At 35.5% G+C, this 144,179-nt stretch overlaps 1 protein-coding gene and 1 pseudogene across 1 annotated transcript; both read left to right on the forward strand.

Moving 5' to 3' along the window:
- Positions 1 to 9,674: 9,674 nt before the first annotated feature.
- Positions 9,675 to 76,785, forward strand: LOC125837445 (gibberellin 20 oxidase 1-like; annotated as a pseudogene).
- Positions 76,786 to 111,873: 35,088 nt separating this feature from the next.
- Positions 111,874 to 113,608, forward strand: LOC125837389 (uncharacterized; the record flags this gene model as incomplete). Its single annotated transcript, XM_049516525.1, has 2 exons — positions 111,874 to 112,142; positions 113,512 to 113,608. Coding segments are annotated over exons 1-2 (366 nt in total), but the record flags the coding sequence as incomplete, so codon positions are not given.
- Positions 113,609 to 144,179: the final 30,571 nt, after the last annotated feature.

The raw sequence follows: 144,179 nt of genomic DNA on the forward strand, positions 1-144,179 counted from the left end.
ATCCGTCAGTGGATAAAATGATGTAATGAGATTTACCTAATTACCAAGACCTTTCTGAAACAATTTCAAGAATTGAGAGGTAAACTAAGGACCTCTATCTGAGATGACAGAGAAGGGAACCCCATGCAACCTGACTATCTCATTGATGTAGAGTTTGGCATAGTCCTCCACTAGATATGTATTCTTGACAACAAAGAAGAGAGCAGACTTATGACTCTATCAACTATCACCCAAATGGAGTCATGTTTTCTACAAGTATGAGGTAAAACCGTAATGAAGTCTATGTTTATCACTTCCCACTTCCATGTAGGAATGTTAATCTCTTGAGTCATACCTCCTGATTTCTGATATTCTACCTTAACATGTTGACAGTTAGGACACTTAGCCACAAAATATGCTATGTCCCTCTTCATGTAATTCCACCAAAAGACTTCGTGTAGATACCAGTACTTCTTAGATGACCCTGGATGATGGAATACCTGGAGTAATGAGTTTCGGTAAGTATTTTCTTCCTCAATTAACCCACATTAGGAACACATAAGTGACCCTAGTAATGAAGCATACCATATTCCCCTTGTGAGAAAACCTCAAATTCTTCTGATGAACTGCACCTTTCAATGGAAGAAATGTAGGATCACTATCTTGTGTTTCCTTAATCAAACCACCATATAATGTGTTTGTAAAGAAAACTCATAAGCGAGCAAGCCAGTGAACATCTTTGGCTTACTATTTCTTTTCTTCCTCAACATGTGCTACACTACCCATATATAGTCTACTAAGAGCATCAACCACTACATTGGCCTTACCAGGATGGTAAAGCACATTCATGTCATAGTCCTTGAGGAATTCAAGCCATCTCCTCTGACAAAGATTCAACTTTTTCTGGGTTAACACATAGTGGAGTCTCTTATGATCTGTGATCACATCAACATGAACACCATCCAAGTAATGTCTCCAAATAGTTAGGGAAATTACTATGACTGCTAGCTCGAGGTCATGAGTTGGGTAGCTCTTCTCATAGACCTTAAGTTGTCTAGAAGAATAAGCTATGAACTTACCTCTCCGCATCAGCAAACAACCTAGGTTGACCCCTGATGCATCACAATAAATCACATTACCGTCAAGACCATCTAGTAGAGTCAAGACAGATGTTGTAGTCAACCTAGTGTTCAGTTCTGAGAAACTTTTATCACACTCAATGGTGAAGTAATGGATGAATATCCTCCAACAAATCTTCTTTAATAATCGGCCAAACCCAAGAAACTTCTGATATTTGTTGGAGAGGTGGGTCTGGGCCGGTGTTATACTACCACAATTTTCAGACAATCCATTCGGATCCCTTCGCTGGATACCACATGACCAAGAAAAGTGACAGACCGTAACTAGAATTTATATTTGTTGAACTTACCAAATAGGTGGTGATCTTTGAGAGTTTGCAGAATAACTCTCAGATGAGTCGCATCCTCCTCCTCACTCCGAGAATAAATAAGGACATCATCAATAAAGACAATGACAAACAAGTCCAAATTTTGTTTGAACATCCTATTCATTAAGTCCACGAAAGTTGCAGGGGCATTTTATTGTTCAAAATCACCATACAGAGTTTGGAAAGTTGTCTTCACAATGTCACTATCTCTGACTCTGAGATAATGATAGTTGGATCTGAGGTCTATCTTAGAAAAGAAACTAGCACCCTTAAGTTTGTCGAATACATCATCAATCCTAGGGCTAGGATATTTGTTCTTGATTTTGACTTTGTTCAACTTCTAATAGTCAATGCACATTATGAGAGAACAGTCTTTCTTTTTCACGAACAACATTGAAGCACCCCATGCAGAGATACTAGGTTTTATGAAGCCCTTATATAGAAGGTCTTTCAATTGATCATTCAATTCCTTAAGCTCAGCTCGATTTATTCCATAAGGAGAAATTGAAATAGGCTGGGTATCTGGGAGGAGATCTATTCTGAAGTCGAACTAAACCAATCCATATGCCCGAAACTCATCCAGAACTTATATGGGTTAAGGACTTGAAGCAAATTTAACATGGAGGATCAAGGACTTGAACTGATATTTTGAGTAACTGAGGACTTGAACAAACGCTAAGGATAATCATGGACTTGAACCACATCTAAATATGACAAAGGACTTGAATCGAGGTGACAATAGATATGGACTTGAACCAAGTTCTAAGAAGCAGTGTACTTGAACCACGACGGCAAATGGCGATTGACTTCAACCATGCCCGTTGGAGTAAATTGGGCTCTTGAACCATGAATATAGGAGAATTGGCTAGAAATAGGATCAGCGGCCAACTGAGTATCATGATAAGTACCCCCAATTTCAGTGCCATCAATAGATCACTCCAACACGACCATAACCAACTAGAATCAATGAGTAGCTTCCACACAAGAAACAGAGGCACTAGAACCAATGGTAGTAGGGGATTTATGGATATATGGTTCAAAGAGCGGTGTTATTGCTTAGCTAAGTCTCAAACTATCAGACTCAGGTCTGCTACATTAGTCTATAGGGAGCTAACCCCTCTAAAGCAACGTCAGGGAGATTACAAGGCGTAACGGCTCCGAAAGGACGCAAGTCTATGGAAATCACAAGCCTAAGCCTAGACTAAGGCCAAACATTCTCCAACAATATTCACAAATCACAAATAAGGCACACCACAAAGTGGGGATTATCAATAAACACAATAGACATCCTTCAACCACCCGTAATACCCAAAAAGTAGCCTAAAGCATCGATTCCAGGAATTTAACAAGATTAACCCCAAATTCATTTAAATCAACATACAATTACTTAATCATGCTCAGTCTAAGGAGAGGGAAGTCATAGCCTACTTGTAGGCTAACCGTGCACTCCAAATCACGTTGCTGGAGTTTTTCCCTTTCGTACCACCTCAAAATGCTTCGACAATATCAAAAATAGAATCACAACGTTGCTACGGTCGTTTTGACCCAAAAATTGCATTTTTCAGAGATAGACCCACAATCGGGTCCAATACGGGATTATGGGACCCGCGCGAGGAATTCTGAAATTGACTCCGTGAAAAGGTTCATTTTACCTCCCCAAACTTGTGACCCAAAATGGAACAAAATTTGGGGCTCAGAATAGCCCAAAATAAGCCCATGCATTTAAATCATCATTAAAGCTAAAGAAGGAGAAAGTGCATTAGCTAAAACTCGACAATTACCTGAAACGGAGGTCCCCCCCAATAGTCCACGAGAATTCCAATGCGTAGCCATTGATGAGTCCACAATTTGGACTCATTGACGGCTTCATTTTGATAGATTTAGTTTCCTCAAATGCATATTTTGTCTCAATAATTGATATAAATCATTAAGTTTCAGGTAGTTAAGTTGAGAGACAAATCATGGACGCTAAGCAGAAAATGAACAAGGCGGCTGAAAGGACAATGAAATGAAGGCTTGAGGATCGCTTAATGCATTAGGCGAGTTGCCGAATGGCCTTAACCTAGCCCAAAGTTCCAGCGTGTTGAGCCCTAAAGGAAAGATCAACTTGGCGATGAAAAGGAGCAGTCGGCGCGTTGCTGAACATATCCACGAAGCAACACCATATCGCCCAATGATTCAAACCACGAAGATGCTGAAGGGAAAAGTAGAAAGGTGATGAACCAGACCAAAGGGTGGATCGCCGAGTGCATTGGCGATCCCGACTAACAACACCGAGTGGTCCTTCGCAGCATAAATTTTTGAAAACTATAAATACCCATTTAAATTTGTAGCTTAGTATCAAGTTTTACAATTTAGAAACCAATTTTTATAATATTTCAGTTTTAGTTCTTAGAGTTTTTTGGGAGACATTGTTCTTGAGCATGAAGGTTTTAAAGATTTTCAACTCCAAGAAATTAGAAGTGGGTGTTGAAGAATCTTCATCCTTGACGTGTTTCAACCCCGTAATTTGATGCATTATATTATGTTAAATTGTGAGGCTTTGTGCTCGTATGATATGGGTCCTATTTTTGAATTTGAGCAGCGTAATGTTTGATTTTGTTTTCGGAGGTCACGGGGTTGAGTTCAAGAAGTTGGGTTGAAAATAGGCACGTTGGGTCATTTGGCGAGCAGGGTCGTGCTCGGAGGTTCCCATAATGTCCCTATTTCGCCTTTAAATTCATGTTATATCTATTGTTTAGCTCTGTAACTTTCAGCAAGAATCCTGGGTTGCCAAAGCGATTTGGTGACTCACCGACTAGTTCGGTGAGTGTGTCTGCAACTAATTTTCAATGCTTTGGTTTGAATATTTTCTAACTTTGCCTCGAAGCTAGACATGGGTAGACCGACAGTTGCAGGGAAAATCGTGCCACCTCAAAAGATTAGAGCACTGAATTATAAAATGAAATAAGAGAGGTCGAATCTTCCAAAGAAGGGCAAGCAAGAACACCCATCTAGAAATAAATGCAAGGGCAAGAGGCCTACTCCCCGAGACACCTCTATTCCTTCATGGGCCGAGGACTTTTCTCAGCTGTACAAAGAGTTTTGGCAAATACACCCGTGGCAGCCCATGACTACAGCCACTGATGCCTAAATCCAGACTGATGCACCGCACATAGATGGAGCAACTGAGTAGACAGGATTCCCTCTTTACCTTTCTCTATGTCTTACTTTATTTTAATTTTTGTATAATTTCGTTTGAATTTGAGGACAAATACTTTTATTTGTGGTGGGGTGAGGCCCACCTTTCTTTTATGATTAATGCTTTGATTATATATTTGGGTCATTATGCTTAAAAATTGTGTTATACACTGCTTCTTATGGATGTTTGAGCTTGTGGCTCCTTTTGCTTTTAATTGTAAATGATTTTTGACACTTTCAAAAAAAATTCCACCACCTGTATGTGTTGAATGTGGATGTTCTTTAGCGAATTTAGGTCTTGATTTTGATCAATATCGATTACTCAAATTGTGCTCATAATCGAACGAACATTAATATGCGGCTACGATGAGACCAAGTGAAGTTACATAGACAATATGTGAACTCTTTCCATCTCGTTGAGACTAGCCAAGTATGAAATTGATTTTGTTTTGAACGTTGCACACTAGCGAAAGTGTGAAGTCTTGTTTGACTCTGGTGTTGATGCCTTGTGGGATGAGCTTGCTGTGAACCATACATGATAACACCTAGAATTTGCCCCGTTGGTCTGGTCGACTAAGTAAGGCTATCTCTTGATATGATCTTAGGCAATTTTGAAGAGTGTGAAACAATTTGACATATACATCTTTTGTGGCCTACCTTGTGAGCGTGTGTGAATCTCTTTTGAACACCCCTTGAGCCTTGTCCTTCTTTGGAAGAAACTTGATGAAAACATGACCTTTCTAAACCCACTACCTATAATCCTCTTGATTTGTGGTTGATTGAATAGCCAACTTAGGCCAAAATCCTAAGTTTACGGTGTGGTGAAAAGAGAAGGCAAATCAACAAGTGCAAGAAAATTCCTTTCTCTCCATGTGTGAGAAAAATGGAATACAAAAAAAGAGAGAGATGAAAAAAGAAGAAAAGAATGAAAAAGAAAAAGAAAAGTTGTGAAATAAAGTATGAAAATACAAAAATAAGTGGGGTCTCCAACAAACCATGGAAAGTGAATAATGGGATGACTTGTGAGCACGAATGAATTTGATGAGGATAAAAGAAGGAAGTGTTGTGAGCACCGCATTTCATGAGGATGAAAGTCACTGAGCCTAAATGACCATACATTTGCACTCAGCCCCATTACAAGCCTTGAAAAGACCTTTTTGATCTTGAGTGAGCTTTAACAATTATCAATTGGAAAATAAGGGCAAATCTATGGGTGAAATCATGCATTGTGTTTATCTATGTCAGTGTGATTACTGACCTTGATTCCAAAACATTAAATTGTTGAATCATTGCGTGTGAACATGGAATTATTATTTGTGTGAGGTTATTTGATTTCCTTTGCTGAACTTGGACTTGCATGTGAAGCAAGTATAGTGAGCTACAAATTCTTTTATAATGGTGTGTCACAACTTGAGTCTTTGAGTACACAATTGATCCTTGCATTAGTAACTTGAGTCTTGTGTAGCACAGTTTGAGACATCCCTTTCAAACTGCTGAACTTTAGTTTTACTTGAAGACAAGCAAAAGTTTAAGTTGGGGGTGTTGATGGGTCCTCAATTCGGACTCATTTAGGGTTCATTTTGATAGATTTAGTATCCTCAAATACATATTTTGTCTCAATAATTGATGTAAATCCTTAAGTTTCAGGTATTTGAGTTGAGAGAGAAAGCATGGGCGCTATCAAGCAAAAAAGGAACAAGGCGGCTGAAATAACGAAGAAATGAAGTTCTGAGGATCGCCTAATGCATTAGGCGAGTCGCCGAATGGCCTTAACCTCGCCGAAAGTTGCAGTGTGCTGTACCTTGAAGGAAAAGATCAAGTTGGCAATGAAAGGGAGCAGTCGGCACGTCGCCAACAGATCCACGAAGCAACACCATATAGCCCAATGATTCAAAATGCGAAGATGTTGAAGGCAAAAGTTGAAAGGCAATAAACCAGACCAAAGGGCGGATCACCGAGTCCATCAGTGATCCTGACTAACTGCGCCGAGTGGTCCTTTGCAACACAAATTTTCTAAAACTATAAATACCCATTTAAATATGTAGCTTAGTATTAAGTTGTACAATTAAGAAACCAAATGTTATAATATTTCAGTTTTAGTTCTTAGAGTTTTTCGGGAGACATTGTTCTTGAGCATGAAGGTTTTGAAGATTTTCAACTCCAAGAAATTGGAAGTGGGTCTTGAAGAATCTTCACCCTTGACATGTTTAAACACATTATTTATCGTACCCATTTGATGGAAACACCTTTTGGTATCGATTTCTATCTCTTTTTTATGTCTAGCTAAAAGCCCAATTCTTGGGGTGTGATTTTGTGAATATGGGTTAAATTTACTGTTGGATATTGCTCATTGATAGTCTATTTGCAATTTAATTGTGATTTCGTTTAGTAGATCTGTTTGAACTTAATGGAATTGTAGTTGCAAATATGATTTCATCTTCGTGTTTTTGGCTTGCTTGAGAGATAGGTTTTAAAACCAAGACTACTAAATCGATAGCCGGTGGTTATTGGGTCGTCGTGGGTTCGTCTCAAGAGAGTGAATCCTAGGCCTTCTCCCACACATTCAGCTTGAGAGAGTGAATAGGCTAAGGCAAATGATGTGCTTAATTTCTGCAACTCGGTGTTCGAGGGAAACTGAGTTGATTTGGGGTAACAGGACTTCTAGTTGCTAAAATGAACATTTTCTGGTCGTTAAGAGTCTGCACTAGATATCCGATTTTTTCAATATTTTTCAAAGTCTTTGAACTGACCCTCGGGATTAATTCGGGACTGGATAAAAATAAACCAAATATGCTACCCCACTAAATTTGATAATCTGAACTCAATGGAATTTTTAGGTTTCCGTAAAAAGATTGTTATGACATAAAAACCAGGACCCATTAAGCCTAAACCTCAACTTTTCACCTAAACACCCAAAAATCAAAAAGAAGATCTTAATACCCAAACGAAAGGTCCTATTAGGTCAAATTCAATATTCCGGAGCTAATGGTGCTGACAGAATTCTCATACGATAACTAATTCTCCGAATGTTAACCAAAGTAAACTCTAGGCCTTTAAGTTTTCCAACATCTCATCTAAGATCTCAAACTAACACTACAAGGCTTAGGCCCTGAACTAAAGGTCCTTCTAGATCAAAGTCGAGGTTCCAGAGCTAACCGCGTCAAACTAACACCACAAGCCTTAGGCCCTGAACTAAAGGTCCTTCTAGATCAAAGTCGAGGTTCCAGAGCTAACCGCGGTGACATAATTTAAATCTAAGCAAGTTTACGAAGAATGTTGACCAAGGTAAAATTTAGGCCAAAGGTTAAAAGCAAAAATGCCTAATAGCACAAACTCGCACCGAAAGCCTAAAGATTCAAGCCAACCATGCCACTAGCCTAAAATGACCATTCCAGAGTTGATGGAACCATAAGAATTTCATTCGGAGATTGTTTACCTGACGTTTTAACTAAAGTCAACTATTCATGTTTCAAAATCTCCAAAACAGGGGAATGGGCATAAAACCCAAATGAATGAACAGGCGATCGAACAGTCAGTACCAGAAACTCATAAATGACTTAGGGTTTATAGGAGCGCTCTAAATGATGAAAAGAAGGCATTAAGGCAAATATGACCTGGAGGGTTATTACATAAATTTATTGGAGTATGACATAAGAACAATAGTTTTTTCTAAAACTCGAGTATCTTGCTAAGTTAGTTTACCATACAAGATATACTAAAAGTTATCATTTTGTTGTCTGAAGAGTCAAAAGATGGAGTGTTTTATGGGATTTAGAAGTTTCTTATTATATTTTTTTTATGATTCCTTACTAGAAATTGAAACTCTGAATTATGACATCATGCGTAGACGGATTTAAGATTTCAGATTTAAACTAGATCAGTTCAACCTTTAAGTCTTTAAGATTCTTAATGCTAATCTCATTGTACATTTGAAATTATGTGATCACAATTACATTTTTTTTTATCTTTTAATAGTGTTAGTTGTTTTTCACATATATATTTGTGTTTCATATTGAAAATACTGGGTTTAGTTGGACATATAGAACATATGCACTATCTGCCTCTGATAGCATGCCGTTAAAAATTATTTATCTCACACTGCAACCAAAGAGGAAGATTTACCTAGTGTCATCAAACAATGGGAAAACAAACCATCAAGGAACCTAATTAGCAAAAGCTCGAACGTTACTACTTATTCTCCCACTGATAAAAATGGCCATCAACTGGTGGGTGTACCAAGTGGCTCAATTGTAGAGAAGTGGAGACGTAATGAGAAGAGAAGATCGCTTGAGAATTATCCTAATGGCGGTATATCTTAAGCTACCATGATTTGAACTTTATAAATTCCATAGATTTCTCTTAACTCTATGTGAAATGTATGTAGAAAAATTTCAAAGATGAGGAACTTAGGTGGGACATTGTTGGATAGTTCTACAGTTAAAAAGTGTAGAAGAGATGATGTAAATTATCATGACGATCGCATTGGGGTCCACTGGTTTATGAAATTGTGAATAAGAAAGTGTTAGTGATAAATATAAATAGAAGCAACTAAAGATCGAGTCATTGAAAGATTTGGTTTTAGCAAAAAATTTAGAAAGTCATTCTTTGGATGTTACATTAAAGACCCCCTTAAGAGGAAATAGAATGAATGTCAAAATCCTAAAACACAACCTCCCCCACAATTTATTGAAGAGATATGTGATAACTCTCTAAGAAATAAAAGAAAGAAAGGTCACCAACTTCATGGTAAAAGACTTCAGTTGAACAAGAGCTAATGAAGGGTCTGATGGAAAAGGGAGAGCGAGTTAGACAAGATCTAGATTCCACTGTCTCAGCATAGTGCAGATGCTGATCAAAATTCTTCAAAGAGGAATTCGTGTACTTTGCAACTTTCTATTGTAGCCACTTCAAGCTCTTCTAAAGTTTCTTGTTCACATAAGGACCGACTAAAAAATTGAAATTAGAGATCGATAAATTTTATAGCTAAACGATAAAATTTAAGTCTAACATTATTTAGTAACAAATTATAATAAAATTTTGTTACCTATGAACTATTTAACAAAGGTTAATGGCAAAGTTCGCTGCTAATTCAAACTATATACAATGGAACAAATCCCAGAACCTGAAAGTCACGAATACAAAGTTGTCTAATGTTAACAAATGCAAGTCATATAAGTGGAACAAAAAAAGCCATCTCAAAGCCAAAAGACTAGCTAACGTATATAGAGAAGATAAAAGGTTGGTCCAAGATGCCCAATGCTCACCATGTCTCCGCTATCCACAAGCTGCAAAAGATAGCATGATCAATCACCACGGGTGGCTAGTAATAGGACCTGCATTACCAAAAGATGTAGAGTGTAGTACAAGTACCAAAACAAAGATACTCAGTAAGCATCAAAGGCCAACTGCGCCAAAAAGGTAAGAACAACCTAAAAAGAGAGAATTTAGACACAAACAGAGGTGAAAACAGATATGAAAAGAAGCACACGAGCATACCTAAAGTAAATCTAAGTATACATAAAATAAACCTAACTAGACTCCCATAAGCCCAAAAGGTACAGATGTGCGCAAGTTTGCATATAACCCGAACAAACCCCATAAGCCCGACATGTACACATATTAGATAAGACTATAAAAATGAAAAGTAACCCAAATTCGAATCCAAAAATATCAGCCGGGATCCAAGTCTGTATAACCACGTAACGAAAAACCGGTTAACACCCAACCTAGGTCGAAAGAGTGAGGATCAATCCAAGCCACCCAACGTGAGAGTCCACTCTAAGAGGTGTAAGGATCCAATCTAGAAAGAGTGACCTGGGAGCATGTCGACTTCCTAGAGGATCTCAGATATAAAGGCCGCTCAGCCAGAAAGTCCACTCTTGTGGTCAAAAACCACTAGCTAGGAAGAGTGACCCCCGGATGTGTTAACTCCATGAGGGATCTCAATTACGCTCCAAGCCACCGTGGATCTTTGTCCACTCTCTAAGACATCACAAAAGTCTCCAAGCCTTGGGTATTCTAATCCCAAGAAAGTTCACAACCTTTAATAATGTATCAAAATCGCAGAAATAGGGAGAAAAGATAGAAAGGCTAAGAAGCTACGCAAATGCCTAAACTAAGGATTATACTATCAGACCCAAGTTTGCTATTCCATTCTACAAAGAGCAAGTCCATCCAAAACAACATCGAAGATGCAATGAAGCTAAAAGGCTCGCTAGTCTAAGGGAACACTAGTCTATGCTAGGCTAAGGCCAAACATGCTCTAAAAAATAAGTAAAAGCGCAAGTAGGTCACAACAAAATGCAACAACACATTTATCAACCCACTAACATCGTACTACCATTGAAACAATATCAATAAATACTAGAACATGGTTTCTAAGTAGAAAAATAGGGATAACTAAGCACCCGCCCCCAATTCATACTAATCATCATGAATTCACAAATTCAGGCTCAATCTAAATAGATAGGAACTAGTAGCCTACCAATAGGCTGACCGCCCACGCTCTAAATCAAGAGGCTAGAGCTTTTACTTTATGAACAATCCGAACGAGCTAAGAGAATCTTATTTATTCTCTTTCATTTTATTAATTGAAGAAATAATTGTAAAATAAAAAAGCAAGTACAAAAATGAGTAATAACCCCCAGTAGAGACTGGTACGATGAAATTCAACATTATGTTCGTTCGGGTTTGATTGTGTCGTAACTCTATAATTCGGGTGTTGTTTATCGTTGGATGAACTGCTGATATTGATCCCAAAAAAAAGATTTTTCTTTAAATACTGCCACACTATAGAAATTAAGATCAAAATGTTAGTACGGTCATTTAGACACAAAAATCACATAAAACAAAAATGGGCCAATTTTTGAGTGAAACAGGAATTGTGGGACACGCTCTAGAATGTATGAAATTGAATCCATCATGCGGTCCTAAAATATGCATCAAACGTGTGTTATACACTACTTCTTGTGGATGTTTGAGCTTGTGGCTCCTTTTGCTTTTAATTGTAAATGATTTTTGACCCTTCCAAAAAATTTGCCACCTCTTGTACGTGCTGTAGGCTGTTCTTTAGCGAATTTGGGTCTTGATTTTGATCAATATCGATGACTCAAATTGTGCTCATAATCGAATGAACGTGAATATGCGGCTACGATGAGACCAAGTGAAGTTACATAGACAATATGTGAACTCTTTGCATCTCGTTGTGACTAGCCAAGTATCAAATTGATTTTGTTTTGATGAACGTTGCACACTAGCGAAAGTGTGAAGTCTTGTTTGACTTTGGTGTTGATGCCTTGTGTGATGAGCTTGCTGTGAACCATACATGATAACACCTAGAATTTGCTCCGTTGGTCCGGTCGACTAAGTAAGGCTATCTCTTGATATGATCTTATGCAATTTTGAAGAGTGTGAAACAATTTGACATATACCTCTTCTGTGGCCAACCTTTTTAGCCTGTGTGAATCTCTTTTGAACAACCCTTGAGCCTTATCCTTCTTTGGAAGAAACTTGATGAAAACATGACCTTTCTAAACCCACTACCTATAATCCTCTTAATATGTGGTTGATTGAATAGCCAACTTAGGCCAAAAGCCTAAGTTTACGTTGTGGTGAAAAGAGAAGGCAAATCAACAAGTGCAAGAAAACTCCCTTCTCTCCATGTGTGAGAAAAATGGAATACAAAAATAGAGAGAGATGAAAAAAGAAAAAGTTGTGAAATAAAATATGAAAATACAAAATTAAGTGGGGTCTCCAACAAACCATTGAAAGTGAGCACGAATGAATTTGATGAGGAAAAAAGAAGGAAGTGTTGTGAGCACCACATTTCATGAGGATCAAAGTCACTGAGCCTAAATGACCATACCTTTGCACTCAGCTCCATTATAAGCCTTGAAAATACCTTTTTGATCTTGAGTGATCTTTAACAATTATCAATTCGAAAATAAGGGCAAATCTATGGGTGAAATCATGCATTGTGTTTATCTATGTGAGTGTGAGTGTTGACCTTGAATCCGAAACATTAAATTGTTGAACCATTGTGTGTAAACATGGAATCATTATTTTTGTGAGGTTATTTGATTTCCTTTGTTGAGCTTGAAATTGCATGTGAAGAAAGTATAGTGAGCTTCAGATTCTTTAATAATGGTGTGTCACAACTTGAGTCTTTGAGTACACAATTGATCCTTGCATGAGTAACTTGAGTCTTGTGTAGCACAGTTTGAGACATTCCTTTTGAATTGCTGAACTTTAGTTTTACTTGAAGACAAGCAAAAGTTTAAGTTGGGGGTGTTGATGAGTCCACAATTTGGACTCATTTAGGGCTTCATTTTGATAAATTAAATATCCTCAAATCCATATGTTGTCACAATAATTGATGTAAATCCTTATGCTTTAGGTATTTGAGTTGCGAGACACAGCATGGACGCTATCAAGCAAAAAAGGAACAAGGCGGCTAAAAGAACGATGAAATCAAAGCCTGAGGATCGCCTAATGCATTAGGCGAGTCGCCGAATGGCCTTGACCTCGCCCAAAGTTGCAATGTGCTGAACCTCGAAGGAAAAGATCAAGTTGGCGATGAAAGGTAGCAGTCGGCGCGTCGCCAACAGATCCGCGAAGCAACACCATATAGCCCAATGATTCAAAATGCGAAGATGTTGAAGGCAAAAGTTGAAAGGCAATAAACCAGACCAAAGGGCGGATCGCCGAGTCCATCGGTGATCCTGACTAACTGCGCCGAGTGGTCCTTCGCAGCACAAATTTTCGCAAACTATAAATACCCATTTAAATATGTAGCTTACTATCAAGTTTTACAATTAAGAAATCAATTGTTATAATATTTCAGTTGTAGTTCTTAGAGTTTTTCGGGAGACATTATTCTTGAGCATGAAGGTTTTGAAGATTTTCAACTCCAAGAAATTGGAAGTGGGTCTTGAAGAATCTTCATCCTTGACGTGTTTAAACACATTATTTATCGTACCCATTTGATGGAAACACTTTTTGGTATTGATTTCTATCTCTTTTTGATGTCTAGCTAAAAGCCCAATTCTTGGGGTGTGATTTTGTGAATATCGGTTAAATTTACTGTTGGATATTGCTCATTGATAGTCTATTTGCAATTTAATTGTGATTTCACTTAGTAGATGTGCTTGAACTTAATGGAATTGTAGTTGCAAATATGATTTCATCTTCGTGTTTTTGGCTTGCTTGAGAGATAGGTTTTAAAACCAAGACTACTAAATCGATAGCCTGTGGTTATTGGGTCGTCGTGGGTTCGTCTCGAGAGAGTGAATCCTAGGCCTTCTTCCACACATTCAGCTTGAGAGAGTGAATAGGCTAAGGCAAAGGATGTGCTTAATTTCTGCAACTCGGTGTTCGAGGGAAACTGAGTTGATTCGGGGTAAGTTGTTCGAGAGAAAATTTACCCCCACTAAACTCTAGCTTAGTTACAAATGTTCAGCGATTTACTATCAATAGCATTTATCCGATTGTTTATTTTATCCCATATTCCTATCAAATCCCAAGAATCACGTCTCCCAATTTCGTATATTTTTATTTGTGCTGTTTTTTTTGTTTCTTAGTTGAATACAAACCCCCAATTGATAATTGACATTCGTGTCACCTTTAGATTTAGTTGGTTTTTATTCGTTAATATTTATAGCTATGATTGATTAGAGATAAATTTTACTTTTCTATTTGATTCTTGACAAATAACCGCTCCGTTGGGACTCGACCCCAATCCATTCGGTTGGGTTATATTACTGCACACGATCGTTGACACTTGATTTGAAGTTGTGACCTTGATTACGTCCAACATCAGCCAAGCCATTTCGAGCAACCCATCCATTGAATCACCCAAAATAGAGCTAAAATGAGATAGAAATCTCATTAAAAAATGAGGGTTGAATGCTGCTTTTCTGCTTAAATTAATGGCAGATCTAGTTGCTAAAATGAACATTTTCTGGTCGTTAAGATTTTGCACTAGATATCAGATTTTTTCAAATTTTTTCAAAGTCGCCGAATGGACCCTCGGGATTAATTCGGGACCGGATAAAAATAAACCAACTATGGTACCCCACTAAATTTGATATTACGGACTCAATGGAATTTATAGGTTTCCGTAAATAGATTGTTATGACATAAAAACCAGGACCCATTAGGCCTAAAACTCAACTTTTCACCTAAACACCCAAAAATCAAAAAGAAGATCTTAATACCCAAATGAAAGGTCCTAATAGATCAAATTCAACATTCCGGAGCTGATGGTGCTGACATAATTCTCATACGATAACTAATTCTCCGAATGTTAACCAAAGTAAACTCTAGGCCTTTAAGTTTTCCAACATCTCATCTAAGTGCTCAAACTAACACCATAAGCCTTAGGCCCTGAACTAAATGTCCTTCTAGATCGAAGTCGAGGTTCCAGAGCTAACCGCGGTGACAGAATTTGAATCTAAGCACATTTACGAAGAATGTTGACCAAGGTAAAACTTAGGCCAAAGCTTAAAAGCAAAAATGCCTAATAGCAACTCACACCGAAAGCCTCAGGATTCAAGCCAACCATGCCACTAGCCTAAAATGACCATTCCAGATTTGATGGAACCATCAGAATTTCATTCGGAGGTTGTTTACCTGACGTTTTTACTAAAGTCAACTATTCATATTTCAAAATCCCTAAAACATGGGAATGGGAATAAAACCCAAATGAATGAACAAGCGATCGAACAGTCAGTACCAGAAACTCATCAATGACTTAGGGTTTATAGGAGCGCTCTAAACGATGAAAAGAAGGCATTCAGGGAAAAATGACCTGGAGGGTTATAGCACAAATTTCTTAGAGTATGACATAAGAACAATAGTTTTTCCTAAAACTCGAGTATCCTGCTAAGTTAGTTTACCATACAAGATATACTAAAAGTTATCATTTCGTTGTCTGAAAAATCAAAAGATGGAGTGTTTTGTGGGATTTAGAAGTTTCTTATTATATTTTTTTTATGATTGCTTACTATAAATTGAAATTCTGAATTATGACATCATGCGTAGACGGATTTAAGATTTGAGATTCAAACTAGATCAGTTCAACCTTTAAGTCTTTAAGATTCTTGATGCTAATATCATTGTACATTTGAAATTATGTGATCACAATTAGATTTTTTTTTAATCTTTTAATAGTTTTAGTTGCTTTTCACATATATATTTGTGTTTCTTGTTGAAAATACTGGGTTTAGTTGGACATATAGAACATATGCACTATCTGCCTATGATAACATGTCGTTAAAAATTATTTATCTCAAACTGCAACCAAACAAGAAGATTTAGCTAGTGTCATCAAACAATGGGAAAACAAACCATGAGGGAACCTAATTAGCGAAAGCTCGAACTTTACTACTTATTATCCCACTGATAAAAATGGCGGGCCTACCAAATGGCTCAATTGTAGAGAAGTAGAGACGTAATAAGAAGAGAATATCGCTTGAGAATTATCCTAATGGCGGTATATCTTAATCTATCATGATTTGAACTTTATAAATTCCTTATATTTCTCTTAACTCTATGTGAAATGTATGTACAAAAAATTCAAAGATGAGGAACTTAGGTGGGACATAGCTGGATAGTTCTATAGTTCAAAAGTGTAGAAGAGATGATGTAAATTATCATGACGATCCCATTGGGGGGCACTGGTTTATGAAACTGTGAATAAGAAAATGTTAGTGATAAATATAAATAGAAGCAACTAAAGATCAAGTCATTGAAAGATTTGGTTTTAGCAAACAAATTTAGAAAGTCATTCTTTGGATGTTACATTAAAGACACCCTTAAGAGGAAATAGAATGAATGTCAAATTTCTAAGACACAACCTTTCCCCACATATTATAGAAGAGATATGTGATAACACTCTAAGAAAGAAAAGAAAGAAAGGTCTCCAAGCTCATGGGAAAAGACTTCAGCTGAAGAAGAGCTAATGAAGGGTCTGATGGAAAAGGGTGAGCGAGTTAGACAAGATCTAGATTCCACTGTCTCAGCATAGTGCAGATGTTGATCAAAATTCTTCAAAAAGGAATTCGTGTACTTTGCAACTTTCTATTGTAGCCACTTCAAGCTCTTCTAAAGTGTCTTGTTCATTCAAGGACCGACTAAAAAATTGAAATTAGCGATCAATAAATTTTATAGCTAAACAACAAAATTTATGTCTAATCTTATTTAGTCACAAATTATAATAAAATTTTGTTACCTATGAACTATTTAACAAAGGTTAATGACGAAGTTCGGTGCTAATTCGAACTATATACAATGGAACCAATCCAAGAACCTGAAAGTCACGAGTACAGAGTTCTCTAATGTTAACAAATGCAAGTCATATAAGTTGACCAAAATGAGCCATCTCAAAGCCAAAAGACTAGCTAATATATATAGAGAAGGGAAAATGTTGGTCCAAGAGGCCCAATGCTCACCATGTCTCCGATATCCACAAGCTGCAAAAGATAGCATGATTAATCACCACTGGTGGCTACTACTAGGACCTGCATCACGAAAATATGTAGAGTGTAGTATAAGTACCAAAACAAAGATACTCAGTAGGCATCAAAGGCCAACTGTGCCGAAAAGGTAAGAACAATCTCAAAAGAGAGAATTTAGACACAAACATAGGTGAAAACAGATATGAAAAGAAGCACACGAGCATACCTAAAGTAAATCTAAGTATATATAAACTAAACCTAACTACACTCCCATAAGCCCAAAAGGTACAGTTGTGCACAAGTTTGCATATAACCCGAACAGACCCCATAAGCCCGACAGGTACACATAATAGATAAGACTATAAAAATGATAAGTTACCCAAATTCGAATCCAAAAACATCAGCCGGGATCCAAGTCTGAATAACCACATAACCATGAACCGGTTAACTCCCAACCCAGGTGGCAAGAGTGAGGATCAATCCCAGCCGCCCAGCGTGAGAGTCCACTCTAAAAGGTGTAAGGATCCAATCTAGAAAGAGTGACCATGGAGCATGTCGACTTCCTAGATGATCTCAGCTATAAAGGCCGCTTAGCCAGAAAGTCCACTCGTGGGGTCAAAAGCCACTAGCTAGGAAGACTGACCCCCGGATGTGTTAACTCCACAAGGGATCTCAATTACACTCCAAGCCACCATGGATCGTTGTCCACTCTCTAAGACAGCACAAAAGTCTCCATGCCTTGGGTATTCTAATCCCAAGAAGGTTCACAACCTTCAATATGTATCAAAGTCGCAGAAATAGGGAGAAAAGATAGAAAGTCTAGGAAGCTACGCAAATGCCTAAACTAAGGATTATACTATCAGACCCAAGTTTGCTATTCCATTCTACAAAGACCAAGTATATCCAAAACAACATCGAAGATGCAATGAAGCTAAAAGGCTCGCTAGTCTAAGGAAACACTAGTATATCCTAGGCTTAGGCCAAACATGATCTAAAAAATAAGTAAAAGCGCAAGTAGGTCACAACTAAATTCAACAACACATATATCAACCCACTAACATCGTACTATCATCGAAACACTATCAATAAATACTAGAACATGGTTTCTAAGGAGAAAAATAGGGATAACTAAACACCCGCCCCCAATTCAAACTAATCATCATGAATTCACACATTCAGGCTCAATCTAAATAGATAGGAACTATAGCCTACTAATAGGCCGACCGCCCACACTCTAAATCAAGAGGCCAGAGCTTTTACTTTAGGAACGGTCTTTAAATACTGTCACACTATAGAAATTAGGATCAGAATGTTAGTACGGTCATTTAGACACAAAAAACACATAAATCAAAAAAGGGCCAATTTTTGAGTGAAACAGGAATTGTGGGACCCACTCTAGAATCTATGAAATTGAGTCCATCAAGCGGTCCTAAAATATGCATCAAACTTGTGTTCCCATATTAAAGACAATCAGAGAACCGAAATAGCAAAAGCAACAATCATGAAATTTAGCAAGAAAACCAATATAAGGCAGCCCTACACACCCAAAATCACCTCAAATGGATATTCTTCAACAAATCCCAATCACTAACCCATGTAGACACGCTCTGAATGAACACATAGGACTTTGAATCACTGAAATCGAAGCTCTGATGAGGGAGAAATTGACAATTCAAACTTGGGACCAAAGTTGACTCGTACCCCTCTTCATGAACGTGGCGAGCCTCCACGAACACTGCCCTCGCGAATGTTGTGAGGGCCCCATCAATGTGTCTAGAGGTGAACCGAATCCATGCAAACACGACAATGCCTCTGCGAATGTGACACTCCGTGATTGGATCAAGGCTCTGCAAATATGTCCCTCAGGTAAATTAACCTCCACGAACGTGGCCAAAGGCCTGCGAACATGAAGGCCTACCCCAACTGATGCATTTCAGCTATCTTGGCAGGTTTGAAATCCTCGATAGGGTGTTCGAAATTCATTCAAAACCCCGTGCATGAAAACAAGATCTGCAACCCCTACGAAATTTGATATTCCAAACTCAATGTAGTAGTACAAATTATCATTCAAGGTCATCTCGAGAATAAATGGGTCCCACCCCAAAACTATATTAAACCAAAATCCACAAGGGGCTTGGAATAAGATGCCTGGAAGCCTCGGAATCAAAATGAATGGACGTTCTAGACCAAACTCAACATTCAAGAGCTGACCGTGCTGAAAGAATTCTAATCTGAGATCCTTTACTCAGACTGTTTACTAAAGTCAAACTTATGCCTTAACTTAAAAGTTAAAACGCCTAAGCGCATAGACTCACATGGAAAGCATTAAGAGTTTTGTCGACTATGCTACTAGCCTAAAATTACCCTCTTGATACAGACGGAATTGTCAGAATTGGAATCTTAGGTAGTTTTATTGGACTTCTGATAGAAAATGACCGTTCAAGGTTCAAAAGTTCCAAAATGCTAAAATTCGCACAAAAACCAAACGAACGACTAGGTAACCAAACTGCCATTCCCTATGACTTGTAGTCACTACAGGAAAGCTCTAAATGATGAAGATGAGGCGTAAGCACAAAAATAACTTGAACGTCATTACAGTTGACATTTGACCTCATACTAATCAAATATATATGATATGCTCGTGTAATCATATGTCATGAATACATTTATACAGATGCAAATGCATGACATACATAACAATATTCCTAGAAATGGAGGTCTTTCCAAGAACTAACTGGTATCATATTTGCCAACATATGGCAAACTATACCATATACATAGTCTTTTGGGAAAATAGGCCCCCTTCCCTCCAATTGTAGCTCGATGTAAATGCACAACAAGCCATGATATGAACTATGAATGCACATAGTAAGTCATAACAAAAACTTTGCCAATCATAGCTCTTGCGTGCTCTCGTTATCAAAATCTCATAATCACTTGTGTATAACATGCAAACGAATCATAGAACCCCATAGGATTTTAAAATACTTAAATCAAATTTGGAGAGGTAACTTGAACTTGAGGATGTTCATAAAGATTTTAAGCTACTTAATGAATCTGGTCATGACTTTATTTAACTCACAGAAAACAATTTAGGCCAACAAAATTTATAATAGACTGGAAGCTTTTGACTTGACTTCAACTTATCAAATTAACTATTTCGGAACACGAAAGGTGACTGACATACTTAACTTAATTTATATGAACGACTTCAATCGGTAATAGTATGATCCATTTTAGAAATAAGCTTCTTGACAAGAATATACCAAAATGAATAGAGTATAAGATTTAATAATATTATCATTTTTAAATAACAATTTTGTAAAAGCTTCTGACAAGAAATAATGGCTTAGCAACTCCCTTGGATATAACATAATAATTCTCCAACATTTCAGCCTTAATCTTAGGACAATAGCTCGCTAATAGACATAAGGAATAATAAACTTGATGGATGATAGCTTTACCATGAAATACACTTCAAAATGATAAGGTATGAGAACAATATGATAACAATCAAGGAATAAAATTAGTTGACTTCTCAATGCCCTTCACATTGGGTTTTTCTAGCAATAGAATATTAAATATTACTTATTTGATGATTTATAACTTTTTTGAATTTGTTCGATATGAAAAAAGGAATTTTTCCTTAACATACCCTAAATATGGGCTTGAATAACTTGATGTAGATTATCGGTTTTCTTTTAGTGATGAATTATAATCTCAAAATATTTTATTTCCACAACTGTTGATCAACATAGTTTGCACATATATCTCTACAACCATGGAAAACATTATTTGGTAAAGAAAATTGAAACATGTTTATAGCAATTGAAAACTTTACCTAGTAAAGCCAAAATTGATTAAAATTTATATGTGGCAGCCTATATATATCATAATATATGTTAGTTAATTTGAAGTAAAAAGGTACAACATTTAATGTTTTGCCCAGTTGGTGTCATCACATGAACTATAATGGTTGTCCACTCCCTCCACTTCCACGTGGAAGTGGAGTTGACATTTATAAATCATTGAATTCTTCAATTTATTTTACAATGACTCATCTAACAAAAAATTATTCCAATGAACCATATACATACATTGTATATTATTTATAATGAATGTATTTTTTTCATATGAATTTAATAAATAGGATACATAATTTAATAAGATATAATGTTTTGATGTATTGATTGTACCTTATGTATCATAAATTATTATTTTTATGTAAATTAAATAAATATGATACATAAATTATTAAGATACAATAATTTTATTGTAATCAAAATTAACTTTTATTGAATCTCAAAACACTCTTTAAATTAATAAATACAATTTATCTATTAAATAATGCATCTACAAATTAATAATATTTTGTAGTCTCACCTATATTAATTTAGTAAGGTTTTACTGTAGTATTATTTTAAGAAAAAAAGTTATTTGTAGGTATATAAGGAAATCTATCTAAGAAAAATCAATTGGAAAGATTCTTTAAATATCTCTACCTATGATTATGCTATATTATGTGTAGATATATCTATGTACATTCTGTAACAAAAGTATACCCCATTTTAAAGCATTACTAAGCCATTCTTAGAAAACTGTTTGGACCCGTTTTTTATACTTCAAAACCCTTTTAAGGAAAAAATTTCAAAATCTTATTAGAAATCTATGGTTAAACATATCTTTAAAAATATTTCCTTTTTAAAAATTTGATTTCAAAATAAATAAAAACTCTCTGGCCACAAATATAAGCACTATTAAGCCCTTCTCAGCAAACTCTTTGGACCCGTTTTTGATACTTAAGAACTTCTTACATAATTTTTTCAAAAACTATGGTCAAAAATATCTTTGAAAGTATTTCCTTTTTTAAAATCTGATTAAAACAACATATGAACTGCTATCCAAATTTTAAGAATTATTAAGCCCTATATAAATCCTTCATTTTCGCTCCTCACAATGAACTACTTCCACTTCCTTTTCCCATTGTGATGTATTGCACAAGAAAGAAAAATAAAACTCTTGCTTACAAACACCACTGATAGTATAATCACAAATGGAAAATCACATGTACTTGGTGAGGAAAAACCATTGATTTTTGATGCATCCCATATTAAAAATGATTCCAACATTCCCACACAATATATATAGCCGGATGACAAGAAACCTGGTGTTGTAGCACAAGAACTTCATGTTCCCCTTATTAACAAGGGCTTTCTTTTCTGGTGACCCTGTCGTGGCCAAACAAGCATCTAGGTTTGTTGGTGAAGCGTCCAAGAGTCATGGTTTCTTTATTGTAGTAAACCACAGAGTTGATGCTAATCTCATCTCCAATGCCCGTTGTTATAAACCATAGAGCGATTTATAACTCTCTTATTCAAAATTATTTCAAAGTTTTTCTTTTCATATTACTTTAAATAAATCTTCTACTCCAAAAATGCCCTTAAATTTTTGGTAAATTTAGTGGAGTATGATATTAGAAAAATATGTTTTTTCTTCTACAACTCAAGTATCCTTCTAAGTTATTTTATCCTACAAAATGTACTGCAAGTTATTGTTTTGTTTTCTGAAAAATCAAAACATGGAGTGTTCTATGGGGCTTTAGAAGTTTCTCATTATAAATTGTTCATGATTTCTTACTAGAAATTGAAACTCGGAATAATTACATCATGCGTAGATGTATTTAAGATTTAAACTAGATCAGTTCAGCCTCTAAATCTTTAAGACTTCTAATGCTAATCTCATTCTACATTTCAAATTGTTTTAGTTTTTTTCACGTATATATTTGTGTTTCATAATGAAAATCTGGGTTTAGTTGAGCCTATAAAACATAAACACTATCTACCTCCGACAAAATGTCGTTAAAAATTATTTATCTTAAACTGCAACCAAACAGGAATGTTTAGCTAGTGTCAATAAACAATGTCAAAACAAACCATCAGGAAACCCCAATTAGTATAAGCTCAAACGTTACTGCTAATTCTCCCACGTATAAAAATTGCCATCAACCGGTGGGCCTACCAAGTAGCTCAAGTGTAAAGAAGTAGAGATGTAAACAAAATGAGAAGAAAATATCCCTTGAGAATTGTATAAAATCCTTGAACTTCTCTTAACTCTATGTGACATATTTTGTATGTATGACAAAATTTAAGATGAGGAATTTAATTGAGACAGATTTGGATAGTTCTACAGTTAAAAAGTGTAGTAGACATGATATACATTATGATGACTTTCCCATTGGCGGCACTGGTTTATCGAACAAAGGATAAGAAAAGGTTAGAGATTAAAATAAATTGAAGCAACTAAAGATTTATTCATTGAATGATTTGGCTTTAGCAAAAAATTCAGAAAGCCATTCTTTTGATTTGACATTAAAGACTTTATTAAGAGGATATAGAGTGAATGCTAGAATCCTAACATACAACCTCCCCCCCCCCTCCCGCCAAGATATTATAGGAGATATATGTGATAACGTTGTAAGAAAGAAAAGAAAGCAAGGTTTCCAAGTCCATGGTAAAAGACTTCAGGAGAAGCAGAGCTAATAAAGGTACTGATGAAAAAGGGAGAGCGAGTTAGACAAGATCTATATTACACTGTGTCTCAACATAGTGCAGATGTTCATCAAGACTCTTCAAAAAAGGATTTGTCTTCTTTCGAATCTTTTGTTGCAGCTACTTCAAGCTCTTCTAAAGTGTCTTGTTTACATAAGAACCGACTAAAAATACAAATTAGCGATCGACTACACAACAAAATATATTTATAATTTTATTTAGTGACAATTTATTATAAAATTTTCTTACCTACGAACAATTTTAAAAAGGTTAACGATGAAGTTCATTGCTAATTCCAACAATATACAATGGAAGCCATCCTAGAACTTGGAAGTCACAAGTACAAAGTTTTCTAATATGAACAAATGCAAGTCCCATAAGTGGAACAGAACAAGCCATCTCAACGGTAAAAGTCTATCTAACATAAATAGGGAAGGAGACAAGTTGGTCCAGGATGCCAAGTGCTCAACCTGTCTCCGATATCCACAAGCTACAAAAGATGGCACGATCAATAAATGCTGGGAGATGCTACTAAAACATGCATCACGAAAAGATGTAGAGTGTAGCATAAGTACCAAAACAAATGTACTCTGTAAGTATCAAAGGCGGCTGACCAGGAAAGATAAAACTAATCTGACAAAAGAGAATTTAGACACAAACAGAGGTCAAAACGGATATGTAATGAACCACACAAACATACCTAAAAAAAAATCTAAGTACAACTAAACTAAACCTAACTAGACTCCCATAAGCCCAATAGGTACACTCGTGCGCAAGTTAAAATAAAACCCGAACGGACCCCTATAAGCTCGACATGTACACTAAATAACTAAGACTAAAAAATGAAAAGTAACCCAAATTCGAATCCAAGAACATCAGTCGGGCTCCCAGTCTAAATAACCATGTAACCAAGAACCAGTCAACTACTAGCCCAGCTAGCAAGAGTTATAATCAATCTAGGACACCCTGCCAGACAATTCACTCCTAGGGGCGTAAGCAGCCTAGCTAGCAGGAGTGACCCGGGGGTAAGTCAACTTTGTAGAGGATCTCAAATAGGCTCCAAGCCACCGTGGATCATCGTACACTCTCAAACACATCACAAAAGCCTCAAAGCCTGGGGTACTCCAATCCCAATAAAGTACTCAACCTCTGGTAATGCATCAGAGTTGTAGAAATAGGGAGATAAGAGAGAAAGGCTAGAAAGCTAGGAAAATGCCTAAACTAAGGTTAATACTATCAGACCCAAGTCTGCTATTCTAGCCTACAAGGACCTAGTCCATCCAAAATGACATTTGAGATATCATTAAGCTACGAGGCTCGCGAGTCTAACGCAACACTAGTCTATCCTAGGCTAATGCCGAACATGCTCCAAATAATAAGTAAAAACACAAGTAGTTCACAACAACATGCAACAACACATTTATCAGGCCAACTAACATTGTACTACCATCAAAATAATATCAATAAATCCTAGAACATTGGTTTTAAGAAGAAAAGTAGATATAATGAGGTACATATCTCCAATTCACACTAACCATCATGAATTCACACATTCAGAATTAATCAAAATAGAAAGGAAGTTGTAGCCTACATATAGGCAGACCACGCGTGTTCCAAATCAAAAGGACAGAGTATTACCTTTATGAACAGTCTCTAAGCACCTCCACACAATAAAAAATAAGATCAAAATATTAGTACGGTCACTTAGACACAAAAATAACAAAAAATTAAAATAGGCCAATTTTGGAGTGAAATGGAAATTGTGGGACCCATGCTAGAATCTCTGAAAGTGACTCCGTCAAGAGGTCCTAAACTATGCCTCGAACTTGTGTTCCAAAATTGAACATAATCTGAGGCTCGAAACAGCAAAAGCAACAATCATGAAATTTAACAAGAAAACAAAGTTAAGGAAGCATGTACACACCCAAAATCTCCTTAAACAAGGATTCTTCAACAACTCTCGATCACCAACCCACGTAGTCATGCTCCTAAAAAACATAGAGGACTTTGAATCACTAAAATAGAAGCTCAGATGAGGGAGAAATCGACAATTCAAACATGGGACCAAAGTTGCCTCAAAGTCCTCATTGCGAACACGACGAGCCTTCAGGAATGCGCCATCGGCTATGCGGATGTGACCCTCTGTGATTGGGTTAGGGCTCTGCAAATAGGACCCTTAGGTTAAGTGACCTCCACAAACGTGGCCAAGGGTCTGCGAACATGAAGGCCTACACCAGCTGATGCATATCATCTCATTTGGCAAGTTTCAAATATCCAACGGGGAGTTCTGAATTCATTCGGAACCCTATTCAAGCAAAAAAAATATGTAACCTTACCAAATTTAATATTCCAAACTCAATGGAGCAGTAAATTTCCCATTCGAGGTCATCTTGGCAAAATGTGGGTTTCACCCCCGAACTCTATTTTTAAACCAAAATCTATAAGAGGGCTCAGAATCGATGCTAATAAGCCTCGGGATCAAAACAAAGGTTGTTCTAGACAAAACTCAACATTACGAAGCTAACCCTATTGTGAGAATTCTCATATGAGCTTGTTGAATCAAAATGTTGACTAAAGTCAAACTTAGGCCTTAACTTAAAACTTAAAACTTAAAACGCCTAATCACATAGACTTGTACTAAAAGAATCAGGAGTTTTTCCCTCTATGCTACTGGCCTAACATGACCCTCTTAAAGCTGATGAAATTATTAAAATTGGATTTTGAGGTCAGTTTCTTGAACTGTTGATAAAAAATGATTGTTCAAGGTTCAAAAGCTCTAAAATGCTAAAATTCACATATAAGCCAAAAGAACGACTATGTGACCAAACTCTCATTCCCAGTGACTTGTAGTCACTACAGGAAAGCCCTAAATGATGAATAGGAGTCATAACCACAAAAATAACTCGGAGATCATTGCAAGTGACATCTAACCTCATAGTAATCAAATATGTATGATATGATCGTGTAACCATATGGCATAAATACATATATAGAGATTGAAATGCATGACATACCCAACCAAATGCTACAAATGGAGGTCTTTTTGGTAGCTAAATGATATGTCATATTTACCAACCTGTTGCAAATTGTACCATAGTCTTTTAAGAAAATAGGTTCCCTTCCTTCTGATTATAGCTCGAACTAAATGCATAACATTCCATAATATGAAGTCTGAATACAAATAGTAGGCCATAACTATTACATCTCTTACTTTGAAAGAACTAACTAAAGGGTCGTTCAAGTTAAACTTCAGTTCATAGGTTTGGGTCAACTTCAAATGACCATATACTTTAGAACATAAAGAATTAGAAGTCCCATGACCTATCAAATTGATGTTTTCTACGTCCTATTTCCAACGCCACCAAGTTTTCTAAATTCTAAGCTTCGAGTAAGAAGTTATTCCTCTTTGAGTAAAGCTTCTCTAGTTAAGGTTTTTCATCCATTTGAGGGAAGAAAAATTTGGTCTTTTTTTTACCCCACTAGGATTAACGACTTTTTCTCACACAAGTTAAAGTTCTAATTAGATGCTATGTTAATATTTGACATTCCAAAACACTTAGGGATTTGAGAGAAAGTTTTAAGAGAAGAAAAGAGAAGGGTTTCAAGCGTTCTTTCAAGAACTGAGGATTTCGCCAAGAACTATGTTCTTTCCAGGTATGTGAGACTTCCCATAGTGATGAACTTGTTCGTCCTCATGCCATACATGTTATTTCATCCATGAATTCGTACATGAAATTGTTTATAATGACATTTTTTACTAGTTCTTGAGTATTAGTTTCATTCTTTAACAATGGAGGTTTTGAGTTCTTGAGGTGATGTTTCTTGATAGAATTTGTGTGAAATTTCATTTAATTTGTATTGGTTTAGCAAATCAAAGATGGTTCGGAAAAAACTACTCGATTCTATATTTGTTAGGACCCGAGATTTAGCAAGAAAGTTCATCAAATATTTGGGCTTTAGGGTGGGACAGCATGCCATCAAAGCGCCAGGGCCTGGGTACTTCAGCTTTGGGGCTGGCTCCCTGCGCCTACAGCGCACCACAAAGTGCCCCCAGTACTTGGGCGCCAAGCTCATCAGGCTCTTTTCTTCTCCGTCCTTTGTCCCGTATAGGTTCTTTCAAATCGTGTCTTTGTTCTCTTCTTGATATTAACTCTTAAAGTCTTAATTAATTCTTGTGAGATCTTGTATATCCTAATCAGATCTCATAATTTACATTTCAAATTAAAGTAGAGTTAAGAATAAAGTTCAAGAGGTCAATTTGAGTCAAATTTGAGAACTCTTTTGCAATTAACTATAGTTTTGAACTAAATCTTGAGTAAACGAGTATGAGAATGAGAATAGTGTATGTCATGTTCCAAAATTAGTATAAGGGAACTAAGTATTCCCATGTGTAACAATTTTACATTTAAAAGAGAGAAACATCGATTTCTAAATGAGTTTATGAGTTCAAAGATATTTCAAAGTATTACCTCTTTTAAGCAGATAAATTGACTAATTACCTCAAATTGAGAAAGAATTATGCTTTATACATTTGAGCATGATTTTATATATTATTGGGAGTAATATTGAGCATCGATATGGGGATGAGTTCAGAAAACTCACATTCATCATATACCACGTAGCCAACATAGGTAAAGAATCACACTTTTAAGATGACTCCTTATTGCTTTTAAGCAGAGCTTAGTGGATCCACTTAGTTGAGGGGTTCTATACCACAGAAAGGTATAAGACAGTTCTGGTAGCATGGGCGAGACGTTGTATCATGACATAACTCATAGTGATGGTTTTCGGTTAAGAGTAAAGAGTTTATTTATATTATTTTATACATTTTGAGGTAATGTTTACTGTTTTAAAAGCTTTAAATATTGCATATTTTATTGTTGATTTCATATTGGACTTGAGTTGAGGTGAGCGTTGTCTTCCCATGTTATCAGTTTAGGTATGTCTCAATTTTCCCTTACACACTTGTACATTCAATGCACTGACATCATTCGACCTACATCTTATTTATAATGTAGATACATGTGTTCAGGGTTAGCAACCAGCGCTCCGTTGATACCATTTCCACTCCAGCTAGCTTTGGTGAGCCTCATTGCATACCGGAGTTCTTCACATTGTTATTTCTATTTTATTAAGTTATTGAGGGTCTTGTCCTGAATTTTATCATAGTACTTAGAGGCTTCATGGACAATAGTAGTTGAGAAGTCTTTCCCTATTTCCCTTGTGATGTTTTGAGACTATAAGTTGTTTCCTTATGTTTATTTAAGTATTTCAAGACATACGTTGAGTTAAGTTATTGTTGATACTTTATGAGTTAATCTTTGAATTTGAAGCTCTTATTTTTACTTGATTAAGTCTTCCGCTAAATAGTCAGCCAGGCCAAGGGTTTGCTTGTGGACCAACGATGGTTCTTGTGTGTCGGCCACATCCAAGGTGTAGGCTCAAGGAGTGACAAATTTTATATTAGAGAACAGAGTTCAAGAGACCTAGGGTGTCTATGAAGCCATATCTCTAGAGTCTTGTTATCGGTGTGAAGTGCATCACATCGATGCTGCGACATTTAGGAAACATTTCACTTTCTTCTTACTTTTTTCATGCAATAGAGTTCAACCCTTTAAAAGTTTCCTACTAATTTGTGTTTGCGTGTATATTTTTAACATCATGCCTCCATGAAGAGCAGTTCGATGATGTCTTTCTAGGATGAATGTGAATTCTCAAGATCCGCAGGTTCCCAACGAACCAAAGGTGAAACCCCCTCCAGGAGTTGTCACTAATGTTTAGTTTAATAATGTTATTCAAATGCTAACTCAGGTTGTGGACAATCAAGTTGGTCAACAAAGAGGGATTCGTAAAGATATTGCTGATACATCCAGAATACGTGAGTTTTTTATGATGAATCCCCCAGCGTTCACAGGGTCGAATATCAGTGAAGATCTAGAGAACTTGGTAGAGGAATTGTAGAAGGTGTTTGAGGTTATGTGTGTTGCCGATGTTGAGCGTGTGGAGTTAGCTTCATACCAACTCAAGTGTGTTGCTAGTATTTGGTACGACCAATGGAAGAAGAGCAGGGCTGAAGGGGCACCACTTGTAAGTTGGGTTGTTTTTTAAATTGCCTTCTTAGGTTGCTTCTTTCCCAGCGAGCTGAGGGAAGCAAGGTAAGAGAATTTCTTAATCTTAAATAGGAGTGTATGAGTGTTCATGAGTACAACCTCAAGTTCACTCAACTATCCCATTATGCTCTGGAGATGGTGGCAGATATGAGAAGCATGATGATCTTATTTGTGTCTGGGCTATCACGCTTGTCAAGTAAGAAAGGTAAGACAACTATGGTTATAGGGGACATGAACATCGCCAGGCTTATGGTCCATATGTAGCAAGTAGAGGAAGATAAATAAGTGGAAGGACAGGGAATAGTTCCGCAGTAAAAAGGCTAAGACATCAACCCATAAGTCCAGCTAACAGAAGACCGGAAATGCGAATCGATCATCATTTTGAGAAAAGTTCACCTGACCTACTGCATCATCAGCTAGTGCACCTGCACCAAAGAACATAGGTGATTTTAGAAACCAGTAAATTCCCACAACTTTAGAGCTTGACCTACTTAGTCTAAGGTTAATGTGGCACAAGGGGTTAATTGGACCCCTATATGTGCTAACTATTGTAGGAATCACCCTGGAGCATGTTGTGATAGTTATAATGGTTGATTCAAGTGGTTAAATAGGTCATTTAATGAGAGAGTTCCCTAAGAACAAGCAGGGTAATGGGGGTAACAGAGCCCAATCTTCTTCAGCGGCTTTGGTAGATAGAGTTCCTCTGAGAGGAGCTACTTTAGGGACATGCAGATGAGCAAACCATCTGTATGCTATAACCAGTCTCCAAGAGCAAGAGAATTCACCAGATGTTGTCACTGGTATGATCAAAGTCTTTACTTTTGATATTTATGCATTACTTGATCCAGGTGTGAGTGTATCTTTTGTGACTCCTTATGTAGCTATGAAGTTCAATATTCTTCTATAATGACTTCTTGAGCTTTTCAGTGTTTCCACACCTTTTGGGTAGTCTACTTTAGAAGAAAGAGTTTATCGTGATTGTACTATGTCTGCCAATCATAAGAACACCATGGCTGACTTAGTCGAGCTAGATATGGTGGACTTTGATATTATTCTAGGTATGGACTGGCTTCATACTTGTTATGCCTCAGTTGATTGTAGAACTCGAGTAGTCAAGTTTCAGTTTCCTAATAAGCATGTCTTGGAGAGGCGTAGTGGTTCAACAGTTCTTAAGGGTCGTTTCATTTTGTACCTTAAGACCAGAAAGTTAGTCTCTAAGGGTTGCATCTATCACTTAGTCCAAGTTAATGACTCTAGTGTTGACACACCACCTATTCAGTCAATTCCAGTTATGAGTGAGTTTTCAGGGGTCTTTTTGAATGATCTTTTTGAAATCCCTCTTGAGAGAGAAATCGATGTCGAAATAGACATCTTTCCTAATACTCGACCTATCTCTATTCTTCCATATAGAATGGCTCCAACTGAGTTAAAAAAGTTAAAAGAGCAATTGAAAGATCTTCTTAATAAAGATTTCTTTAGACCTAGTGTCTCACCTTGGGGAGCTCCGGTCTTATTTGTGAGAAAGAAAAATGGTTCTTTTAGGATGTGTATTGACTACAGCTAGTTGAATCTCACTATAAAGAGTAAGTACCCTCTTCCAAAAATTGATGACCTTTTTGACCAACTTTAGGGTGCCACTTGCTTATTTCGAATAGACCTTAGATCTAGCTATCATCAATTGAAAGTAAGAGAAAGTGACATCTGGAAGAAAGCATTCAGGACCCGTTATGGTCATTATGAATTTCTTCATTTTTTTTGTCTTGACTAAAGCTCTTGCCCTGTTCATGGATCTTATGAACCGAGTGTTTAAGTAGTATCTTGACATGTTTTTTATTGTATTTATTGATGACATACTGATTTATTCAAAAAGTGAGGAGGATCGTGCTAGTCATCTCCGATTAGTCCTCCAAACTCTCAAGGATAGAGAGTTGTATGCTAAATTTTCTAAATGTGATTTTTGCTTGAGACTGTGGCATTCTTAGGCCATATTATATCTGGTGAAGGGATTCGAGTTGATGCTCAGAAAATTGAAGTAGTGAAGAACTGTCCCAGACCCATATCTCCAACTGATATAAGGAGTTTCTTGGGATTGGCTGGTTACTATAGATGGTTAATCGATGGGTTTTCATCTATTTTATCCCCGTTGATGAAGTTGACTCAGAAAAAAATTAAGTTTCAATGGTCTCAAGCTTGTGAGAAAAGATCTCATGAATTGAATACCTAGTTAACTACGACACCAATGTTGACCATATAAGAGCGTACAAAAGGTTTTGTTGTTTACTGCAATGCACCCACAGTTTGACTTTGTTGTGTATTGATGCAAAATGGTAATGTTATAGCCTATGCCTCCAGAAGGCTCAAGATTCACGAGAAAAATTTCCAGACTCATGATCTCGAGTTGGCACCAGTAGTATTTGCTTTGAAAATATGGTCACTATCTCTATGGTGTTCATGTAGACGTGTTCATCGATCACAAAAATATTCAATATGTTTTTAGTCTGAAAGAGCTAAATCTCAGACATAAAAGGTGGTTAGAGTTGCTCAAGGATTACGACATAGGTAACCTCTATCACCCGGGTAAGGCTAGTGTTGTTACTGATGCTTTGAGAAGGTTGTATACGGGAAGTAGTGGCTATGTTGGGGAAGGCAAGAAAAAATTGGCTAAAGAAGTGCACAGGCTTGTACGTTTGGAGTCTATTTTCTAAATTCAAATGAAGGTGGAGTTGTGGTGATGAATGGGGTTAAATCATCACTAGTGTCTGAAGTGAAGGAGAAAGAAGACCAAGACTGTATTTTACTTGAACTAAAGGTAAATGCTCATAAGCAAAAGGTGATGCCTTTTGAACAAGAGAGATATGGTGTGTTGAGATATCAAGGCAGATCGTGTGTACCAAAGGTGGATGACCTCCAAGAGAGGATCATGGAAGAAGCTCATAGTTTTATATATTCAATCCATCCCGGTTCAACAAAGATGTATCATGACTTGAGAGAAGGCTATTGATGGAGTAGTATGAAGAGGTGTATTGCAGATTTCGTTGCTAAGTGCCCAAATTTCCAACAAATCAAGGTAGAGCACCAAAGACCCGGTGGTGTGGATTAGGGCATAGATTTTTTATAATGAAAGTGGGAGATGAATAATATGGATTTAATTACTGGCTTGCAGCGATCTTGCATGCAGCATGATTTGATTGGGTGATTGTAGATCAGATGACTAAATTCGCCCATTTCTTTCTAGTAAAGTCTACCAATTCAGCAAAGGATTATGCTAGATTATACATTAAAGAGATAGTTCAACTTCATGGAATTCCTGTGTCTATCATTTCGGATAGAGGTGCACAATTCACCGCTCAATTTTGGAAGTCTTTCCAGAAAGTTTTGGGTTCGAAGGTAAATCTTAGTACTGTTTGTCATCCTCAGACTGATGAGCGCACAATTCAGATCGTAGAGGATATGTTGAGGGCATGTTTCATAGATTTCAAAGGTAATAGGGATGACCACTTGCCTCTCATAGAGTTTACTTACAATAGTAGCTACCACTCCAGTATCCAAATGGCTACTTATGAGGCTATTTATGGGCGAAAAAGTAGATCCCCTATTGGTTGGTTTGCGTTTGGTGAAGCTAAGTTGATAGGTCGATACTTTGTTGATCGAGCGATGGAGAAGGTCTAAACTATTCGGCAAAGCCTAAAAATAACCCAAAGTCGTCAGAATCCTATACAGATGTTAGGAGAAGAGACTTAGAATTTGAGTTTGATGATTGGGTTTACCTGAAGGTTTCACCCATGAAGGGTGTTATGATATTTGGTAAGAAGGGGAAACTCACTCCCCGATATATTGGACCTTCCGGATATCCAAAATAGTTGGTAATGTATCTTATGAGTTGGAGCTACTGTCAAAGTTTGTAGCATTCCATCCAGTATTTCACATTTCTTTGTTGTATGGGCAAGCCTTCACTTTAGTACCTACCGACCATAGTGGTATTAAGGACAACCTATCTTATGAGAAGATTCCCATTCACATTCTAGATCGCCAGGTTCGCAAGTTGAGAATTCAGGATGTTGCATCAGTCAAGGTCTTGTAAAGGAATCAATTTATTGAGGAAGCAACTTGGGAGGATGAGGAGAATATGAAAAAGAGATACCCTTATCTCTTTCCTTTTGAATCAGTTCCAGACCAAGGTACTAACTCTTTGTAAAGTACTATTTAAGTTGATATGTTGAGTTGTGTTAATTGCATGTTGTGTGCTGGAGTTGGAGTTGTTAAATGCTTCCCACTCCTATTCTGATTAGTGTGATCCCATTCGAGGATGAATGTCCCCAAGGGGGAGATATTGTAACATCTCGTACTTCGAAAGAACTAAACTAGAGGGTCATTCAAGTTAATCTTCAGTTAATAGTTTTGAGTCAACTTCAACCGACCATATCTCTTAGCACATAAAGAATTATAGGACCCATGAGCTATCAAATTGAAGGTCTTTGAGTCCCCTTTCCTACGCCGCCAAGTTCAGTAAATTTTGAGCTCATAGTAAAAAGTTATTCCTGGTTGAGTGAAGATTCTCTAGTTAAGGCATTTCATCCAATTAAGGGAATGGTAATTTAGTCTTTTCCTTACCCCACTAGGCTTGACCACGTTTTCTCACCCAAGTTAAGGGTCTAATCAGGCGCTAAGTTCATTTATGACATTCTGAAACACTTATGGATTTGAAAGCAAGTTTCAAGAGGAGAAAAGGGAAGTGTTTCGAGTGTACCTTCAAGAAATGAGGATATCACCAAGAACTCTGATCTTTCCAGGTATGTGAGCCTTCCCATAGGGATGGACTCATTCGTCCTCACACCATACATGTAATTTCATCCATGAATTCGCCCATGAATCACTTATAATGAGATTGTTGAGTAGTTCTTGAGTTTTAGCTTCATTCTTTAACAATTGAGGTTTTGAGTTCTTGAGGTTAGGGTCTTGCGAATGAGTGATGTTTCTTGATAGAATTTTTGTTGAATTTCAATGAATTCCTGTTGGGTTTATGAATCAAAGAGTGTTTGGAAGAAACTAATTTATGCTAGATGAGTTAGGACTCGAGATTGAGCAAGAAAATTCATCAAATATCTGGGTTTTGAGGTTGGGTAGCGCGCCACCAATGCGCTAGGGCCTGGGTGCTTCAGCTTTGGGACCTGTGCATGCGCCTACAGTTCACTCCAAAGTGCCCCCAGTACTTGGAGGCTTGGTGCCCTGTGCTAGGGTCATTAACCCATTTTCTTCTCCGTCCTTCGTCATGTATGTGTTCTTTCTAATCATGTCTTTGTTCTCTTCTTGATCTTAACTCTTAAAGTGTTCATTAATCCCTGTGAGATCCTACATATCCTAATCACATCTCTTAATTTAAATATCAAATTAATGTAAAGTTAAGAGGAAAGTTCAAGAGGTCCTTTTAAGTCAAATTTGAGAACTCTTTTGCAATTAACTATAGTTTTGAACTAAATCGTGAGTAAATGAGTATGATAATGAGAAGAGTGTATATCATGTTTCAAAATGAGTATAAGGGAACTAAGTATTCCCAAGTGTAACACTTTTACATTTAAAAAGAGAGAAACATTGGTTTTTAAATGAGTTTATGAGTTCAGACATATTTCAGAGTATTACCTCTTTTAAGGGGATATTTTGAGTAATTAATTGAAATATATAAAGATTTATGTTTTATAAATTTGAGAATTATTTTATATATTATTGGGAGTAGTATTGAACATCGATATGGAAATGAGTTTAGACAACTCACATTCATCATAAACTATATAGCCAACATGGGTAAAGGATCGTACTTTGTAGACGACTGCTTATTGCTTTTAAGCATAGCTTAGTGGATCTACTTAGTTCAGGTTTTCTATACCCTAGAAAGGTGTAGGATAGTTCGGGCACTATGGGTGAGACGTTGTATCATCACATAGCTCTTTGTGATGGTTGTCGGTTAGAGAATCTCCCAAATAAGAGTAAAGAGTTTCTTATTGTATTTTTATGCATTTTGAGTTAATATATACTGTTTTAAAAGCTTTAAATATTTCATCTCTTATTTTTGTTTTCATATTAAAGTTGAGTTGAGGTGAGTGTTGTCTTCCCAATGTAACACCTCGGTATTTGAAAGAACTAGAATTAGAAAAGAAAATTGGAAAGAGTAAATTTGGAAATTTTGGCAAAGTCATGTTAACTATGCATTTTGGGTCAACTTCAAACAACCATAACTTTTAGTACAGGATGAGTTAGGTAGCCTATAATATGTCAAATGAAAGGTCTTGGAATCCTCTTTCCAACGCCACAAAGTTTGCTAATTTTTGAGCTTGTATCAGGGAGATATGCTCGTTTGAAGTCGGGCTGTCTAGTTAAGGAAAGTTATTTGGATTTAAGAGGGGTATTTTGGTCTTTTCCTTATCCTATCAGATTTAATTCATTTTTAGTAATTAATTAGGGGTCTAAACTGAATTGGTTCAGTTTACACAATTACAATTCACACTAGGGTTTTTAGAAAAGAGTTCATGAAGAGAAAAGAGAAGAAAAGAGGAGGGAGGTCAGGATTCGTCAAGTTCTTGAGGTTTCGTTGCGGATTACGCCAAGGGTTTGATCCTTAACGAGGTATGTGAGGTCACATAGCATTGGGTTCGTTCACCGACGCGCCAATCATGTTAATTTCAGTGTAATTCCATCCTAAAAAGTTGAAGATTTGATGTTGATGAGTTGTATTCTTGAATTGCTTTCAATCTTGAATTTGGATGGGATTGATGAGTTTCTTGAGATAGACTTATCAATTTTAAGATTTATTTTGAGTTAGATTCTTGTGTACATGGTTTGGGTATCTGAAACTAAAGGGAAATTGAGAAAAAGAATCAAATTTAATCGAAATAAGATCAGAAAATGAGTTGAAAAATTTGTCAGGGTCACCTGGGGAAGGGCTCGCGCAGCACGCCCCAGATGCGCCAGAGTGGCTGGGACAGCATGCCAACAATGCACCTGAAATGAGCCTCTGAACTTTAGGGGATTGCGCCCTGGTCCATCAGTGCCCCCGGTACGTTTGCCCCATCCTTTTTTTCATCGTTTTACCGTTCTAAGTTCTTCTAAAGTGTACTATCACTTCCTATAGATTCTAACTACTTTAAATGACTTCTAAACATCTAGAAATCATTTGTTAACATGAATCATAACCTTGAATCCATAAATTCAAATTCAAACAAAGTTAAGGGCCAAGTTTAGAGGGTTCTTAGAGTCTTTTCAAAAGTCTTTAACAAATGTTTTTAAACTTGTTTTAAGACTTGAGCATTGAGTTGAGTAAGATTAAGAGTGAACTTCAGTTTCTTCAAAAGATTATATGGGAACTAAGTATTCCCAAGGAGTAAATATTTTCACATTTAAACAAGAGAGGAAACACTGATTTCCAAGAGAGATTTTGAGCTAGTTTTTGAGTAATTATCTTAAACCACAAAAAGAGTTATGTTTTTAAACATAAGAGTTAGTTACATTTTGGGAGTAGTATTTAACACCGATTTGGGGACGAGCTTGAGTTCAGATAATTCAAAGTCTCCATAAACCATGTAGCCACTATGGGTTGAAAAGGGTCATACTTTTTAGATGATTCCTTAGTGCTGTTTAGCATAGACTAGTGCGTCTACTTAATAGTTAGGTTCTATACCCCCAGCAAGGTATAGGACGGCCCTGGTAGCGTGTGGCAAGATGTTGTATCATCATATAGCTCATACTGATAGTTGTCGGTTAGATAAACTCCCACAGAGATATTTTGTATTCTTATATACATAGAGTTACTTGTATTTTCATATATAGATGAAGTTATTATTGTATTTTTGAATACACCGAGTTGTTAGCTTCATGTTTTAAAGCTTTTCTTTAGATTGCATTTATGTTACTGCTTATAGTGAAATGAGTGAGTTCAGTTCAGTTCAGTTCAGTTGAGACCAGGTAAGTTCCTTCAGTTCCCTTTCAAGCTTATGTCTTGTTTTAGAATTCCCTCGGATGCTCATACATTTAATGTACTGATGCCATTTGGCATGCATCATTTTATGATGCAGATACAAGTAATCAGGATCAGCATCCAGCGCTTCATTTATCCAGTTGAGATGTAGGGTTGTTGGTGAGCCTCCTTGCTTTCAAAGGATACCCTTTTTATGATTTTTATTATTCTAGTTCATTAGGATGTCACAGGTCTTGTCCCGACGTCCATCTCAGTTATTAGAGGGTTCATAGACACTTAGATATTGTTAGTTCATAAGTCTTTTCCATTTTTTCAATTTTAAATGTTTAAAACTTGAGTTGCCTTTATAGCCAATTCAATGTTTCTTTTAAGGAATTCTAATTTTATTTCATGAGTTTATATTTTGAGACTGTTTCATGTTATTTATGTCTTCCGCTAAGAGTTAAGTCAAGCTAAGGGTTTGCTTGGGGCCCACAATGGTTCTCGAATGCTTGTCCCGCCAGGGTGTAGGCTCGGGGCATGATAAACATGGTATGAAAACATAGAGTTTAAGAGTCCTAGCGAGTATATGAAGTCATGTCTGTAAAGCCCTAGTTATCGGTGTGAAGCGCACTACATCTATAATTGGGAGGCTGTCAAAATTTAGGAATGATCTCACTTCTATCATACTCATTTTGTGCGATAGAGTTTACCTCTCAAAGTTTCTTCTAATTTGTGCTTGCGCGTATCTTTCCATTCATGCCTCCATGAAGAGCTGTCAGAGGTCGTCCTGCTAGGAGGAATGTCGAGGAACAAGTAGTACCTAATGCACCTTAAGTGCAACCCCAAAGAGAGGTCATTAATGCTAAGTTCTAGGAAGCTATCCGGATGTTGAGTCAAGTTGTTATCAATCAAGTTGGACTGAGAGAGAATTGACAGGAAATGGCTAATATTTCTAGGATCCGTGAGTTCTTAAGGATGTATCCTCCAAGCTTCACTAGTTCAAGTGTCACTGAGGATCCAGAAATTTTTGTAGAAGAACTGTAGAAAATGTTTGAGGTTATGCATGTTACTGATGCTGAGTGAGTGGAACTAGTTGCATACCAACTTAACGGTGTTGTTAGGTTCTGGTTTGACCAATGGAAGAATAGTCGAGTTGAAGGTGCACCGATTTTGAGTTGGGTTGTGTTCGTGAGTTCTTTCATGGGGCGTTTCTTTCCCTGTAAACTAAGAGAAGCAAAGGTACGAGAATTCATTACCCTTAAGCAATAATCTATGAGTGTTCATGAGTATAGTCTTAAGTTCACCCAACTTTCCCGCTATCCTCCAGAGTTGGTTTCTGATATGAGGAGCAGGATGAGTCTGTTTATTGTTGTGTTGTCTCATCTATCAAGTAAGAAGGGCATGGCAGTTATGCTGATAGGGGACATGGACCTAGCAAGACTTATGATCCATGTACAGTAAGTTGAGAAGGAGAAGCTGAGAGATAGGGAAGAGTTTCGAAACAAGAGAGCTAAGACAGGGAATGAGTCCGGACAACACAAGAGTGATGCCAACCAGTCATCTTTCCAACAGAAACATAAGGGACCTGCTTCATCATCTACTAGTGCACCTGCACTAAGGAACAGAGGTGAGTTCAATAATCAGAATTCGCAAAATTTCAGAGGTAGACCTGCACAGTCTCAAGGTAGTCTGGCAAAAGGAGGTAGTGGGACTCCAGCATGTACTAAGTGTAGTAGGAACCACTCAGTGGTGTGTCGTGATGGCTCCACTGGTTGCTTCAAGTGTGGTCAGAATGGTGATTTTATGAAAGAGAGTCCTAAGAACAAACATGGCAATGAAAATAGGGGCAATACAGCTTAATCTTGTTCAGTTGCTCCACCAGACAGAGTTGTATCTAGAGGAGCTACTTCAGGGGTAGGTGGAGGAACAAACCGTTTGTCTGCTATTAGTAGTCACCAAGAGTAAGACGATTTGCTACATGTTGTCACTGGTATGATGAAAGTCTTTAATTTTGATGTTTATGCTTTGCTAGATCCATGAGTGAGTCTGTATTTTGTGACTCCTTATGTTGCAATGAATTTTGATGTCCTTCTTGAGAAACTTCTTGAGCCCTTCAGTGTTTCCACACCTGTTGGTGAGTCTATTCTAGCTGAGAGAGTCCATCGTGATTGTACCATTTCCGTCAATCACAAGAGCACCATGGCTGACTTAGTTGAGTTAGATATGGTATATTTTTATGTCATTCTACGTATAGTCTGGCTTTATGCATGTTATGCATCAATTTATTGTAGAACTCCAATTGTTAAGTTCCAGTTTCCTAATGTGACTGTCCTAGAGTGGAAGAGTAGTTCAGCAGTGCCTAAGGGTCCTTTTATTTCGTACCTTAAGGCGAGAAAGTTAGTTTACAAGGGGTGTGTCTATCACTTAGTCCGAGTTAATGACTATAGTGTTGAGACACCACCTATTCAGCCAATTCCTATAGTAAGAGAGTTTCCGTAAGTCTTTCCAGATGATCTTCCCAGAGTCCCTCTTGAGAGAGAAATAGACTTCGATATAGTTATTCCTCCCGATACTCATCATATCTCTATTCCACCATATAGAATGAAACCAGCAAAGTTGAAAGAGCTAAAAGAATAGTTGAAAGATCTCCTTGAGAAAGGTTTTATTCGACCAAATGTCTCACCTTGGGAAGCTCCGGTATTATTTGTGAGGAAGAAGGATGGTTCCATTAGACTGTGTGTAGATTACCGTCAGTTGAACAAGGTAGCTATCAAGAATAAGTATCCTTTTCTAAAATTGATGATCTTTTCGATCAACTTCAGGGTGCCACTTGTTTTTCTAAGATAGACCTCAGATATGGCTATCATCAGTTGAGAGTAAGAGAAAGTGATATCCCTAAGACAGTTTTCAGGACCCGCGATGATCATTATGAGTTCCTAGTTATGGAATTTCATTTGACTAATGCTCCTATAGTGTTCATGGACCTTATGAACAGAGTATTCGGGCCATATTTGGATATGTTTGTTATTGTGTTCACTAATGACATTCTAATCTATTTGAGCAATGATAAAGATCATGTTAGCCATCTCAGAACAGTTCTCCAAACTCTAAAGGATAAAGAGTTGTATGTTAAGTTCTCTAAGTGTGAGTTCTAGCTTGAGTCTATGGCATTCCTAGGCTACATTATTTCCGGCGATGGGATTAGTGTTGATAGTCAGAAAATAGAGGCAGTGCAGAATTGTCCTAGACCCACATCTCCAACTGATATTAAAATTTTCTTGGGTTTGGCTGGATATTATAGAAGGTTTGTCGAGGGGTTCTCATCTACTTCATCCTCTTTGACCAAGTTGACTCAGAAACCAATTAAGTTTCAATGGTCTGAAGCTTGTGAGAAAATGTTTTTGGAATTGAAAAAATGGTTGACTATTGCCCAGTATTGACTTTACCAGAAGGTACACAAGGCTTTGTGGTATATTGTGATGCGTCCAGAGTTGGACTGGGTTGTGTATTGATGCAGCATGGTAAAGAGTTATAGCTTATGCCTCATGAAAACTAAAGGTTCATGAGAAGAATTACCCAACCCATGATCTAAAGTTTGTTGTTGTAGTGTTCGCTTTGAAGATCTGGGGTCACTATCTTTATGGTGTTCATGTAGATTCTAATGAAGGAGGAGTAGTGGTGATGAATCATCATTAGTGTCCGAAGTAAAAGAGAAAGAAGACCAAGATCTTATTTTTCTTGAATTGAAGGCAAATGTTCATAAGCAAAAAGTGATGGCTTTTGAACAAGGGGGAGATGGTGTATTGAGTTATCAAGGTAGATTGTGTGTACCCAAGGTGGATGAACTCCAAGAGATGATCATGGAGGAAGCTCATAGCTCTAGATATTTTATCCATCCGGGTTCCACAAAGATGTATCACGACTTGAGAGAAGTCTATTGGTGGAGTAGTATGAAGAAGTGTATTGCTGAGTTCATTGTTAAATGCCCGAATTGTCAACAAGTTAAGGTAGACCACCATAGGCCCAGTGGTATGGCTAAAAATATAGAGATTCCAGAATGGAAGTGGGCAATGATCAATATGGATTTTATTATTGTCTTGACGCGGTCTCATAAATAAAAATATTCTAGAAATGTCAACACCACTTCCACGTGAAAGTCGAGGGAGTGTACAACCATTAAAGTTTATGTGAAAAGGGTCATACTTTTTAATTGATTCCTTAGTGCCTTTTTGCATAGACTAGTGGATCCACTTAGTAGCTAGGTTCTATACCCCCGGCAAGGTATAGGACGGACGCGGCAGCGTGTGGCAAGACGTTGTATCATCACATAACTCATAGTGATGGTTGTCGGTTAGTGAAACTCCCACAGAGATATTTTGTATTCTTATATACACAGATTTACTTGTATTTTCATATAAAAATGAAGCTATTGTTGTATTTTTAAATACACTAAAGTGTTATCTGCATGTTTTAAAGCGTTTCTTTATATTGCATTTATATTACTGCTTATATTGAGTTGAGTTGAGTTGAGACCAGGTAATTTCCTTCAGTTCTCATTCAAGTTAAAGTCTTGTTTCAAAATTCCCCTCGCATTCTCGTACATTCAATGTACTGATGTCATTTGGCCTACATTTTTTTATGATGCAGATACAGGTAAACAGGATCAACATCCACCACTTTGTTGATCCAATTGAACTTCAAGGTTGTTGGTGAGCCTTCTTGCTTCCGGAGGATCCCCTTTTTATGGTTTTTATTATTCTAGTTCATTAGGATGTCCTGGGTCTTGTACCGACGTCCATCTCAGTTATCAGAGGCTTCATAGAAACTTAGATATTGTTAGTTCATGAAACTTTTCCATTTTTCAGTTTTAAATGTTTAAAGACTTGAGTTGCCTTTTTGGCCAGTTGAATGTTTATTTTAAGACATTTTAAGTTTATTGAATGAGTTTATATTTTGAGACTATTTCATGTTATTTAAGTCTTCTGCTAAGAGTTAAGCCAGACCAAGGGTTAGCTTGGGGCTACAATGGTTCTCGAGTGCCAATCCCGCCTAGGGTGTAGGCTTGGGGCGTGACACCCATATTATCAGTTCAGTTATATACGTCTCTCTTTTCAAATACATGCTCGTACATTTAATTTACTGACGTCATTCGACCTGCATCTTATTTATGATGAAGATATAGGTGTTCAGGGTTATCAAACAGTGCTTCGTTGATACCATTCGCACTCCAGCTAGCTTTAGTGAGCCTTCTTGCATTCCGGAGGTCTCCACATTGTTATTTCTATTTTATTATGTTTTTCGGGGTCTTGTACCAACTTCTATCGTAGTACTTAGAGGCTTCATGGACAATAGTAGTTGAGGAGTCTTTCACAATTTCCCTTGTGATGTTTTAAGACTTTGAGTTGCTTCATTATATTTATTTGAGTATTTCCAGACATACATTGAATTAAGTTATTGTTGAGACTTTATGAGTTTATCTTTGTATTTGATATTTTTACTTGATTAAGTTTTCCGCTAAGTAGTCAGCCAGGCCAAAGGTTTTCTTGGGGACCAACAATGGTTCTTGAGTGCCCGCCACGTCCAGGATGTAGGTTGGGGAAATGAAAATATCAAAAACATAGCCAATCTTGGCTCTTTCATTCTCTTGTTCTCAAAACCTTTGAATCACTTTTTTATAATATGCAAAAAAACTTATAGAACCACATAGTAATTTAGAAAAAACATGAATACTTAACTCAAATTTAGAGAGGCACCTTAAACCTGAGGATGTTCATAAAGATCTTAAGGTGCTAAAAGAATCTCCTCATGTCTTTATTTAACTATCATTAGAAGATTTAGGCTAATAAAACTTATAATGGACTTGAAGTTGTTGACTCAAATTAAACTTAGCAAATTATTCATTTAGGAACTGAAAAGGTGACTGACATACTTAACTTTATTTATATGACGACTCCAAATTGATAATAGTATGATCCGTTTTAGAAACACGTTGCTTGACAAGTAAATATACCAAAAATAATAAAGTATAAGGTTTTGTATTAGTATCATTTTCATTTAACAATTTTGTAAAAGCTTCTGACAAGAAATATTGGCGTAAGAACTCTCTTGGATATAACATAATAATTCTCCAACATTACAGCCTTAATCTTAGGACAATAGCTCATTAATAGACGTAAGGAATAAGAAACTTCACGGAGGATAACTTTACCATGAAACACACTTCATAGTGATAAGGTATGAGAACAATATGATAAAATCAAGGAATAATATTAGATGACTTCTCAATGGCCTTCACAGTGAGTCTTTCTAGCGATGGAATAGTATATATAATTCATTTCATGTTTTATAACTTGTTGGAATTCGTTTGATATGAAAAGGGGAATTTTTCCTTAACATACCTTAAATATGGGCTTGAATAACTTTATGTCAATTATCAATTTTCTTTTAGTTATAAATTATAACATCAAAATATTTACTTTTCACAACTGTTGATCAACGTATTTTCCATATATATCTCCACAACAATTGAAAGCATTATTTGGTAAAGGAAAAAGAATGGATGTTTACAGCAGTTGAAAACTTTACCTAGTAAAGACAAAATGGATGAAAATTTATGTATGGAAACCTATATATATAACATAATATATGATAGTTAATTTGAAATAAAAAGGTACAGTGATTAATGCTTTGCCCAATTGGTGTCATCACATAAACTTTAATGGTTTTGCACTCCCTCCACTTCCACGTAGAAGTGGACTTGACATTTCTAGAATATTTTTATTACATTATATTTTTCTTGGGTCTAGCCCATTATTATAGTAGGTTTGTTGATGGGTTCTCTTCGATTGCCTCTCCTTTAACGGCTCTGACTCAAAAGAAGGCTAATTTCATATGGTCCAAAGTATGTGAAAAGATCTTTCAAGAATCGAAGGATAGACTTACTTCCGCTCCGGTGTTGACTTTACTTGAAGGGGCTGATGGTTTTGTTGTTTATTGTGATGCTTCTAGAATTGAGCTACGATGTGTGCTTATGAAAAATGTGAAAGTCATTATCTATGCTTCAAGGCAACTTAAGATTCATGAGAAGAATTCTCTTACCCATGACCTAGAACTAGCGGTAGTGTTTTTTTACCTTAAAGATTTAGAGGCATTATTTGTATGGTGTTCATGTAGATATGTTTATTGACCATGAGAGTTTGCAATATATGTTTAATCTGAAGGATCTATATCTTCTCCAAAGAAGATGGCTTGAGTTATTGAAGTATTATTATATGAGTGTTCTCTATTACCCCGATAAGGCAAATGTGGTGGCAGACACTCTTAGTCAGTTGTCTATGGGTAATGTTGCTCACATTGAGGAAGATAAAAAGGAATTGGTTCGATATTTTCATAGATTGGCCCAGTTGGGTGTTCAGTTAGTGGACTCTACAAAAGGTAGTGTTATGGTCCAAAATGGTTTAGAATCGTCTTTTGTGGGGGATGTGAAAGCTTAGCAAGGTCTTCATCAAACATTGGTTGAATTGAAAGAAGTGGTGCTTAAAAAGTCCATAGAAGCTTTATTCCAAGGGGGATATGGTGTACTTAGATATTAAGGTCGCTTGTGTGTTCCCAATGTAGATGACTTGAGAGAGTAGATCTTGTCAGAGGCCGATAGTTATTGGTATTCCATTAACTCGGGAGCCACCAAGATGTACCATGATTTATGGGAGATCTATTGGTGGAATGGGATGAAAAAGGATATTGCGGGATTCGTGGCTAAGTGTCCTAATTGCCAACAGTTAAAAGTTGAGCATCAGAAACTAGGAGGTTTATCCCAAGACATTATTCATACTTGGAAGTGGGTAGATTTGAATATGGACTTCATCATTGGGTTGCCTCACACTTTGCGACAACGTGACTCTGTTTGGGTTACATTAGATCGAATGACAAAATCAGCTTATTTTATTCCCGTCAAGATTTCCTATTCGGCGGAGGGATATGCTAAGTTATATTTGAGAGAAATGGTAAATTTGCACGGAGTGCCTTTATCAATTATCTCCGATCATGGTACCCAAGTCACATCTCAGTTTTGGAATCTTTTCAAAAGGGTCTTCATACTCATGTTAATCTTAGTACGACCCTTCACCCCCAAACCAATGGGAAAGCAGAGCGTACTATCAAAACTTTGGAATATATGTTGAGAGCTTGTGTGATTAATTTCACGGGTAATTAGGATGATCACTTGCCTTTGATTGAGTTTGCATATAATAAATTAATAATAATTATCACTCAAGTATTGGTATGGATCCATTTGAGGCTCTTTATCATAGCAGATGTAGATCTCTGATAGGATGGTTTGAGGTGGGTTAAGTTGCCATAATAGGTCCCAAGTTGGTACATGAGGCCATGGTAAAGGTTCAACTTATTAAAGAAAGATTGAAAACGGCTCAAATTCGGCAAAAGTCATATGCCGATGTGAGAAGAAGAGATCCTGAGTTTGATGTTCATGATTTGGTTTACTTGAAAATCTCACCCATAAAGTTGTGTGATGAGGTTAAGTAAGAAAGGGAAGCTTATTCTCCGATATGTAGGCCCATATCATATTTTGAGACGTGTTGGTAAAGTCGCTTATGAACTTGAATTACTAACGAATTGACATCAGTACATCAAGCTTTCCATGTCTCCTTGTTGAGGAAATATGTTGTTGATCTGATAGCTATAGTTCCCTTAAAGTCTTGGGAGTTAAGGAGAATCTTTCTTATGAGGAAGTCCCGGTAATTTACACCAACAAGTCAAGAAGTTGAGAAATAAAGAAGTTGCTTCCATGAAAGTATTGTGGAGGAATCAATTTGTTGAGGGTGCTACTTTGGAGGCCGAGGCCGATATGATGTCCTGATATCCTCATATTTTTCATTCTACCCTTACAGAGCTTGAGGTATTGAGTTGCTCATGGTTTACACTTTTGGGTATGATGTGTTTTAGATGTTCCCATGATTTCCTCATTTATGCATGATTATGAAAAAGCTTAAGTTTTGAGAAAATGAGTCAACTAAATTGATTTTTGTATGTTTATGTGCATTTGAGTATGAGTTGCATCTAGTCTTCATGATATGATGTTCTGAACATGCTTTATCTTGGAGTTGATGTTTCTTCCTCAGATATGTGCATTTATGTGATTGCATGCATGTTGGGTTGTTAAGTTAAGATCCTACCTTCCTTATGATGTCTCTAAACTCATTCGAGGAAGAATGATCCTAAAGGGGAGATAATGTAACACCTCGGATTCGAGAAAGGGAAAAATAGCATTTTTCAGAAGTTCCTGGTGCCATCCGTCAGAGGCCAACCACGGACGGTGGAGTGAACCACGGACCATAGGTATGGTCCATCAATTGGCCACCCAAGGAGGCTTAGAGGACCACGAACCACGACCTGGACCAACAGACCTTCATTGGGTCCACGGTCTGTGGATTGAGGTCAATGTATCATGGCCTCAAAGTCCTGTCTCTAATGAAGACGATGGATGTGCAGGACGGACCGTCGATCAAACCACTGTCCGTCGGTCAAGGCATGTAGGTCGAAGGTCGGCAGTTATTTTTAGGGTCAGTCGGGTCTTTTCCTAATTATTTTATCTTAATACAATGTCATTTTGCCTATGAATTCATTCACTTCATGTCACGACCCAAGGGACCCCCTAGATGTAACATGGCGTAAAAGACCCCAAGATGACTCATACAAGCCACTTAGCATAATGACATAAGATAATAGAAATGAGCGGGAATTTAAAACTTTTCAGTACAATCAAAGTCTTTTATAAAACGATCGAAAGTCTATAACATTGTCTCAAACCATCTAACATAGAAGAATAAAATCTTGGGAAGCAGCCCATACAATAGTCAAATATGAAAAGTAATACATAAAAGATAAAGGGTGATCCAATCCTTGAATACAATAAGGACTCACCAAATCTTCACTTCTCAATCCACTAAGAACCTAGCAAAAAGTGTGTGAATCGGGAGTGTCAGACCTACATTTGATAAGAATGTAGGAAAGAGTATGCGTTAGTACAATCAAGTACTTAATATGATGGCTAGCATAAACAACATAACATAAGCATTAGTTAACATAAGACATAAGGCATAATCATAATCAAAACATAATAAGCATCATAATGAAAGAGAAATACTTCCTTAAGTAACCTCACTTATCATTTCCAAAGACTTAGGTCATCCTCTTCTAGTCAAGCTGACGTCATGGAAGGCATATCTAGAAACACTCCAAGCTAATCATCGTCATAATAGAATTACATCATTCATACTTATTTTTAAGGACATGGGGATTCACCTCAATTCCTACTTCATAAAGGCTAATGGGTATTCACTTCTTGCCTTACTTACTTTTAGATTGCAGGTACTCGCCTCTACAACCTCATCATATGATGTGGGTACTCGCCTCCACATCATCTCATAGGGAGCATAGGTGCACGCCTCCATGTCCATTCATTATAGTAAGAACGTGGGGACTCATCACTTGTTCAAGTCTAAGGAGTATGGAAAATCACCTCATATCCTTACATATGGAAGTCAAAGGTAATCACCTCTAGCCTCATCATTCGTTAAGCATTTTAGTCTAGATTCATTTTAGGTGAGCAATCCTTTCAACCTATAATCATTCATGTGAGTTGTCCTTTCACATTCATTCAATCATGCTCATCAATTCATTATGGGAAGTATCCCTTCCACATCATAACATCAATCAACCAACAATTCATAGTATAGGCTTTTCTCTCAAAGCACTACATCTTGTGATCATCAGCAATGCTTTACTCTTAAGAAATTAACATCATACTCATCATATATGCTTCAATCTAAACCAATTCTAGTCATAAACCATCAATCCTATAGGAGATATCTAACCCATACAGTTTCCCTCACATGGCATCAAACCCAACATATCAATTCTAACCTAAAACCATAGGATAGGCATGGGAACATGTAATTTCATCCTAAATACATGCAATTCTATCAATTCAATCACAAACAATCATAATCCACGCAATTGCATCAACAATCACTATAACCCACAACAATGGAAGAAACCCTAACTAGAATTGGGGGAATTCTTCTTCATATTATTGGATTCTATGGGACTCGATGGGAGGAAGGATCCCATGGATGAAAAGTGATCATACCTTAGTCACAAAGCCCACATAAGCTTGAAGATTGGGAGACTTGATATTGACCTAGCTTCAATCTCCTTCTGCGTCTTCCACCTTCTATAGAGAGAATATTTGAGAGAGGATTTGGGTTTTCTTTTGGGATTTGAGAGAATGAATTGAATGGGGGATTTTGGGTGTTAAAATTAATTATATAGGTGTTCTATACATAGGCAAAATGATACCACTTCAATCTAATTAAATCCAGAAAAGACCCATGTACCCGTAAAATAACTTCCAGCTTAGGAATCACGGACCCCTGACCGACAGACCGTCACTAGACCTACGGTTCGTCCTGGTGGTCCGTCAATAAGCTAGAGATTTTTGGGCCATCCACCGACCCTGGACTACAGAACGTCGATTGACCTACGGTCCGTTGGTCAGGTTCTGGATCCCATATGCCAAACTTCCTGAGGTGCTCAACCACGGACCCACCTACAGTCCGTGGTTGGCCACCGTTGGTCAGCACCTACAACTTTCCAAATCTGCAATTTTGCCTCTTTTACAATCCGGGGTGTAACATTATCTCCCCCTTGAGATTATTCGTCCTCGAATGAGATTCTAGGCACATTTCTAAACAAAAAAACTCAAGACTAGCAGCCCATCATGCATGCAACTCATCTATATGCACACAACTAAGGAGAAAACATCAAATCCAATCTCAACATACTCAAGGCAACATACGGGAGTAGGAACTACATCTAACAACCCAATATGCATGAAATTTTCAGATTTCTTACACTTAAGGAGGAACTACCTTCTTCAAACTCAAAAGCAATGCTCAACACAATCTCATGGTGCCTAAATGCAATTTGTACACAAAGAACATATTCAAACGTAATTCTATTCATAATTTCATCCTTCACCATCAGAAAGATGGACAGATATGAGAGAAGAGGAAATAGAGGCCAAATTTATTACTAATTTTGTTATTGTTGCAACGCCGGGGGAAATCTCCACTCCAACTAAGGCATGTTCAATAACTCATCTCATCAAGTCTATAAGCAATTCATACTCAATAGTCAATAACATAAGGAAAATATCACATAAAATCCATTTCTTTCAAAACTTAAGCTTTTTCATGAACATGCAATTTTAAGGAAATCATGGGAACATATAAAACACACATGACTTCAAACAAAAGCAAATTAAAAGGAAATCATTACCTCAATATAGAATAGGAGGAAAAAGATGGGGATACCGGGACATCATATCGGCTTCCGCCTCCGAAGTAGCACCCTCAACTAGATGGTTTCTTTATAACACTTGCACAGAGGCAACCTCTTTATTCCTCAATCTCTTTACTTGACGGTCTAAGATCTTAACCGGGACTTCTTCATAAAAAAGGTTCTCTTTCACTTCCAACCCTTCTAGGGGAATTATGGATGTCGGATCTCCGACGCACTTTTTCAACATTGAGACATTGAACACCGGATGTACTGACACCAATTCACTTCGCAAATCTAGCTCATATGCAACCTTCCCAATATGCCTCAAAATTTGGTAGGGGCCTATAAAACGGGACTAAGTTTCCCTTTCTTCCCAAACCTCATCACACCCTTCATGGGTGAGATTCTCAAGTAAACCCAATCAAGCACGTCGAATTCAAGGTCTCTCCTTCTAACATCCGCATACAACTTTTGTCGGCTTTGGGTTGTTTTCAACCTCTCTCTTATGAGTTGAACTTTCTCAATGGCCTCAAAAACTAACTTGGGTCTTATCAAAGCAACCTCACCCACTTCAAACCACCCAATAGGATATCCACACCTCCTACCATAAAGGGCTTCATACGGGGACATATCAATACTCGAATAGTCGCTATTATTATAGGCAAACTCTGTCAAGGGAAAATGGTTATCCCAATTTCCCTTGAAATATATCACACAAGATCTCGACATGTCCTCTAATGTTTGGATTGTTCATTCCGCTTACCCATCAGTTTGGGGGGTGAAAAGTTGTGCTAAGCTCAACTTTCGTGGCGAGACCCTTTTAGAAATATTTCCAAAACTAAGAAGTAAACTGAGTACCTCTATCGGAGATAGTGGACAAGGGTACCCCATGTAACCTTACCATGTCACTCAAATACAACTTAGCGTAGTATTCCGCTGAATAAGAAACCTTGATGAGAATGAAATGGGCGAACTTCGTCATTCGGTCAACTATAACCCAAATCGAATCATATTGTCTCCGAGTTTGTGGCAACCCTACTATGAAGTTCATATTCACATCTTCCCACTTCCAAGTAGGAATACCAATGTCTTGGGATAAACCTCCCAGTTTCTGATGCTCAACCCTCACTTGTTGGGAATTTGGACATTTGGCCACAAAACTCGCAATATCATTTTTCATCCCATTCCACCAATAGATCTCCTACAAATCACGGTACATCTAAGTTGCTCTCGAGTGAATAGAATATCGAGAACTATGGGCTTTGTTCCCTCAAGTCATCCACATTTGGAACACATAACCGACTGTGATATCTAAGGACATCATTTAGTCCTGGGAGAAAGCCTTAACAGACTTTCTAAGTACCGCCTCTTTCAACTCTACCAAAGTTGGACCAACACATTGGTTTGCCTTAACATCCGCCATAAAAGATGACTCTGACCCTTTATAAACCATGACTCCACCCTTGGCGGAGTCTACCAATCGAATACCCAATAAGGCCAACCTATGGACATCTTGGGCCAATTCTTTTCTATCATCATCCACATGTGCAACACTACCCATGGACAACCGACTAAGGGCATCCGCCACCACATTAGCTTTACCGGGGGGATAGAGAACAGTCATATCATAATCTTTCAATAATTCAAGCCACCTTCTTTTGCGAAGATTTAGATCTTTTTGGGTAAACACGTATTGCAAACTTTTATGGTTGATAAAAACATCAACATGGACCCCATACAAATAATGCCTCCAAATCTTTAAGGCAAACGCCACCGCCGCAAATTCAAGGTCGTGGCTAGGATAGTTCTTCTCATGAACCTTTAGTTGCCTTGAATCATAGGCAATCACCTTACCAATTTGCATAAACACACATCCCAACCCAACTCTAGAGGCATCATAATATACAACAAAGCCATTCGTACCTTCTGGTAAAGTCAACACCGGAGAGGAAGTAAGTCTATCTTTCAACTCTTGGAAACTTTTCTCACAAGCATCCGACCATATAAACTTGGCCTTCTTTTTAGTCAAGGCCATCAATGGAGAAGTAATTGTAGAAAACCCCTCAACAAATCTTCTATAATAACTGGCCAAACCCAACAAATTTCTAATATTTGTCGTTGATAGAGGTCTAGGCCAACTCTTTACCGCATCCGTCTTCTTTTGATCTACCTCATTACCCTTGCTAGAAACTATATGGCCAAGGAAAGCTACAGACCTTAACCAAAATTCACAGCTGCTAAACTTTGCATAAAGTAGTTGGTCCTTGAGAATTTGAAATACAATACTCAATTGATCAATATGCTCATTCTCGATTCTTGAATAGATCAAAAAATCATGGATAAACACAATAACAAACATATGAAGGTATTTTCAAAATACCCTATTCATCAAGTCCATGAAGGCCGCCGGAGCGTTAGTCAAACCAAAAGACATCACCAAAAACTCATAATGGTCATATTGGCTTCTAAAAGCCGTATTTGGAATATCTTCCTCTTTCACCCTCAATTGGTGATAACCCGACTGGAGATCAATTTTACAGCAATAACTTGCCCCTTGAAGTTGATCAAATAAATCATCAATTCTTGGAAGAGGATACTTGTTATGAATGGTCACCTTGTTCAATTGTCGATAATCAATACACATACGGAGTGAACCATCCTTTTTTTTCTAACAAACAACACTGGAGCACCCCATGGGGAAATACTAGGTTGGATGAAACCCTTATCCAACAAATCCCTCAATTGATCTTTCAACTCCTTAAGTTCTGCCGGAGCCATTCTATAAGGAGGAATAGAAATGAGTTGTGTATCTAGGAGAAGGTCAATTCCAAAGTCTTTCCCTTTCGGGGGGTAATATCGGGTAAGTCATCGGGGAATACTTCCAGAAACTATTTTACCACGGGGACCGACTAAAGACAAGGGGTTTCAGACTCCACATACCTCACCCTCACTATATGATAGATACAACCCTTAGAAATCATTTTCCTAGCTTTAAGGTAAGAAACAATTTGAACTCTAGGGATAGAATATCCCCCCTTCCACTCCAGGATAGGCTCATTTGGAAACTGAAACTTGACCACTCTAGTCCTACAATCAATAGAGGCATAATAAGAATGCAACCTATTTATGCCCAAAATAACATCGAAGTCTATCATATCAAGTTCCTCCAAATCAATTAGAGTGACTCTATGGATAAGTAAATAGGACATCTCCTATACACTCTTTTAGCCACCATAAAATCACCAACAGGGGTAGAAACAGAAAAAGGTTCTAATAACACATCTGGAAGCATATCAAATCTCATAGCCACTAAGGGAATCACAAAGGATAAAGTAGCACCGGGATCAAGCAAATCGTACACATCATATTGAAATACTTTTAACATACCCTTCACCACATACAGAGAGCTCTCTTGATAACCTCTACTTTGAAGTGCATAGAAACAATTTTGTTTAGAAGCATTTCCACCCGAGATACTTGGACCGGATGAAGGGTAGGGTTGAGCTCTACGACGAGTGTCTCTCTCATTTCTGGTAACGAAAGGACAATCCCTTATTTTATGATCCATTTTTCCACACTCGAAACAAGTATTAGAGCATGCCAGACACTTCCTTTCATGATTTCTCCCACATTTAGAAAAAGTAGGCATCAAAGATTTATCACCATCTCGTTAGGGTTTAAGGTTATACACTCTTTCATTTCTTTGCCTCAGAGGAGCATTTGTAGAACCTTGCCCGGAGAACCTTTGCCGGAATCTAGAATGACCCCGTCCACCATACCTAAAAGGTGCAAAGTTGCCATCATCCACTCTAGCCCTTTTGCCTCCCTAGATCTTCCTTGAGCTTTTCCTCTTTTATTTGTTGGGTGTGAACCATAAGGCAAGATATGTCCATTTCATGGACAAGTATAGCGGTGCGGTACTCTTTGACTATCATGTCAGATACACCTAATACAAACTTACTATTCTTGTCCCTACGATCCGTGACAATGGAAGGGCCATACTTGGATAGTAGAATGAAACTCAAAGCGTATTCCCTTACACACATGTTTCCTTGACTAAGGTTGATGAACTCAAGTACCTTGGACTCTCTCATCTCAAGAGGGAAGAATCAATCAAGAAAAGCACTTTTGAACCTCTCCCATTCTATGGGACCCGCTTCCACCGTCCTTACATTTTCCAGTAATTAAACCAAATTTGAGCAGCCCCTTTGAGTTGGTAAGAGGTCAATTCTGCCTTCTCTACCAGAGTGACTCCCATAATATCAAGTATCTTATAGAGCTTGTCGATAAACTCTTGAGGATTTTCCTCAACTTTGGAGCCATTAAATTTTGGAGGGTTCATTCTCATAAAATCCCTCACTCTTGATGCCATTGTACCCACACTTAGGTTCACGAGAGCAACCACCTATCTATTGGCTTGAGACATCAAGTCTTGAGCCAACACTTGAAACGTCGACCTAAACTCCGCATTAGTCACATTCTCATTCAATAGGTCAATTGGAGCTTGGGGACGAACCTGAGGAGGAACCTCTTGATCATCATTGCCTTCCTCCAACATTCTAGCATTAGCCCTTCTAGTAGTCATGTCCTGAAAATCATCGAGAATGGATTAGGAGAAAGACTTATAGAGTTAAACTCCAAGGCACGACTTAGAGAAGTGAAGAAGTGAGGTTTCGTAAGCATCTAATAGCCTATCATTCATAAATGTGGCGCGCTTCACACTTATGAACAAAACTCTACTAGACGTGGTTTGAGATATCCTAGAACCATTCTAAACATTATGCTCTGATTATCAAGTTTGTCACGACCCAGGGTACCCCCTAGATGTAACATGTCATATAAGACCCGAGAGGCCTTATACAAGCCACTTAGCATATCATAACATAAAGTAATAGAAATGAGCGGGAATTTAAAACTATTCAATACAATCAGAGTCATTTATAAAATGAGCTGAAGTATAACATTACTGTCTCAAACCATCTAGCATAACAGAATAAAATCTTAGGACGCATCCCATACAATAGTCCATTGTGAAAGGAAAGACATAAAAGATAAAGGGTCATCCAATCCTCGAATAAAATGAGGACCCACCAAAGCTTCACCTCTCAATCTACTAAGAACCTAGCCAAAAGTCTGTGAAGCAAGATCACCGGACCCTACATTTGATAAGAATGAAGAGAAGAGTATGCGTTAGTACAATCAAGTACTAAATATGATGGCTAGCATAAACAACATGACATAAGTATTACATAACATAATACATAAGGCATAATCATAATCAAAACATAATAAGCATCATATAAAAGAGGAATACTTTCTTAAGTAACCACACTTATCTTTGTTAAGACTTAGGGCATCCGCCTCTAGTCAAGCTTACGTCATGGAAGAAATATCTAGCAACACTTCAAGCTAATCATCATCATAACATAAGCACATCATTCATACTTACTTTTCAAGACATAGGGATTCGACTCAATGCCTACTTTAAAAAGGCTAATGGGTATTCGCCTCTTGCCTTACTTACTTTTAGATTGTGGGTACTCACTTCCACAACCTCATCATATGATGCGGGTACTCGCCTCCACATTATCTCATAGGGAGCATGGGTACTCACCTCCATGTCCATTCATCATAGTAAGAACCTGGGGACTCACCTCTTGTTCAAGTCTAAGGAGTATGGGAAATCACCTCATATCCTTACATAAGGAGGTCAAGGATAATCGCATCTAGCCTCATCATTCATTAAGAATTTTAGTCTAGATTCATTTTAGGTGAGAAATCCTTCCAACCTAGAATCATTCATGTGAGATAACCTTTCACATTCATGCAATCATGCTTATCAATTCATTATGGAAAGTATCCCTTCCACATTATCATATCAATCAATAAACAATTCATAGTCTAGGCTTTACTCTCAAAGCACTACATCTCATGATCATCATCAATGCTTTACTCTCAAGCAATTAACATCATACTCATCATATATGTTTCAATCTAAATCAATTCTAGTCATAAATCATCAATCCTATAAGGAGATATCTAACCCATACAGTTTCCCTCACATGGCATCAAATCCAACATATCAATTCTAACCAAAAAACCATAGGATAGGCATGGGTACATGTAATTTCATCCTAAATAAATGCAATTCTATCAATTCAATCATAAACAATCATAATCATCTCAATTGGATCAACATTCACCATAACCCACAACAATGGAAGAAACCTAACTGGAATTGGGGGGCAATTCTTCTTCAAATTGTGGAATTATAGGGGAATCCATGGGAGGAAGGATCCCATGGCTGAAAATCCATCATACCTTAGTCACAAAACCCACAAAAGCTTGAAGATTGGGAGACCTTATCTTGACCTAGCTTCAATCTCCTTCTTCCACCTTCTAGAGAGAATATTTGAGAGAGGATTTGGGTTTTCTTTTGGTATTGAGAGAATTACTTGAATGGGTGATTTTGGGTGTTAAAATTACTTATATAGGTGTTTTACACTTACGCAAAATGACACCACTTCAATCTAATTAAAATAAAAAAAGACCAATGTACCCCTAAAATAACTGCCAGCTTATGAACCACGGACCCATGACCAACGAACCGTCGATGGACCAACGGTCCGTCCTGGTGGTCCGTCACAAAATTTAGAAACTTTTGTTCCATCCACGAACTCTGGACCACGGACCGTTGATCGACCTACGGTCCATTAGTCAGGCCTTAGATCCCATTTGCCAAACATCCTAAGGTGCTCAACCACGGACCCACCTACGGTCTGTGGTCCCAACCACGATCCGTGGGTGACCACCATTTGTCAACACCCGCAACTTCCCAAATCTGCAATTTCTCCTCTTGTCCAATCCGGGGTGTTACACTTCATTCTTTTCAAATTCACAAAAAGAAGTAGAGTGTTTCCCTTCCAAAGATATTTCTCTCTCTAGAAGGTTGAAGAAGAAGATTCAAGCTAAGGTTCAAGATCAAGCCTTCATTCTTCAACTACTTTTGGGCTTTGATAGAAAGGTATGATAGTTTTCATCCATAGATTCCTTCCATTCACAGAGTTCCCAAATTCTTCTATTTTCAAAGTTAGAATTCCCCAAATTGAGTTAGGGGATTCTTTTATGTTATGGGTTCTCTTAATTTTTGATCAAATTTATTTATTTATGATCTATAATTCATGAATTGAGTAAATTTCATGATTTTATGATGATTCCCCATAAATACATGAAATCCCCATGTTTTTCAAATTATGATGTTATGATGTGGTTCTTGGATTATGAAAGAATATTATATGAAATCAACCATGAATTTGTAGAATTACATGAAATTATGATGAATTTATATGAATCCATGTCTAACCCATGTCTTCTAGAGGTTGATAATTGAAAATGGGTTTTGAATCTTGAAAGGGTGAATAATGGAATTATGCTAGTTCTTATGAAATCTATGTAAATATTTTAAGGATGCTTTGAGAGTGAAGTATCAATGATGATGTTGTTGTTGTGTTGTTGTAATGCTTTCTCATATAGACACGAAAGTATGATCGTGAAAGGTTTTCTCACATAGTAAGGATTCTAAGGTTGACAGGTCTTCTCACCTAAATGAATCAATGATAAGGAGTTATCCTAATGAAACCTTTCTTGGATTGGTTATTGAATTATACCTTTCCATGGATGACTTATGACCTTGCTTGGATTGGAAAGATGACATGCCTTTTCATGGATAATAAGAACAAGTAAGAAAATGACTATTCTGTGGGATTTATGCTTAGCACTGAGATGATATTGAGATGGAAGATCTTCCATCATTAGAGGCCGAGTTTCTAGAAGAAATCTCCTTGTCCCTTACATATGTACCCCCATAGAATGATTGTCTAGATGGACATTAGCTATTGGATCCTCAATATCTAGAAATTCATGGTCCTTACCTTGGCAAATTGGACAACCATTTTCGATGTGTGAGACACCATGGGATCATGTTATAGATCACATGGTCTCTATGTCAATTAAGGCTACTTCCAACAATAATAATGAACTAAGGTTACTTCAAGAAGTATCTCACATGTGTTCAAAGGTTTTAAAGATGTTAACTTGAATTGACCATGTTTTATGACTCGTGTTTTTTAACCCTTTTTATATCATGTTTTATCTTGGTCATTGCATGTCATTAAATGTCCTATTTTAGCATAATTTAAATGTTTATATGCATGAATATTATACTTGGTACATGTTTGTACTAACGCATACTCTTGCCTACATTTCCCCAACTGTGGGGTCTGACATCAGAGTTCTCAGTTTCATGGCTAGAGGTTGATTTGCGAGATTTTCGAGCTTTGGTGAGTCCTCATGCTTTGAGGATGGATTTTCATTATTGTCAGTGTTCTTTCTTACTTCCAATTTTGAACATTATGTATGGACTAGGCCCAGTTTCATTCTATTTTATTAGATGGCTATTGAGACAAGTGTTTAGACTTCCGCTTTTCTGTTATTAAATCTTTTAGACCTGAAATGTTGTCTATAATTCCTTTGTTCTATTTTTTATGTTATGAATGAAAAGTGCCTTGTATGGGGCCTCTCAGGGTCCTATACTCCATGTTACATCTAGGGTGTACCCCTCGGTTGTGACACTTTGGAAGATATGTTGAGAGCTTATGTAATTTATTCCAAAGGTAATTGGGATGGTCACTTGCCTTTGATTGATTTTTCCTACAAAAATAGCTATCACTCAACTATTGGTATGGCTCAATTTGAAGCATTATATGGTAGGAGGTTTAGATCTCCTATTGTTTGGTTTGAAGTAGATGAAGTTTCTTTGATAGGCCCCGAGTTGGTACGTGAGGCTCTGGAGAAAGTCTGGTTTATTAAAGAGGGGTTGAAAATGTCTCTAAGTCAGTAAAAGTCCTATGTCAAAGTTAGAAGAAGAGATGTTGAGTTTGACGTGAACGATTGGGTTTACTTGAAAATTTCACCCATGAAAGGTGTAATGAAATTTGGTAAGAAAGGGAAGCTTAGTCCCCGATATGTAGGCCCATATAAAATTTTGAGACGTATTGGTAAGGTTGCTTATGAGCTTGAATTGCCTAATGAATTGGCATCGGTGCATCTAGTTTTCCATGTCTCCTTGTGGAAGAAATTTGTTAGTGATTCGACAACGATAGTCCCCTTATAAGCTTAGGGAGTTAAGGAGAATCTTTCCTATGAAGATGTTCCAGTTGAGATTTTAGACCGACAAGTCAAGAAGTTGAGTAAAGAAGTTGCTTTGGTGAAAGTGTTGTGGAGGAATCAGTTAGTTGAGAGTGCTACATGGGAGGCCAAGGCTGATATTATGTCTCGTTATCCTCATTTCTTTCCTTCTACCCCTACTCTAGCTGGAGGTATTAAGTTCCTCATGGTTTATTCTTTTGGTGTCATGTGTCTTAGATATTCCCATGATTTCCTCATTTATGCATATTCATGAAAAAGCTTAAGTTTTGAGAAAATGAGTCAATTTGTTTGATTTCTACATGTTTATGTGCATTTGAGTATGAGTTGCATATAGACTTCATGATATAAAGTTTTGAACATGCTTTAGCTTGGGGTTAATGTTTCCTCATCGGTTATGTGCATTTATATGATTGCATTCATGATTAGAATGTTAGGTTTAAGTTCCTACCCCCCCCCCCCCTTCTTTATGATGTCTTGAATCTCATTCGAGGACAAATGATCCCAAGGGTCAGATAATGTAACACCTCGGATTTGGAAAGCCATGAAAATTTCAGTTTTTCACAACTTGGTGTCAGCAATGACGACGCCATCAATGGACCATAGGTGGGACGACGGCCCATAGGTGGTGGTCGTGGTTGGTCAGATGGTTTTTCTAAAATGTCAATTTTTTTATATTTTACAACGATTCACCAGGAGGGTCCGTCGATCAATGCATGAGCTATAGATAGGTCTCGTAGGTTAGTCTTAGACTTAGAGAGATTTTGAGGTCAAAAGTTGAGGACCAAGGTTGGGACCCACGGCCCGTCAATTGGATCATGACCCATAGGTGGGTCCCGTCATTTGAGGTCCAGAGATGTTAAACTCTGAACCAATAAACGGAGGGACAGGACGGTCCGTAGATTGACCCATGGACCGTAGGTCCCCACTGTCGAGTGGGTTCGGCAGTTATTTTTTTGAGGCTTTTGGGTGTTTTCCTAATCATTTTATCCTAATACTATAGCGTTTTTTTCACCAAAACCCCTATATAAACGTTTTAACCCCAAAATCTACTTAATAGAAATCATTCTCTCAAATTCATAAAGGAAGACCTCTCAAATATTACTCTCTTTAGAAGTTGAAGAAAAAGGGTTCAACCTAGGGTTTCAATTCAAGTTTCCTAACCCTCCATTGAAGTTAATCAATTGGCATTGAAGTATGATATTTTTCATCAATGGATTTATTTCATCCATGGAGTTCCTAAATCCTCTAATTTTCAAAAAAGAAATTCCCCAATTGATATAGAGTTTTTCTTCTATGTTATGGGTTCACTTGATTATTGATTTAACTTATGGATTTATGATATTTATGCATGAATTGAGTTAATCTCATGTTTTTATGATGATCCCCCATGAACCCATGTAATTCCCATGTTTTTTCCAGGTTATGATCATATAATGTGGGTGTTGGATTATGAAAGGAGATTTTATGAAAACAAGGATGAATTGATAGAATTACATAATTTAAAGATTAATTTCCATGAACCCATGTCTAACCCATGTTTTCTAGATGTTGATAAATAGAATTGGGTTTTGAACTATGAATAGTGAATGATGGAATTCTGCATGTTCTTATGAAATTGATGTAAATGTTTTAAGGATTCTGTGAGAGTGAAGTATCAATGATGATGTCGTTGTGTTGTTGAAAAGATTTCTCATATACACATGAAAGCATGATTTGTGAAAGGGAATTCTCACATAATAAGGGTTCTTAGAGTGAAAGGTCTTCTCACCTAAAATGAACCAATAAGTAAGAAGCTATGCTAATGTTGAGGCAAGAGGCGATTAACAATGCTCTCTAATTGAAAGACAAGAGGCGATTACCAATGTCACATGATGTAAGGACAAGAGGAGATTACCCATGTTCCTTTAAGAACTAAGATGAATATGAAAAATGACTATTTTGTGGAAGTTATGGTTAGTACCAAGTGGACAAGTGGCGATTACCCGTGTCCCATAAACTATGTGCCAACATAGGATTGTCTCTATAGGCATTAGCTAGTGGATCCAAACAGCTAGAAGTTCATGGTCCTTACCTTGGCAAGTAGGACAACAATTTTTCAGCGTGGGAGACACTAGATTCCATGTTGATAGCTCGCATGGTATTATATGTCGGTTAAGGATACTTCCCACAAGCAAGTTAAGATTAACCAAGGTTACTTCAAGGAATTATCACATACATGTTTTAAGATGATGTTCACTTACATTAATTAGGTTTATGACTTATGTTTTCTAACTCACAAGATTTATGTTTTAGCTCGATCATTGCATGCTAATGAAAATGTCCATTTTTAAGCTTGATTTAAGTGTTTTAAGAAAATACTAGTGAACTATCAAAAAGTGCTGAAACTCATCAACTTTAAGAAAATCTAATTCTTGGACCACACCACAATCTACAGTTTGTCGTCCCACCTACGGGATGATGTCGTCGGGCTTGACACCAGTTCTGTGAAAAACTAAAATTTGCCTCTTTAAATCTGAGGTGTTACACCTACGTCACTATCTGGGACTGAGCGATAGTTGTATATATATTGGAACTATTGGTACTATTGATTTTATTGCGTAACTCGCATTCATTATGCATTGCCCATCACCAGCATAATTGATTGTTCTTTGTACATGTTGGTCCTATTGGGGTCGTATGGGTTCAGTTTGTTTTTGTGTACCTTCTTGGCACATACGGGCTCGGAAGGTATTGTTTGACTATTTCCTTACTTATGGTAGTATGAATGGTGGTTCTTTGTTTGAAGGTAGATATTGCCCCTGTTCCCCCTGTTTGATGCTTTTGTGCATGTTTGGTTTTGGGATAGCCTTCTTGGCATTTACTTGATATTTGTGATTGTTTCTGTTAGTATACATTTGGGCTAGTTGTCTCCCTTAATAGAGACTTGTCATATTTAGGTTGATGGGCTAGCACATCCAGGTTCGTCCCTTGCTTCCTTTATCTGTTTCAGTTACTCTCTCTTATTTACATCAGTTTGTTTCGTATGTTGATATTCCACTTGTTCCTTTAGTTATATGTGATAAATGTTCCTTTCTTACATGTTGTTTATCCTTATTTTATCTTTGGTGCTCAGTCGGCCTATTCCTATTGAGTGCCACTTGTTGGTACACATACTACACTTTTGCAACATACAGATCATCGTACGAGTTCTCGCCGGTGATTTGGTCTCGTGCGGAGTAACTGTTGGATTCGAAGATTTGGGTGAACTCCTGGTGTTCAGAGTTGCCTCACTCTCCCTCTATTTTTGACTAGGACTAGTCTTTATTTTGGCTCCAAAGATAGTTATGTATTATTGTATCGTTTTGTACTCTTGTTTTTAATAGTTGCTCAAATAACAACAAATACCAGGTCTAGGGTTGGTTTTTGTATTGATTTGATTCTCTCGATTCCTTTTCCTTATTATTATTATTGTTTTTCTTCCATAATTCTTTTCTTTCTGCAATAGCCCACTACTTCTAGTTCCAGGCTATGGGTTAGGCTTTCATTCTGGTGGGACGCAGTAGGTACCATCACAACCTAAAATTTTGGGTCGTGACAGATTGGTATTGGAGCTCTAGGTTTGCCCGTATCGTCAGTATAGGAGCAAGTGCCTAGTAGAGTCATCTGGATCACTGCAAAAATGTATGTATCCTATCTTTGGTAGGTTATAGGGTATTCTTAGGAAATTCAACTCTTGATTTGCTATCGTGTTCTTTTACTTGAATAACCTTTAAAACTACTTCTTTGGAATCTACTCTCTTAGATGAATAGTAAGAGGCTTTTGATGGACGTCAGAGATGTTCAGCAGTTGTTAGAGGGTCTAGGGGTAGAACAGGTTCTAAAAGAGTTAGTGGTTGCCTTGACTCTTCAATACTCAGTAATGGGAGTTCAAGGTATCTTCGAAGGTACACCACAAACTATTGTAGCTCTTATGTAAGTGATTGGTTCAGTGGCTAGAGTTGAGTTGGTAGGTTGCCAACAAGGTTCCTTATTTGTTTATGAATATATGACCAAGTGTCTTGGGTGGACCACACATACTCAGACATTGTCTTTTACAGGGCAGGACATGGCTCATCGGTTCATTGGAGGCTTGACTTTTCCACTCCGTCTAGCATTGGAGCACTTGGTAGCAGTTGGGTCTACTTTTCGATATGTGGTTTGTCATGCGAGGGTTGTGGAGCAAGCATGTATTGAGACTTACTCTAGTAGAGGTAAGAGAACCCACCGTCACCACAATGGTGATAGGACTTCCTACTAAGGTTGGCATCATCCCAGTGAGAGTGATCCTCTCTCTCGACCTACCTGATCAATTGTGGGAGCATCTCAGGTTCTAGGTGGTTCTATGGAAGGTTATGGTACCCATAGTGAACAGAGTTCATGATAGGCTTCACATTCTGAGTATTCTGGTTCTAGGGTTCATTCTAGTTCAACCGGGTCATCTTAGCAGGTCGTTGTTGGTAGGAAGTGTTATACATGCAGAGAGTTAAGGCATGTTTCTAGGGAGTGACCTACAGTTACTCATCACCGACGATAGGCTCGTTAGGTTCAGGTCCTCAGTGCCTAGTTTAGTCAGCTAGAGATGGTGCTTCGAGATGTAGGCCATGGGCCGAGGTTCCAAGTATTGCTAGCGTGTTTGTGATCTTGTGTTTATTTTACCCTTGATTGCTTATGTTGTGCGGACTTGGGGTTTTCCGACCCATACATACCTTTGTGACTTGGTTTCTGGCCACAAAATTAAGCATTATTAACCCCTTCTCAGCCAACTGTTCAAACCCGTTTTAGACACTTGAGAACATTTTAAAGAAAATTTTCAAAATATATGGTAAAATATATATTTGAAAGTATTATCTTCTTTTAAATCTGATTCAAACAACATATGAACTTCTATCCAAATTTTAAGCATCCTTAAGCCCTATACAATCTTTAATTTTGGCTTCTCGCAATGAACTACTTCTTCTTCCTTTTCCCCATTACGACATATTGCACAAGAAAGAGAAAACCAAACTCTTGCTTACATTCACCAATGATAGTATAATCACAAATGGAAATCATACGTGCTTGGTGAGGAAAAATCATTGATTTTTGATGCATCCCATATGAAGAATGAGTCCAACATTTCCACACAATATATATGGTCGAATAACGAGAAGCCTTGTGATGTAGCACAAGTACATCATGTTCCCTTATTGAATTAAAGGGTTTCTTTTTTGGTGACTCTGCCGCGCCCCAATAAGCATCTAGGCTTTTTGATGAAGCATGTAGGAGTCATGGTTTCTTTCTTGTAGTGAACCACGGAGTTGATGCCAATCTCATCTCCAATGTCCATCATTACATGGACACATTCTTTGACATGCCTCTCTCTGAAAAAGGAAAAAGATCAGAGGAAAATTGGTGAGCATGGTGGCAATGCCAGCAGCTTTACTAGAAGGTTTTCTTCGAAGTTGCCTTGGAAAGAGACACTCTCTTTACGATACATTCTGAAAGAAGACTCATCTCACATAGTTGAAGAGTATTTCCAAAGGTCATTGGGTGAAAGTTTTAACAATCTCGGGTATGGACAATTGACTATGTAAGTATTCCTCTCTTTCAATTTGTTTGTCGTACTTTTCTTTTTGGTATGTTTCAAAAACATGTGTTTTCCTTTTTTGGCAATACAAGTTTAAGACCACTAAATTAAATGATATTCTTGTACATTCTAGTTATCTTTTGTCTAAAACTACTGTATTCAAAACCAGAGCTCACCTTCGAAACAAGGTCTCACTATGATCCAACATCATTAACCGTTCTCCATCAAGATTGCATTAGTGGACTTCAGGTTTCTGTGGACAACAAATGGTACTCCATCCATCAAAATTCAATGCTTTTATGGTTAACATAGGCGACATGTTTATGGTATGAAAATTTACACACTAGAAATATATAATAAGCTAATGTATTATCTATTACATGCAAATAATATAAACAGAGTCAATTAGACAAACAATACATTTTTAGGTGAAAAATATTATAAGATATTTCCACTTGACAAGCAATGATATACATCATGACTTCTTAGTCGTACAACATGAATATAACATATTTGGTGTTTGGCATTTTGGAGGTTCTATCGAATGGTAGATACAAAAGTTGCTTGCATAGAGTAGTGGTTAACAACAAGGCTCCTAGAAAATCACTTGCTTTCTTTCTTTGTCCAGACAAACTGAATTGGTGGACTACAAAAAACCTCGACTATATCCTGACTTCATATGGCCTGCTCTCCTTGAGTTTACTCAAAAGCATCATAGAGTTGATACAAACACTCTTCAAGCTTTCTCGATGTGGCTTCAAGACAATAATGCAGAAGCTTAAGAGCTATACATATGAGGTTCAAGATTGAAGACCTTCGAATCTTTTTATATCTGTTGAATCTTTGATTTAGAACTGCATATATTTTTGCTGCAATAGTTCTATTAAGTTAGAGACCTAGTATTTAGGAGTTGATTTCTATTTCAGTTTTGTTTTTAGTCTGTAAATACATGTGTTTTGTTAGTCAATAATATAAAGTTTTAAAGTGCGATAAAAAATTTATCCTTCAAGTTTTCTTCCATTCTTATTTTCGTGCATTTCTTTTCTTTCAAAAACCGGTAGTTGGGATTTAGAGCTATTATTCTGAAGGGACATGTGAGTGAAGAGATGGAATTCAAAAATAGTTTTTTGACGAATTACTCATGTTGTTTTTGATATTGAAAATTACCAATTATGAGCTATGATAATGGAAACTTACTTGGAGGCCCTTAAAATATTCGTGAAAGATGATTATGAAATTAATCCGCTTCAAAATAATCCCACCATATTGCAAATCAAGAGTCACATGGAAAAGAAAATCATGAAGTCCCAGGCTAAAGCAACTTTCTATTTGTTGTTGTCTCAACAACTATTTTCAAGAGAATTATGCTTCTCCTATCACCAAAAGAAATTTGGAATTATCTAAAGAAAGACCATGTTGGAGAAGGAATTCGAGTTATAAAGAATGAAAGACTCCGAGAAAATCAAAAAATGCTCGGATAGATTCTTTTGCTTTTTTAACAAGGTAATATTTCGAGGCACTGGATCGAAAAAAGGTAAGAGATAAATATAATCACAAGCAGCCAAAGGTTGATTCATTGAATAATTTGGCTTTTGCAAAAAAATCCAGAAAGTCATTCTTTGGATGTGATATTACAAACTCCCTTCATTAAGAAGAAATAGAGTGAATGCCAGAATCCTAAGACACAACTTCCACTCAAGATATTATACAAGAGACATGTGATAGCGACTATAAGAAATAAAAGAAAGCAAGGGTTTCCAAGTCCGTGGGAAAAGTCTTCAGCAGAAGAAGAGCTAGTGAAGGGACTGATGGAAAAGGTAGAGGTAAGAAAAGAGAGCGAGTCAGACAAGATCTAGATTGCACTGTGTCTCAGTGTAGTGAAGATGCTGAAGATTCTTTAAGATGATGAACATAAGAGAGATAGTTTTGGATGGTTCTACAGTTAAAAAGTTCAGGAGAGATGATGTATATTATGATGACGATCCCAATGGAGGGACTGGTTTATAAAATAATGGATCATAAATATAAATACAAGCAGCCAAAGGTTGATTCATTGAAAAAATGGATTCAGCAAATATTCTTTGAGTGTAATATTAACGACTCCATTAAGAGGAAATAGAGTTAATGCAAGAATCATGAGACTCAACCTTCCCAAGATATTATAGAAGTGACATGTGATAACGGCCGTAAGAAAGAAAAGAAAGCAAGGGTCTCAAAGTCTATGGGAAAAGACTGCAACATAAGGAAATCTAGTGACCAATTATTACAAGAAAATTTATTTATGAACAAGTTAACAACGATTATCGATGAAGTTCATAGCTAATTTAAAGATTTTTGTGTGTCTTAGGAGGAGAATTTTGACAGGGAGGACCTTACAAGAATAGATTGTGGCAATATTTACCATATTGATTGATCCAAAGAGTGGTCCAAGATCTAGAACAGTGGCCCCATCTGCAAGACGAAAGTGGTTGTTATTTGCCATTTTACATTGAGAATTCGTGCATTCCTTTGTAACTTCACTATAACTAGTCAACTTACAACAGGTCCACTGAACTAATTTCGGTGAGATCTTTCTACACTATGTTATTTTGGCAAAGCTCAAGAAAGTTTAGCAAAACTTCAAAATTAGAAATCGTACTCAATCTTAGAAAAACAATGGTCTTTTAGTTTTTCTATTTAGTAAGTTAGATGTTTTTTCTTGTTTTTTCGAAGCTAAACATAACTAAGTACTCATGTTGCATGTTTTGGATGGATGATTTACGACATCTTTGATTTTTGTTGACATTTAATGTAGCTTTTGAATACCTTCTTTATTGTAACTGCCTTATTTTGTTCTTGATATAATTACTGATCTATATTGTCCAGTTTGCAATGCTATGTGCACTGGATTGTTTGTCTATCCTTGTACTATTAATAAAGCATGATTGTGTATGTATTTACAACATAAAACATACTTACATACATTCAAAATATTATAATGCTTCATTTATGATATGATATAAGTTCTTAATTTATTATCTTAATTTCCAGACTTGTGTGCTTTCTATGTGAATACACATATATGCATATCTATGTCTATATTCACATAATTTTATGTAAACACATGCATGTAAATTGTTATAAGGGTATAGTATCTGATAACGATGTATAACTCTCTCTTATCCAAAATATTTCAAAGTTTTTCTTTTTCACATTTCTTTAAGTAAATCTTCTACTCCAAAAAGTTTCCTTAAATTTTAGCCAAATTTAGTGGAGTATGATATTAAAACAATATTTCTTTTTCTAAAACTTGAATATCCTGCTAAGCTATTTTACCCTATAAAATGTACTTAAGCTTATCATTTTGTTGTCTGAAAAAGTAAAAGGAGGAGTGTTTTGTGGGGCTTTAGAAGTTTCTCATTATAATATGTTCATGGTTGCTTACTAGAAATTGAAACTCAAAATTATGAAATCATTCGTAGATGAATTTAAGATTTAAGATTTAAACTAGATTAGTTCAACCTTTAAGTCTTTTAAGATACTTAATGTTAATCTCATTGTACATTTGAAATTATGTGTTCACAATTAGATGATCTTTTTGAACTTTTAATATTTTTAGTTCTTTTTCACGTATATATATATATATATATATATGTGTGTGTGTGTGTGTGTGTGTGTGTGTGTGTGTGTTCATATTGAAAATACTGGGTTTAGTTTGACCTATAGAAGATACGCACTATCTGCCTCTGATAACATATCGTTAAAATTTATTTATCTTAAACTTCAACCTAACAAGAAGGTTTAGCTAGTGTCATCATACAATGTCAAAACAAACCATCAGGGAACCTCAATTAGTAGAAGCTCGAACGTTACTGCTAATTCTCCCACAGATAAAAATGGCCATCAATTCGTGGACCTGCCAAGTAACTCAATTGTAGAGAAGCAAAGACGTAAGCAAAATGAAAAGATAAGATCACTTGAGAATCATCTTGATGGGGGTATATCTTAAGATATAGTATGTTGAACTTGATAAAATCCTTGAATTTCTTTTCACTCTATGTGACATGTTTTGTATGTATAAAAAAAATTTGAAGATGCGGAACTTAAGTGAGATAGATTTGGATAGTTCTACAATTAAAAGCATAGGAGAAATGATGCACATTATGACGAGGATCTCATTGGGGGACACTGGTTTATTGAACAGTAGATAAGAAAAGGTTAGTGTCACTCCATGAACCTGCACCGTGGGCAGGACTGATACTCGAGAACCATTGTTGGCCCAACAAAAAACCATTGGCCTGACTAGACTCTTAGCGGAAGACTTTAAGCATTAATAAAAGAAAACAAATGCAACCTTACTCAATTGTCTCAAAATAACTTAGAATGTCTTAGAAAATAAACACTCAACTAGCCAAAGTGGCAACTCAAGTATTACAACAAAACAATTGAAATGCAAAGACTAAAGAACTATAGCTATATGTTTATGAAGCCTCTAATACTATAAGAGATGTCGAGACAAGACCCCGATCATGCTAACAATTGAAATGATAAAGCGATAATAAAGGGATCCTCCATAAAGCAAGGAGGCTCACCAATGACTCTGAAATGCTCAACTGGATCAACGAAGCGCTGGATACTGATCATGGTTACCTATATTTGCATCATAAAATGATGCAGGCCAAATGACATCATTACATTAAATGTACAAGCATGCGAGGGGAATTCTAAACAAAACGTAAGCTTGACTGGAATTTGAAAGAAATACTTCCCTCAGCTTTACTCAACTTATGGATACTCAACTTAATGCAGAAATAAACAACTAGCAAAGATGCAGTTTATATAAAGCATTTAAACCATAAGTAGAAACTCAATTTATATATATAATAAAGTAATATAATTATGTGGGAGTTTCTCTAACCAACAACCATAACTATGAGCTATGTGATGATACAGCGTCTCGCCCACACTGCCAAAACTGTCCTATAACTTGTCGGGATATAGAACGCCTCAACTAAGTGGATCCACTAGTCTATGCTAAAAGCATTAAGGAATCATCTAAAAAGTATGACCCTTTCTACCCACATTGGCTACATGGTTTATGGAGACTTGAGTTATTATGAACTTGTCCCCATTTCGGTGCTCAATACTACTTCCAAAATATACTCAGCTTATATGTTTAAAAACATAACTCTTTCTCACTGGTTTGAGATTATTACTCAAAAAGTTATCTCTTAAGGGAGATGGAACTCAAAATACTCATGAAAATTCATTTGGAAATCGGTGTTTCCTCTCATCTTAAATGTGAAAACATTTACTCTTTGGGAATACATAGTCTCCGTATAACATTTTAAAGAAAATGAACTCGGCTCTACTCTTTCTCAATCTCAATGCTTAAGTCTTAAAAAAAGTTTAAAAGATTTGTAAAATACGTCTTAAAATTGACTCAAAGAGCCCTCAAGACTTGACTCTCAACTCTACCTTGAATTTGATTTATGAATTCAAGGTTGTGATTTGTGATAGGAAAGGTCTCGTGATGTTTAAGAGTGTCTTTAGATAGTTAAACATGAGAAAAGACCAATAAATCACTGTCAGAAGGCAAGTCCTCAACGCGGAGATGCATTTTAATATTTGGTCGCGAAATAAATTTTGAAGCAGAGGGGTCCGGGACCTCTCCGTGAAGCAGAGAGAAAAGTTCCCTTTCTATGGTATAGGTCCGCGTTGTACCTAGTTTCTGCCCTACTTTTTCCTTCTTCATTTTCTAACCCCAATTCACCTAAATTGGATTCTTTTTCTCAATTCCTCTTTAGATTCAGATACCTAGTACATGTACACAATAATGTACTCCTAAACGACTCTATAATCTACATGATTCCATCAAGAACTCAACAATCCCATCAAATCTCAAGAACGAAAGCCAATTTCAACAACACAATTCAAGATCATCAAACTTTCAGCTTTTTAGAACGAAATTAGCTGAACTAAACATGATCAGCGCGTGCGTGAATGAACCCAACACTATGAAAGTCTCACATGCCTCTTTAGGAATCAACCCTTGGCAAAACATCTTCGATTCCGCAAGAAATCTTCAAGAACGCCTTGACTTTTCTCCTCTTTTCTCTTCTCTCAAAGCCCTAGCGTAACTCTTTATTGCGTAAACTGAATTAACTCAGTTTAGACCCCAAATAATTAACTAAAAACGAAATAAATTGATTGGTTAATGAAAAGTCCAAAATACCCCTCTAAAATTTGGTTGACTTTTTGTATCCGAACAGCCCGACGTCAAACGGGCATATCTCCCTCATACGAACTCAAAAATTAGAAAACTCGGTGGCACTGAAAGATAATTTAAAGACCTTTCATGTTATACCTAGTATCCTAACTAACTCATCATGTACCAGGAGTTATGGTCGTTTAAATTTAACCGAAAATTCATACTTAACATACTTGCCAAATTTCAGATTTTTTATTCTTTCCAAAAATGGTTCTTTCTAATCCCAGCTCTTTTAAATAGCGGGGTGTTACAATATCTCCCACTTGGGAACATTCTCCCTCGAATTAGATTACTCTTTGTAGGCTAAGGGTGTAACATCTAACATCCAGCTCAAACACCCAACAAGCAAAATGTAAAAACAACAAGTCAACTTAAAGTAAATGCCAAGAAAAGGATTAGTACCTTAATTTAGAATTTCCCTGGACTCGAAGAGATGTGGGTACCTCTTCTTCATGTCCTCCTCAGCTTCCCAAGTAGCTTCCTCAACAAACTAATTTCTCCATAGAACTTTGATTGATGCTACTTCCTTGGCCCTCAACTTGCGAACTTGATGATCTAGAATCTGAACAGGAATCTCCTTATAAGATAAGGTATCCTTAATACCAATATCTTCAGTAGGTATGATAAGTGAAGGATGGCACATGCACTTCTTCAACATGGAAATATGAAATACCAAACGGACCGCTGCTAATTTTTGCGGTAGCTCCCACTCATAAGCCACATTGCCGATCCTCTTTGATATTCTATAAGGACTAATATACTAGGGACTGAGCTTCCTCTTCTTACCAAATCTCATAACACCCTTCATGGGTGAAACCTTCAAGTATACCCAATCAACTACTTCAAACACTAAGTCCCTTCTCCTAACATCAATGTAGGATTTTTCACGTGTTTTAAACCTCTCTTGAATAACTCTCACTTTATCCGTAGCTTGATAAACTAAGTCTAGTCCTATCAACCCAGTTTCACCAACCTCAAACCATCCAATAGGAGATATGTATCCCTCCGCTTGTCCTTCTCAACTTGCTGCACATGGATCATCAGGCTTGCGATGTCTATATCTCCTATCAACATAGTTGTCTTGCGTTCCTTACTTGAAAGACGAGACAGCCCGCAACGAACAAACTCATCTTGCTTCTCATGTCAGCAACTATCTCTGAAGCATAACAGGAAAGTTGGGTGAACTTCAGACTATACTCATGAACACTCATTGATCCCTGCTTAAGAGTGAGGAATTCTCATACCTTTGCGTCTCTCAATTCCTAGGGAAAGAAACGCCCCAAGAAAGCACTCATGAACACAGCCCGGCTTAAAATTGGTGCACCCTCAGATCTACCCTTCTTCCATTGGTCAAACTAAAATCTAGCAACACTCCTCAGTTGATATGCAACTAGTTTCACTCGATCAGCATCAGCAACACGCATAACCTCAAACACTTTTTGTAGTTCCTCTACAAAGTTTTCAAGATCCTAAGTGACACTTTAACTAGCGAAGCTTGGAGTATTCATCCTTAAGAACTCACGGATCCTAGAAGTATCGGCCACTTCCTGTCGATTCTCTCTCTGTCCAACTTAATTGGTCACAGGTTGACTCAACATCTGCATAGCTTCCCGGAACTCAACATTGGTGACCTCTCCTTGGGGTTACACTTCAGGTGCATTGGGTACCCCTTGTTCCTCGACATTCCTCCTAGCAGGACAACCTCTGACAGCTCTTCGTGGAGGCATGATCTGAAAGACTCGCGCAAGCATGAATTAATAGAAACTTTTTAGAGATAAACTATATCGCACGAGATAAATATGAAAGAAGTGAGATAGTTTCTAACTGTTGCAGCCTCCTAATTATAGATGTGGCACGCTTCACACCGATAACAAGGACTCTACAAACACAACTTCATAGACTCCCTAGGACTCTTGAACCCTATGCTCTGATATCAAGTTTTTCACGCCCCGAGCTTGAACCGTGAGCGGGACTGGCACTCGACAACCATTGTTGGCCCCAAGCGAACTCTTGGCCTGGCTAGACTCTCAACGGAATACTTTAAGCATTAATAAAAGAAAACAAATGCAACATTACTCAAATGTCTCAAAATAACTTAGAATGTCTTAGAAAATAAACACTCAACTAGCCAAAGTGACAACTCAAGTCTTATAACAAAACAATTGAAATGCAACGACTAAAGAACTATAGCTCTCTGTATATGAAACCTCTAATACTATGAGAGATGCCGGGACAAGACCCTCGATCATCCTAACAACTGAAATGATAAGGCAATAATAAAGGGATCCTCCAAAAAGCAAGGAGGCTCACCAAATGACTCTGAAATGCTCAGCTAGATCAACGAAGCGCTGGATGTTGATCCTAGTTACATGTATCTGCATCATAAAATGATGCAGGCCAAGTGGCATCAGTACATTAAATGTATGAGTATGCGAGGGGAATTCTAAAAAAATGTAAACTGGACTGGAATCTGAAAGAAATACTTACCTCAACTTTACTCAACTCATGGTTGCTCAACTTAATGCAGAAATAAACAACAATAAATATGCAGTTTATATAAAGCATTAATATCGTAAATAGAAACTCAATTTATGTATATAATAAAGTAATATAATTATGTGGGAGTTTCTCTACCGACATCCATTACTATGCGTTATGTGATGATACAACGTATCACCCACGCTACCAAAACTGCCAGAGAGTCTCGGTGCTCAGTACTACTCCCAAAATATACTCAGCTCATATGCTTAAAAACATAACTATTTCTCACTAGTTTGAGATTCTTACTCAAAAACTTATCTCTTAAGAGAGATGGAGCTCAAAACTACTCATGAAAACTCATTTGGAAATCGATGTTTCCTCTCATCTTAAATGTGAAAACATTTACTCTTTGGGAATACATAGTCCCCATATAACATTTTAAAGAAAATGAACTCAGCTCTACTCTTTCTCAATCTCAATGCTTAAGTCTTAAAACAAGTTTAAAAGATTTGTAAAAGTCTTCATAAACATGACACGAATTACTCTCAAGAATTGACTCTCAACTCTACCTTGAATTTGATTTATGAATTTCAGGTTATGATTTTTGATAGGAAAGGTCTTGTGATGTTAGATAGTTAAACATGATAAAAGATCAAGAAATCACTGTCTGGAAGCAAGCTCGCGACGCGAAGATGCATTTTAATATTTGGTCGCAAAATAAATTTTGAGGCATAGGGGTCTGGGACCTCTCCGCGATGTAGAGAGAAAAGTTCCCTTTCTGAGGAACAGGTCCGCGTCACGGATCTGGTACACAGTTTCTGCCCGACTTTTTCCTTCTTCATTTTCTAACCCCAATTCGCCTGAATTCGATTCTTTTTCTCAATTCCTCTTTAGTTTTAGATGCCCAGTACATGTACACAAGAATCTACTCCTAAACGACTCTATAATCGACACGATTCCATCAAGAACTCAACAATCCCATCAAATCTCATGAACGTAAACCAATTTTAGGAACACAATTCAAGATCATCAAACTTTCAGCTTTCTAGAACGAATTTTGCTGAACTAAACATGATTGGTGTGTGGGTGAACGAACCCAATGCTATGAATGTCTCACATACCTCTTTAGGGATCAACCCTTGGCGAAAAGACTTCAATTCCGCAAGAAATCTCCAAGAACGCCTTGACTTTTCTCCTCTTTTCTCTTATCTCAAAGACCTAGAGTAATTATTAATTGCTTAAACAAAATTAACTCAGTTTAGACCCCAAATAAATTACTAAAAATGAAATAAATTAATTGGGTAATGAAAAGACCAAAATACCCCTTTAAAATCTGGTTGACTTTTCTTATACAGACAACCTGATTTCAAATGGACATATCTCCCTCATACGAACTCAAAAATTAGCAAACGTGGTGGCGTTGGAAAGATAATTCAAAGAAAATTAATTTGATACCTTGTAACTCACCTAACTCATCCTGGACCGGGAGTTATGGTCATTCAAAGTTAACCAAAAACACATACTTAACATACTTGCCAAATTTCAGATTTTTTATTCTTTACAAAATTGGTTCTTTCTAATTCCAGCTCTTACAAATAGCGGGGTGTTACAGGCAGCCAAAGATTGATTCATTGAAAGATTTTGCTTTAGCAAAAAATTAAGAAAGTCATTCTTTGGATATGACATTAAACACACCCTTAAGAGGAAATAGAGTGAATGAAAGAATCCTAAGACACAACCTCCCACAGCTATTATAGAAGTGATATGTGATAACAACGTTGTAAAAAAATAAGAAAAAAAGCAAGGTCTCCAAGTCTGTGGGAAAAGACTTCAGCAGAAGCAGTGCTAGTGAAGGGACTGATGGAAAAAGGAGAGTGAGTTAGCCAAGATCTAGATTACACTTTCTCTCAGCATAGGGCAGATGTTGATCAAGATTCTTCAAAAGGGGAAAATTACAATGTGTCTCAGAGGAAAATTTGTGAGCATTGTGGTCATGCCAGCAGCTTTACTGGAAGGGTTTCTTCAGAGCTACCTTTTGAAAGTGACACTATACTTACGATACTCTGCTAAAGAAGACTCATCCTACATAGTTGAAGAGTATTTTCAAAGGACATTAGTGAAAGTTTTAACAATCTCGGGTAAGGACAATTGACTATCTTAGTACTCATCTCTATCAATTTGTTTGTCGTTCTTTTCTTTTTGGTATGTCTCAAAAAACATATTTTTTTTGTTTTTTGGTATGACATGTTTAAGACCACTAAATTAAATGATATTCCTGTACATTTTACATATTTTTTGTCTAAGACTACTGGATTCAAAAGTCTTTCTTTACTTTCTTAAACTTCATGTCAAATTGAAATCAGACAAACAAATTAAAATAAAAATAGTATCTATTTTTATTTTATTTTTATTATGTAAATGAATTAACCTTTTTTTCCTTTAATTACACAGGAATGTTTATCAAGAATATTGCAATTCTATGAGTACACTTTCTCTTAGGATCATGAAACTCTTAGGGATGAGCCTAGGTGTACAGAAAAGCCACTTTAAAGAGTTTTTCGAAGATAATGAATCCATAGTGACACTCAACTACTATCCCCGTGCCAGAAGCTGGAGCTCAACTAAGGAATAGGGCTATGATACAACATCATTAACCGTTCTCCATCAAGAATTTATTAGCGGACTTTAGGTTTTTGTGGACAACGGATGGTTCTCCATCCGTCCAAATTTCAATGCTTTTGTGGTTAACATAGGTGACACATTTATGGTTAGCAAATTTACACACCAGTACTATATAATAAACTAATGTATTATGTATTACATACAAGTAATATAAACAGAGTCAATTAGACAAACAATACTTTTTTAGGTGATAAATATTATAAGATCTATTCACATGACGCGCAATGAGATACATCATGAATTCTTAGACGTACAACATGGTACATATTTGATATTTGGCCTTTTGCAGGCGCTATCGAATGGTAGATACAAAAGTTTCTTGCATAGAGCAGTGGTTAAAAATAAGATTCCTAGAAAATGACTTGTTTTTTTTTGTTTGTCCAGACAAAGATAAGATGGTGAGTCCACCGATTGAATTGTTGGACTACAACAATCCTCGACTATATCCCAGCTTCACATGGCCTGCTCTTCTTGAGCTTACTCAAAAGCATCACAGAGCTGGTACAAACACTCTTCAAGCTTTCTCGATGTGGCTTCAAGACAATAATGCATAAGCTTAATAGCTATACATATGATGTTCAAGATTGAAGGCCTTGGAATCCTTTGTATATATATTGAATTAAAAATTAATTTACAAGAAATGGAACATTACAATATGTTGAATTATTTATCCTATTATATATTACATTTAAGTGAGTGAAGCCGGATAAAATATATTTGCTTCATCGTTTTCTATCCAATATATGTTATAGTTAATCAATAAAATAAAGTGATTAATTTTTAAATCAATTAATTTTTCATTAGCTGAAGTTAAAACAATAAACTCGTGATACATAATGATTTTTTTTTTTTTTCAACAAGTACCATTAAATTTTCTCATCTACATCAAAAAAGTAGTTATCATTTTTCTTTTCGAAAAGTTCTTATAGTAAAAATAGTTTCATGTGTCAAATGCATGCATAGATCTCTAGATTATATGTGGAAGTTTTTATCCTACTATATACTATATTACATTTAAAAAGAGTGGAGGTCGAATAAAATACATTTACCTCGTCGTTTACTACCCATATTTATGTTATAAGAATATAATAATAATAATTAATAATATCAGAAGGGTGCAAGTGGTAAACCATCCTTACATTTGATATATTGTTGTTGGAAGAATAAATTTTACAGCCTTAATTAATTGAAACCAAGATGATTATCACTAAATAAACTTTTCTTGGGAAATCAATTTACTCAACCTTAATTAATTATAAATATCACTGAACTTTGCTTGGGAGATCAGTTTACTCAACCTAAGTAGTGAGAACATTAATTAGTCAAGTATTCACTAGGTATTAATTTTATCTTATCATTAGTCAAGTGTAAAGCATGTCCATGCTAGAAAACCAAATTAGAAGAAACCTTGGTATTATTAATCGTTAATTTTCTTAGGCCATGTGTAAGTCTATATGGTCGTAAAATTTTAAGGTATACAAATAATTTAACCAGTTATAATAAATTCTTATTCTATTTTTAAGATAATTGATGTTAGGCCAAAATAAAAAATAAAAATAGCTATTACATGCCTCACAATTCACATTTTAGTACTTTTAATTATCTTTTGAACATTAATTGTATTACTTTGTTCTTGATATTATATTTTTACATTGTCGAAATAGAGCAGTATGATGATTTTAAAAAATTGAAGTAAAACTAATTAAAGGGAAAAAAAAAGATTAAAAATAAATAAATTATAGGTTATGTGCAATGTGTCCCGCGATATGAAGACAAGAAAAAAGGCCCAATATTGTTTATATTTTTTTCACCATATTTCTAGAGGGTATCTTTGTAAATTAATATTTTTAATAAAAAATTAAGGAATTTTACACAAATTTCATAGTGTTAAGAGCTAATTACATCTTACCCATACTTTTTTTTTCTTAATTACAAAAAACTCTTATATTTGGTGGAATCCATATACATCTCAAATTGTCCTAATACATCACATCCAGTTTCAGATACATCAGTCAACGTCTCGATACATCACGTCTTTGTTTCAGATACATCACTCAACGTCCCGATACATCACGTGTATCTGACTGATACATCGCATATAGTGATGTATCCAACCGATACATCGCATATAGTGATGTATCCAACCGATACATCACTCAAAGTGATGTATTACATCCCGATGCATCGCTTATAGTAATGTATCCGACCGATACATCGCATAAAGTGATGTATCTGAGAATAGGAGAGAGTATGATTTTTTGTAATTTTTTCAAATAATAGAATTTTTTTAAAAATATTATAAATAAGTTGTGTATTTAGGTAATTTTTCTCATTTACAAATTGCTTTAGATGTTTTAATTTTCAATTTGTTGCACATATATAATTCTAATTTAAATATTCAAAAAGGAGAATAGTCATATTTAAGCTACACAGAGATAATGATACGAAAAGTATTGTAAAATATATTTCATATTTTTTTATCTCATTTTTATATAGCATCTTTTAAATATTACTAATAATATTTGTATTCTCAATTTATATAGTCTTTTTATCTTGATTTAATACATTTTATGTATATATAATTGATTAACAAAGAAAGTTACTTCTACTTTTGGTTAAATATATATCTTTCTATGTGTAAGGTGTTAGTACGTATAATATAACTTTTTATTTTATGAATATATATAAGTTGAAAACTTGAAATTAAACAAAATGTAATTATCGATTTACTTGTAAGATCCCGTACTTTTTCTCTAGTCGTGCATAATATATGTGGTGTAGTATGGCAAGGTTAACTAAGGTAATTATCTCGGGACTCTTTTATGATTGTTTTTATGAAGTCCTACGGACATTTCGTCAAGTTGAGGCCATTTGGCAAATCTGCTGATTTAAGAACAATTATGAACTGTTTATAGGTATGTACCAGCTGTGTATATATAGTATTTGCGAAGTTTAGGACGTAAGGAACAACTTTCCTGAAGAAGCTACAGCCATTCGAGCGTTTATTGAAAAGGTATGTTAAGGCGAAGCTACGTCCCTCATTTGAGCACCACTCTTGGGAAATTCCTAAAACGCCGAATGTGATATTTTGCTATTCTCTTGCTAGAAAGACCTTTAGTGAAAGGCATTGGGATCTCAGCTGAATTATTTTCATGATTCTGTTATTTTGATATTTCACTCGTTCGGATAAATAGAGTGTTCGACATATACACGTCATTTTATCAGTTTCCTTGATTATATGTCTGCATGTATGAATTCGTATTATTTCTTGGGTGATGTGAATTAAAGTGTCACGCGAGACCCTTACTACTTGTGACCAACCCTTTTTCTCCACTAAATTTATTATTAAAGAAAAACTTTAAAGTAGCTCACGACCTTCAAAACTCTCAAATATAATTTAAATGTAAACTATTAGAACACTTGGTTATTGAAATATTTCTTTTATAAATTATCTAGGAACCAAGTTAGGAACTCAGTAAGTCACCTTAAACTTGTTATGAATATCAACAAGGTTAGGTTATCCTTGTAAAATCCGAGTAAACTTTTAAATCTTATTTGGAAGAACATATCAAGTTCCATGAGATTGTTATATGTTATACGAAAGTTACTATGGGGTTATGAGAACAAGACTACAAATGGGCCAAGATTGGCAACATGACAACAGTAACTCATAGGTGTTATAAATCCATGACATGGCATGCTATGCATTCTACTCCCGAACAATAATCGGGAGGTATGGGGCTTATTTCCTATATTTATACGTTTGAGACACAGATGGCCACAAGTTGGACAATATGATGCCGGTTCGCTATCGTAAAGCACCACCATTGCTAGCATTTGGTTGGGTATGTCATGCATTTGCATCTATATATATACATGTATTCACGACATATGATTATACGAGCATACCATGCATATTTAAGTAGTAGGGGACTAAAGGTCAGCCATGGAGATTATTTGGGTTTCAGTTTTAGGTGGTATCTATATTACCCTTTTACAGTAAATGTTTATGATTTTACTTTTCTATTTACATACTAGTACATTTTTATTCGTACTGAAGTCCCTTTGCCTAGGGACGTTGCTTTTTGTTTTGTGCCAGCAGGTACAGGCAGGGACTCTAATCGACCCACCCGCTAGGATTCAGGTTCAGCTGTGAGTTGGTAAGCTTCATTTTATCCTAGGGCTATCATAGGAAGTTTACTTTGGTTGTACAGTTTGGGTATAGTCGGGGCGTTGTCCCGACAGTGCTTATGTCAGTCATAGAGGCTATTGTGGACACAATATTCTGGGTTTTCTTTTTGTAGGTTTCAACCTCCAGCCAATAGTCTTGGCATGTATATATAGGTGTGTGTGTAAGTAGGTATGTTTTCGATTGTGGCCTCGTCAACTAGATAGTACATCTTTATTTTTTTTTCTTTTTCGGTTTGTCTACCATTGTTTGTATGGTTATTTTCTTTTAGGTCATGACATCTGGGTCGAGGCTTCACTTTTTAGAGGTTGTGTTGCCCAATCTTTTTGCCTCACAAGTTTTGTTTAGCTAGTATGTTTTAGTGGGTAAATCGATGTATTAGGGTATCGAGTGCCAGTTATGCCCCCTATTTCGGGGTGTGACAAACTTGGTATCAGAGCAGGTCGTATCCCAGGGAGGTCCACAAGCCGTGTCTAGTAGGGTCTTGTTTATGGGTGTGTTTTGCACCACACTTATAATCAAAAGGCTACATGGCATTTAGGAACGGTTACATTTCATTAAATTGATAGATCATGCTATAGTGCAAAAGTATAAGAACATTTGAAATCTAAGTTGTGCTTTATGTTTCTTATCTAACAGGCTACATTCGCTCAGGATATGGCTGATTGAGAGATAGGTATGGATCCAAGGGAAGGTACTAGTCACTCCCCACCGGGTCAAAGAGATAGATTTCCCTCTGAGGCACAGGGTGGATCTCCAGTACCCCTAGTACCAGCCTCCCTAGCACCTATTGCAGCCCGAGATGATGCAGTACCCCCAGCCTCACAAGTTACATTGGTACCTGAGGAAGCTACGGACACAAGACCTCCAGTACCTATTGTTTCTCCACCAGAGATCTTTGGGGAGCAGGGGATGAGAGAGGCAATTCAGTTGCTGACTAGGATGGTTTCTATTCATGAGCGACAACTGGAGTCAGGAGTAGATATCCAAAGAGACCGGTTGGAAAGTTTGAAGGTACAAGAGTTTCTTCATTTGGCCCCTCCGTTATTTACAAGATCTAGTCTTACTGAGGATCCCCAGGACATTATAGACCACATATATAGAGTATTGAGGGTGATGCATGCCTCCGTCATAAACGTTGTGGAGTTGGCTTCTTTTCGTCTACGTGATGTAGCCATCCTTAGGTATGAGGCATGGGAGAGATCTAGAGGACCTGATGCTCCGCCAGCATAGTAGGAGGACTTCTCTGAGGCCTTCCTTGCCCACTATTTGCCACAGGAAGTTCAAGAAGCTCGTCTTGACCAGTTTATCAATCTGAAGCAAGGAACCATGAGTGTGAGGGATTATAACCACATGTTTAATTATTTGGCAAGATATGCACCAGATATAGTACGTACTATGAGAGCCAGAGTTCATCGTTATGTTGATGGTTTGGCAGATCATTTGATCAGAGATTGTAGGGCAGCATCCCTATCAGATGATGTAGATATTTCCCGCATACAGGGTTTCGCTCAGACTACAGAGGACCTTTCTAAACGAATTTGTGATACCCGCAGGGATAGGGAGCAAAGTAAGAGGGCCCGTACTATGGGGTCTTATAGGGTGCCACATGGTGATTTTAGGTCCCCTTTCCATCGATATCCACCTCATCGAGCAGGTAGTGTCTCACCACACGTGCAGGGACCGTAGTTTGATCGTTATAGTCAGTCAAGACCAGGTAAGAGCTCAGGCCAGCCTGAAGGTCGTCGACAAGATCGTTCCGTACAGGTAAGACATCCCAATCCTCATTGTACACAGTGCGGTAAACCGCACACTGGGAAGTGTAGACAGGGTTCAGGTGCATGTTATCATTGTGGGCAGACATGACATTTTATTAGTCGGTGCCCGAGGTTGAGCAGAGGTGATCTAGCTTAGCCTTCAGGATCCACAGCAACAACTTCACCCTCAGTCCGTGCCCCACGACCAGGACCATAGTCTACTTAGGGTCGTGGTAGAGGGAGGGGTGAAGGAGATACAGGTTCGAGCGGTGGTCAGAATCGCTTTTATGCACTCACAGGACGACAGGATTCAGAGGCATCCCCCGATGTTATTACAGGTATATTGATGATATTTTCTCAAGTTGTTTACGCATTGATAGACCCTGGCTCTACATTTTCATATATCACTCCATTTATTGCTAGTATGACATGAAATCTGAGTTGTTGCCACAACCAGTTGAGGTGTCTACACCGGTTGGGGATTCTATTTTAGCTAGTCATGTCTATCAGGGTTGTACGATATTAATTAATGATCATCCAACCTCCGCTAATTTAGTTGAGTTGATAATGCTAAATTTTGATGTTATCATGGGTATGGATTGATTGGCAACTTGCTATGCTAATATTGATTGTCGTGCAAAGATAGTCGGATTTTACTTTCCAAGTGAGCCAGTCCTTGAGTACAAGGGTAATGCAGCCACACCTAAGGGTAAGTTTATTTCATACCTTAGGGCTCGAAAGTTGATTGCTAAAGGTTGCATATATCATATGGTTCATGTACATGATATTGGTAAGGAGCCCATGACTCTTCAGTCAATTCCTATCGTGAATGAATTTCCAATGGTATTCCCTAATGATCTTCCAGGAATTCCCCCAAAAAGGGAAATTGATTTCGCTATAGACTTGCTTCCTGATACGCAACCTATATCGATTCCTCCTTATAGAATGGCACCTGTAGAACTAAGAGAATTGAAGGAACAACTGAAGGACTTGCTTAAAGGCTTTATCAGGTCAAGTACTTCCCCATGGGGTGCCCTAGTGCTATTTGTTCGAAAGAAAGATGGATCCTTGCGGATGTGCATTGACTATAGACAACTAGATAAAGTCACTACAAAGAATAAATATCCTCTTCCACGGATTGATGACTTATTCGATCAGTTACAAGGTGCCAAATGCTTTTCCAAGATTGACTTGCGGTCCAATTACCATCAATTGTGAGTCAGGGAAGTTGATATCCCAAAAACAGCATTTAGGATGAGGTATGGCCATTTTGAGTTCCTTGTCATGTCTTTTGGGCTTACAAATGCCCCAGCAGCTTTTATGGATCTTATGAATCGGGTCTTCAAACCATTCTTGAATGAATTTGTGATTGTGTTTATTGATGATATTCTTATATATTCACGGTCGGAAGCAGAGCATGCAGATCACTTGCGAGCTGTATTGCAGACTCTCCAAGATTGCAGGTTATATGCTAAATTCTCTAAATGTGATATTTGGCTTACCTCAGTAGCTTTTCTTGGTCATGTTATTACAAGTGAGGGTATTAAGGTTGATGGACAAAAGATTGAAACAGTGATGACTTGGCCGAGGACCTTGAATGCGACGGAGGTTTGCAGCTTTTTAGGCTTGACGGTGTATTATCGAAGGTTTGTGGAGGGATTCTCTTCTATTTCTGCACCACTGACAAAATTGACACACAAGGCAACGAAGTTTTAGTGGACCGAGGCATACGAGCAGAGCTTTCATGAAGTGAAAAAAAGGCTTACCACTGCACCTGTCCTAACTCTTCTAGATGGTAATGAGGGCTATGTTGTTTATTGTGATGCCTCAAGAATTGGCTTAGGTTGTGTTCTTATGCAGTATGGTAAGGTTATTGCATACGCCTCTAGACAGTTGTGGAAGCATGAGCAGAATTATCCTACACACGATCTTGAGTTGACTGCAGTTGTCTTTGCCCTAAAAATTTGGTGACATTATCTATACGGGGTTCATATAAATGTGTTCACCGATCACCAGAGCCTTCAGTATTTACTTAAGCAGAGGGAGTTGAACCTACGACAAAGGAGATGGCTAGAATTATTAAAGGACTACGATGTTGACATTTTATATCATCCCGGCAAAGCTAATGTTGTTGCTGATGTGCTCAGCCGGAAGTCCATGGGTAGTCTAAGTCATGTTGAAGTTGATAAGGCTGGAATTACAAAATACATATGCCAACTAGTTAATTTGCAAGTACGCTTAGTAGATGCAGGAGGCGGAGGTAATGTTATTAAGAATATGGCAGAATCTTCCTTTGTAACTGAAGTGAAAAGGCGGCAACATAAAGATCGAGAGCTTAGGAAATTGAAGGAAAAGATTCCACAACAGCAATACCCCTTTATTTGAGCTAACTGGAGATGGAGTCCTTAGATACCAGGGTCGCTTGTATCTACCGGCAGTTGGGAAGTTCTGTACAAATATTATTTCAGAAGCCCATTATTCTAGATATGCATCTCACCCTGGAGCGACGAAGATGTATCAGGACCTTCGACATATCTATTGGTGGAATGACATGAAAAATGATATTACGGAGATGGTAGTGGAATGTCCCAACTTTCAACAAGTTAAAGCAAAGCATCAGAGGCCTGGAAGCCTAACCCAGTATATTGCACTGTGTCTTAGTGTAGTGCAGATGTTCAAGATTCTTTAAGATGATGAACATAAGAGAGATAGATTTGGATGGTTCTACAGTTAAAAAGTTCAGGTGAGATGATGTATATTATGATGACGATCCCATTGGAGGGACTGGTTTATAAAATAATGGATCATAAATATAAATACAAGCAGCCAAAGGTTGATTCATTGAAAAAATGGATTCAGCAAATATTCCAGAAAACCATTCTTTAAATGTAATATTAACGACTCCATTAAGAGGAAATAGAGTTAATGCAAGAATCTTGAGACTTAACCTTCCCAAGATATTATAGAAGTGACATGTAATAACAGTCGTAAGAAAGAAAACAAAACAAGGGTCTCAAAGTCGATGGGAAAACACTGCAACATAAGGAAATCTAGTGACCGATTATTATAAGAAAATTTATCTATGAACAAGTTAACAACGATTATCGATGAAGTTCATAGCTAATTTAAAGATTTTTGTGTGTCTTAGGAGGAAAATTTTGATAGGGAGGACCTTACAAGAATAGATTGTGGCAATATATACCATATTGATTGCTCCAAAGAGTGGCTCAAGATCTAGAACAGTGGCCCCATCTGCAAGACGAAAGTGGTTTTTATTTGCCATTCTACATTGGGAATTCGTGCATTCCTTTGTAACTTCACTATAACTAGTCAACTTACTACAGGCCCACTGAACTGATTTCGGTGGGATCTTTCTACACAATGTTATTTTGGCAAAGCTCAGGAAAGTTTAGCAAAACTTAATAATTAGAAATCGTACTCAATCTTAGAAAAACAATGGTCTTTTAGTTTTTCTATTTAGTAAGTTAGATGTTTTTTCTTGATTTTTCGAAGCTAAACATAACTAAGTACCCATGTTGCATGTTTTGGATGGATGATTTACGACATCTTTTATTTTTGTTGACATTTAATGTAGCTTTTGAATACCTTCTTTATTGTAACTGCCTTATTTTGTTCATGATATAATTACTGATCTATATTGTCCAGTTTGTAATGCTATGTGCACTGGATTGTTTGTCTATCCTTGTACTATTAATAAAGCATGATTGTGTATGTATTTACAACATAAAACATACTTACATACATGAAAAATATTATAATGCTTCATTTATGATTTGATATAAGTTCTTAATTTATTATCTTAATTTCCAAACTTGTGTGCTTTCTATGTGAATACACATATATGCAGATCTATGTCTATACTAACATAATTTTATGTAAACACATGCATGTGAATTGTTATAAGGGTATAGTATCTGATAACGATGTATAACTCTCTCTTATCCAAAATATTTCAAAGTTTTTCTTTTTCAAATTTCTTTAAGTAAATCTTCTACTCCAAAAAATTTCCTTACATTTTAGCCAAATTTAGTGGAGTATGATATTAAAACAATATTTCTTTTTCTAAAACTTGAGTATCCTGCTAAACTATTTTACCCTATAAAATGTACTTAAGCTTATCGTTTTGTTGTCTGAAAAAGTAAAAGGATGAGTGTTTTGTGGGGCTTTAGAAGTTTCTCATTATAATATGTTCATGGTTGCTTACTAGAAAATGAAACTCAAAATTATGAAATCATGCGTAGACGAATTTCAGATTTAAGATTTAAACTAGATTAGTTCAACCTTTAAGTCTTTTAAGATACTTAATGTTAATCTCATTGTACATTTGAAATTATGTGTTCACAATTAGATAATTTTTTTGAACTTTTAATATTTTTAGTTCTTTTTCACGTATATATATATATATATATATATATATATGTGTGTGTGTGTGTGTGTGTGTGTGTGTGTTCATATTGAAAATACTGGGTTTAGTTTGACCTATAGAAGATACGCACTATATGCCTCCGATAACATATCGTTATAATTTATTTATCTTAAACTGCAACCTAACAAGAAGGTTTAGCTAGTGTCATCATACAATGTCAAAATAAACCATCAAGGAACCTCAATTAGTAGAAGCTCGACTGTTACTGCTAATTCTCCCACAGATAAAAATGGCCATCAATTGGTGGACCTGCCAAGTAACTCAATTGTAGAGAAGCAAAGACGTAAACAAAATGAAAAGATAAGATCACTTGAGAATCATCTTGATGGGGGTATATCTTAAGATATAGTATTTTGAACTTGATAAAATTCTTGAATTTCTCTTCACTCTATGTGACATGTTTTGTATGTATAAAAAAATTTGAAGATGAGGAACTTAAGTGAGACAGATTTGGATAGTTCTACAATTAAAAGCGTAGGAGAAATGATGCACATTATGATGAGGATCTCATTGGGGGACACTGGTTGATTGAACAGTAGATAAGAAAAGGTTAGTGTCACTCCCCGAACCTGCACCGTGGGCAGGACTGATACTCGAGAACCATTGTTGGCCCAAAAAAAAACCATTGGCTTGACTAAACTCTCAGCGGAAGACTTTAAGCATTAATAAAAGAAAACAAATGCAACCTTACTCAATTGTTTCAAAATAACTTAGAATGTCTTAGAAAATAAACACTCAACTAGCCAAAGTGACAACTCAAGTATTACAACAAAACAATTGAAATGCAAAGACTAAAGAACTATAGCTATATGTCTTTGAAGCCTCTAATACTATAAGAGATGTCGAGACAAGACCCCCGATCATCCTAACTATTGAAATGATAAAGCGATAATAAAGGGATCCTCCAGAGAGCAAGGAGGCTCACCAATGACTCTGCAATGCTCAATTGGATCAACGAAGCGCTGGATACTAATCATGGTTACTTATATCTGCATCATAAAATGATGTAGGCCAAATGGCATCAGTACATTAAATGTACAAGCATGCGAGGGGAATTCTAAACAAAACGTAAGCTTGACTGGAATTTGAAAGAAATACTTACCTCAGCTTTACTCAACTTATGGATACTCAACTTAATGTAGAAATAAACAACTAGTAAAGATGCAGTTTATATAAAGCATTTAAACCATAAGTAGAAACTCAATTTATATATATAATAAATTAATATAAATATGTGGGAGTTTCTCTAACCGACTACCATAACTATGAGCTATGTGATGATACAGTGTCTCGCTCACGCTCCCAAAACTGCCTTATAACTTGTCGGGATATAGAACACCTCAACTAAGTGGATCCACTACTCTATGCTAAAAGCATTAAGGAATCATCTAAAAAGTATGACCCTTTCTACCCACATTGGCTACATGATTTATGGAGACTTGAGTTATTATGAACTCGTCCCCATTTCGGTGCTCAATACTACTTCCAAAATATACTCAGCTTATATGTTTAAAAACATAACTCTTTCTCACTGGTTTGAGATTATTACTCAAAAAGTTATCTCTTAAGGGAGATGGAACTCAAAATACTCATGAAAATTCATTTGGAAATCGGTGTTTCCTCTCATCTTAAATGTGAAAACATTTACTCTTTGGGAATACATAGTCTCCATATAACATTTTAAAGAAAATGAACTCGGCTCTACTCTTTCTCAATCTCAATGCTTAAGTCTTAAAAAAAGTTTAAAAGATTTGTAAAATACTTCTTAAAAATGACTCAAAGAGCCCTCAAGACTTGACTCTCAACTCTACCTTGAATTTGATTTATGAATTCAAGGTTGTGCTTTGTGATAGGAAAGGTCTCATGCTGTTTAAGAGTGTCTTTAGATAGTTAAACATGAGAAAAGATCAATAAATCACTATCAGGAAGCAAGTCCGCAACGCAGCGATGCATTTTAATATTTGGTCGCGAAATAAATTTTGAGGCAGAGGAGTCCGGGACCTCTCCGTGAAGCAGAGAGAAAAGTTCCCTTTCTATGGAATAGGTCCGCGTTGTACCTAGTTTCTGCCGTACTTTTTCCTTCTTTATTTTCTAACCCCAATTCACCTAAATTGGATTCTTTTTCTCAATTCCTCTTTAGATTCAGATACCCAGTACATGTACACAATAATGTACTCCTAAACGACTCTATAATCGACATGATTACATCAAGAACTCAACAATCCCATCAAATCTCAAGAACGAAAACCAATTTCAAGAACACAATTCAAGATCATCAAACTTTCAGCTTTTTAGAACGAATTTTGCTGAACTAAACATGATTGGCGCGTGCGTGAATGAACCCAACACTATGAAAGTCTCACATACCTCTTTAGGGATCAACCCTTGGCGAAACGACTTCGATTCCGCAAGAAATCTTCAAGAACGCCTTGACTTTTCTCCTATTTTCTCTTCTCTCAAAGCTCTAGCGTAACTCTTTATTGTGTAAACTGAACTAACTCAGTTTAGACCCCAAATAATTAACTAAAAACGAAATAAATTAATTGGTTAATGAAAAGTCCAAAATACCCCTCTAAAATTCGGTTGACTTTCTGTTTCCGGACAGCCTGACTTCAAACGGGCATATCTCCCTCATACGAACTCAAAAATTAGAAAACTCGGTGGCACTGGAAATATAATTTAAAGACCTTTCATTTTATACCTAGTATCCTAACTAACTCATCATGTACCAGGAGTTATGGTCGTTTAAATTTAACCCAAAATTCATACTTAACATACTTGCCAAATTTCAGATTTTTTTATTCTTTCCAAAAATGGTTCTTTGTAATTCCAACTCTTTTAAATAGCGGGGAGTTACAATATCTCCCCCTTGGGAACATTCGCCCTCGAATTAGATTATTCTTAGTAGGCTAAGGGTGTAGCATCTAACATCTAGCTCAAACTCCCAACAAGCAAAATGTAAACACAACAAGTCAACTTAAAGTAAATGCCAAGAAAAGGATTAGTACCTTAATTTAGAATTTCCCTAGACGCGAAGAGATGTGGGTACCTCTTCTTCATGTCCTCCTCAGCTTCCCAAGTAGCTTCCTCAACAAACTGATTTCTCCATAGAACTTTGATTAATGCTACTTCCTTGGTCCTGAGCTTGCAAACTTGACGATCTAGACTCTGAACAGGAATCTCCTTATAAGATAAGGTATCCTTAATACCAATATCTTCAGTAGGTATGATAAGTGAAGGATGGCACATGCACTTCTTCAACATGGAAATATGAAATACCAAACGGACCGCTGCTAATTTTTGCGGTAGCTCCCACTCATAAACAACATTACCGATCCTCTTTGATATTCTGTAAGGACTAATATACTAGGGACTGAGCTTCCCCTTCTTACCAAATCTCATAACACCCTTCATGGGTGAAACTTTCTAGTATACCCAATCATCTACTTCAAACACTAAGTCCCTTCTCCTAACATCAGTGTAGGATTTTTGACGTGTTTTTAAACCTCTCTTGAATAACTCTCACTTTATCCGTAGATTGATAAACTAAGTCTAGTCCTATCAACCCAGTTTCACCAACCTCAAACCATCTAATAGGAGATCTGTATCCCTCAGTTTGTCTTCCTCAACTTGCTGCACATGGATCATCAGGCTTGCAATGTCTATATCTCCTATCAACATAGTTGCCTTGCCTTCCTTACTTGAAAGACGAGACAACCCGCAACGAACAAACTCATCTCTGAAGCATAGGGGAAAGTTGGGTGAACTTCAGACTATACTCATGAACACTCATTGATTCCTGCTTAAGAGTGAGGAATTCTCATACCTTTGCCTCTCTCAGTTCCCGGGGAAAGAAACGCCTCAACAAAGCACTCCTGAACACAGCCAGGCTTAAAATCGGTGCACCCTCAGATCTACCCTTCTTCCATTGGTCAAACTAAATTCTATCAGCACTCCTCAGTTGATATGCAACTAGTTCCACTCGCTCAGCATCGGCAACACGCATAACCACAACACTTTTTGTAGTTCCTCTACAAAGTTTTCAATTTCCTGAGTGACACTTGAACTAGTGAAGCTTGGAGATTCATCCTTAAGAACTCACGGATCCTAGAAGTATCGGCCACTTCCTGTCGATTCTCTCTCTGTCCAACTTGATTGGTCACAGCTTGACTCAACATCTGGATAGCTTCTCGGAACTTAGCATTGGTGACCTCTCCTTGGGGTTGCACTTCAGGTACATTGGGTACCTTTTGTTCCTCGACATTCCTCCTAGCAGGACGACCTCTGACAGCTCTTCATGGAGGCATGATCTAAAAGGCTCGCGCAAGCATGAATTAATAGAAACTTTTTAGAGATAAACTCTATCGCATGAGATAAATATGAAAGAAGTGAGATAGTTTCTAACTGTTGCAGCCTCCTAATTATAGATGTGGCACGCTTCACACCAATAACAAGGAATCTACAAACACGACTTCATAGACTCCCTAGGATTCTTGAACTCTATGCTCTGATACCAAGTTTGTCACGCCACGAGCCTGAACCCTGAGCGGGACAGGCACTCGAGAACCATTGTTGGCCCCAAGCGAACCCTTGGCCTGGCTAGACTCTCAATGGAATACTTTAAGCATTAATAAAAGAAAAAAAATGCAACATTATTCAAATGTCTCAAAATAACTTACAATGTCTTCGAAAATAAACATTCAACTAGCCAAAGTGACGACTCAAGTCTTATAACAAAACAATTGAAATGCAAAGACTAAAGAACTATAGTTATCTGTATATGAAACCTCTAATACTATGAGAGATGTTGGGACAAGACCCTCGATCATCGTAACAACTGAAATGATAAAGCAATAATAAAGGGATCCTCTAGAAAGCAAGGAGGCTCACCAAATAACTCTGAAATGCTCAACTAGATCAACGAACCGCTGGATGTTGATCCTAGTTACCTGTATCTGGATCATAAAATGATGCAGGCCAAGTGGCACCAGTACATTTAATGTATGACCATGCGAGGGGAATTCTAAAAAAATGTAAACTGGACTGGAATCTGAAAGAAATACTTACCTCAACTTTACTCAACTCATGGATGCTCAACTTAATGCAGAAATAAACAACAGTAAATATACAATTTATATAAATCATTTAAATCGTAAATAGAAACTCAATTTATATATATATAATAAAGTAATATAATTATGTGGGAGTTTCTCTACAGACAACCTTAACTATGAGTTATGTGATGATACAACGTATCGCCCACGCTGCCAAAACTACCAGAGCGTCTCGGTGCTCAATACTACTCCCAAAATATACTCAGCTCATATGTTTAAAAACATAACTCTTTCTCACTGGTTTGAGATTATTACTCAAAAACTTATCTCTTAATAGAGACGGAGCTCAAAACTACTCATGAAAACTCATTTGGAAATCGATGTTTCCTCTCATCTTAAATGTGAAAACATTTACTCTTTGAGAATACATAGTCCCCATATAACATTTTAAAGAAAATGAACTCAGCTCTACTCTTTCTCAATCTCAATGCTTAAGTCTTAAAACAAGTTTAAAAGATTTGTAAAAGTCTTCAAAAAAATGACACGAATTACCCTCAAGAATTGACTCTCAAATCTACCTTGAATTTGATTTATGAATTTAAGGTTATGATTTTTGATAGGAAAGGTCTTGTGATGTTAGATAGTTAAACATGATAAAAGATCAAGAAATCACTGTCTGGAAGCAAGTTCGTGACGCGAAGATGCATTTTAATATTTGGTCGCAAAATAAATTTTGAGGCTTAGGGGTCCGGACCTCTCCGCAACATAGAGAGAAAAGTTCCCTTTCTAAGGAACAGGTCCGCGTCACGGACCTGCTACACAGTTTCTATCCGACTTTTTCCTTCTTCATTTTCTAACCCCAATTCGCCTGAATTCGATTCTTTTTCTCAATTCCTCTTTAGTTTTAGATACCCAGTACATGTACACAAGAATCTACTCCTAAATGACTCTATAATCGACACGATTCCATCAAGAACTCAACAATCCCATCAAATCTCATTAACGTAAACCAATTTTAGGAACACAATTCAAGATCATCAAACTTTCAATTTTCTAGAACGAATTTTGCTGAACTAAACATGATTGGTGTGTGGGTGAATGAACCCAATGCTATGAAAGTCTCACATACCTCTTTAGGGATCAACCCTTGGCGAAAAGACTTCAATTCCGCAAGAAATCTCCAAGAACGCCTTGACTTTTCTCCTCTTTTCTCTTATCTCAAAGACCTAGAGTAATTATTAATTGCTTAAACAAAACTAACTCAGTTTAGACCCCAAATAAATTACTAAAAATGAAATAAATTAATTGGGTAATGTAAAGACCAAAATACCCCTTTAATATCCGGTTGACTTTTCTTATACAGACAACCTGACTTCAAATGGACATATCTCCCTCATACGAACTCAAAAATTAGCAAACGTGATGTCGTTGGAAAGATAATTCAAAGAAATTTAATTTGATACCTTGTAACTCACCTAACTCATCCTGGACCTGGAGTTATGGTCACTTAAAGTTAACCCAAAACTCATACTTAACATACTTGCCAAATTTCAGATTTTTTATTCTTTCCAAAAATGGTTCTTTCTAATTCCAGCTCTTTCAAATAGCGGGGTGTTACAGGCAGCTAAAGATTGATTCATTGAAAGATTTTGCTTTAGCAAAAAATTCAGAAAGTCATTCTTTAGATATGACATTAAACACTCCCTTAAGAGGAAATAGAGTGAATGCAAGAATCCTAAGACACAACCTCCCACAGCTATTATAGAAGTGATACGTGATAACAACGCTGTAAAAAAGAAGAAAAAAAGCAAGGTCTCCAAGTTTGTGGGAAAAGACTTCAGCAGAAGCAGAGCTAGTGAAGGGACTGATGGAAAAAGGAGAGCGAGTTAGCCAAGATCTAGATTACACTTTCTCTCAGCATAGGGCAGATGCTAATCAATATTCTTCAAAAAGGGAAAATTACACTGTGTCTCAAAGAAAAATTTGTGAGCATTGTGGTCATGCCAGCAGCTTTACTGGAAGGTTTTCTTCGGAGCTACCTTGCAAAGCGACACTATACTTACGATACTCTGCTAAAGAAGACTCATCTTACATAGTTGAAGAGTATTTTCAAAGGACATTAGTGAATGTTTTAACAATCTCGGGTAAGGACAATTGACTATCTTAGTACTCATCTCTATCAATTTGTTTGTCGTTCTTTTCTTTTTGGTATGTCTCAAAAAACGTATTTTTTTTGTTTTTTGGCATGATATGTTTAAGACCATTAAATTAAATGATATTCCTGTACATTTTACATATTTTTTGTCTAAGACTACTGGATTCAAAAGTCTTTCTTTACTTTCTTAAACTTCATGTCAAATTGAAATCAGACAAACAAATTAAAATAAAAATAGTACCTATTTTTAATTTATTTTTATTATGTAAATGAATTAACCTTTTTTGCCTTTAATTACACAGAAATGTTTATCAAGAATATTGCAATTCTATGAGTACACTTTCTCTTAAGATCATGGAACTCGTAGGGATGAGCCTAGGTGTACAAAAAAGCCACTTTAAAGAGTTTTTCGAAGATAATGAATCCATAGTGACACTCAACTACTATCCCCGAAAAGTTTTTCGAAAAGTTTTTATTTTAAAAATAGTTTCATGTGTCAAATGCATGCATAGATCTCTAGATTATATGTGGAAGTTTTTATCCTACTATATACTATATTACATTTAAAAAGAGTGGAGGTCGAATAAAATACATTTACCTCGTCGTTTACTACCCATATTTATGTTATAAGAATATAATAATAATAATTAATAATATCAGAAGGGTGCAAGTGGTAAACCATCCTTACATTTGATATATTGTTGTTGGAAGAATAAATTTTACAGCCTTAATTAATTGAAACCAGGATGATTATCACTAAATAAACTTTGCTTGGGAAATCAATTTACTCAAGCTTAATTAATTATAAATATCACTGAACTTTGCTTGGGAGATCAGTTTACTCAACCTAAGTAGTGAGAACATTAATTAGTCAAGTATTCACTAGGTATTAATTTTATCTTAGCAGTAGTCAAGTGTAAAGCATGTCCATGCTAGAAAACCAAATTAGAAGAAACCTTGGTATTATTAATCGTTAATTTTCTCAGGCCATGTGTAAGTCTATATGGTCGTAGAATTTTAAGGTATACAAATAATTTATCCAGTTATAATAAATTCTTATTCTATATTTAAGATAATTAATGTTAGGCCAAAATAAAAAATAAAAATAGCTATTACATGCCTCACAATTCACATTTTGTTACTTTTAATTATCTTTTGAACATTAATTGTATTACTTTGTTCTTGATATTATATTTTTACATTGTCGAAATAGAGCGGTATGATGATTTAAAAAAATTGAAGTAAAACAAATTAAAGGGAAAAAAAAAGATTAAAAATAAATAAATTATAGGCTATGTGCAATGTGTCCCGCGATATGAAGACAAGAAAAAAGGCCCAATATTGTTTATATTTTTTTCACCATATTTCTAGAGGGTATCTTTGTAAATTAATATTTTTAATAAAAAATTAAGGAATGTTACACAAATTTCATAGTGTTAAGAGCTAATTACATCTTACCCATACTTTTTTTTCCTTAATTACAAAAAACTCTTATATTTGGTGGAATCCATATACATCTCAAATTGTCCTAATACATCAGTCAACGTCTCGATACATCACGTCTTTGTTTCAGATACATCACTCAACGTCCCGATACATCACGTGTATCTGACCAATACATCGCATATAGTGATGTATCCAACCGATACATCACTCAAAGTGATGTATTACATCCCGATACATCGCTTATAGTGATGTATCCGACCGATACATCGCTTATAGTGATGTATCCGACCGATACATCGCATAAAGTGATGTATCCGAGAATAGGAGAGAGCATGATTTTTTGTAATTTTTTCAAATAATAGAAAATTTTAGAAAATATTATAAATAAGTTGTGTATTTAGGTAAATTTTCTCATTTACAAATTGCTTTAGATGTTTTAATTTTCAATTTGTTGCACATATATAATTCTAATTTAAATATTCAGAAAGGAGAATAGTCATGTTTAAGCTACACAGAGATAATGATACGAAAAGTATTGTAAAATATATTTCATATTTTTTTTATCTCATTTTTATATAGCATCTTTTAAATATTACTAATAATATTTGTATTCTCAATTTATATAGTCTTTTTATCTTGATTTAATACATTTTATGTATATATAATTGATTAACAAAGAAAGTTAGTTCTACTTTTGGTTAAATATATATTTTTCTATGTGTAAGGTGTTAGTATGTATAATATAACTTTTTATTTTATGAATATATATAAGTTGAAAACTTGAAATTAAACAAAATGTAATTATCGATTTACCTGTAAGATCCCGTACTTTTTCTCTAGTCGTGCATAATATATGTGGTGTAGTATGGCATGGTTAACTAAGGTAATCATCTCGAGACTCTTTTATGATTGTTTTTATGCAGTTCTACGTACATTTCATCAAGTTGAGGCCATTTAGCAAATCTGCTGATTTAAGAACAATTATGAATTGTTTATAGGTGTGTACCAGCCATGTATATATAGTGTTTGCGAAGTTTAGGACGTAAGGAACAACTTTCATGAAGAAGCTACGAAAATTCGAGCGTTTATTGAAAAGGAATGTTAAGGCAAAGATACGTCCCTCATTTGAGCACCACTCCTGGGAAATTCCTAAAACACCGAATGTGATATTTTCCTATTCTCTTGCTAGAAAGACCTTTAGTGAAAGGCATTGGGATCTCAGATGAATTATTTTCATGATTCTGTTATTTTGATATTTCACTCGTTCGGATAAATAGAGTGTTCGACATCTACACGTCATTTTATCAGTTTCCTTGATTATATGTCTGCACGTATGAATTCGTATTCTTCCTTGGGTGATGTGAATTAAAGTGTCACGCGAGACCCTTACTACTTGTGACCAGCCCTCTTTCTCCACTAAAGTTATTATTAAAGAAAAACTTTAAAGTAGTTCACGACCTTCAAAACTCTCAAATATAATTTAAATGTAAACTTTTAGAACACTTGATTTTTGAAATATTTCTTTTATAAATTATCTAGGAACTAAGTAAGTCACCTTCAACTTGCTATGAATATTAACAAGGTTAGGTTATCCTTCTAAAATTCGAGTTAACTTTTCAAGCTTATTTGGAAGAACATATCAAGTTCCATGAGATTGTTATATGTTATACGAAAGTTATTATGGGGTTATGAGAACAAGACTGCAAACGGGCCAAGATTGGCAACATGACAACAATAACTCATAGGTGTTATAAATCCATGACATGACATGATATGCATTCTACTGCCAAGCTATAATCAGGAGGTATGGGGCCTATTGCCTATATTTATACATATGAGACACAGATGGCCACAAGTTGGCGAATATGATGCCGATTCGCTACCTGAAAGCACCACCATTCCTAGCATTTGGTTGGGTATGTCATGCATTTGCATCTATATATATACATGTATTCACAACATATGATTAAACGAGCATACCACGCATATTTAAGTAGTAGGGGGTTAAAGGTCAGCCATGGAGATTATTTGGGTTTCAGTTTCAGGTGGTATCTCTATTACCATTTTACAGTAAATGTTTATGATTTTAATTTTCGCTTTACATACCAGTACATTTGTATTCGTACTGAAGTCCCTTTGTCTGGGGACGCTGCTTTTTGTTTTGTGCCAGCAGGTACAGGCAGGGACTCTAATCGACCCACCCGCTAGGATTCAGGTTCAGCTGTGAGTTGGTAAGCTCCATTTTATCCTGGGGCCATCATAGGAAGTTTACTTTGGTTGTACAGTTTGGGTATAGTCGGGGCGTTGTCCCGACAGTGCTTATGTCAGTCATAGAGGCTATTGTGGACACAATATTCTGGGTTTTCTTTTTGTATGTTCCAACCTCCAGCCAATAGTCTTGGCATGTATATATAGATGTGTGTGTAAGTAGGTATATTTTTGGTTGTGGCCTCGTTGGTTAGATAGTACATCTTTATTTTTTTTTCTTTTTCGGTTTGTCTACCATTGTTTGTATGGTTATTCTCTTTCAGGTAATGACCTCTGGGTCTAGGCTTCATTTTTTAGAGGTTGTGCTGCCCAATCTTTTTACCTCACAAGTTTGGTTTAGCTAGTATGTTTCAGTGGGTAACTCGATGTATTAGGGTATCGAGTTCTAGTTACGCCCCCTATTTCGGGGCATGACATTACCACGCTACTAAATATTGAAATCAAACTTTAAAATATCAAATTATATTGAATTAATTTTTATAATTCATAATTTTATATTCTATGAGTATGTAAAATTTGAAATTATGAAATTAAAATAAGTCATAATTACCAATTTACTATACCACTAAATATTGAAATTAAATTTAAGAATATCAAACTATATCAAATTAATTTTTAAAAGTCCCGATACTCTGTCCTAAATTTGAGAAGATTTGAAATTAAACAAACTGTAATTACCAATTTGCCATATCGTTAAATATTGAAATCAAGTTGGAAATGAAGAAATGAACAATGCGTTCCACGTGATCACAATATTGCTGCAAATGAAATACTCCTTGAAATGAAGAGAGTTAGCAGGCAGGTGAAGCACACATGTTGATGGAAGAGAACAGTCATTTTTACCGTTACTTCTAACCTAGCTACTAGGTCCATGATATTAGGACCCGTTTGGCCATAGATTTTCCAAGTAAAATTTGGTAAATAGTGTTTGTCCATAGAATTAGCAATTATTTGGCAAATATTTTGGCAAATATCTCAAATTCTCAAATACTAATTATTTCTAGTGTTTGGGCCAAATCTCATTATTTGGGATCTTTTAAAAATTGAAATTTTACACCGAACTTTTATCTTTTACAAACACCCTCTATATTAGTTGTTTGCGTTGTACTACATAATTTTTTACGTGATCACTAAAGTAGTGATGAAATATGAAAGTGATATTGATGAAAATGAAGAACAATCGGCTCAGGATAACAAAGTCATGTGCTTTGTCTACTTCACGTTGTATGGAATGATGCTTGTTGCACTCACTTCAAACTATCACATTGCTCCAGTGTCATGGACACTACTTGTTATTTGTTGAAACGAAGATCCAATTGACTTGTAATACAAACTTATGATTAGTTTTGATAGTTTTTAAAACTTAGGATATAAATCATGTTTTTCTAAAAAGTGAAATATGTTTCCCAAATACTATGACCAAACACATGGTGAAATTTTCACCCAAATAATATTTGCCAAGAATATTTGAAAATCTATGACCAAACGCTAGCTAAACCTAACCTATTAAATCGTGTCATTATCACAATATACAAATTATCATAATTGCATTATTACTATATTCACATTTATTAATAATCACGCAAAATCATTCAATTACTATATTCACATTTATTGTAATTCATTTTTTCCGGGAAAAATTCCGACCTCCAGAGGTCGGAATTTGGTTTTCCCTCTTTATTTTGCATAAAAACCGACTACTTGTAAATACCGACCTCCGGAGGTCGGAAATTACCGACCTCCATTTGAGGTCGGAAATTTTTAGGTCGGTATTCACTATTTTTTTAGTAGTGATATCCTCTCGGTGCTAAGTAAAATCCCAACGGAATTAGTCATAATCATAAGCGTATAATCATTCATGAAAAAGTACAATTTAGTTACTAATCCAAGATAAAAAAACATCATAGAATAGCTTCTTAAAACTTGTATCATGCATGAGTGAGAAAACCTTTCACCAAACCATGATCCCTTAATGTGAGAAAATTTTTCACAATTTCATTGATGCCAATCTTATAGCAACCTAGATCATAAGGCAATCTTTTTCATAAATCATGCATAAGTTCATGAAAACATCATTGATAGCTTCATAGCTTCCTCATAAATTCTAAATTAGAGTTCATAGTCAAAATCATGATCAATGCATGGGTTCACTTGAAATTAATTGAAAAAATGTAATTGTACACTACAACAAATTAGATTATGAGGGACAAATAATTTCGTCATCTATAAATCATGTTTCGTCACTAAAAATTTTGTGTGACGAAAATTTTTTCGTCAATCAGTCGTCACTAAACGTGTGTCACTAAAAGTATACAAAGACGATTTAGTGCTTTGTCGCTAAAACTAATATATTAACTACAAAAAGAAAAAGCGTCCTCAAATTCATAAACATTTGTGACGAATTTATTTGTCATAAAAAGTGTAACTTTTTTTGTAGTTAATAGTATGTTTTGTCACTAAAAAGGTTATTACTATCGACAAAACTATATCGTCGCTAATTATTTAGTTCAATCAGGGATGACATGAATTGTCTCTAAAATTATATGTATTTCGTAGTTGAAAAAATATAATATCGTCACTAAAGACTATTTTTTATATACAAAAAAATATTTTGTCCTTAAATGTATAAATTAGGGACAAACTTATTATTATAAAAAAGGCTAATAATTTTGTGATTAAATCTATCATTTTGTCACTAAAAGTGTTGCTTTTACCGACGACATATATTGTCACTAAATATTATTCTAAGTAGTGACAATTACAATTGTCACAAAATAAAAAAAATTATTCATATTCAACAAAAAAGGGTACTACGACAATACATTTTTTGTCACTGAAAGTAATCAAGTTGTGATAAATTAATTTATTTAATGACAAAAATATTTGTATCAAAATTCACCCATGATCATATAATAAAAATAAATAAAAGTATACTAAAGAATAATATCTCATTACAAACTCCTTAAATAAAAGTAAACTATGTCCAATGATAAGAAAATCTAACTAAAATATATCAAATATTACTCCTAAACAAAGACATATAAGTAAAAATTCCTTCCAAAGTATCAATAATGTGGTGACACATAGCTTGCAATCAATCTTGCTTCAATTCTCACCTTTTATACCTGTAAAAAGAAAGAGAAAATAAAATAAAGATTTAAATTGAGATATTCATAGAAGAGTCAAAAGTAAAATATGTAATACAATTTGTCTTTCATATGTTGTAATGCCCAGTCTTATAAGTAGTTTTTAATTTACAATATAAATTTTATCATTACAAATTTAACACAAGTGAAAGTTTATGAAGTATATCATCACAAACTACTCTATATAGCAACATAAACTTCATCATTCATTATACTGCTAACTATTAAAACATAATGTAAAAACTACAATCCAATCAAATTATAAGTGCAAAATGAACAAAAGAACATAAAAACCCCACATAAAACAATAAAAACAGTACCAAGTTCATATCTTTAGCAATTGGTCTCCTAAATAAAGAAAAAATAAAAAAGAAGACTAAGTTGTGATTAGGCCTTATATGGTATAGTCTCCGGTCAATTACTGAACCACAGAGTGTGAAAAATGATAATAAAATATAGCCAATAAAAGTTAGATCTACATATTCATTAAAGATCAACCAGTGATTATGTGAATATAGGGTTAAAGAATATGAAATACAAAGAAAAGACCTTTCTTGTTGATTTCTTTTCAATTTTTTTTTCATTTCTCTCTATATATTTTGTTTTAAAGTTGAACGTGGGAGATGAGAAAGGAAAAGAAGATGAAGAAGATAAAGAAGGAAAAAAAGAAGATTTTTTTCTCTTTTTTGTATCAGTGTGATTGAACCACCTGAAAAGAAAGTTTTTTTTTTTATGTTTCCTATTTTGATTCTTTTAATTGTTTTCCTTTTTAAAATTAATTAATTTTCTTGAAAGATAAAAAAAAAAAGAACCATCAAAATCTATGACTGAAAACCAGCAATGCAAATTGTCATGGGGTCCACCTTATAAGATACTAGAAAAAATAAAATAAAAATAATTACACTTCCACTATTTATTGATAATTGATACTCTATTGTTAAAGTAAAATTAAGCAAGTGTAAAACCTATAATGTAGCAATACTTTTCATTTCAAATTGATAGTCTTACTTTTAAAAAAATATTTCTCACTTTTTAGCAACCTTTTAACTTTTTAAAGTCACAAAAATTAAAGATTTATCTATATATCTTATCGAAATGAGAATCAAATATATGCAATTTATAAAGAAATATTTTCAAAAATTTTTAAGTTAGGGCAAACTTTCTAACTCTTAGGCATATTTTGTGAAAATAAAGTTTAAAAAATCTAGAATCTAAATCATTCAAGAATGTGTGTAACTAACTGAAATTGTTATGAGATTTTGAATTATAATAGATTTTCTATTTAGTTATTTCTTGATTATTTAAAATTTAACTTTATTCTATTAATATCAAAATAAGATAGTAGAGATATTGGTTTGGGTGCGGGTGGGGGAGGGTTTGGGCAAGGGCGTGTGTGGTTTTGCCCCCCCCTTTTTTTTTTTCTTTCTCTTCTTCTTTTATACTTTTTATTTTTTAACAAAATTAATATAATGAAAAAATTATGTTTTGATTCAATTAGAACATAAAATAAAAATAAAAATAAATTAAAATAATATTTCTTCCCATACAAATTTTACATATGTTACATTAGTATAAACATGTTAGGAATTATGGACACCTAAAATCTTTTATTTTTGGGATAAGGGTTCGAAAAATATCCAACTTTGGTCGGATTTGCTGTTGCGATACTAAACTTTTATGAGGACATATTACCTCCTTAGGCTATTTAATATCGTATTTTAAACATATATATTTGCCCACGTGGACATAAAAAATAATGCAAAATTATAAACAGTAATGTGTCCACGTGGGCACATATATACCTTTAAAATACACTATTAAATAGTTCAGGGGGTAAAAAAATACGGTATTAAGTAGTCTAGGGAGGTAATAGGTCATTATGAAAGTTTAGTATCGCAACAGCAAATCCGACCAAAGTTGGGGTATTTTTCAGACCCTTATCCCTTTATTTTTCTTTATTTTAGTCATTAAAATGAAAAGAAAAACCTACTAATTAAAATTAATATCTTACATTATAAATATTTGTTATTAATTATTCTCATCATTTCAGTTTGTTAAGCCATAAATACATGTATCATCGTAAGAGAATCAAAATATAAAAGCAAGAATAAACGTAGACAATAGTTTTACTTAAACATGAAATAAATCATGGATTGTTTAAACCTGAAATAAAATAAGGTTTGTTATAACTATTTTGCACCAAGTCTAATGATATAAAATATCCAAACATAAAGTTGATATGAAAGATTTGAACATTCTTCATATTATAACATCAACGAATATTAATGGTTTAAACACATATAAAATTTAACAATTTCAATATATTGCAACCAATGCTTGTATAATTATGACACTATATAAAAAGGATTAAGTGTTACCTCTTGTGAAAATTAATTCACAAAGAAAAGACGACAACTGGAACCACAAATTAGAAAACACGAATAAAAACCCTGAACTCAACTTTTCTTTTATCGCTGAACGATTTTTTTTTTTGTTAGTATTGCTGGAAGAAAAGTGTGTTTGGTGTATGTTTTGGAATTTGGGTGCGTGAGTTTCTGTATGTTGTTTTGATTGTTTTATTATTTTATTTTTTATCTCTCTATAATTGTCTTTTGTGTATGTGTCGTGTGTGTAGTGTGAGGGGGTAATGGGAGAAGTGGGGTGAGTGGGGTAGTGTAGGATAGTATTAGCTTTTTTTTTAATATATATTTTTTATTAATATAATATAATATAATATAATATAATATAGTATAGTAACAGTGGGTCCCATATGTTCCCTTAACAGTGTATCTACTGTTGATGAACAATGTTTCTACTGTTGGTGTCGGGTTATGACGGCTCTACTATAGAGGCGGCTTCACTGTTTGTCTTTTTCTTTTAATTTGTGGAGGAAATTTTCCGCTTTTTTCAAAGTATCTTCTGATATAGTCCGGACGATCCCTGGGATGATCTTCCCCTTGTATTATTCCTTTTACCTCTGCCCTTGGTAATCCAAGGAGGGTCTATCCTGCACACATAACATTTTGCTTTATTCGGATATATCGTAATAATCACTATAATAATTATCACTATCGATATCCTTGGGGCTATCCTATTCATAATCATATATAGAGAAATCTTTTCTAATAATATCATTAATAATTTTACAAATTATAAATTCCTGCAAGTGTCCACTATGGCATATGGTCCTGTATATTTTAATACTTAGCCTAATTTGCAATTATCTTTAACTGATGTTAATATTCTTGATGCTTTAACATTAAATGTTAAAACACATGGTTATATTTATGCACCTGAATTTGAATTAATATGTTTATCATATAGAATTTATTTTAAATTGCTATCTACGTGATAGGCCCCCTGCTCGGATAAAAGGATAGATCCTTCCATACAATCATAAAACTATATAAATTTGTATATCTTTCGATTTGGATTTATAATATAATATAATATAATATAATGATAAGAATATTATTTAAATATTTTTAAACTAACAAGAATTAAGTATCTAATAATAAATTATAATTAAGAAATGCTAGTTTATTTATTAAAACTTAAATAAAAAGAAACATATTTTTTATAAATTTCTTTTCTTTAAAATTAATCTACATTAAAATGTGACTTTATTTTTTTGTCATTTTCAAATTTTTAAAAATAAATTTAATAAAGTAGGATACATCCATACATATTTAATTTAAATTTTAAAAAATATTTAAGTACCTAAGATTATATAACATTTTAATTTCGGTCAAAATTTATGTGTCTACATCTTTGACAAAAGATAATTGTAATATTAGTTATTATTATTAATACAATAATAATAATAATAATAAGAATAATAATAATAATAATAATAATAATAATAATAATAATAGTAGTAATAATAATAACAATATTATTATTATTATTATATATATAATTGATGTGAAGAATTTCGGCATAGATATATTCTCTCTTTTATGGATCAAGAAGATATTAAAAGCACTCGACTAGAAGAGGTAGATATACCTCAAAACATTGATTTGTTAAACAAATGGACTATTCCGAAAGTTAATATAAAAACCATTTATGATTATGGTTGGTTTGATAAGATTTCTAATAAACAATTGATTAAAACAACTGAACAATCCTTGGCGTTAAACTCATCCGAACAAACTATTCGTTTATTAAATAAGCGTGATATTGAATCATATAAATCTCAGTATAAATTTTTGCATATTGGCATGGTTCAAATTGCTTTTAAACCTCTAACTCTTAAAGGGTTACCAGAGACTTTCTTAGCTGCTCTACGAGATGCGAGGAATTTAAATTTTCGTCAATCCTTGATGGGTTCGATAGAATCTACGGTGGCTTATGGTCCAGTTTATTTTAATGCTCAGCCCAATTTGCAGTTATCTTTGACTAATTCTAATATATTAGATGCTTTAACCTTGAATGTTAAAACGCATGGTTATAACTATGCACCTGGATCTGAATTAATTTGCTTGTCGTATAGAATCTATTATAAATTACTTGCTACTTTGAATCCTAGATGTAAGTTATATGATACATCTGATCAAACTATTTTAGTAGAAACTAATTTCGCCAGATCTAAGGTCACTACTAGAAGACCTATAAAATGGGAAGAAATTAATTTTTCTACCACTTGGATTTTAGATTCTGTTATACCTCCTGAGCAAATGACCGATGCTGTCACTAATTCAGAATATTCTCATATTAGTCAAAATTCCGATGGAAAAATCTGTATGCAGTTTGATGAAAAAAGTATTCCTTATAGTAGACATTCTTTTGCTTCTTATAGAAGACTGGCTATTTAACAAATTTCTCCGATAGAACCTTGTTATGGTCTAGCTAGAAATCGCGCTGCTTCATTACACACTTTATCAACAGTTATATCTGCAGAAAAACAAAAAATAAAAATTGATCCTTGATTAAACATTGTTCAAACGAATGATAAAGCATCTGATATTTCTGATAAGGATATTCCTTCTGTATCCGAGATGGATTTTAATCTTAATGATACTTAATGATGAGTGAACATCAAATTGATTTTAGTCCAAGTTCACTGGCAAGAAAATATATTAAAAAAATGAATTTTTAAATGAAAAATGGAACCGGTTTAAAACTTGGTTTTTTGACACTTATAGTAAAGAAGATTTAAATAATATTTCTCAAGAGTTTTATGAAACTAGTGCATTACATAATCATATTATGTTTTTTGTGCCTTGGTTTATAACCACTTATTTGCCTTTATTCATCAACGTTCTTGAACGATCTTACAAAGATGAATCGGGTAATATTATTCAATCTATTTATCCTCCTCAAGCTCCGTTTATTTTACCAAATAATACTGGTATTACTTTTACTGCTTTTCATAAATTTATTGATAATGATGTCGCCGCAGTAAGTATAAATGAAATTAATCGTCTTATTTCTCAAAATAATTATTTGGGTCTATATGTCAAAGTTATTGGTGAACATATTTGTTCTCTAGACAAAAAATTAGATAGCCTGTCAATCTGATTGTTCAAATTGATAGTAAGCTAAAATCTGCTAAACAAGTTTCTGAATAGGCTTCTTCGTCAAAACAGCCTGATGTTCATATTCAAAGGCCTCCTAAGATTCAGGACTTTATTCTTAGACCTTTGCACGACCTTGAAAATCTTCTTGATAAAAAGTTTTCTCAATTTGGTGCTGTCACGACCCGAGAGCACCCCCAAGTCGTAACATGCGTATTCGACCTCTCGGAGGTCTCATACAAGCCCTTAGCATTCATCACATTAGATATGTAAAACAGTGCGGAATTTAAAAACTCTTTAAATAAAATCCCATAAGACTCAAAGGTCACTTTTAAAACATCATTCAAAAGTACACAAGCGGAATACTAAGTCTCTTAGCCATCTTAGACATAAATGTGAAAACATACTAGGGACACGGCCCTTTACAATCAAAAGAAATCTATTAAGTCTATTACAAGAACCTTATCATAAAACTAGAATAGAAAACTCTTGTCCTTGACATATGAGGACATACCACAAGATCTTGGAAGAACTTCAAGTTCCAAGCTTACTATAGAACCCGCTCACTTTCCGGAACCTACACTTGTAGAAAATAGAGAAATATGGAATTAGCACAATTAAGTACTAAGTATGATGACCATGCAAAAACATGCCAAAACGGACATTTACAAGGAATAAATGCTTTCATATTATTTTGATAAAACCTTCACTTCCCAAGTATAAGAGACATAATACAAGTCAATGTTCACATATAAAACCATAGCCAACCATATACATACTCAGCATATATTCATATACAACCCATGCTTAATTTTAAAAGAACACACGCCATTTCATTACCGTAGGACCTCTACCTAATATAACCTTAAGACACACTTGAGTGAGACAAGAAGTGACCGCCCATACAACCTCTTCAAGCACACTTAAGTGTTCCTCAAGATTATCTTAGATAAGGACACTTCCTTTATAACATAACATCAATAGACCAACATTCTTTAAGAAACCATTTAGGAGACATTCAAGCACATAAGGGGACTTTCACATAATAGTCGTTAGACTTAGGGAACTCACTTTAGTATTTTCAAAGCCTACTCGTGCCATGTGTAGATAGCATCCCATACTACTACCTACACGTTGTAGAACCTATCCAATAACTAGAGTGCACATCTCACATGATGGGAATAGGCATAACCGACATAGACCATACTAGCTAGGCATGGAATCCGGAGTCTATTCTACTCCGTGGAGGTTGTTCTACTTGCCAAAGGTAGAACTAGTAAGCAACCCATGTAGGCACATGGTTTAGGGGATGTCCAAGGAAGTTCATTGTGCCTAATCTCATACACAACTAGGCCACCTTCCTAACCACATCCACTCGGTGCTAGCCTTGTTTCCCATAGAGTATTCAATCGCATATGTACTTAGAGAGGGTTCCTTTTCTAGTTCAACCAACTCATAGTACCTCTTCCCAAGAAAGGCCCCATCTCTAAGTCATGGCCGATGAAGGTTCATAAGGATAGCTCATTTGACTTTCTTAGATAAGGATTTTCATGCCGTTCCGGCTCCATCCATCTCTAAGTCTATCATCTCACTCAAGAAGGGAACTTCGCCCTAAGGCCCATCCTTCAAGGTTATACATTTACTTACGAAAGCTAGACTTATGAAAGGGCATCATTTCTTAGTTTTGCCGATTCAAGTCTTGGCCTAGAATTCCTCTTTTAGCATTTATAGAAAGGGCACCATTTCTTAGTTCTAGCCCACTTCACACATTCATGCATTCAAGACTTTAAGTAACAAGGAGAGACACTTTAGTCTACCAACCAAGTCACAACATTATCATCTAAGGATACTTCATAATCCAACATCATTTCATAGATACATCATGAGAAAAATCATAATTTAAATCACAATGCTATCCACTTTACATAGGATCATCACAAGATCACATAAACTCATTCACATCATACCTTCACACATAAAGCTTCACATAAAACTTTACATATAGCTTCATATAGGACTTTACATATAGCCTCATTTATATATATAATATACAATATAATAACACTTTGTACAAGATCACCTTATAACCATGAGAATACCTTCACATAGTACAATAACATTTCATAACTTGATAACACTTTAATTCAATAGATAATGCATTCAAGTCCATGTTCATAATACATTCCATAATTAAACACCTCCACCATAAGTGGATCAAACTAAGCAAGAACAATTTTATCCATAATAAGAGATTAAGCCAACTTACCATCCTCCAAAGCCATAATCAACAACACTCAAGTCCCAACCATTTTACTTACCACAAGAGAATTCATCCATAACTTGCCCATAAGGCCACAACTTTCAATTCATCCATACATCATCAATTCATCATAGATAGATGTAGAAAATCATAAGAGTCACTAATACAATCCAATCCAAACACAATTTCATAAACTTTGAATCATAAGCAAAAGACCCACTTCATAAGCAAATTAGGAATTTAGGGAAAACATGGGTTCTTCAAGGAATTCCATACGAAATCATCTTAAAAAATATTAATTCATCAATATAATGGCTTAGAAAACGTTTTGCCAATGAACCCATGCTTAGATTAGAATTTGAGATTTTTGTTCTTTGAAACACTTTTGAAACCCTTTTGATTGGACTCCTTGAAAGAAAGATTCATCAAGGATCAAGGGTCACCATACCTCTAAGTTGAAAGCCCACGAAAAATTGAAGAAGAAAGAACTCAAAATCTTCAACCCTAGCTCCAACTTCTTCTTCTTCTTCTTCCTCTCTTCTTCTCTTCTTCACTCAAGAACCCTAACTTTACTCTTTTAAAATGGAACAAAAATGATCCACAATCAGCCTAACACAATAATATAACCTCAAAAGAAAAGATTTGTGAAATGACCAAAATGCCCTTAAATTTCCGGACGGACTCCTTGCCAACTGCCCAACTTTCAAAGGGCATAACTCACTCATACGAACTCAGAATCGAGCAAACTCGGTGGCGTTGGAAAGATCGTTCCAAGGGATTTCCAAACATAACTGGAACTACTCCTGGATTATCCTGAGTTAGGAGTTATGACTGCTCAAAGTTGGCCAAAAACTCACTGATTTCCCACACTTAACCAAATTTCCAGGTTTTGAACTTAGCCAATTTCCAGATTCAGAACTTTTTTTCCAAAAGTGACTACTTCCAATTTATGCTTAAACTTTAAAAATTCATACGTTAGGCTCTAGTTTCACCTATCTATTTTTAGGGTCGCTACAGGTGCAAGTGCGAAACCGATAAGTCTCGCTGAAGATTTTGCAGATGAGATGGAAGCCACTTTTGACTTCGAAACTCAAATGGAAATGGAAGTTAATAAACTTCATGGGTATCCAAAGAAGAATAGTGGTAATACTGTTTATGCTAGAAAACCTAGAATGCAAACATATTACTATCCCAGGCCTACTCCTCAAGATGTTTTAATAGAGGAAAGAGATTGGAATCAAACTAACACTTCTTATAGTGGAAATGAGATTTATGAATGGAATCTTGATGGGCTAACTGATAGGCAGTTGACGATTATGGTTCATAGGATGCTTATGTATGCTACTATTTGCAAAAGTGTCAATAACACTGACAGGACCATCTGCAAGATGATTATTGCAGGATTTACCGGTCAGCTAAGAGGATGGTGGGATAATTATATGCCCTCTGATGCCAGAGTAGCAGTAATTAATGCTAAGGCAGCAAATGAAGGTCATGACAATTTAGGCTTTGCCCTTGTTCAAAATAGAGAAGACGCTGTGTATACACTTATTTTGACTATTCTTGAACATTTTAGTGGTAGATTTTCCAATCAATATGAAACCATTAGATCTTTACTAAATGGTCTTACATGTAGACATTTAGGTGAGTTTAGATGGTATAAAGACACTTATTTAAGTCGGGTAATGGAACTTCCCGAAAATGGTTTAGAATTCTGGAAAGCCAAATTTATTGATGGCTTACCTTCTTTATTTGCAGAAAGAGTAAAAAAGACTCTTAGAAATCCACAAGGAATTATTCCCTATAGTGATTTCACTTATGGAAAGCTTATTGGGTCTTGTACGCAAGAAGGCATAAATTTGTGCAATGAGTTAAAACTCTCAAGACAACTTAAGATGGATAAGCTTAGAGAAAAGTCTCAATTAGGAGATTTTTGTAATCAATTCGGTTTATCGGATGCTTCAAAAAGCACCCACCGAGACACTTCTAAATCAGAATATCATAGATCTCATCATAAGAAAAGAAGATCTAGAAGAAGGACTAGAGAAGAAAGAGATGAGCGTAGGGCTCATCGTAAATCTCATAGATTTACCAGGAATAGGTCCAGGCGAAATCTTGATAAGATTAAGTGTTATAAATGTGGAAAATTTGGGCATATAGCTCCAAATTGTAAGCTAGAAAAGCTTAAGACTCTAGAACTTGATGATGATATTCAAGAGAAGATTTTTAGTTTTCTATATACTTCTGGTTCCGAATAAGATTATGATAATTCTGAAGAAAGTTATACAACGGAAGATGAGCAACCTGAGTCATCTAGTAAGGTTCAACAAGATTCGAATGATGCTTGCAAATGTCATGGTGATAGTTGTCACTGCGAACATGATAAATTCTACAAGCTACAATCTCAGTTCGAAGACATGAATATGTTCACTATCACTGTAGACAATGTGATAGAACTTTTAAAAGAAGTTACCGATAATACTCTTCGTGAAAAGATCATTCAATTGACTGCTAGTAAACCTAGCTCTTCAACTAGTATTCCTAGTGATAGAAAGGTTAAAGATGATTTTAATTATTCTGCTCCTTACTCCTTGTCTGAAGTTCATAATAGACTCTCTTCTAAACAAACCATGGTTATTCGTGATACCTCTTTTGATGATTTAAAAGGAGAAATTGAACATTTGAAGGAAGAAATTAAATTTCTTAAACAAAATCATATTATTTGTGATCACCGTCTTACTCAGATTGAGTCTGCTAATAGTAAAGGAAAAAATAAGATTGATGAATCTACTACTGAAGAAAATATTCTTGCCAACACTTTGAATATTGATCAAAAACAAAATATGTTTTTAGGAATGATGCAAATTGTTACAGCTCATAAATGGTGTGTTAAATGTACTATATTAATTGATAATGCTTTTTCTATAACTAACATTGCTATGATTGACAGTGACGGTGATGTGAGTTGCATTCAAGAAGGTCTTGTACCTACTAAATATTTTGAAAAAACAACTGATATGGTTAAATTTGCATCTGGTCATGCTTTAGATATAAAGTATAAATTATCTAATACTCGTATTTGCCAGAATAAAGTTTGTATTCGTCACTTCTTTTTCTTAGTAAAAAATCAGTTATACCCTCCTATTATTCTAGGAACTCCTTTTATAAATGCAATTTATCCTTTTACTAATATAAATGCTAAAGGATTTTCTGCTACTTATAAAAATCAAGATATTAGTTATACTTTTTTCACCGAACCTATTTCTAGAGATATTAATGCTCTAATTGAAATGAAACAAAAGCATGTTGATTATTTACAACTTGAGATATTTAGTATGAATATATTTGATACTTTAAAATCTACTAAAGTACAGGAAAAAATTAAACTCATTTCTGAAAAAATGACCATTGATATTTGTGCCGATCATCCTAGTGCTTTTTGGAATCGGAAAAAGCATATTATAACTCTTCCATATGAAGATGATTTCTCTGAGGAAAATATCCCTACCAAATTACGTCCTTGTCAGATGAATACCGAATTGGTTGAATTCTGCAAAAAAGAAATTGATAATTTATTACAAAAGGGGTTGATAAAGCCTTCCAAATCACCATGGTCGTGTATTGCTTTTTATGTTAATAATGCAGCAGAAAAAGAACGAGGTGTTCCCAGGTTAGTTATAAATTATAAACCTTTAAATAAATTTTTAAAATGGATTAGGTATCCTATTCCAAACAAAAGGGATTTATTAACCAGATTATATGATGCTAATATCTTTTCAAAATTTGATTTAAAATCTGGATATTGGCAAATCCAAATATTTAAAGACCATTCATATAGAACGACATTTAATGTTCCGTTTGGACAGTACGAATGGAATGTAATGCCTTTTGGGTTAAAAAATGCTCTCTCAGAATTTCAAAAGATAATGAATGATATTTTTAATCCCTATTTGGATTTCATCATAGTTTATATTGATGATATTTTGGTATTGTCAAAGACTCTTGAAATGCATATTAAGCATTTAGACATTTTTAAGAAAATAGTTATTCAAAATGGTTTGGTCATATCTAAACCTAAAATGAGTCTTTTTCAAAAAGAAATTAGATTTTTGGGTCATTTGATTTGTCAAGGAAAAATGACTCCTATTCAGCGATCTATTGAATTTGCATCGAAATTCCCTGATATTAATACAGATAAGACGCAATTGCAGCGGTTTCTGGGAAGTTTAAACTACATTTCCCCATTCTACAAGAATTTATCTCGAGATTTAGCTCCGTTATATGACAGGCTAAAAAAAGATCATAAAAAGCCTTGGACCAATAGTCTCACAGTTCTTGTAAAGACTATTAAAGAAAGAGTTAAATCTTTACCTTGTTTAACCCTTGCTAATCCTGCTTGGCCAAAAATTATAGAGAAGGATGCGTCTAATACTGGGTATGGATGTATATTAAAACAAATTAATCCGCATGATAAAAATGAATATCTTATTCGATTTCATTCAGGAAAATGGAGCGATGCTCAGAAAAATATGCGACAGTAGCTCATAAAATGTTAACTATCGTTAAGTGCGTTTTAAAATTTCAAGATGATTTATATAATCAAAATTTTTTGATAAAAACTGATGCTCAGTCAGTCAAGTATATGTTTGATAAAGATTTTAAACATGATGCGTCTAAGTTAATTTTTGCTAGGTGGCAGGCACAATTAACCCCTTTTGATTTTGAAATTCATTATAAAAAGGGAAGTGATAAATCCCTCCCAGACTTCTTATCAAGGGAATATCTTTCTTCTGATGGGTTTTCTTGACTTCTTTCCTGATAAAGATTTGGTTACGATTTTGAAGGCAGTTCCTCTTATTAGAGATTTAAAGGAACTTATATTATGCAAAATTATAGACGGAATGGTGATTGATATTGTCAATAATTACATGATTGAACAAGAGCTTTATGAATGATTTTTTAGTGATGAAGTTTATAACCTCTTGAATGATTAAAAATATAACCTCTTGAATGATTAAAACTAAATGCTATGTTTGCAGGATGGATCCTCTTTGGATAACCAAGGCTAGAGGAAAAGGCAGCTATACTCGCGGAAGGGGAAGATCATCCCCAAGTTCATCAAGATCATCATACGGATCTTCATCATCTAGTACTCCAATTATACAAAAGGGAGGAATGAGTTTATATAACTTAAATTCTAGAGCATAAGAAAAAGCTTCATCATCAATACATCTGGAAGATATTCCAGAAAGTGATCCATTATATGCTAAATTACAGGAGTTTATAACTCAAAAGCAGGGTGATTCTTTTGCTTCAATCGCCAAAGAAGAAGTTGATGATATCAAAATATATGAAAAGGTAGAAAAAAGAGAAATGATATTTCTCTTAGAAAATTCTGACATACAGAGAAGAGAAGAACCTTGGAAGATATTCCAGAGGTATTTAGTTAATGGGCTTTATTTCCCGGGTGAGTCATACAAAACTCAGAAATATTACGAGACTCTGCTGATAAGCACAAGTGTTGAATTTCAACATTTTTCAGGATATAATACAAGTGAGAATGTTTATAACTTCTCTAAAATGATTATAAAACGCATCGTTCATATTGAAGATTGGGGTATTTCCTCAATGACTGAAAGACAATTCAGTCTAAACAAAGTCATGGTAAGCTTTACCTATTGAGATTATATTCAGGCATTTAATAAAGTTCTCTGTTATAACAATGAGAGGCATAAACATACTTGGTTTATAAAAGTATGTGCCAAGATATTTGCGAATCCTATACCAATTTGGTTTTTAAACTGGTGGTCATACCACGGGCCAACAATAAAAATATTGCCCGAACCATTTCACAAGTTATACAAAGAATGGGTCAAGGTTTCCCCAGATCTCAACAAGTTATATCATCAAGAACATATTTGTTATTTTCAACAAATTGAACAGATATACTTTTTTATAGAATTCTCTGTTCCATGGATTCATAAATGGGTTTCGGAAATAGATTTCACTGAGGAACAAATTCCTTGTCTATACAAAACTTATTATAATAATTTTTGGGACAAGTTGATGAAGAAAGATCCTCAAACAAAGTCCATATACGGACAAGAACTGTTGGATCTAATTACGAAAACCATACACGATTATAAATCAATTCCTAATAAAGGAATTATGACTGATGACTCAACCTCCGTAAAACATATGGCTAGAAAAAATTCTAATCATGATGAAGGAGAACAAAATGAAATGATTATGAGATATCTAGAAGAAGTAAAGAAGAAGATTCTTCTAAATATAAATCATTACGCAAAATCAGATTCATCAATGCGTAGTTAAACAAGTGAAGATATGCACGAAGCCCAACATTATGTAGAAGAAAGTCCAGTGGATGCACTGAAGAAAGCCGAAGATTTTTTGGCAAAATTAAAGGACAAAGTGTAAAGATTATGCGCGTCGGTAGCGGGCCTGCGCTACTGTAGCAACACTGTTCACCAACAGTAGATACACTGTTACCAGGACCCAGATAGGGGCCCAGTATCCTGTACATAGATGCTTTCTTTTTTCTATAAATAGGTTTGTTTTTCTTTAATAAGGGCATGTTTTAGAAACCATCTCTCCTTCTTTCTTTCTTTCTCTCTCCCCACTTGTAAAATATTTTCAAGTATTGTAAGTTTACCGGACTTTGGCCGGAGGAATAGTAAAGTGTGCTACAAGGTACTTCCTTTTATTTTTCAAGTTTTTATTTTGAGTTAAGCCGTGACTATGTCCGGTTAAAAAATTATATCTATGCCGGATAACTAACTTCTCTTTTATATAGACCATGAACAGATCTAAGCTTTATTTAAATATAGAAGAATTTTAGTATGGCTTCTCGACTTGGTTCTGAGATTGAGGTACAGTTAGATCTAGTACTACTTTTATTGGCTTTGTCTTTATGACTCCGTCTGATGAGCCGTGGTTTTTAGCCCGAAATTGAGTTTGATAAGTAGGGCGCCTCATACCCGGTTAGAACTATCAGACACATGGGCTTAATAAAAGTATGTATTAGCTTCTTGACAGGCCGTTTGCTTGGGTAAAATAATTAAACCATGCAGTCTGAGAAACTATGTTAAAATTCTTGTGTATTTCGATTCTTATGTAGTTGGACTACCTCTAAGAATATTGACTTGCTTGATCTATGACTGGGCGGACCACCGCCAGGTCAGTAATCCTGTATCGTTGGTAATAAGATTAATAAGATTAATAAGATTAATAAGATTAATAATATTATGGTCAGACATAGATAATCCAGGCCAGTATATGAAGGGTCGCCGAAGGAATCCGTTGGATTACCCATCTGAAGGGCGGACCCAGGCAGACCTGGGCGGACCTGGATAGTAGGGATTTTTATATATTGGTGCCAGGATTACCTATATTCATAAAGGTTCCTGTCTAACTTTTACGATCCATTTTCGTTTTGGTAATTTCAATAAAAGTTTGTAGTTTGGTTTGGAAGATTTCGTCTAAAGGTACTATTTCTTACTATTGTTTGTTGTTTTTCTTTATGTTCATAAGTCCAATGATGGGCTAATTTGTTTGTGTTGAGCTGTAGCATACTAAGTTATTATAAGGTGGCGTTGTGTCTATTATGTTGACCGATTGAACAAGTTAGATTATGGTAAGACATAGATAACCTAGGCCAGTATATGAAAGGTCGCCGAAGGAATCCGTTAGATTACCCGTTGGATTACCAATGTGAAGGGCGGACCCGGATAGTAGGGATTTTTATATATTGGTGCCAAGATTACCTATATTCATAAAGGTTCCTGTCTAACTTTTACGATCCGTTTTCGTTTTGATATCAGAGCCATGAACTTTTAATAACTATAAGTGTCATAGTTCAACACAATTTCTCTTATGAATATCATAAAGAAAAGGTCTACTGTTAAAAACAGTAGAAAAGAAGAATATGATATACCTCAACACTTAGATCTACTTAATAAGTGGACAATTCCGAAAATATTGCCCAAAATCATATATCAAATGGGTACTTTTGAGAAACTAGGTCTCAAAAATGTGGTTAAATCCACAGAAGAAACTATCACTATTGATAGTGATAATCAGACGTTTCGTTTGTTATCTGATAATGATTTAGCCCCTTATAGGGATATTTATCGATTTATGCATATTGGTTTAGTTCAGGTGGCTTTTAAGCCCCTCACCTTACGAGGCCTACCAGAAAGCTTTATAGCAGATTTAAGGGATGGTAGAAATCATAATTGGAAAAAGTCTCTTATAGGGACAATTCATACTAGTCTTGCTTTTGGACCGGTTTATTTTAATGCTTATCCTAATTTGCAAATTTCCTTACAGGATGAGAACGCACTAACTTCTCTTATGTTAAATGTTAAACTTCATGGTTATGATTATATGCCTGGCACTGAAGTTGTTTGTATCGGTTATAGAATTTATTATAAATTATTGCATACTTTAAATCCTATGTGTAAGGTAATTGATTTTAAAATGAAACTATTTTAATAGAAACTAATTTTGATAAATCTAAGGTAGTCACTAGAAGACCTATTAAGTGGGAAGAAATTGATTTTCCACAAGAGTGGGTTATTGAGAACGCTACCCAACCTCAAAATAATATAAATACAGAAGTTTCTGAAATCGAACAATTGAATGATGGAACTGTTAAAATCAAATTTCATCCGTCTAACACGCTTATTGATAACCGTAGCATGTCTTCTAGAATATCTAGATCTAACTCTTCATATATATCTCCTGTTGATTATATTGTTCAGGTTCCTTCTCGTGCATCTACTTCTCAAATTAGAGAAACTTATAGATGTGACAATATAAAAATTGATAAAGATAATATAGCTCAACCAATTCGTAGAACTAGTTTTGATTTAGATATAACTGAATCGGAAATGAATTTTCCAGATGGAATTACAGACTAAACTTGTTTTTCTATGACTGACAAAATTATTGATTTTAGTCCGGGATCTCCGGCAAGGGCTCGTATAGCTAAAGATTTTGAGAGAAAAAAATGGAAACTCTTTAGAAAATGGTTTTTCAAAAACTTTAATAAAGTTGAACAACATGAATTTCAAGAAGAATTTTATAAAGATCTCATAGATTCAGGAATAAATCGTCTAATAGCATTTGTTCCATGGTTGATGTGCAAACATGTTCATAATTATATTTCCATGCTTGAAAGAGATTTTACTTCGAGTAATGGAGAAAATACTAAATCAGTTTTTCCTCCACAACAGTCTTTTCAAATTAATAAAAATGATAAGATTGTTAACTTTAATGCTTTTTCAAAATTATTTGAAAATGACACTGCATTAGTGACTGCTCAACATATTAATGTCATGATTAAGTAGAATAATTATGCTAATATTTATGAGTATTTTAGGTGATCATATTGTCTCTTTATATGACAAAGTTGATAAGATTATTTCTCTTCTACCTACTAAGTCAAAAGGAAAAGAGAAAATTGCTCATAGCAGTTTACAACCTCCTCCAGAGATCGAAGACTTCAAGATTAAAGATTATTCAGATCTTGAACATTTCTTAGAAAAGAAATTTAAAAGTGGGGGAGTTCAGCCTTTAAATGCTGAAAACTTTGATGAAGGAGAACCTAGCAATAAAAAGGAATTTTATGATAATCTTAATAAGATATCAAAAAGATATGCTAGGAAACCAGTCCAAATGATGTACTATTATCCTAGACCTACCCCACAAGATGTTCTACTTGAGGAACATGAGCATATTATAACTAATAGTTATAATGGAAAAGAAATCTATGAATGGAACATAGATGGTTATACAGATAGACAAATTTATACGACGGTTCATAGAATGTTAATGTATAGTACTATCGGTAAAACCAACAAAATAGTGATAAGACTATTGCTGATATGATAACAACAGGTTTTACTGGCCAGTTGAAAGGATGGTGGGATAATTATCTTAGCCAAGAACAAAGAGATAAAGTCCTTATGGCGGTAAAACAAGAAGGAGAATAATTTACTTAGAACACAGTTTATACACTAGTTCTGAATATTATTGAGCATTTCTCGGGAAGATGGTCATATAATAATGAGACCATTAGAACCCTTCTCCAAAACTTAAGGTGTAAAACCCTTACATCTTTCAGATACTATAAGAACGTTTTCCTGTGTAGGGTAATGGAATTGCCAGAGTGTAATAGCACTCATTGGAAATCCAAATTTATAGATGGATTACCTACCTTATTTGCAGAAAGAGTTAGGAAAGCCATTAGAGGAGATAATCATAGTATTAATTATGATGATTATACTTATGGAAAACTTATAAGTGCTTGTGTTCAGGAAGGATTATCCTTATGTAATGAAATCAAGTTGAATCAACAGATTAAGCGACATCGCTTAAATGAAAGAAAACAATTAGGAGAATTCTGCGAACAATTTGCCTTTGATATTCCTAAACAAAAGTCAAGAGACAATGATTCTCCTCATAAAAAGAAGAAATCTTCAAAGAAAGATTATGAAAAGTGGAAGAAGAAGAGAATCGAGAAGAAGCTCAGAAGAGCTGAAGAAGGTAAAGGAGATTCTTCTAAAAGAAAGAAAAAGTATCGCCAGAATTATAATAAATCAGATCATTGTCACAAATGTGGAAGGTTTGGTCACTACGCCAAGGATTGCAGAGTCAAGGAAAAAATTAAAAGCCTTGACATAAAAGATAATCTAAAAGACTTTCTTTATAAGATTATGCTTAATTCTGACTCAGGAACGGGAACATAATATAGCAGTGAAGAAGAATCTTCAACAAGTGGAGGTCTCAAAGCTCTTCAACAAGAAGACTATTTGACTTCTAAAGATGAATGTTCACCCTGCCAATAAGGAATGGCATGTGAGAAGGATGATGAAGACGATCTTTATAAGATCTATGATCAATTTACAGAACTGAGTCTTAATGTCATTGATATTGACAAAATAATAGAGCTCTTAGAGAATATCAAGGATCCTGAAATTAGAGCTCAAATCATTGATAAGATTAGCGATTCCAAAGAGAAAGAACATATTTTTGAAAAGGATCATATTCCTAAAGAAATTCTGACCAAAGAAGGTTCATACACTATGGCAGAGGTTAAAAACCTCTTATTAGAAAGGAGAAAAATAATAAGTTCTCCTACCGATTAGTGATTTGAAGGAAGAGATTAATAATCTCAAAGAAGACATTATTCGTCTTAAAGAAAAAAATGTAGTTATAGAAGTAAGACTTGATGCTATTTAGTCACTCCAAGATTTAAATAATGCCTCTGAATCATCTTCTTCTCTAGAAGGAGAAAACAATAGTCTTGATTTTATGAAAAACCTTTATTTGAAAAATGATAAAACATATTTTTTATACAGTCTTAAAGCTTTTAATTCTCAAAATTTTTATACTAAAATCACTCTTTTAATAGATTATAATTATAAAAAAGAATTCATTGCTCTTATTGATAGCACAACTGATTTAAATTGTATTCAAGAAGGTCTTATACCTTCAAGATATTTTCATAAAACAACTCATAGTCTCCGCTCTGCTAATGGGAGCAAAATGAATATTGAATTCAAATTACCTAATGCTTTTATTTGTAAAGGGAAAAGTTGTGTCCCTCAAAGCTTTGTTTTAGTAAAAAATATCACCAACCAAATTATTTTGGGAGTACCTTTTATAAATGATATTTTTCCTCTAACCCATTGGGATAATAATAAAATTATTGGAACTTGGAATAACAAACCTTTTATACTAGAGTTTGTAACCAAGCCATTTACTAGAATGATAAATGATTTAACTGCAAAACTTTTAGTTTCAAAAAATAATCAAGTTAGTTTTATAAAACAAGAGATCAATAGTATAAAAGTTGATCATATTTTACAAAATCCTAAATTACAGGAAAAGATTGCTATTTTATCTAACCAATTTTCTATGGATATTTGTGGAGATCACCCTAATGCTTTTTGGAAGAGGAAAAACCATGTAGTTAGTCTTCCTTATGAGGATGACTTCGATGAGAATAATATTCCCATCAAGGCTAGGCCTTGCCAGATGAACTCTGAATATTTAGAGTTATGCAAAAAAGAAATCAGTTCACTACTTCAGAAGGGTCTTATAAGACAATCCAAGTCACCTTGGTCTTGTACGGCATTCTATGTTAATAAACATGCTGAGCAAGAAAGAGGAGCCCCTCCACCTGGTAATCAATTATAAACCTCTTAATAAAGCATTAAGATGGATCAGGTATACCATTCCCAATAAGAAGGATTTATTAGATAGAGTTTATGATGTTATATTTTCTAAGTTTGATTTAAAATCAGGTTATTGGCAGATTCAGATAGCTGAGTCAGATAGGTTCAAGACAACATTTAATGTGCCAATGGGACAATTTGAATGGAATGTTATGCCCTTTGGTCTAAAAAATGCACCTTCTGAATTTCAAAAGATTATGAACGATATATTCATTCCTTATAGCAATTTTATAATAGTCTATATAGATGATATCTTAGTATTTTCTAAGAATGTGGAAACTCATTTTAAACACCTTGAATTATTCAAGAAAATGATTATACAAAATGGTTTGGTTCTATCACAACCTAAAATGGCTTTGTTTAAAACAAATGTCAGATTCCTTGGTCATAATATTGAACGAGGTAATATTAGTCTTATTAATAGGAGTATTGAATTTGCTTCAAAATTTCCTGATATTATTACCAATAAAACCCAGCTACAAAGATTTCTTGGGAGTCTTAACTATGTTGCTCCTTTTATTAAAGATTTAGCAAAAGATACTGTTGTCTTATATGACAGGTTGAAAAATAATCCTAAGGCTTGGTCAGATGATCATACTGAAGTTGTCAAAAGGATAAAAGAAAAAGTTAAAACCCTTCCGTGTTTAACTCTGGCAAATCCTAATTGGGCAAAAACAGTTGAAACCGATGCTTCAGATATAGGATATGGGGGAGTTTTAACCCAATATTGTCCTAACAGTAAGCGCCATTATATTGTCCAATTTTATTCTGGCAAATGGAATGATGCCCAGAAAAATTATGCTACTATAGCTAAAGAAATCCTGGCTATAGTTAAATGTGTTCTTAAATTCCAAGGCGATCTGTATAATCAAAAGTTTTTAATAAAAACTGATTGCCAAGCAGATTTATGTTTAATAAAGACTGTAAACATGATGTTTCTAAGCAAATGTTTGCCAGATGGCAAGCTCTTTTAGCACCTTTCGATTTTGAAATACAGTATAAGAAAGGTGAAGATAATAGTCTTCCTGATTTTCTTACTAGAGAATATCTCAACTAATAATTTATTTTCCTTTTCAGGATGAGACCAGCATGGCCCCCTCCATCCAGGAGGGGAAGAGGAAGAATTAACCCAGGAAGAGGAGGTCATATCCTTGCTCAACAAGGTAGCAGAACACTAACATCATTTAATGTTAGCAATTCAACTGCTTCATCAAGTGGAACTAGTGGAATTGATACAAACCACCCGATGTACAAGGAGTTTATGGATTTTATGAAATATAAGAAAGAATTGGATAATAATCCACCATCATACTCTTCAATATTAATTGATGATGAGAACATAGAAGTTTTTGATATGAATGACAAAAAAGAAGTTATACTTCTTTTAGAAGAAAATGATCTCAAATGGAGAAATGAACCTTGGCAAATAATGGCTAGGTATTTGGATACAGTAGCTTATGCTACTATTGTCTACAAATACAGAATGCATTATGAGATAATACTCTCATCCACAGGGTGTGAATTTCAACACTTCTACCCCGCTAACACAAAGAAAGTTTGTAACTTTTTGAAAATAATTATAAAAAAGGTTATAGCACCTGAAGAATGGGGTATGAGTACATTGAAGGAATTGGATTATATTCATCCAAAGCAAAATGTTGCAGTAAAATATAATTACTGGGATTATATTGATGGATTTAATAAAGTCCTTTTATATGAGAATGCTAATAGGAAGCATTCATGGTTTATTAAAATATGTTCTAATATTTTTGACAGGCATATTCCCAATTGATTTTGCAAGTGGTGGACTTTATATGGTCCTTCAGTAAAAATTTTGCCAGAATGATACAAATAATTATATTTGGAATGGGTAGACATATCCCTGAAATTAATAAATTTGCAGGAAGAAAATATATTCTTCGAGGGAATATCAGTGATGTACTTCTTTATTGAATTTTCAATTCCTTGGATCATGAAATGGTCAATCGAAGTTAATAATACTTCAGAAGGATTTCCTTGTTTGCAAAGGACTTTTTATAGTAAGTTCTGGAGTAAATTACTTTAGAAAAATCCTGAAGGCAAGTTACATGGCCAAGAGATTATTGATTTAATAAATGTTCAAATTAGTAAGTATTATGATACTGCTACTAGAGAACCGCAAGTAACAGAGGATGTAAGTCCATTCAAGAAAATCACAAGGAAACTTCAAATGAAGAAAGGACTTATCTCCAAATCAGAAGCTATAGCTTTATATATGGAGGAAGTAAAAAAAGATTTAATAAAAAATCTTGATATAGAAATCAAAGATGATATCTCCATGGCATCAACAAGCCATACAAGTGAGGATGATACATGCATTGCTGGGGAAGGTCAAGATATTGATGATGAAGAAATAGATCTTGAAACTATTCTCCAAAAATATCAACAACAACCGAAAGAATCTTCTAGTACAAGCATAGCTGGCGGAAAAGGAAAAGGAAAAGCATAAGATTCCAGCATTGTTTGGTCACATAGGCCAAAATAATTAAAGTTACTTTTATAAAGTAGCCAAAAGTATTGTCGGCCAATTAGAAATAAAAATAAGACCATGTGAAGGCCATAGGGGTCTGTCGGTCTTATCGTTTGGTTATTGGCCAATGTATAAAGTTGTGGGCCACTCTTTTTATTCGTTGTTTGGTTTGAAACCTCTATATAAGAGGAAGTTTGTATTAGTAAGAGGCAGGTTTCAGAACCCCTCTCTCTTTCTTTTAAAAAATTCTCTCAATCCCTTGTAATATTTTCTAAGTAATAATAATAATAATAATAATAATAATTATTATTATTATTATTATTTTTCTCCTTACTCCTTGTCTGAAGTTCATAATAGACTCTCTCTAAACAAACCATGATTATTCACGATACCACTTTTGATGATTTAAAAGGAGAAATTGAACATTTGAAGGAAGAAATTAAATTTCTTAAACAAAATCATATTATTTGTGATCACCGTCTTACTCAGATTGAGTCTGCTAATAGCAAAGGAAAAAATAAGGTTGATGATTCTACTGCTGAAGAAAATACTCTTGCCAACACTTTGAATATTGATCCGAAACAAAATATGTTTTTAAGAATGATGCAAATTGTTACAGCTCATAAATGGTATGTTAAATGTACTATATTAATTGATAATAATTTTTCTACAACTAACATTGCTATGATTGATAGTGGCGCTGATGTGAGTTGCATTCAAGAAGGTCTAATACCTACTAAATATTTTGAAAAAACAACTCATATGGTTAAATCTGCATTTGGTCATGCTTTAGATATAAAGTATAAATTATCTAATACTCGTATTTGTCAGAATAAAGTTTGTATTCGTCACTTCTTTTTCTTAGTAAAAAATCAGTTATACCCTCCTATTATTCTAGGAACTCCTTTTATAAATGCAATTTATCCTTTTACTAATATAAATGCTAAAGGATTTTCTGCTACTTATAAAAATCAAGAAATTAGTTATACTTTTATCACCGAGCCTATTTCTAGAGATATTAATGCTCTAATTGAAATGAAACAAAAGCATGTTGATTATTTACAACTTGAGATATTTAGTATGAATATATTCGATACTTTAAAATCTACTAAAGTACAAGAAAAGATTAAACTCATTTCTGAAAAAATGGCCATTGATATTTGTGCTGATCATCCTAGTGCCTTTTGGAATCGGAAAAAGCATATTGTAACTCTTCCATATGAAGATGATTTCTCTGAGGAAAATATCCCTACCAAATCACGTCCTTGTCAGATGAATACCGAATTGGTTGAATTCTGCAAAAAGGAAAGTGATAATTTATTACAAAAAGGTTTGATAAAGCCTTCCAAATCACCTTGATCGTGTACTGCTTTTTATGTTAATAACGCAGCAGAAAAAGAACGAGGTGTTCCCAGGTTATTTATAAATTATAAACTTTTAAATAAATTTTTAAAATGGATTAGGTATCCTATTCCAAACAAAAGGGATTTATTAACTAGATTATATGATGCTAATATCTTTTCAAAATTTGACTTAAAATCTGGATATTGGCAAATCCAAATATTTAGATACCATTCATATAGAACGACATTTAATGTTCCGTTTGGACAATACAAAAGGAATGTAATGCCTTTTGGGTTAAAAAATGCTCCCTTAGAATTTCAAAAGATAATGAATGATATTTTCAATTCCTATTTGGATTTCATCATAGTTTATATTGATGATATTTTGGTATACTCAAAGACTCTCGAAATGAATATTAAGCATTTAGACATTTTTAAGAAAATAGTTATTCAAAATGGTTTGGTCATAACTAAACCTAAAATGAGTCTTTTTAAAACAGAAGTTAGATTTTTGGGTCATTTGATTTGTCAAGGAAAAATGACTCCTATTCAGCGATCTATTGAATTTGCATCGAAATTCCCTGATATTATTACAGATAAGACGCTATTGCAGCGGTTTCTGGGAAGTTTAAACTACATTTCCCCATTCTACAAGAATTTATCTCTAGATTTAGCCCCGTTATATGACAGGCTAAAAAAAGATCATAAAAATCCTTGGACTAATAGTCTCACAGATCTTGTAAAGACTATTAAAGAAAGAGTTAAATCTTTACCTTGTTTAACCCTTGCTAATCCTTCTTGGCCAAAGATTGTAGAGACGGATGCGTCTAATATTGGGTATGGAGGTATATTGAAACAAATTAATCCGCATGATAAAAATGAATATCTTATTCGATTTCATTCAGGAAAATGGAGCGATGCTCAGAAAAAATATGCGATGGTAGCTCATGAAATGTTAACTATCGTTAAGTGCGTTTTAAAATTTCAAGATGATTTATATAATCAAAATTTTTTGATAAAAACTGATGCTCAATCAGTCAAGTATATGTTTGATAAAGATTTTAAACATGATGCGTCTAAGTTAATTTTTGCTAGATGGCAGACACAATTAGCCCCTTTTGATTTCGAAATTCATTATAAAAGGGGAAGTGATAATTCCCTCCCAGACTTCTTATCAAGAGAATATCTTTCTTCTGATGGGTTTTCTTAACTTCTTTCCTGATAAAGATTTGGTTACGATTTTGAAGGCAGTTCCTCTTAATAGAGATTTAAAGGAACTTATATTATGGAAAATTATAGACGGATTGGTGATTGATATCGTTAATAATTACATGATTGAACAAGAGCTTTATGAAAGATTTTATTGTGATGAAGTTTATAACCTCTTGAATGATTAAAAGTATAACCTCTTGAATGATTAAAACTAAATGTTATGTTTGCAGGATGGATCCTCCTTGGATAACCAAGGCTAGAGGAAAAGGCAGTTATACCGCGTAAGGGGAAGATCGTCCCCAAGTTCATCAAGATCATCATACGAATCTTCATCATCTAGTACTCCACTTATACAAAAGGGAGGAATGAGTTTATATAACTTAAACTCTAGAGCACAAGAAAAAGCTTCATCATCAATACATCAGGAAGATATTCCAGAAAGTGATCCATTATATGCTAAACTACAGGAGTTTCTAACTCAAAAACAAGGTGATTCTTTTGCTTCAATTGCCAAAGAAGAAGTTGATGATATCAAAACATATGAAAAGGTAGAAAAAAGAGAAATGATATTTCTCTTAGAAAATTCTGACATACAGAGAAAAGAAGAACCTTGGAAGATATTCCAGAGGTATTTAGTTAATGGGTTTTATTTCCCGGGTGAGTCATACAAAACTCGGAAATATTATGAGACTCTGCTGATAAGCACAGGTGTTGAATTTCAACATTTTTCAGGATATAATACAGGTGAGAATGTTTATAACTTCTCTAAAATGATTATAAAACACGTCGTTCATATTAAATATTGGGGTATTTTCTCAATGACTGAAAGACAATTAAATCTAAACAAAGTCATGGTAAGATTTACCTATTGAGATTATATTCAGGCATTTAATAAAGTTCTCTGTTATAACAATGAGAGGCATAAACATACTTGGTTTATAAAAGTATGTGCCAAGATATTTGTGAATCCTATACCAAATTGGCTTTTAAACTGGTGGTCATACCACGGGCCAACAATAAAAATATTGCCCGAACCATTTCTCAAGTTATACATAGAATGGGTCAAGGTTTCCCCAGATCTCAACAAGTTATATCATCAAGAACATATTTGTTATTTTCAACAAATTGAACAGATATATTTTTTTATAGAATTCTCTGTTCCATGGATTCATAAATGGGTTCCGGAAGTAGATTTCAACGAGGAACAAATCCCTTGCCTATACAGAACTTATTATAATAATTTTTGGGACAAGATGATGAAGAAAGATCCTCAAACAAAGTCCACATACGGACAAGAACTGCTGGATCTTAATACGAAAACCATAAACATTTATAAATCGATTCCTAATAAAGGAATTATGATTGATGACTCAACCTCCGTAAAACATATGGCTAGAAAAATTTCTAATCATGATGAAGGAGAACAAAATGAAATGATTATGAAATATCTAGAAGAAGTAAAAAAGAAGATTCTTCTAAATATAAGTCATTACGCAAAATCAGATTCATCAATGCGTAGTGAAACAAGTGAAGATATGCACGAAGCCCAACAATATGAAGAAGAAAGTCCAGTGGATGCACTGAAGAAAGCCGAAGATTTTTTGGCAAAATTAAAGGGCAAAGTGTAAAACTTATGCGCGTCGGTAGCAGGCCCGCGCTACTGTAGCATCACTGTTCACCAACAATAAATACACTGTTACCAGGACCCAGATAGGGGCCCTACAAAGATATTTGTTTTTCTATAAATAGGTCTGTTTTTCTTTAATTAAGAGCAGGTTTTAGAAACCCTCTCTCCTTCTTTCTACTTTCTCTCTCCCCACTTGTAAATATTTTCAAGTAATGTAAGTTTACCGGACTTTGGCCGGAAGAATAGTAAAGTGTGCTGTTTGCTACAAGGTACTTTCTTTTATTTTCAGTTTTATATTTTTATCTCTAAGTTAAGCCGTGACTATGTCCGGCTAAGAAATTATATCTATGCCGGATAACTAACTTCTCTTTTATATAAACCATGAACGGATCTAAGCTTTATTTAAATATAGAAGAATTTTAGTATGGCTTCTCGACTTGGTTCAGAGATTGAGGTACAGTCAGATCTAGTACTGCTTTTATTGGCTTTGTCTTTATGACTCCGTCTGATGAGCCGTGATTTTTAGCCCGAAATTGAGTTTGATAAGTAGGGCGCCTCATACCCGGTTAGAACTATCAGACACATGGGCTTAATAAAAGTATGTATTAGCTTCTTGATAGGCCGTTTGCTTGGGTAAAATAATTAAACCATGCAGTCTGAGAAACTATGTTAAAATTCTTGTGTATTTCGATTCTTATGTAGTTGGACTACCTCTAAGAATATTGACTTGCTTGATCTATGACTGGGCGGACCACCGCCAGGTCAGTGATCCTGTAGTGTTGGTATACAAACTCTTATTTGTCACTATTGTAACAACATATTTTTTGAGACGAAATTATTTTGTGTCCAAAAATAAATTAATTTTAAGACAAATATAATTTGTTTCGAATTAGATACATCATTTGTGACGAAATAATGTGTCACTGATAACTTTAAATTCGTGACTGAGAGTACTCAATAAATGACATCAATTCATTTTCTGGTGGAAAATTTTAGTGGACAAAACTTTGCCACAAACTTTTATGTTTCGTTAATAAAAGTATATGTCTCATATATTTAAGCACAAAAAGTAATTTTTTTCACTAAAAGTAAATAATTAGCGACAAATTTTATGTCGTAGCTAATAATTTCGTAGCTATATATCATATTTGTTGTAGTGGTAACACCCTAGAAATTTTTTGAACTAAGACTCAAACCCTTATTTGTAGTGAGTGAGAGTTTTTGCAAGGAATTTAAAATTTCTTGAGTGTTAAGGTCACTAGATGTAGCACCTTGAGTTCCAAAAAGAATCAAATTGGAAATAGCAAAATCTGAAATTTTGCAAGTTAAGCTAAGTAGGAGTTTTGGGTCGACTTTAAACGATCATAACTCCTACATCAGGTTGATTTAGGTGTGCATCCAGATACCTTAGGAAAGGTCTTCGAATTATCTTTCCAATGCCACCGAGTTTACTCAATTCTGAGCTCTGAGTAAAAAGTTATGACGGATTTACTAACGTTGCACAAACCTGGTAACAGCACCGCGATGCGGTGCCAACACGGACCTCACTGCCTGGTGAAAGATCTTTCCGACTCCCAGCTCGTTTTAATTATTTTTTTAGGAGTATTTTAATCCTAAAAACCCTTAGGAGGTCATCTAAATTGCCCTAAACGTGTAGAAAATCAGTTTTCTTAAATCTAAACCCTCTCATTCACTCCAAAGATTCTACGCTCAAGGGATTTAAGAAACGCTAAGGCTAGGGTTTATCTTTCAAGACTTTCCTTCAAGTTGCTTCAAGAAAATGGTTCTTTCAGGTATGTAAGCTTCCATAGTATTGGGTTTGTTCGCCCTCACGCCAATCATGTTTAATTCTATCCTTGAATTGTTTTTGAGATTGAATTATTAAGTTCTTGAGAAGTTCTTGAGTTTTAGCCATTATTGAATGTCTTTGAGTTCTTGAGGTTTGAGCATTTGCAAACGAGTTAAGTTCCTTCATAGATTTTGTATGGGTTTCATTGAAGTCGTTCTGGGTTTGTGAATTTTTGTGAACTTGGTTGATAAAACTACTTAGGGTGCGAATTGAGTCAAGTTTGGGAGAGGAATAAAAGATTGGGTAGTTAATGGCACTTAGGTCCGCATCGCAGAGGCGCTTAAGTTTTCAATATCCAGTCGATCACCCCCTCTCCGCGTCGTGGAGAGGAAACAGAGTCCTCTGCCTCAAATATATTTTAGCGACCAACAATTTAATTACATCTCCACGTCGCACCAGTGTTCTTTGATTTGGGTCTTCGCCTGTTCTTGTGATCAACTATCTTAACCCTCCTAAATCATTGAGAGGTCCTACATTCCAAAGCATAATCCTTGAATCCATGACTCAAATTCAAGGTAAAGTTAAAGGTTGAGTCTTGAGAGTTCCTTCGGACATTTTGAGAAAGTCCCTTTGAGTCTTTTGAGGAATCTTCTACTACTTCTAGTAATTTGTTTCAAGGCTCAAGTAAGTGAGTAAGAGGTTGGGGAAAATGTGTTCATAAGTCTACTTTGTCATCACGAGATCTTTCCTATCATGAACCATAACTCTTGAATTCATAATTCACATTTAAGAGAGAGTTAAGAATAGAGTTCAAGAAAGTCTTTGAGTTCAATTGTGAATCCTTTGAGATCCACCATCGATTTGAGTTAAGTTTTGAGAAGTAAGTATGAGAATGAGAAGATTCGTATACCTGAGTTACTTATTGATATTTTGACCCTTGAGTCAAGTCATTCATGCCCACAACTTCCGCATGAACTCCATTAATTTAGTATCTTTGAAAGGAGTAGTATCTTCAAGTTCTAAGTCTTGAGTATCGAGTTCCTAACCCTTCCGATATTATAATCCTAATCATGGGACTATTACCTATTACCCATGAAGTCCATAAGTTGAGTTGTTCATGCCCATAATTCCGCATAAACATTATAAGTCGAACAATTTTGAGATGAGAAGTATCTTTGAGTCCTTGAGTTGAGTAGTTCATGCTCATAATTCCGCATGGACCCTCTGAGTTGAGCATTCTTGAAATTTGTAGTATCATAGAAGTTCTTGAATCCCAAGTATTTGAGTCTATCTATGGTTATTTGAAAACCTAGCATTGAGTCGTTCAAGTCCATAACTCGGCGTGAACCATATTTTTTAAGAAGTCTTTTACAAACGTTTTATTTTTGTTTTAAGACTTAAGTTTTGAGTTGAGTAAAGAGTAAAACTTGAAGTTCATTTCTTCAAAAGTATATGGGGACTAAGTATTCCCAAAGAGATTTAAAATGTTTTCACATTTAAATAAAAACGGAAACTGAGATTTCCAAAGAGCCTTCGGGCTAATTTTCTGAAAAGAGAAATCGCTTTCTAAATGAAGCAAGAGGGGAAACTTTAAATTCCAAGATAGCCTTTGAGCTAAGTTTTTGAGCACTAATCTCAAATCACAGAAGAATTATGTTTTAAAACTTAAAGAGCTAGTATCATATTTTGGGAGTAGTATTGAGCACCGATATGGGGGAGTGTTTAGAGAACCCACAACCCCCATAAACCATGTAGTCATCACGGGTAGAAAAGGGTCATACTTTTTAGATGGATCCTTTTTGCATAGACTAGTGGATCGACTTAGTAGTTCAGGTTCTATACCTTTGGTCGGGTATAGGATGCACTGGCAGCGTGAGGTAGATCGTTGTATCATCAGTATAACTCTTAAGTGATGGTTTTCGGTTAGAGAAACTCCCACAACAGAAATTGCATGGTTCCCCAAGGGGTTCTGCTTAGTATGAATGTGGGTATGAGGCTTCATTCATGCATTGCACAAGTAGACTTTGAGAGGGAGCATGTTATGTCTTTTATGAATTTATGATTATGAGTTGACATCATATTTTAAACAGTTTTCCCTTTCTTTATATTGCACTTGTTTTAAACTACTTTATAATGAAATGAGTTCAATTAAGTATTCATGAGTTGAGTATCCAGAGTTGAGTATTTCAAATCGAGTATCATATCTTTGAAGATGAGTATCTAATCTTTGAGTCGAGTATCATATCTTTGAAGTCGAGTATCTAATCTTTGAGTTGCGTATCTTATTCTTGGGTTGAGTGAGTTGAGAAAAGGTAAGTATGTTTCTTTTTTTATCAAGATTCAAGCTTGTGTTTATGTTTTAGAATTCCCCTGGCATGCTCGTACATTCCACGTACTGAGCCATTTGGCCCGTATCTTGTCATGATGCAGCCACATGTATTCAGGATCATTAACATGAGATTCGTTGATTCATCCGGGAGTTCGAGTTAGCTATGGTGAGCCTCCTTGTTTCCGGAGGATTCCATTTACTTTTCAGTTTAGTCAGGATGTCGTGGGTCTTGTCATGACTTCCATCTTTATCAGTTAGAGGCTTCATAGATAGTCAGTATAATTGAGAAGTTGGTATTCTTCATTTATTTTATTGAATGTTTTAAAGGCTTAAGTTGCCTATTTTATGGCGAGTTGAATAATTTATTTTATTCAGAGTTTTCTTTTGAGTTAAAGTTTTCTATTTAAGTTTCATGAATTTTATTCAATTTTTAAGCTTTTACATGCTTGAGTTAGTTTTCCGCTTGTAGTCAGCCAGGATGAGGGTTCGCTTGGGGACCAGCAATGGTCTCGAGTGCCGGCCACGTTCAGGGTGTAGACTCGGGTCGTGAAAAACTTGGTATTAGAGCACAAAGTTCAAGTGTCCTAGGGTGTCTATGAAGCCATGTCATGTAGGATCTTGTTTATGGTTGTGAGGGCCCCACTTCTATAAATGAGGGACTGCAGACATTTAAGAAAAGTTTCCCTTCTTTCATACTCTTAATCGTGCAATAGAGCTAAGTCATAGAGATTTATCCATACTCGTATGTTTCTCAGAATCATTCGACTACCCATCATACTAGAGGTGGTTGAAAAGCAGAGTCAGTTCTTTGTCAATGAGTTGTTCTTAGCAAGAGTTTTGAGGAAGTCATGAGACTCCAGAGGGGATTAAGAGAAGTCCAAGAGTAAGTTAAGTGTTCAGTTTAAGAGGAATGCACCCACATTCATTTGAATCGTGCGTTTGAGCTAAAAGTGAGTTGTACTCTTTTCCTTAGCAGTATTTCAGCTGAGATCCTTATGAGGAGTTATGTTTAGAGCTTGGGTAGTATTTTCACCCTAAAGGGTAACATGAGTTATGAGATCATGAGCAGTAGTAGTGAAAGAGCCCAGAGTTAGAGGAAAGTATGTAGAGGTTTAGTAATCTAAGTAAGGGAGATGGTGTTGTGACAAGCTATGCTACTATAGTCATGTACCTAGTAAGTTAGTAATGAGGAGTTTTCCCTTATGGGTAGACTAAGAAGTGATGAGTTATGAAGATTCCATCATAGGAGGTAGAGTGTGTTGTAGCTAGAAAGGAGTTGGTGATGAAGTGTCATTGTGTAGGAAATGACTAAGTGTAAGTGGTGAATAGAAGAGAAAGAGCATTCATGAGATTATAGATCTAAGGTAGGTTTATGATTTTGAGGGAGAGCCCATAATATTCAAAGTGTAATAGAACTAATTAGGCATTGATGTATAGTGAATGAGTGAATAGTACTTAAGTGGTGAAGGGAAATATGATAGTAAATTGTTAGTATGAATACTAAGAGGTGAGGGTTGGATTTTGTCATAAGGTCCTAGTGGACGAGTGTTTCTGAATTTGTATCTAGTAGTTGTAAGTTAGTATAGTAAGTGAGCAATCATATTGATATTCGGGTTTAGTCATAAATATTAAGCTTGAATTCGAGATTAGTGTGATCAAAAGAATGGCAACATTAGGGTGATTATGTTAGTCTTGAGATTTAATTTAGAAGACTTGACATAGAGTAGGTGAGGAATTGAGGTGATTAGCTGCAATAGCTATGAGTGGTACAAGTGAGAGACCCTAATGTTTAGATAAGAGCAGTGAGGTGTGGCTAAGTCACAAGAGTAACAAGAGCATTAGGAGGTGTGCCGAGATGGTATGTTACCAGATGAGGTTCCAATTAAGTTGTGATTTTCCATGTGTGCTTAGATATCATAATTGAGTTGTTAATGTGGAATAGGTCCATAGATTTCAAGTGTTAGCTTTAGACCTAAGGGGGAGATGATAAGAGGAGAAATTAGGTCAAGTGTTGAGAATTTCATAAGGAGCTGGTTAGTAGGAGTCCATGGAGTTGTTAGAGTACTAAGATTGAATGTGGTGGTAAAGAGTAATTGTTTGAGATGAGATTCCCTATCGAGAAGTATAGAATCCGAACTTAAGGATTTGGGTTAAGCTTGAATATAGTTAGAGAAGACCATTAGATTCAGACCTTAGTACGAGTAACCCATTCCATACCCAGTCCAGTCGTCATTCGAGGACGAATGATCCCAAGGGGGAGATATTGTAACACCCCAGAAAATTTTTGAACTAAGACTCGAACCCTTATTTGTAGTGAGTGATATTTTTTGCAAGGAATTTAAAATTTCTTGAGTGTTAAGGTTACTAGACGTAGCACCTTGAGTTCCAAAAAGAATCGAATTGGAAATAGCAAAATCTGAAATTTTGCAAGTTAAGCTAAGTATGAGTTTTGGGTCAACTTCAAATGATCATAACTCCTACATCAAGATGATTTAGGTGTGCTTCCAGATACCTTAGGAAAGGTCTTCGAATTATATTTCCAACGCTACCGAGTTTTCTCAATTTCGAGCTCTGAGTAAAAAGTTATGACGGATTTACTAATATCACACAAAACTGCCAGCAGCTCCGCGACGCGGAGCCAACACGGACCTCACTGCCTGGTGAAGGATCTTTCCGACTCCCAGTAGTTTTAATTATTTTTTTAGGGGTATTTTAGTCCTAAAAGCCCTTAGATGGTCATATAAATTGCCCTAAACATGTAGAAAATCAGTTTTCTTAAATTTAAACCCTCTCATTAACTCCAAACATTCTACGCTCAAGGGATTCAAGAAACGCTAAGGCTAGGGTTTATCTTTCAAGACTTTCCTTCAAGTTGCTTCAAGAAAATGGTTCTTTCAGGTATGTAAGCTTCCATAGTGTTGGGTTTGTTCGCCCTCACGCCAATCATGTTTTATTCTGTCCTTGAATTCGTTTTTGAGATTGAATTATTAAGTTCTTGAGAAGTTCTTGAGTTTTAGCCATTATTGAATGTCTTTGAGTTCTTGAGGTTTGAGTTTTTGTAAACGAGTTGAGTTCCTTAATAGATTTTATATGGGTTTCATTGAAGTCGTTATGGGTTTGTGAATTTTTGTGAACTTGGTTGATAAAACTACTTTCGGTGCGGATTGAGTCAAGTTTGGGAGAGGAATAAAAGATCAGGCAGATAAATGCACTTAGGCCCGCGTCGTGGAGGCGCTTAAGTTTTCAACATCCAGTTGGTCAACCCCTCTCCGCGTCGCGGAGAGGATACAGAGTCCTTTGCCTCAAAAATATTTTAGCGACCAACAATTTAATTTCATCTCCACGTCGCACCAGTATTCTTTGATTTGGGTCTTCGCCCGTTCTTGTGATCAACTATATTAACCCTCCAAAATCATTGATAGGTCCTACATTCCAAAGCATAACCCTTGATGTAACACCCCTAAATACTAACCAAGAGTCTCATGTTGATTTACAGTTGCTTAATTACTAGAATATGTTTTAGTCTCATTTTGGGAACTTGAAGTGTTGTGATAATTGCCAACTTGCTTAGCATAAATTCTTATCATAATTTAAGGATTTGTGATGGGGTGTTTAGGTAATATCCTAATTAGAATTATGTATAACTTTAAAAGGAAGTTAAGGGATATACATATAGATATATATGTATACATTTTGGGCAGCACACAAATATTTGGGCAGCACCTTTGAAGGACAGCTGCCCAAGGGATAAACATCACTTGTTGACTATATATTTTCACCCCTCCTTTAGTAATTTCGTTTTTCTCAAGCCTTAGAACCTTAGAAACATATCTAAACAGAGTGTTCTTCAAAATCACAAGAGAAACTTGGCCCTTTTTGGCTGGAATTCAAGAACACACACTTTTTTTTGGTAAGTGACGAAATCTGTTTCTCAGCTGGGTAGCGTTTGGTGTTTTATGCATATCTCTCGTTCTAGAAATTAGTTTACAGTGAGTAATTATGATTTGGAAATATAATTCGTAGACCTACAACTCTTATGTTTATGTCAAACTCTGATTCAGCTTTTATGGATTCGAAATATAGGACGCAACATAGGACAAGTTTTGTCCAGATTCTGGAATTTGAATTTCTGTATGAACAGCAGTTAGTGTTTTGACTATATCTTGTTGTACACAATACATTTTTCGGTGATTCTTGTTTTTTTGAAACCCTAAGAGATGTATCTACATATTTCATGAAGGTTATAAAGTCTAGTTTTTCTGTTTTCCATTTCAAATCTAAGTTGCGACAGGAGGTACTAGGCTGGCCAGAATCACTGTCTTGGGAGCATTGTTGTGTTTGTGCAGGCTAATTTTACTTGTGATGATGATCCTATTTTACATCAATATTATTGAGCTTCTAGGGATTAAAGAAGTTGTTTAATTGTATTTTAAAGGTTGTATATACTCGTGAACAAGTTGAGGACCTTGATACATTGGTTGGACTGTTTCCTTGCTAAAGCACCGAGGTTTGTGTATAAACTTGTACTTGCACTCTTTTAACCTCTAGTATATTTGAAATTGGATCTTGGTACCTTGGTTACCTCTTGTCACTTTGCATTGTTGTGTTGGTATCCTTTGAGATGTTAAAGATGCTTGTGTAACTCGCCCACTTGTACGGATTGTTTGATCACCTAGCACTCTTGTTGGGACCTTGTCCTTCTTGTGGCTGTGACTTTGTCACTCTTGGCATGCCTCTTGATTCGGATCATTTGCCATCTTGACTTTGGATTTTTAGTTCGTCTTAAGTATGGATGTTGTCCATTTTAAGTACGAATTAGAAAGCCATTTTTAATATGGTTCTTGGTTCTCTTGATTATTGGGCTTTGACCCTTCTTGATATAGGGCGTCGACCCTTCTTGATACTTGTTTGTGCTTGGTGTGAAGACATGATGTACATATTGGGCGAGCCTTGTTGTTGAGTCTCTTGGAAAATGATGTTATGAACGTTCTTGACATGTGGGTCTTTAAAGATTGAACTTGATACTCTTTATATATTGTTTACTTGATTTATTAATTATGTTCAATTATGTTGCCCATGACTTGAGAAAGTTTGTTTTGTGAATCGGATGGCTCCGAAACTATAGTTTTGCACCACTAAGCTATATGCTTAGCGATAGTTGTTTCTATCGTAGGGGAATGATCGAGTGGATGCAGGAAGCGGGCCATTGGAGATGGAATTTTTGAGAGCCTTAAGGAAGATCACATTTGCATTTAGACATCTATATTTTGTATAAACCTTGGGACTTGTACATGATCTTGTTGTTGTATATTTACATGAAATTTCGATGACTAATGTGATCATGTCACCATGGGTTGTAAATTAAGTATGACTATATGTTTTGTTCTTTTGGGGTGTGTAAGCCCAAGTATTGCAATATACTAAATTTACTATTTGTTTTGAATATTTGTGTGAAGCATGAATGGGCTGATTTTGGTACTTCGAAATGGGTAATATTCATATTATTTCATCCTTAAGTGTGAAGATAATATATGCATGAAAAGCTCATCGGTTATTTGCTTAAAGTGATTTTGGGAGGGTTTTTCCGTCATAAGTTGAAACTCCGTGCCATATCAATTTTGACATCACATAAATGTTTAAATGTACAAGATGCACATCCTTATCTAATTTTTTCCCTTTATGAACCTAATCCCTCTATTAAACTAAAATCAATATGGTCATAGTAAATCTCTTTTAATTGTCGCAAGTATTTAAGTAGTTTTCTTGCTTAGGTGGTAGTGTCCTTTCGAAAGGGTCGTTACACTTGAATCCATAATTCAAATTCAAGGTAAAGTTAGAAGTTGAGTTTTGAGAGTTCCTTCGGACATTTTGAGAATGTCCCTTTGAGTCCTTTGAGGAGTCTTCTACAACTTCCAAAAATTTGTTTCAAGGCTCGAGTAAGTGAGCAAGAGGTTGAGGAAAATGTGTTCATGAGTCTACTTTGTCATCACGAGATCTTTCCTATCATGAACCATAACTCTTGAATTCATAATTCACATTCAAGATAGAGTTAAGAATAGAGTTCAAGAAAGTCTTTGAGTTCAATTGTGAATCATTTGAGATCCACCATCGATTTGAGTTAAGTTTTGAGAAGTAAGTATGAGAATGAGAAGATTCGTATACCTGAGTTCCTTATTGATATTTTGACCCTTGAGTCAAGTCATTCATGCCCATAACTTCCACATGAACTCCATCAGTTTAGTATCTTTGAAAGGAGTAGTGTCTTCAAGTTCTAAGTCTTGAGTATCGAGTTCCTAACCCTTCCGATATTATAATCCTAATCATGGGACTATTACCTATTACCCATGAAGTCCATGAGTTGAGTTGTCCATGCCCATAATTCCGCATGAACATTATAAGTCGAACAATTTTGAGATGAGAAGTATCTTTGAGTCCTTGAGTTGAGTAGTTCATGTTCATAATTCTGCATGAACCCTCTGAGTTGAGCATTCTTGAAATTTGTAGTATCATTGAAGTTCTTGAATTCAAAGTATTTGACTCTATCTATTGTTATTGAAAACCTTGCATTGAGTCGTTCAAGTCCATAATTCGGCGTGAACCACATTTTTTAAGAAATCTTTTACAAACTTTTTAACTTTGTTTTAAGACTTAAGTTTTGAGTTGAGAAAGAGTAAAGAGTAAAGAGTAAAGAGTAAAGCTTGAAGTTCATTTATTCAAAAGTATATGGGGACTAAGTATTCCCAAAGAGATTTAAAATGTTTTCACATTTAAGTAAGAACGGAAACTGAGATTTCCAAAGAACCTTCGGGCAAGTTTTCAGAAAAGAGAAATCACTTTCTAAATGAAGCAAGAGGGGAAACTTTGATTTCCAAGATAGCCTTTGAGCTAAGTTTTTGAGCACTAATCTCAAATCATAGAATAAATATGTTTTTAAACATAAAGAGCTAGTATCATATTTTGGGAGTAGTGTTGAGCACCGATATGGGGGAGCGTTCAGAGAACCCACTGTCAGGCCCCGAGCCTACACCCTGGACGTGGCCAGCACTCGAAGACCATTGCTGGCCTCAAGAGAACCCTTGGCCTGGCTTACTAACTCAGCGGAAGACTATATGCGTATTTATAAAGATCATTAGAACACTACTCAACTTAACTAATGAAATAACTTAGAATGTTTAATAGTAAACATTCAACTTGGCTAAAATGGCGACTCAAGTCTTAACATATAAAATGAAAAGTAAAGACAACTGAATTCACTAACTGACTGTCTGACTATTTATGAATCCTCTAAACAACTAAGATGGATGTCGGGACAGACCCGCGACATCCTAATGAACTAATACTAAAACTGAAATCAATGTGAAGGAGTCCTCTGGAATGCAAATAGACTCACCAACAGACTCTGAACTGCTCACTGGATCAACGAATGTGCTAGATGCCGATCCTAGTTACATGTGTCTGCATCATAAGACGATGCAGGCCAACTGACATTAGTACATTGAATGCACGAGTATGCTAGTTGGAATGCTAAAACAACATAGGTTCGAAAGATATTATGAAAGAAACACCTACCTTGGCTCTTCTCAACTCTTGAATACTTAAATAAACTCATTTCATTATAAAGCAGTTTAAAACAAGTGCAATATAAAGAAAAACTGTTGAACACATGTTGTCAATTCATAATCATAATATCATAAAAAGACAAACCATGCTCCCTCTCAAAGTGTACTTGTGCAATGCATGAATGAAGTCCCATACCCCCATTCACACTAAGCAGAACCCTTTGAGGAACCATGCTACTACTGTTGTGGGAGTTTCTCTAACCGACAACCATCACTTAAGAACTATAGTGATGATACATCGCTTTACCTCACGCTGCCGAGGCCCATCCTATACCTTGCCGTGATATAGGAAGCTAACTCACTAAGTGGATCCACTAGTCTATGCAAAAAGGATTCATCTAAAAAGTATGACCCTTTTCTACCCATGATGGCTACATGGTTTATGGGGGTTGTGAGTTATCTGAACTCTCCCCCATATCGGTGCTCAATACTACTCCCAAAATATACTAGCTCTTTATGTTTTAAAAACATACTTCTTTCTGTGATTTGAGATTAGTGCTAAAAAACTTAGCTCAAAGGCCATCTTGGAAACCTCAGTTTCCCTGCTTGCTTCATTTAGAAAGTTATTTCTCTTTTCTGAAAACTAGCCCGAAGGCTCTTTGAAAATCTCAGTTTCCGTTCTTATTTAAATGTGAAAATATTTTAAATCTTTTTGGGAATATTAGTCCCCATATACTTTTGAAGAAATGAACTTCAATCTTTACTCTTTACTCTTTACTCAACTTGAACTGTAAGTCTTAAAACAAAGTTAAAAGCATTTGCAAAAGACTTCTTGAAAAGACTCGAAGAACTTCCTAAACTTGGCTCTTAACTTTCCTTGAATTTGAATTTATGGATTCAAGGTTATGATTCATGTTTTTGGATGATTTATAGATGTTTAGAAGTCATTTAGAGTAGTTAGAATCATTAGGAAGTGTTAATACACTTTAGAAGGACTTAAATAGGCTAAACGACGAAAACTGGTGAAAAATGACGATTTGGGCGTATCCCGGGCACGCCGCGCTAGCCCCAACTTACTGGGGCTCAAATCTAGCACACTGCAGGCGCGCCGCCCCGGCCTACCTGGCGCTATGGGGGCGCGTCGCGCCAACCTCCCTTCAGGCAAAATTCTGACAAGCTATTGATCTAGTTTTCTGATCCTAAATCATTTTAATTCGATTCTTTTTCTCAAATTCACTTCAGATTCATGTACCAAAATCATATACACAAAATCTAACTCAACAACTTAAAGAAACAAAACTTAATCATCAAGAAACTCCTTAATCCCAACTCATGTTCAAGAACGAAATCAATTCAAGAACAACTATCAAGAACATCAAATTCTCAATCTTTTTGGGACGAAAATACGCTGAATTAAACATGCTTGGCAAGTGGGTGAACTAACCCAATGCTATGTGATCTCACATACCTCTTAGGGATCAAACCCATGGTGAAAATCCGCTACAACACGCAACGATCTCGACGGACGCTTGATCCTTTCCTCTTTTCTCTTATCTTCTCTTCTTGAACTCTCAACTAAAACCCTAGGCTAATTTTAGGATTATAAAACTGAACCGAATAGGATTAGACCCTAAAATATTACTAAAAATGAATTAAATCTGATTGGGTAAGGAAAAGACCAAAATACCCCTCACTATTTTCGGCTAACTTTCCTTAACTCGACAACCTAACTTCAAAAGGCCATAACTCACTCATCCGAACTCGAAACTTAGCAAATTCGATGGCGTTGGAAAGATAATTCAAAGATCTTTCCTAAGGAACCTGGTAGAACATGTAACACATCCTGAGCTAGGATTTATGATCATTTTAAGTTGACCAAAAATTCATACTTAGCTTAACTTGCAAAATTTCAGATTTTGCTATTTTCAATTTAGTTCTTTTTCGAACTCAAGGTTCTACATCTAGTGAACTTACCACTTAAGAAATTTTAATTCCTCGGTAAAATCCTACTCACAATGAAGGATGGTTCAAGTCTTAGCTCAAAAAATTTCTGGGGTGTTACACCCACAACCCCCATAACCATGTAGCCATCATGGGTAGAAAAGGGTCATTCTTTTTAGATGAATCTTTTTCGCATAGACTAGTGGATCCACTTAGTAGTTCAGGTCCTATACCTTTGGCCGGGTATAGGATGCATTGGCAGCGTGAGGTAGATCGTTGTATCATCACTATAGCTCTTTAGTGATGGTTGTCGGTTAGAGAAACTCCCACAGCAGAAATTGCATGGTTCCTCAAGGGGTTCTACTTAGTATGAATGGGGGGTATGGGAATTCATTCATGCATTGCACAAGTAAACTTTGAGAGGGAGGATGATATGTCTTTTATGAATTTATGTTTATGAGTTGACATCATGTTTTAAACAGTTTTCCTTTTCGTTATATTGCACTTGTTTTAAACTACTTTATAATGAAATGAGTTCAGTTAAGTATTCATGAGTTGAGTATCCAAAGTTGTGTATTTCAAGTCGAGTATCATATATTTGAAGTTGAGTATCTAATCATTGAGTCGAGTATCATATCTTTGAAGTCGAGTATCTAATCTTTGAGTTGAGTATCTTATTATTGGGTTGAGTGAGTTGAAAAAAGGTAAGTAGGTTTATTTTTTTAATCATGATTCAAGCTTATGTTTATGTTTTAGAAATCCCCTTGCATGCTCGTACATTCCACGTACTGAGCCATTTGGCCTGCATCTTCTCATGATGTAGCCACAGGTATTCAAGATCATCAACAAGAGATTCGTTGATACATCCGGGAGTTTGAGTTAGCTATGGTGAGCCTCCTTGTTTCCAAAGGATTCCATTTACTTCTCAGTTTAGTCAGGATGTCGTGGGTCTTGTCCCGACTTCCATCTTTATCAGTTAGAGGCTTCATAAATAGTTAATATAGTTGAGAAGTCTGTATTATTCATTTATTTTATTACATGTTTTAAAGGCTTAAGTTGCCTATTTTATGGCGAGTTGAATAATTTATTTTATTTAGAGTTTTCTTTTGAGTTGAAGTTATTTATTTAAGTTTCATGAATTTTATTCAATTTTTAAGCTTTTGCATGCTTGAGTTAGTGTTCCGCTTGTAGTCGGCCAGGATGAGGGTTCGCTTGGGGACCAACAATGGTCTTCGAGTGCCGGCCACGTCCAGGGTGTAGACTCGGGTCGTGACAATAATTGAATCTAAAAAAGTCATAAAAATATCATAATCAATTAATTGAAACCATACCAATAGAACCTATCAGGAATTGAATAAAAACCTAACCAACTTAATTGAAATTTGACTTGAAGAAATTGAGAAACCTTGGAGCTAAATGGGTAAATGGAACCCATTGATGAAGCCCTACATACATTGATATTGAAGCCCTAAACAAGTGATGAAAAGTAGACTTGAACTTGAAGAACCTTAGAATCCTTTAAAGCCTTAGAGAGAAAATCCTTTGAGAGGAACTTCAAAATATTTTGGGAATGATTTGAGAATGGGTAGATTTAGGACTAAAATCTGTTTTATGGGCTTATTTATATGAAAATTATGTAGTATATGAATTAGGTGTATATGAAAAGACCAAAACACCCTTTAAAATAACTACCGACCAACCTTAAGGTTGTCACATATGGACCATAGAAATTCCTACAGACCTTACTAGTCAACCGCAGGTCGAGTGACTAGGCCTAAAAACAAAGGAAAATCTTACGACTCATTCCTACAAACCTTCAAACTTCCTACGGTCCGTATAACCCATCCATAAACCTCAACTTTCACTTAAATCTTCACTAAGTGTGGTACCTTTCTACGGAGCCTTCTATGACCCATAGTCCATTCGATGGACCATCCTGATCAATCGTAGAATGGGTTACTGGTCTTGTTTTTCAAAATAATTTTTCCACTTTCGTTGAGACTGGTCTATGACCTGAAGAACTTTCTACAGACTGTAGTCTAGTCTCGTGGAATAGAACCAGTAGCCCTTTTTAGCCTTTTTTCAAATTCGAGGTGTTACAACAAATGCTTCAGAAGGAGGAAATAATGTTGTCGAAAATACCAAGAAGATCTTAGATCTACTTCCGAACTCTGGTTCCAAGAATTCTACCACAAAGAAGAACTATGATTCAACCAATGAATCATCTCTACATGTATCACATAATGTGAGCCCTTTGAAGATTAACTTGATCGACAATTCATGCTAGTCTCCGACGTCTCCAATAATCATGCAAGCAATGGTAATTGATGCTTCATCCATGGAGGAACAACTTGAAAACTTAGGGAAGGTAGTTGAAGGATTGGCAAAGTATATATACCACCAAGACTATCGAATTGATAAGTTGGTGGACAAGATGGATGAATTTTTAGATGGAGAATCCATTCATGCGCTCAGAATTAAGTTTGCCACCTTAACCCATAAGTTAACCGCACGTTAATTAGCTCAAATCCATGTATGAAAAATAACAAAACAAAGCATAACACAATACCCACTACATTAAATCAACACCCAACCCCATAAATGCACCCCTAGATCTTGGGGTTTTAGCCACCCATCACAAAGTGTAAAGATATTATACCTTGCATGAAAGCAGCCATGGATAACATCATATTAAGCAATTACAAGAAAATTCACTTTGAACTAAACTTTAATTTATCAATTTGAAGATCAAAACTTGAAAACTCCGAAAACTAAAAGTGTTCTTCACAAAGTAAATTTTTTTCTCTCTCCAAACTATTCAGAATTTTCTCATTATCTTTTGTCTCTTTTTCCGACCTAATTTTTATCTCTCCTTTGGGCTATTTATAGATTCTCAAAATTTACCCCAAAAATCAATGCGTGACCCATTGGGCGATGTTAGTCAGGCTCGCCGACCACATTAGGGAAATCACCAACTACTCCTCAACTCACTTCTCTCTTGCTTTAGGCTTCAGGTGTTTGAACCTCAATCGGCGAGCTGTTTGAGTTTGCCTTTCACATTCGGTGTATCATCGAGTACCACCTTTGTTATCCTTTCAAGCCTTCAATTTTTCGCCAAGAATTGTCACCTTCGGC

The sequence above is a fragment of the Solanum verrucosum genome, unplaced genomic scaffold (assembly GCF_900185275.1).
Source record: "Solanum verrucosum unplaced genomic scaffold, falcon-dt-bn FXZP01000147.1, whole genome shotgun sequence".
NCBI lineage: Eukaryota > Viridiplantae > Streptophyta > Magnoliopsida > Solanales > Solanaceae > Solanum > Solanum verrucosum.